The 140,921-nt window shown below is 54.7% G+C and overlaps 5 protein-coding genes across 5 annotated transcripts; 4 read left to right on the forward strand and 1 right to left on the reverse strand.

Moving 5' to 3' along the window:
- The first annotated feature begins 1,582 nt into the window (after positions 1–1,582).
- LOC119105380 (zinc finger protein 596-like) lies at positions 1,583–3,891 on the forward strand. Its single transcript, XM_037228847.1, has 4 exons — positions 1,583–1,703; positions 1,807–1,941; positions 3,290–3,497; positions 3,882–3,891. The coding sequence occupies exons 1-4, from the start codon at positions 1,583–1,585 to the stop codon at positions 3,889–3,891; spliced, it is 474 nt and encodes a 157-aa protein (XP_037084742.1).
- Positions 3,892–8,094: 4,203 nt separating this feature from the next.
- LOC119105381 (zinc finger protein 697-like) lies at positions 8,095–20,609 on the forward strand. Its single transcript, XM_037228848.1, has 6 exons — positions 8,095–8,136; positions 8,460–8,645; positions 10,108–10,234; positions 10,923–11,174; positions 15,408–15,568; positions 20,496–20,609. The coding sequence occupies exons 1-6, from the start codon at positions 8,095–8,097 to the stop codon at positions 20,607–20,609; spliced, it is 882 nt and encodes a 293-aa protein (XP_037084743.1).
- Positions 20,610–37,756: 17,147 nt separating this feature from the next.
- Positions 37,757–39,254, forward strand: LOC119106275 (uncharacterized). The gene has a single exon (XM_037229889.1). The coding sequence runs from the start codon at positions 37,873–37,875 to the stop codon at positions 38,860–38,862; it is 990 nt and encodes a 329-aa protein (XP_037085784.1). The 5' UTR covers positions 37,757–37,872; the 3' UTR covers positions 38,863–39,254.
- LOC119105382 (histone-lysine N-methyltransferase PRDM9) lies at positions 39,107–60,660 on the forward strand. Its single transcript, XM_037228849.1, has 4 exons — positions 39,107–39,299; positions 43,701–43,861; positions 60,037–60,153; positions 60,652–60,660. The coding sequence occupies exons 1-4, from the start codon at positions 39,107–39,109 to the stop codon at positions 60,658–60,660; spliced, it is 480 nt and encodes a 159-aa protein (XP_037084744.1).
- Positions 60,661–93,975: 33,315 nt separating this feature from the next.
- On the reverse strand, positions 93,976–97,798 carry LOC119105260 (ligand-gated ion channel 50-like). The gene has a single exon (XM_037228724.1). The coding sequence runs from the start codon at positions 95,989–95,991 to the stop codon at positions 94,504–94,506; it is 1,488 nt and encodes a 495-aa protein (XP_037084619.1). The 5' UTR covers positions 95,992–97,798; the 3' UTR covers positions 93,976–94,503.
- Between the last annotated feature and the right edge of the window lie 43,123 nt (positions 97,799–140,921).

The raw sequence follows: 140,921 nt of genomic DNA on the forward strand, positions 1-140,921 counted from the left end.
GGTCAGGTCAAGCCAGGCGCGCTCTGGCTCGTCCCCAGTCCGTGGTGACGTCCGGAGGTTTGGTGTTCCTGCCTCTCGTGGTGACGCCTAGTGATCCGCTGAGATCGTGTGTCATGTCGGCAGTGGATTACCGGCGGCTTGGTTTTCTCGCGGTTGTACGGTATCTTGGACAGGTTTATTTATTTGAGAGCGTCCCTTTTTTTGTTCCTATGGATTGGCCTTGGTGTTTCATTTTTACTCTGCCATTGTGCATATTGTACGAACCAGACGCATTTTTTTGTCAGCTTAGCCATTGGAGAGGTCTTATCGCACGTGTGCGTGAGTGTGCTTCAGCAGTCCGGTTTTCTTCTCCGCTTGTTGCTTGTAGGCACTAGCGAGGCCAGGATCATGCCCACCACGCTCTGCGGCGTGCACTCTCGCGAGCGGCGGGCGGCCGGTCGGCGGCAGCCAGAGCCGCGGGCCGGTGCGGGCGGCGGGCGACGCCGGCAGGCTGTGGACGCTGCAGACGGGTGGCAGGCCGCTGACGGTGTGTCTCTCTCTGTTCTCCGGCAGCGGGCGGGCGGCGGCCGGCGCGCGCACCCCTCCACTGTACCGTCTGCTGGCGCTCCTACACAAACCAGCAGTCGCTGCAGAAACACTTGCCCGTGCACAGGGGCGACACCACGTGCCGACTGTGCGGCCGCGTGTTCGGCCGCGTGGCGCGGCTCAACGTGCACGTGCGCTCGTGCCACCCAGACGCCGGCGCCGTGTGACGTCGCGCCGCCGGCCGCGGCGGGCTTCGCTCCCGGGTGCCGTGCGTGACGCGGCGCGCGCGAAGCGGAACGGACCCGGGCGGTGCTGAGAGAAAGGTTGAGAGCGAGGACGTTGGTGGTCTTGGGTGCGGTTTTGTTGGGGCGCCTGTTGGCGATGGTCTTCTGTTCTGAAGGTCGGTCACCAGCGGTGGTCTGATCTGACGTCGCGCGGCGCAAGTGATGTACAGGCGGACTGATGGCCTCCGGCGATCTGACGTCGCGCGGCGCAAGTGGTGTACAGGCGGACGGACTGATGGCCTCCGGCGATCTGACGAGATCTGATGAATGCTTCCTTGCCCACGGTGTCAGTAATCGCACGATGGTTTGACGTACTTATTTGGCCTTCAGGGGGACAGAGTGCGAGCCGTATCCCGCGGCGAGCATCCTTCCGGCCGGTTTGCTGGTCGTGTTTGGAGGTTGTGTATCTGTCATTTTTCTGTAACCGTTCGGTTTAATTTCGACAGTACCAGCTGTCGTATCAACGGATTCGATTTATTAACTGCATCAATAAACAGATTTCCATGCTGCGCTTATGGGCAATGCCCCGATGAGCCGAGGCACAGATGTGTTTTGTCAACGCATTCCCTCACAGCTTTCAATGGGCCGGCCAAAGTTAGACACGACTCCGCGGTTCGCGGTCGCGCGTCGGCGGCGGCGGCGGCGGCGAGCGCTACAGCTTCTTGCGCTGCCGCCGGCTGGGGCCGTTCCTCCGGGGCCGTCCCTCCGTCGGGCCGGCCGCCGCTGACACCCGCCTCTGTGTGTCGGCAGCGGCGGCGGCAGCGGCGGCGCGGATGGCGTACACGTGCCCCGTGTGCCGGCGCGTGTACACGCACCCCGAGTCGCTGCGCCAGCACCTGCCCGTACACTCTGGTGACACCACCTGCCGACTGTGCGGCCGCACCTTCTGCCGGCGTGCGCGCCTCAACCTGCACATGCGCCGCCATCACGCCCAGGCGCCATGGCCTGCCTGCTGAGGGCGGCGCCGGCGCTGACGCCGCCGCTGCTGCTGTTTCAGCGGCGCTGCTCCGGTGCCCGGTCTGCGGCAAGACGTACACGCACCCAAAGTCGCTGAGCCAGCACCTGCCCGTGCACTCTGGCGAGACCACGTGCCAGCTGTGCGGCGTGATCTACTGCCGCCGCTCGCTGTACCGTGCGCACATGCGGCGCTGCCACCCGCCACTCTGAGCCGCCCCACGGAGCCGGGCTGCTGCTGCTGGCGGGAGCGGCCCAGGCGGAGGGTGCCGGACGGAGCGGAGCCGCTGCTGGCAGGGGCGCGGACTGGTACACGCAGCGGCGGCGGGCCGAACAGAGAGCGAGGGGACGCCCGTGAGACGGGGTCGAGAGGGTGTACCGGATTGTGTCGCGGAGCGTTTTGTTGTTCAGCTCCGACTGGCGGCGGCAGTCGATAGGGCCAGAGCCTTGGAAAAGATCAAGGAAACGTTGCGTTGACAGCCCGTGATGCCGGAAAGGCACACGTGTATGGAAAGCAGAGAACGTTGTGCGATCGACAGTCGGGGTCCGACGGTGGGGTAGGGCCGCGAGCCGCAGAACCGTAGGCCTCAGGTCGCGGGGCTGAAACGGTCGCGACCGTTTTTCCCAGTCCCTGGCGTTCTCCGTAACCGAAGGGCATACCGACCGGTGGGTGAACAGGATTTTAGGCGGCAGCGGGTCGCCTTTTCAGGCGGGAGTGATGTGACGTACGCAGTGGGTGATTCGCGGCTGGATAAGATGGGATTGCATGCGTACGCGAGAGTGGCACGCCAACAGAATACCCCCGCGCCTGGCCGGCTGAGCCCGTCTCAGAAGGAGCGCTGGATGAAGTGCCGGCATGTAGAGGTGACCCGGCCTGCGTCTGCTTTTTACCTTGATGACCGAATGGTGGAGTCCGCATGTGGGTCTGCGCCGACGCAGTCGAGCCCGTGCGTGGATCTGCGCCGACGCGGTCGAGCCCGTGCATGGATTTGCGCCGACGTAGTCGAGTCCGTGCGTAGATCTGCGCCGATGCAGTCGAGTCTGTGCCTGGGTTTGCGCCGATGCAGTCGAGCCCGTGCGTGGGTTTGCGCCGACGCAGTCGAGTCCGTGCGTGGATCTGCGCCGACGCAGTCGAGTCCATGCGTGGATCTGCGCCGACGTATTCTAGGCCGTGTGCAAACACGAGCTTTGACGTTGTACAACATATGCGCATGTATATACATGTACCATGTACTCGGAGCGAGCAGGAAAACGTCGGAATGATGCTGTGGCTGTAGGAGTGAAGCCGCTGGCTACCCTTTGTCCATAATAAACGAACGCGATCGAACCAGGTTAAGGCGGCTGCTGATTTGTCGAACCGCGAACGTCGCGCCTGACGCGGTGACCCGTCGCGAATACGGATAAATCCTAGGCACCCGCCGCCTCGACGCTTTTTGAACTCGACCACAGTGCGGGCGAACAGCACTAGCACCCGCTGGCGAGGCGGCGGCGACGGCGCGCTATACTCGTCTGGCCTGTGTTCGCAGCGGCGCTGACCTGTCTCGTGTGCGGTCGAGGCTACACGAGCCTGTCGTCGCTGCGCAAGCACTGGCGCTCACACAGCGACGCCACCACTTGCCGGCTGTGCGGCGTCGGCCTCAGCCGCGTGGCCCACCTGCACCGCCACCTGCGCAACGTGCACCACCTGACGCGCGAGCAGGCCCTCTTCTTGCGCCACACGAGCGCCGCCGGCTGGTCCGGCGCCGGCGCCGCGCTGACGGAAGCGACTGGCTCGGCGGCGGCAGCCGCCGTTGGCTGGACCAGCGCCGGCGCCGGCGCCGCGCTGGCCGAGGCGTCCAGCTCGGCGGCGGCGGGCGGCGCGTGGCCGGCCGACCCCGGGTGGTCGGCCGCCGACGACAGCGACGCCTGGCGGCCGACGCTGACGCTACTGCCACCTGGCGGCGGCGCGGCGGACCAGCCGCCGCGAGACGCGCCGCGCTGAGCGGTGGTCCGCAGCGGCCAGAGGTGCCGTCAACACAGGGTGGTGGGATCAGGGTGGTGCATCGGTGTGATCGGAGCATGATCAGAAGCTGGAGGTGACAGGCGTGTGATTTGGTCTCGGCCCCGATGGCCATTCAGGGCCTCCTGATCGCCCCCTTAACGCAGTTGTGATCACGACAAGCGGTGGTTTAATGTAACGGCCCTGGGCATCAGTGGTGGTATTGGCATCATGGATGATGGATATTGGATGGCAGCGGCACTGAAGCCGCTCAATCCGTGTCGAGGCTATCTGCCGTCGGCTGGGCTCGGGTTCAGGTAGATGTGCATTGTGTCCGCTCGAATTGCACTGACTCCGAGGCTATCCCAGCAGCTGCCGGCTGATCCTTGTAACCAGTCTGGATGATAGGCGTCAGACGGTGGTACCATGGTTAGTTTTAAGGGATGCGAGCGTTGGTTATTAAGTGGTGTTTCCCCACGTCAATGTGTCACCCGGCAGCTGCACGGCATTAGTACGCCCTCCCGATGTCGCCAACACGTGATTGAATAAATACATGATACTAGACGGGAATCATCTTTCTCGGGTGAAGCTGAGAGTATTGGCCCGCCGGATCATAGGATCGATGAACTAACCATTGGCGGAGGCCGCCGCTGGCTTGTGTGGGATTGCGGAGTCACGGGGGTTCGCCAGGCGTGAGGAGTGGCATACGGCTGGCCAGCTCTCTGCGTCGGCATGTGCTGACCGTCGACCGGCGCCTGCCATGGAAGCGGCGACGGTGCCGGTCCCGCTGCGCACTCAAAGCACGAGATGTATTGAGCTCGTGTCCGCTCTCCCACCACTGTAATCCCGGCTGGCTGCGGACGGCGGTCGGCGGCCCAGAGTGTCGGTGCTCCCCGGACCGAATGGCCCAGGGTGTCGTTGCTCCCCGGACCGGATGGCCCAGGGTGTCGTTGCTCCTCGGACCGGATTGTCCAGAGTGTCGGTGCTCCCCGGACCGCATTGTCCAGAGTGTCGGTGCTCCCCGGACCGGATGGCCCAGTGTCGGTGCTGCCCGGACCGGATGGCTCAGAGTGCCGGCGCTCCCCGGACCGGACGTTTTGCAAGGCAGCCGCTATAACTCCGTGGTGAGGGGACGAATTGTAAGGAAAGGCGTTTATGGCTGGGAACATCAGGCGTTTGCCGATGATGCGCATCATATCTGACTGGGTATCGCCGGCTTGGGCCCGGATTACCACCATTGGTCCAAGACGCCTCCTGCGGCATTGGCGCGTAAATGCCATTCTTCATCTGGTGTGAAAACTTACCCTCGCTCATCGATTGGTTGCGCCACGAAAGGTCCGTGATTTCGTCAACAAAGGCCTCCTTCGTTGGCCGTTGGTCTCTGTGGTGTTCCACTACACGCCATGCATTTCCATCACAGATCTGGAAAAAGGAACGCACGAACCGAATCCGGCGCTGCTGGAGCGATTCCTGCCGATTGACTCTGTGGCGAGTCTCTCTGGCCCCGTTCAAGATCAGAAACGCTCGCCTGACGCCTTAGCGAAGCTCCACTGTGAGCTCTGTGTGGACTCGTAAAACCAGAACGGAATCGGCGGCTGGCCGCCACTGGTGGCCAGCCCCCGGTGGCCGCCGGCGGCGCTCGCGGCGCGCGTCGCGTCACCTCCGTACCGCGCCGGCGCTAACGCCGCTATCCCCGCGTGCCGCAGGTCACTGGCGGGCGGGCATTCGGTGCCAGCTTTGCGGCAAGACGTTCCGAGGCCGCGACTCGTACCGCAGCCACCTGGCGCGCCACGAGGGCCGCACCGTGTGCCACCGGTGCGGACGCACGTTCAGCACCGTGTGGAACCTAAACGAGCACCTGCGGCGCACCGCCTGCGGCCCTCCCGGGGCGTGGGCCAGCTGAGGCGCCACGCGGCGCGAGTCAGACGCGGGGTGAGTGCGAGCGAGAGGCGCCAGCGGCGCGGGATGGGATGAGTCGGGACGGGGGCGAGTGGGCGCCCGGACTGGCGGGTGTGACTCGTTTGGCGAGGCTCCGGTCTCCGAGCCCGTGACCCGGGACGAATCGCAGCGAGTCGGAGGCGCGATGAGTGGGGTCGCGCCGGCTGAGTAGCGGGGAGTGACGCTCTGTCAATGACTCGGGCCGCAGCGTCCGCCAGCGAGACCCGACCGCTCTGTGTTCTGGTCTGGTGTGCCCGGGACCGGCCGGCGCCTGACGTCTGGCCTGGTCGTCGCCGACTGTGGTCGGGTATGATCTGGTCTGCTCTGGTCTGGCCTGCTCTGGCCTTGTCCGGTCCGGTCCGGTCTGGTGTGGTCCGCGGCCGCCGTCGGCTGACGCGCGGGCTCTGCTCTGTCCGCAGGGCCGCCGCAGTACCGGTGCCACCTGTGCCCTCGCCGCTTCCGCAGTTCGATCGCGCTCAGCACGCACAAGGCCGTGCACCGCGGCGAGACGCGCTGCCACCTCTGCGGCATCGTCTACTGCTCGCGCTGGTACTTACGCAACCACCTGCTGACCCGCCACTCCGTGCCGCCGGCGGCGCGGCCCGCCCCATTTCTGGCTCCGGCACCGGCACCGGCACCGGCTCTGGCTGTGGCACCGGCTCTGGCTGTGGCACCGGCCCCGGCTCGGGCTCGGGCTCGGGCTCCGGCTCCGGCTCCGGCTCCGGCTCCGGCTCCGGTTCCGGCTCGGGCTCCGGCTCCGGCTCCGGCTCCGGCTCCGGCTCCGGCTCCGGCTCCGGCTCCGGCTTCGGCTTCGACCCCGGCACCAGTTCCGACCACGGCCCCAGCTCCGGCTCTGGCCCCGGCCCCGGCTCCGGTCGGGCTGGACCGGACGGGCTGGACGGTTGTTCGGGACCCGGTGGGAGAGCAGGCAGCATGGGGAGCCGGTCGAGCCGCCGCGCTCAGCCCGCCAGGCCTGTCTGGCATGGCGGATAGGGACCCGGATGGAGAAGGGGCCCAGTAGATGGCAATGGGGGCGGGAAAGGAGCCCGGAGCGAGACAGAGCCGATCATGGAAGTGAGCCCGGAGCGAGACAGAGCCGATCATGGAAGCGAGCCCGGAGCGAGACAGAGCCGATCATGGAAGTGAGCCCGGAGCGAGACAGAGCCGATCATGGAAGTGGAGCGAGACGGAGCCGATCGTGAAAGTGAGCCCGGCAGTGAGACAGAGCCGATCATGGAAGCTCGTCGGCCGTGTATGGTTTTTCTCTGTGATGCTCTGGCTGAGGCGGCCGGTAATTCCAGTTCCTGTTTTTACATTGTATGACCAAATGCATCAGTAACTGATTCGAGCACTCTTATGTTGCATCCGTGGATGTTTTGTGGAGTGTAGCGCGGTGGGTGCGTGGATCCCTGTGTCACTGTAAGGTTTGGTGGCGCGTTTGAACTGCACAATAATCCCTTACGTATCGGAATGCACTCTTTCCAAGTCGTGACCGTCAGATGTTTACATCATGACATTGTGCGCAACGTTCTCGCACATGGTATCCACATGAATGTCCGCACGCCCGAGTTGCGCAGTGCGGGATCAAGTCGTTCTGTCGCCGTGGACGCAGCGCTGCATGTAGCGCTGTAACGCTAAGGGCGGTGTCTCTGCCGGGGCGCTCGTGGCGGGCCGCCGCACGCCACGGCCCGGCTGGGGACGGGAGACGGGAAGGAGGACCAACCGCCGGCCGGGTCGCGGCGGCGCAGGCCCCCGGTGATGGTCTGTCGCCAGCGGCTCTGTGTCAGACAGGTCGGCAGCGGCTAGGTGTCGGACGGGTGGCAGCGGCTGTGCGCGGCGTGTGTGGTCCTGTGCGTTTGGACGACGGCGGCGGGCGCACGGGCCTGACGGTCTGTCGCTGTCGAAGGCGTGCTCCTCAGATCCCTTCAATTGCCGGGAGGGGCTGAGCTTACCCTCGCAGGCGAGCGTGGTCTGGCAGTGCGTCCGGTGTTGCTTTTTTGTGTGGAATAAAGCATCTTGGGACAAGCTCCCTCGTCTTGTCACCAAAAGCATATTGGGACAATACGGCTCCCCGTCTTGTCACCAATCAGCGGTGCTGAGCGGCGGTGTGCATGCATGCGCGACAGGCGGTCAGCCACTCACTGACGGTGGCTCAGCACGTGCTGAGGTCGGTACAGATGTCCAGCAGTGGACGGTGGCCTGCGGCACTGACCATAGGACGAGGGGGAGTCGCTGGCACAGCGCTGGCTGATTCGGTCAGCCTGTCGCCAGAGACTCAGGCCCAGAGGGGGGGGGGGGGGGGGGGGTGGCAGGTCAGGCGCGGTACAAATCAGCATCAGTACAGGCTGGTTACGGCCTTAACTGTCGGAAAGTGCGGCGCAACTGGTCGCATAGCGTCTCTCTCTGAATGAAGGCATGGTTGGCAGAGCCGGCGGCACAGGGGCATTGCTATCGAGGGTACGTTGGCGTTGTTGTGAATAACTTACTTCATTGTGGAGAAGGATGCATTGAAATGTTGTCCAATATCCCTTTGCACGACACTTCGCCCGGTTGCGGTGGAATTTGTGAGGGTTGCCGTATCCTCGCTACAGCGAGATTTCCTAAAATATGACCTGCCATCTGTGCACGTTAAATGCGTACCGTGCTGACACGCATTGCGGCATACAAATTCCTGCAAGCTTGACACACCTGCATGACCGGTTCCCCGTACTGGTGGTGCTTCGGGCCGGACGGTGGCCTGGGCTTGCGCAGCACGTGACCCGTGACCGCCCCGCGCGCAGCCGTCCGGCTCACACGCGCTCCTCTGGCTGTTTCTAGGTTGGCGGTGCGTGTGCGACTTGTGCGGCCGCAGCTACAAGTCGCGCGTGTACTTGCGCCGCCACCGCGCCTCGCACTTTGGCTCCACGCGCTGCCCGTTCTGCGGCGTGGTGTACAGCACCGCCTGGAACCTGCGCGTGCACATCCAGGCGCGCCACCCGCCGCCGCCGCCGCCGCCGTCGCCGTCGCCGCCGCCGCCGCCGCACGCGCCCGCCCAGCCCCGCCCCGCGCCGCCGGAGTAGCGCCCGCACGCCGACGGCGGCACAATGCCGCACAGGGTGGTCGCGCGGTGTCGCACAGGGTAGCCGCATAATGCCGCGCAAGACAGCAGCGCAGCAGATTTGTGCCCGCAGTACATTTGTCGGCTGGGTCCAGTTGGCCACGGCCGCGGTGCCGAACGGACGGCGGACGTGGCCGGCAGTGCGGCGCCCCTGCCCGGTGCCGGCGCCGGCGCCGGCGCCGCTGCCGGACCCCGCCCGGTCGCCGCGTCACGTGCCCAACCCGCAGCGTCGGGCTGGAGGTTGGCCCCCTGCTGAAGCGGCAGCAGGCGTGGGTGCCTTCGTGGCCGGGGTGGTTGGGAACGCCGGTCGAGCGCTTTACATCCGCACGCCGTGCGAGTATGTGTCGCTGTGTGCGGTGCTTCGTATTCCGAATAAAGCCTGTTCTTAGATGGCCATGGCCTTTGTTCTGGTGCTGCCGCCGGCCAGTGTCCTCTGCAGACGTCGCGTGATGAGGTGGCAGACTCTGGACGAAGGCGATGTCTGTCTGGCGCGCGGTCCGCCGCTGTCGCGGCACGCCCGGTCCGACCAAGGTGTCGCAGAGGAGACGCCAATCCCGGGTCTCGGGTCTCGGCCGCTCCAGCTGGTGCCAGCTGGGTCTGCGGGCCTCATGGACACTCCGCTCCGCTCTCGGCTCTCCGCTGAGATGTGACTGCTCTCGCGGACCTGCTCCTGCGGCACGGGCTGCAGCGTCTGCTTTGACGGTGCTCTATGAGCCAGGCTGCCATGCGGCCTCGTTTGGAAATACCTGCGTAAAGCTGCAGCAAGGATAGCGCTGCTTCCTCCTCTTGGATTATGTATTGCGAAGGGCTTGGCGAACTCCCAGCCAGCGTTATTCATCCGCATGGTGTAGCATTTCCATGTCAAGTTATGTCCACCTGTTGTCCTGTAGCAAGGCCAGGCTTCTTCCCGTCATCACGTAAGCGCTCGGAGCAGCCGTTCATCTTGGTCGCAGGTGGGCTGGCGCTTGCACTGGCAGGCTGGCTCTGACGCCGGTAGGCTGGCACTCGCGTCAGCTGGCTGGCGCTGGCGGTACCGCCGGGCGCTGGCGCCACCTTGTACTGTTGATGTTCTGACCCAAGCGCGGTCAGCTAGCCCACTGGGCGGCCGTCTCTACCTGACCGCTGCCGTTCGGGCGGTCGTTGCCGGAAGCTGGCTGGGGTGCTGGTGCTGGCGCTGACTGGTGTTGTTCTGGCCGGTAGGTGTGGCGCTGGCGGCCGTCGGCAGCTGGTCGCGCTGGCGGCTTGCGCCGCCGCCCTCCGCCACCGCCGCCGCCGCCGCCGACCACGCCGCGCGCATCCACTGTCCCATCTGCAGTCGCCACTTCACGCAGGCCTCCTACTCGCAACACGTGGCCATGCACCGCGGCCGCACCACGTGCCACGTGTGCCAGGCCGTGTACGGCACGCGCTTCGGCCTGCGGCGGCACATGGCGCAGCGCCACCCCGAGCACGAGCTCCGCTAGCGCCGCGCCAGGTAGGACCGTCCACGGCCGGCACCGCGTCTCCGCCTCCGGTCGAGGTCGCCGGCTGGTGCGCCCACCGGGCCGGGCGGGATAGCGCGCGCCTCCGGGTCGGCCATGCCGTGCTGGGCGGCGCGCGGCGCGCTCCCCGGCAGCCACGGTGCTGAGTCTGCCGGAAGTCGGGAGGTTGGTCCCAGGAGGGCAGCGAGCCCGTACCGGGGTCAACGGTCCTCAGGCGGCCACCCGGCCGGCTGCGCAGGGGGTGGCGAGCGCGGCTGGGAGGTCTGTGCACGAGCGGAACGCGAACGCGATCCGTGGTTGGTGCTTGCCGTGGCGTGGTGTGGACCCCGGCCTTCCGAAAGGGCCGCGGTAGTCGGCGCGTTTTCTTGTCTATTGTATTCGCCTCGCACTTGCTTGGATGGCTTGTTCGCTTGCAAAGATGATATGCCGCGTGTATTGCTGAACGTACTTGCTGTTTGATTGAGATGTACGATGCGACACTATCTGATCTGGCTTCGCAACATTCTTAAACACCGCACAACCTCATGTGGTTCAATGGCAAACGTTTGTCCCGTAAGACGCCCGCCTCCTGGCTCAGTCGGCACGCGTGCTGCACAGCCGGCCATCCCGGCGGCGTGCCGCCGCCAGAGGGCGCTCCTCCACCTGGGCTCTGGTGTGTCCGGCAGGTCGGCAGCGGGCCGTCCAGGGCCGGCCGCCGCGCTGGCTGGCTCAGTACCACGCGTTCCCGTGCGCCACGTGCGGCCGCGCCTTCGGCAGCCGGCGTGTGCTAAGCCGCCACGAGGAGCTGCACCGCGGCCTCACCACGTGCCCGCGCTGTCATCGCGTGTTCAGCTGCAAGATGGCGCTGCGGGCGCACGTGCGGCACAGCTGCCGGGAGACGGGGACTGGACCGGGACCGGTGCTGCGGCCCGGGCAGGGTGCGGGGCCCGGGCAAGGACCGGGACGCGGGCAAGGTCCGAGACCTGAGCTTGGTCCGAGGCCCGGGCTGGGTCCGAGGCCCGAGCTGGGTCCGAGGCCCGAGCTGGGTCCGAGGTCCGGGCTGGTTCCGAGGCCTGGGCTGCGTCCTGGTCCCGGGCCGGGGCCGGCCGGTGATGCTGCCCTGTGAGAGCCCACTGTCGGCGGGTCGCTGGCGGCGCAACCCCGGCTCCCCTGGCGGGTTGTCGCGCTGGCAGGCGGCGCCCTCGGCTCAGTGACCGACTGTGCTGCCGACCGGTGGGCGGACGCGGTGTGTACCGGCCGAGGCTGCCGCGCCGGACAGCGAGGGGTCGCGCAGGTCAGGGCCGAGTCACAAGACGCCTCCCCGCGATTTTATCGTACGCGACGGACGTGTTGATGCCAACGGTGTGTGGCGAGGGCCCGCTTAACCGTTCGCTTTTGGGCTACACGGGCGTCGCTTGTGAAGGTGTTTGGCCCTGTGGCTTCCCTGCCTGCCAGAGATTGGCTGTGTGCAGCGCTGATACTTGTGTCAAAAACGTTCTAAGGTGTGGATGATGGATATACTCTTCGTAATGGTCACACAAGTGGATCATAACGGTTAGTATGGTATGTATTATTTTTGGTGCCCTTTTTGGTTCATTGCGTTGTGAAATAACGTTTCATGCAGTTGTGTGTCTAACCAAGTGCTTTTACGCAAAATAAACAACCACTGACTGAAGGTTCCAGGACGAACATTTGTTTTCGACCACGTAAAGAAGACATGTTTTACGGGTACAAAGTTGTGAGATCCCACCTTTTGTCCGGCAATATGAAACCAAACGATAAGTTTTAATTGATCTAGCAAATAAATTAAAAAAGCAAAGACAAAAACAAATTATGTAAGCCGACAATACTCTGGATTCCTCTAACTGACGGAGAATATATAGCGTTATTCGCGGGAACGGGAATGTCCGCTACGCGCCGATGGACGTATTTGTCAGTGTCAGAACAATGCAGCAATGACACGTCCACATGAGATGCTGAGCGTCGCTGTTGGCGGTGTGCCAAGGCCATCTCATCCTGCTTTTTCAGTAAGGTCATAATAAACACATGCAGACATGCAAATTACATGCTTTCGGCATTAACAAGTTCGTGACAAACAATGCCGAGATCTAGAAACCGTGCTCTGCTATATCGAATCGGCTATGTTGCAAGGACTCCGCTAACGCGGGCACTAAAATTAACGACCACTCGATCCTTCTGGTTCGATCACCTGAACTTGCAGGTGTGTTGAATCCCATACCTTGGACATTCACAAGGAAAATTTGTGGTTTACTGTTGTAATGCGTAGACGGCGCCCGCTGCCGTCCTCATGAGCTTCGCCGAACTATACATGGCCTTGCACACATCAATCAAGCCGACTTCTCGCCTTCAATGACTGACGCCTGGTGGCGAGAACTGAAACCATTCCGTTGGTAGAGGCGTTGGAGAACACCTACGAAGCCAACCGTTGTCCAGCAACGCGGCTGCCGGTCCTTGTGGAGCTTACGCATAATTACTATGCACATGAGCTAATGCACTCAATACGTGAAGGTCACTTAAGGTAACAAGTCGAGACAAGTAAGGACTTGGCACGTAGCAGTGCACTTGTGGACGTAAGTGAGGGTTTTGAGAGTTGTCGAAGGGTTGTGGGGTGTCCCCTGGCAGATGACCTTTCAGCGCCTCAAGGTAGACAAAAGTTAGCATCGTCTCCCGGCGGTCGAGGGTGCCCCATGGCTTCGCTGGCAGTCATGTCCAGTGCTGAAGGTCAAACAAAGGTGACGGGTGTGTTGTGACTGAGAGATGTCTGCCAGATAGGCATGTGTCGATCGCTTTTTGTCTGCCGTCGGACATGTGCTCATCATGTCTCGCCAGACATGTGCCCGTGTCTGGGCTGTAGGGTGCTCAGCATCTCAGTGGACTGGGCCCAGTGTCCACAGGCCGATAATCTTAGCGTCTCTGCCCGGGCCCTCCTACTGGACTGCGGTGCCCGCTCCTACAGCACCGCTCGTTAGGGAGAGGTGGTGGCGCCTCTCGGGACGTGGTGCCTGCTCCTATAACGTCGGTCGTCAGGCAGATGTGGTGGCGTCTCTCAGCCTGCGGTGCCCGCTCCTATGGTGTCGTTCGTCAGGCAGAGGTGGTGGCGTCTCTCAGCCTGCGGTGCCCCCTCCTATGGTGTCGTTCGTCAGGCAGAGGTGGCGGCGCCTCTCAGCCTGCGGTGCCCGCTCCTATGGTGTCGTTCGTCAGGCAGGGGTGGCGGCGCCTCTCAGCCTGCGGTGCCCGCTCCTATGGTGTCGTTCGTCAGGCAGAGGTGGTGGCGTCTCTCAGCCTGCGGTGCCCGCTCTTATGGCGCCGCTCGTCAGGTAAAGGTGGTGGCGTCTCTCAGCCTGCGGTGCCCGCTCCTATGGTGTCGTTCGTCAGGCAGAGGTGGCGGCGCCTCTCAGCCTGCGGTGCCCGCTCCTATGGTGTCGTTCGTCAGGCAGAGGTGGCGGCGCCTCTCAGCCTGCGGTGCCCGCTCGTATGGTGTCGTTCGTCAGGCAGAGGTGGCGGCGCCTCTCGGCCTGCGGTGCCCGCTCCTATGGTGTCGTTCGTCAGGCAGAGGTGGTGGCATCTCTCAGCCTGCGGTGCCCGCTCGTATGGTGTCGTTCGTCAGGCAGAGGTGGTGGCATCTCTCAGCCTGCGGTGCCCGCTCGTATGGTGTCGTTCGTCAGGCAGAGGTGGCGGCGCCTCTCAGCCTGCGGTGCCCGCTCGTATGGTGTTCGTCAGGCAGAGGTGGCGGCACCTCTGGGGCGCGTAGGTGCCGTTCTCTGCCGACAGAGAACACATCGCCGTGTGGCGGACATGTATGCAGCGTGTCTGGGCAGGACGATGTGACCAGCATCCCCCGGCAGAAAGAGCTAACCAGCGTCTCTCGGTGGAGGTGCCGGTTCTGCCGGTCATTTGGGGTCAGATGGCGTTTAAAATTGCGTTAGATCAGATTATATTACGTTTGGTTCACTCTCTATCCCTGCTTGTTTTGTGATTTCCGAAATGTCCTGCCTGTTCGATCGCTCCGTACTTGGGGTCCATACGTTGCGAATTTATTGGTGTCTTCTTGTAGACGGAGACTTCGATATTGTCTTGTGTGTCGGGCCGTACTACTTATCTTATCGAAAATACGTTCGACCATCTCTATTACCATCATCGCTCATATTTATCCTGTGCGCTTACTCGGAGCTTCATAAAACTGATGCGTGAGCCGGAAACGATGTTCCCTCTCCGACGTGCCGGGAGGGGGGGGGGGGGGGGGCGGGGAGAAATACTCCTTCGGAGAAACACAAAGCCTCGCCATGCGAGCGCAATGTTAGTACGAAATATGGAACCCGATCGAATTAACACATTCTTTTCATTCACGCGCCTTGCTGGATGGGCCAATGAGTATAGGACATGTGCCCCGTCGTAGCGATTGCTGTCGCCGCTGTACTGCCGCTCTGTCGTCGCTGTACTGCCGGTGCTGTCGCCGCTGTACTGCCGGTGCTGTCGCCGTTGTACTGCCGGTACTGTCGCCGCTGTACTGCCAATGCTGTCGCCGCTGCCTTGCCGGTACTGTCGCCGCTGTACTGCCAATGCTGTCGCCGCTGTACTGCCGCTACTGCCGCCGCTGCACTGCCGGTGCTGTCGCCGCTGTACTGCCGGTACTGTCGCCGCTGTACTGCGGGTACTATCGTCGCTGTACTGCCGGTACTGTTGCCGCTGTACTGTCAGTACTGTCGCCGCTGTACTGCCGGTACTGCCGCCACTGCACTGCCGGTACTGTCGTCGCTGTACTGCCGGTGCTGTCGCCGCTGCACTGCCGGTACTGTCGTCGCTGTACTGCCGGTGCTGTCGCCGCTGCACTGCCGGTACTGTCGCCGTTGTACTGCCGGTGCTATTGCCGCTGTGCTGCGGTTTATCGTCGCTGCACTGCCGGTGCTGTCGCCGCTGCACTGCCGGTACTGTCGCCACTGCACTGCCGGTACTGTCGTCGCTGCACTGTCGGTGCTGTCACCGCTGTACTGCCGGTACTGTCGCCGCTGTACTGCCGGTACTGTCGCCGCTGTACTGCCGGTACTGTCGCCGCTGTACTGCCGGTACTGTCGCCGCTGTTGCGCCGGTGCCGTGCGGCCCTCTGACGCCGCGCCGTGGCGGCCCTGCTGACCGGGGGCCGCCTGTTCTAGGCTGGCGGCCGGGCGTCGTGCGCTTCAGCTGCGAGACCTGTGGCCAGCAGTTCAGTCAGCGCTCCAACCTGTGCCACCACCGCGCCGTGCACCAGGGCCGCACGCGCTGCACGCTCTGCGGCCGCGTGTTCAGCCGCATGTCCGGCTTGAACGCGCACATGGTGCGCCAGCACGGCGACGCCGCGCCGGCCGGGCCGCCGCCCTGGCCGCCGGCACAGGCCAGCCCGGCCGTGACGCCGCCGCGGCTCCAGCGGCGCCCGGCCGTCTAGCTGGGGTCCGGCGCGGGCCCGAGTGGCGTTCAGCGCCGGCCCCGGTGAGATCCGATCTGGCGCACCAGTGGACCGGCGCCTTCCAACCGGAAATGGGGTTCGGTCGGGTCCCGCGAGCGTCGGGGTTGGCTCCAGCGGGGCTGATCTGCGTCTGATGGACTGTGGGGCCCAGCGTGGTCCCATTACGGTCTGACAGCGAGGGGGCAGCGGCCGCCAGCGGCGCCAGTGTGGCACGCATGGCACGCCGACCGATCCAGGCAGGCTGCCTGCTAACAGGGACGCAGTGGTGGCCGGTCTGAAGGTGCAGCGCGAAATTCTCCCTGCTGGCATTGAGGTCTCAGGGCCTCGAGGCAGGAGGCTGTGCTCTAGAGGCCAGTGTGGAAGCGGTGAGGTTCGGAACACCACGCTTCGTCTTGAAGCTGTTGTTGGCATGCCAACGTGCGCGGAGACGGGGACGTGGCCAAATAAGGATTCTGATCGCTAGGTGAAGTGTTGAATGTTATAGGGGATGACACCGGCTACTAAAGCATCGTGCCATACGCACATAGGGCGCATAGTAGTGCGAGCCTGCTCCTTTCATAGTAGTGCAAGCTTGCTCCTTTCATAGTAGTGCGAGTCCGCTCCTTTCATAGTAGTGCGAGCCTGCTCCTTTCATTTCTTGCGTGACTCATGCTGTCGATGTACAGGAATCGTAATCCGTATCGTCTAGTTGCACAGATGTCCAGGCTTCGGTTCAGGAAAATGCAGGCAGCTTTCATGATGTATCTGCGACGACTTGCCTAATAAATGACTCTGAACCACCGGTTTTCTCATTCGTACATAACACGTTAAGCGCTATGTGGGACTTTGATGCTATAATGTTGCGTGCCTGCCCTCGCGTAGCGCGCAGCAAGAAAAGAATGAACGCCCGAAATAAGCAAGAAATGGTTGAAGCCAGGGGCGCACGCAGGAAGACCCGCTAGGCCCGCATTTTGTCCACACATTTCTTCATCGTCATTGTCGGGAATCATTGACGATTCCCGAAGGGAAGCAAAAAATCGGTGTGATGTCCTCTCATGGAGCTTCCCTTGAAAGAAAATCTTGGTTGCGCACCAGGTATCAGCCCTTGTTTTTGGCATTACGAGTTCGTATGCTGGAAGTTACCGACCTGCAATGTGCTGGGTTAAATGTTAATTAAACGAAGACATCATGCAAAGACCAGGATACATTATAGGAGTACGTCAAGTTTCTAGGAGTGGTCATGGTCGTGACCATGGGCACCGCTCAAAACGTCGAGTACTCTGCTAATATGTCACTATGATTGCTTATTTCCTTCGTTCTATCATCACATGGTATATTGCAGTGAATAGACCAGCAAATTTAGTGAATTGATATAGGCCAGCAAATTTCAATGCGGAATTCACTATTCGTGGCCAAGTCATTGCCGTTTAACCCGGTGTTTGGTGACATTGCCAGCTTCCATGGGTTCGCGAGGTGCAGTTGAGGAAGGTATAGCCTTTTACCCAAACATCTCCGAAACCGGTGAAAAGATCGGACACGTTAGAACGAGAAAGGCGCCCCTGTATTGAGTACTGTGTCAGAAGCCGGTCGGGTAACCTGCCGGTTCTCCTATGACGTCACAGGCCACGTCAAATGCCACAGTTTTCTTCACGATCGTTTGGTCGTTCAGATGCATCGCTACGATATGACTAAGTGAACCTGAAGTAGGAAAATCATGACGCCTTCATACTAGATTAATATTTATATGCGTCTGCCAACCCAGCACCGTCTCAGACTTCAGTGGCCTTGACTGCGCGTGCGCCGATCAGCTTGCCGCCGTCAGCTGCCTGTGCGAAGCGGACCAATCCGGTCCGGCGGATGCTCCGTTTTCGGCAGGGAAAGTGGTGCTTGGCCTTTACCAGTGACGTACTCGAAGTGTTCGTGAGACCTTCCACGAGTGAAGCTACAGTGCTGCAGGAGACGGGCGGCGGAGCTGGCGGAAGCTCCGTCCGTCGCTGGCGGCCAGCTGGGCCTCGCTCGCGTCCGCGGACCATATGCGTCAGGTTGGTTGAGAGCCAACTGCTGTCCGTTGATGCCACGATTCGTGCTGAGGTACTCCAAACACGATGAACTCAATGGCCACATTTTTATTGCTTTTGAAAACCACGTGGCGATTAGAAAGGCAAATATCGTAAGATGTAGGTTAAATTCCATATACTGGTTGCCTCGCCTTATAAATCCATATGCTCGTTTTATTGTAATATTAACAGGCCGTGTCTTGTGGCATATGACATAGCACGTTTTCATACGAGTGTACCAGCGCTACGTGTGGAAGGTGATTTTGGCCGGTTGATATTGGTTATCAAGTCAATGGTTAAACCTTTAGGTCCGCTGAGCATTTATACCCCACCAGGCTTCTTTCCGCACATTATCCACAAAAAATCAGGTACCGTGGTGATGAAATACTTAGTTTACTACGGTCAACAGCCTTGCGAGCCAAGGAACATATGGTCAAGATCATGCCATCCTGGGGACGGATTTATTTTTCAAGACCTTGGTTGTTGCCAATTTTCTGCCACTGACCACGGTATGTGACAGAAAAAGCAACAAAGATATCGGTCTTGAGGATTATTTTACAAGTCGCGTGTGAACTCCAGTCTCGAATATTTCTGGAAACCGGTAATTCATGGACGGCTGGTGTTATTTGACGTCAATTTCTACACTTAAAATACCAAATTAGCTAGAAACTTGTCATTGACCGCCAGTAGACCACGGAGTATACAACATACAACGTACGTTAAATGATAGCGGGCCTTGCACACGACCCAGTACGGTGCAGCCAAACAAAGGGCTTTTGCGTCCTTTGCCCTCGTGAGGATTGCATTGTTTTTACTTTTTTTCTCACATAGTTAACGCGTCTGTGTTAACCACTGCACGTATTGGAAACCCGAGGTATGGGATTCGGTTCCGGCGGCGCACGTCCTTCGTGCAAGGGTGAGGGGCAGGCGACGCCATATAGACTCAGCAGCTGAGTGCGTCGTAAAGCCCCAATGTTAAGACAAGACAAGACGTTTCCAATGCGGCAGATTTCAGCGCTCTTCCCACCTCTTCCGACCTTCTCCAAAGTCATCTCATCTTTCCTTGGAGTGGCGACGGAACAAACCCATTTGAAGCACAAAGCGTGATTCCTGATTGAAACGTGCATAGTCTGCACAGCGTCGATTGAGAGTGAATTGGCGTTCATTAGATCTGGGTATCGTGCTTACGAACGCTAGGTATGAACGGCTCGACTATTATGTTCTTCTCGGCCTTGAATCCGCGCGGCTAATGAGGTGGCAGAACTTGAATGATGTTTCTATGGCGTCAAGCACGCCCGAATGACCTAGAAATAGTCTGCACGAAATAGTCTGCACAGCTTCGCGGGCGTGTAGCTAAAAACTAGACCGTTAAGGTCCTAAGAAGAGCCGGGTTGCAAAATGAACCTAATGACTTTTGAATAACTATTTCAGTTCAAAACCGCATACAAATATAGAACACTCCCATGAACCCTTGCCCCGATTCGCAGTTTTTCGCAAGGCGGACTTAAAGGGGTGAGTCAATGCGACTCCCAGGTTTTCCTCAAAGTATTGAAGATAGAGTTTGGCGAGAAACACCAGCAGATTGGCCTCAACGAGGTTTTGCGATTGACGCTAGTTTTTATGTTGTTAGGTCAATAACTGAGCACGTTATGCCAGACCAAAGGTCAAATTTTCCAGAAAATTGCACTCTCAGGTTAACAACATCATACATTTGAGGTCGTACCTTGTTGCGACACGAAATCTAAACGGGTGTGTTCCTTATTTAATCTGAGTACATGAGCGTACAGTTTTAGGTGTTAGGTGTTACTAGCATGTACTTATGATGCATGGCTCCGTTAATGTAACAGTGTCGGCCCACGTTCCGCGGCATCATCGCTTGCGCCGGCCGGCCGTGCCAAATTGTAGATCGTCGTGTAGTGTTCCTCAAGAGCCGCCGCTGATCTCAAACCAGATAAGCTTGGAACACATTTTTGATGCCAAGACTCGCCTAACAGATGACCCATTGGCTACTGAACATTTGGACCTGATTTCACAACATGCCGAAGAGGTATTTTCAGAAAACCTCAGGGGTTACATCTCCCCCTATCAGGGAGAGGACTAAGGAATATACGTTTCAGGTGAGATATCTAACATATCTCACCAATGCGATAGCACGGCTATGTCTGGTAAAGACCGCCGTTCAGCATAAAATGTGATTGTAGTCAGGAATAATTTGAAGAGAGCTGTCGCTCGGGTCTTAATTTAGACAAGAATGGATGGACGATTTTCGATTGATAAATGCGACTGGAAAAAGCTGGATTCATTAGGCTGTCGATCTCCTACGCATCGTCCCAAATCTTAATAGTCTGTTTCAGTGTGTTATTGCACCCTTCCACGGAATAAATCAGTTCCAGCACGCGAAGTTTCTGACAACGCTTTTGGAAAGCGCAAAATGCCCAAGCAAAGAAGCTGCCTTCACAGGCCGGTCCGTGCCGCGGTTCATTTGACCGTGCTGCAGCGAGCTGAGTGCGCTGACTACCCAGCGGGTGGTGACATGGCCAGGCGCCGTGTCGGGCCGCCGCGCTGTCCGCGCACCCGCCGCCGCTGACGCCGGCCGGTCTCTGCCTGTAGGCCTGCTGGCGCCGCCGCCCTGGATGCTGCCCCGTCTCCCGGCCGGCGGCCACACCTGCCACGTCTGCGGCAAGACCTTCTCGATGAAGACCTCTCTTACGCACCATATGGGCCTGCACCGCGGCGAGACGGCCTGTCCGCTCTGCCGCAAGGTGTTCTCGCGCAAGGGCAACATGCAGGCGCACCTGAAGTCGGTGCACGCGGCCGAAGCGGCCGTGGCGGCCGTTGTACGCGCTCCGCCCAGCGACGGCTTCGCGTCACCGTGACGGTGCGACGACGTGACGTCACTGAAATGGCGCGCGGACGTCATAGTTGTCGCAGGTTCGTGCCGCTGACGCGGCGCGCGACGAGCTCCATGTGGGAGGTGACGGCAGGGTGGATACCGTCACTGGGACCGTGGGCGGATATCACCGGGTCGCTCGCGGGGTCGCGTCTCTGATGAGACTGCGCTCCCGTACCGCCCCCATGTTGCGGATGACGTCGCTCGATGCTGCGGATGACGTTATCGGGCCGGTGCGGAGCGGTGCGACCCGAAGCGAGCGTGTCTCGGTTTTTTTCGCTGCTGAGAGGCGACCGCTAATGGGCACCGTCGCCCGGGCGAACCTCAGGGCCGCGCCGTGACGTCACTGGGTCGTAGTTTGGCGGCGCGCCGCGCTGATCCTGTGCCCCGAGCTCGCGACAGGGCCGTCTTCGGCCGCGGAGGTGACCCCGCTGGTCGGTGGGTCGCGCCGCCCTCCGCGGGGTGCCGCAGTTCCCAATCATGTCCGGGAGAATTTGCCGCAGGCCTCCAATGATAACGCTGCAGGCGCCCAATGATGACAACGCGCCCGATTGATGACGCCTGGACCCGTGCGTTCGTAGCATTTGTGTGTCGATTTGGTGATGCCTCCCCGGGGGACTGGAACTTGTGAACAATGTACAGAAATGGGCCTCGTGCCCGCCGGGGTAATTTGTATGCTGTCCTCGGGACTCGTGCAGGTAGTTTGTGGGCATACCGACTTATGCGTTGCGTCGCAGCTGGATTCGGCGTGTTTTTTTTTCCTCGCCGAACCAGTTAAGGCACATTTGTAGTGCTGGTGAGGTGGATTTCTTAAGAGGAGGAGGGGGGGGGGGGGGGGGAGGAGTGACGTATGCAACGTTTGTTTAGAAGGCGTGACAAAGGGATGGATTCCCGCTGAACTGAGGTGGTTTGCGTTCCTGTTTGGTCCCCTGTTCTTGCTTCCTCGGATTTGAATAAAAAACAACAGTCATGATTTAGCATTTTCATATGCATTAATACCATGGGAAGATCATCGGTTCTCAAAGATAGTGGAGCCGGTACAATGTTTCAGCAAGGGGTCGGAGTAGTAAGTAGCATTAGTAAGTGGTCGAAGCTCAGAGAACGGTATTATTTTGCTAGTTGTGCCATGATTGGGTAGACTTAGAGTGTTCCACATTTTTTTCGCTTATAAAGAGAAGTACGTTCGGCCACGGAAACATTACCAAAATTAACAAGTACATAGGTGATGCACTGGTTGGACCACACATGGATTTGGGTTCGGCGGGTATGGCGGAACCGTAACCCCTCGAGTTATGTGCGTTAAGGTCAACACCAAGTCATGTTTTAGACCCGTAAGGCCGAATGGCCGCGTCGCAGGCCGCGCGCCAGAGGCAATCTCATTCATGGGAGACTTGCCGTTCGTGGTGTCTTCTTTCGACGACGCGGCAGGCTGTCGCGACATACCGTCTGTGTGGTGGGCGTGCACGGGTTCTTCTTTTTCTTAGATGGTTAAAGTGAATGTCACTTAAGGTGCGTTCCCTCGGAGAATGGCAAAAGCCAGACGTTGCCAGAGCCAAGTACTCTGGTGTCTATCACCTGACGAGGAAATAAACTTAGCCCAAGACTTTCGACAAACATTTTCACAAGACAGTTCCACAATTGTATGGGGGGGGGGGGGGGGGGGTTGAACTGAGATCGGCATTTTGAAGATCATTCAGTGCAGTTCGCAGCCTTGACGTTTTTAACATTACAGCCGTCTGGCTTCCGAGCATGACGCCCGCGAACGCGCGCAAACTTTTTCGTGCAGACTTTCAAGGTCATCCAGACATGCACGACGCCACAGAAACGTCACGCGAATACCGCCACCTCATTGCTAATGTAGCGTTCAAGGCCAAGAAAAACATAATCGAGTTTTTCGTGTCTGCCGTACGTCAGCACGATTTCTGGCACCAGCAGACCTCAGTTGGATCAACTCATGCGTAACGTTTAGTCCGAGGTTCGAACACGAATCACGTTTTGTGCTGCATGTTGCGGGGAGTTGAACAATGTTACAACTTACGATCTAGTAAGACTGGGAATCGAACAACATAAAAATAGCGCTGTCCCCGCAGGGGCACCGGCTTCGGCCGGTGTAGGGGACTAGCACCCCCTCGGGTCCCAGATCCGGTAACGGGTGAACAGCGCAAGCTGTTCCTCTCAGGGCGTAGCGAGCCTGCCGGTACGTGAGCTCCTGCTCCTTGTCCCGCCCGCTCCCTCCACATCACCCGCACTCCCGCATCCTGCCCTATCACCACTCCTCATCCTCGTTTTATCGGGGTCGCCGTGCCCCCTCGCCCACGTCCTCGGGTTGATCGGATCCTGGTGGCTGAGGGGCGCGTCGTGTGGGTCAGTCACGGCGCGTCCCAACACTCCACTTTGGCCAGAACATCGGGGGGCGTGGGGGTCCGTGGGGCCCCACACGGGTCTAGCGGCTTGTCGCTCGCGTTGCGATTGGGTGCTCTTTGCGGGTCTCCGCTTGGGGCACCTGACCGCGCGCAGCGGCTTAAGGGGTCAAGGGGTGGCGGCGCTGAACCATGGTCAGGACGGGGAGGGGTCTCCCCGGTTACACCTGGCCGTGCGGGAGGTGTCGTTCGCCCCGTATAGCACCGGGGCAGCCCTGGCGGTACCACCACCCCCTGGGTGAGTGGGCCGTCCCCCAGTTGGGCTCCGAGGTGGGTGGGGAGCCTCGGTGCCGAATACTTAAACCGTACACCTATGGCAACTTCAAATAAAAAAAAACACCCGCACCCCGAAAGGGAGGCGGACAGAGAGTACAGGAGGTTGCGCGTCAGCGCCTACCCCTCGAATCTTGATTTTTCGAGGCGCCGAGAAGGCGCTGTCTTCCCTTTCGCCCTTTCAAAGGCGAAATGGGTGTGATCGTTTTGGAAAGGTGCTCCGATGTGATAAGCTGCAGGACGGTGGGATCGAGGTCGAGTTTCAGAATGGAGAGGACGCGAAACGGGCAATGACTTCGGATAGGTTTGTGTACTACGTGCGGGATGCGGAAGGGAAAAAGGACGTGTCAGTGGCGATGACCGTTGAAGTTCACAGGACAAAGAACTCTTCAAAGGGTATCATCAACTGCTTTGACTTGAAAGATGTCAGCGAGGAGGAGATAGCCGACGGCCTTGCCGAGTTCGGAGTGACAGATGCTCGCCGCATCAAGGTGCGCAGGGGTGTGGAGTTGGTCCCCACCAACAACATCGTACTGACTTTTAATCGTCCTGACATACCATCTGAAGTAAGGGTAGGCTATGTGAAGGTGAAGGTGCGCCTTTTTATTCCGAACCCCATGAGATGTTTAAAGTGCCAGATGTTTGGACACACGAGGGATTTCTGCCGTAACCAGCCAGCATGTGGCAAGTGTGCTTCTCCGGAGCACCCGAGCGATCAGTGCACTGCAGCGAACCCGTGGTGTGTGAACTGTGGGAAAAACCAGAGACCTCACTCCACTTTTGATCGCGCATGCCCGGCGTACGCCAGAGAGAAGGAGATCATCGCACTAAAAACCACGAACATCTCATTTCGGGAAGCAAGGGACTTATATGAACTGAGCCACCCTAAGACATCATATGCCACGGCGGCCAAGGCCCATGTCCCACCTGAGGTCTCCTTAGACCAGATGACTGGAACGCAGTTCATTAAACTGCTTACATCGTTCGGGCTGTCGGTTGTACCGGCGTCTCAGGTGCACGCCACAGCATCGGCAACACTGTCGTACCCCGTCTCGTTGGCATCTTGTGCCCCCTCTGAGGCACAGGCCAGCGCGCCAGTTGTTACCTCGCCGCCCCACCCGACACCAGCCGAAAGCAATGAGTGGACCGTGGCCCGCCGGGGCCGAACCTCTCGGTCTTCGCCAGTAAGCGCGCGATCACCGGCGTCACAGCCGTCCTCCCCAGGAGCATCACGTCCTACAACCCTGAGTGAGACGATGGGAAGGAAACTGGACAACCTCGAGCGCCAAGGGGCGGAGAGACGGGCGCGCGAGGCAAAGCGTGCACGCCTTCAGGAGCAGGAGAGGGCAAAGGCAGCCAGTCGGCTGTCGGGTGCGGGCCCCGGGCCTGCTCCCACGGGGGAGGTAGTCCCACCTCCCCGAAAGCGTGTGGAAGCTCCCTCAGGCCCCTCCGACTCGCGGAGAGACCCGTCTATGGGTGCTCCACCACCACCGCCGCCTAGGACCACGGCGTCGCCGGCGCCGGCTCAGTTTAGGACGGGGCGTCCGGAAAAGCGTGGACCGCCGGGGCCGATTTCGCCAACAGATGGCGGTAGTCCCCGGATCCGACCCAGGATCCGCCCGATCTCTTCGGGTTCTGACGACAAAACCAACAACCATGGGCCAGGCTCTAGCGCTGCTGAGTTCTTTTAAAACCTTACAGTGCTTTTAAAGCCTCTTCATTCAGTCAGTTTTACAGTGGAACTGTAGAGGTGTAAGGTCAAGCACCCAGGACTTGCAGACAGTTTTAAGCGCGCACTGCCCGGTAGCCGTGTGTCTCCAGGAGACCACGTTGGCGCCTGATGCGGCCTTCAGCCTGAAAGGGTACACTACCTTCCGCACTGACATGCCAACAGATACCGTTGCTTACGGTGGCGTTCTTTTGGCTGTACACCAAAGCGTACCTACGCGGCGTCTGGTGTTGAGAACAGACTTGCAGGCTGTCGCAGCAACGGTGAATTTCAACCGCCGCACCATAACTGTCTGCTCTCTCTACTTGCCACCTGGGGTTTCATTTCCATCTGGAGGACTACGAGAGTTAGTCTCTCAACTTCCTCCCCCTCTACTCGTTTTAGGCGATTTTAATGCACAGCACACTGTGTGGGGGTGTGCTTCCACGAACACTCGCGGGAGGCTGTGTGAGGCTCTCGTGCGTGACGAAGGTCTGTGCGTTTTAAATACAGGATCAAGAACGCATTTTACAATGCCATCCGGACAATCGTCGGTGCTAGACCTGAGCCTTTGTAGCCCGCAGTTGGTACCACACTTCACCTGGGATGCTTCAGAGGACCCCCTTGGAAGTGACCATTTTCCGGTCTGGGTTCGGTACCGTGGTGGTACTGCTCTTGGTACTCGACCTCAGCGTTGGAATTTCAAGAAGGCGGACCGGAGGGGATTTGGGACTCGCCTGGACGAAACGTTTTCCAACGATTTCGACTCTGCAATTCCGACTACGGAAGAATTTACGTCTCTCGTGTTGGATGCGGCGAAAGGATGCATTCCGCGCACCTCCGGATGCCCTCGTCGTACCCCTGTACCTTGGTGAAGCGACGAGTGTCGCGACGCTATTCGTGCACGTCGGAGAGCTTTTAGAGCTTTTGACCGGCACAGCAGCACATTAAACCTCTTGGTTTTCAGGCAAGCACGCGCGGCCGCACGCCACACTATACGAGAGGCGAAACGTGCATCATGGCGCAGCTACGTCAATTCACTAAATCGCCACACGCCGGCGTCACATGTATGGGGCCGCATTAAACGAATCGCTGGACTGCATCCAGCAGTTTCCCTTCCCGTACTGCGAGTGGGAAGTCAAGACATCACTCACCCAATTGATGTGGCAGAAGCCATTGGGGAAGCGCTGTCAGACCGTTGCCGAAATGGCACCTGCGATCCACGGTTTTTGCAGCACAGGGCACGATGTGAAACTTCACAGATTAATTTTTGCACAGATGACGTCCTGACGTACAACAAACATTTCACTATGATGGAGCTTCAAGCGGCCATTCGCTCGCTGCGTAGTGTAGCGATGGGGCCCGACCTCATCCACAATGATATGATACGGCATTTTCCTCCCCGTGTACTACGAGCGTTGCTGGCAGTTTTCAACTGCATATGGGTGTCAGGTAACTTCCCGCCAATCTGGCGAGAGGCAATAGTAGTGCCTATTTTAAAGCCCGGAAAAAGTGGGACGAACGCTCTTGACTACCGCCCGATCGCCCTCACATCTTCGCTTTGTATGCTCATGGAAAGAATGGTGAATGTGCGGCTCTCGTGGACTTTAGAACGCCAGAACTTTTTCACGAATGCTCAGTGCGGATTCCGTAAGAACAGGAGCACGATTGACCATATCTTAACTCTTGATACCGCGGTGCGAGCCGGATTTAGTAGCAAGCGTCATACCGGCGCCATCTTCTTTTACATAGAAAAAGCTTATGACACCACATGGAGACATGGAATTATGATGAATTTACTCGATTGTGGCATCCGTGGTCACATGGGAAAGTTTTTCCAAAACTTTCTGACTGACAGATTCTTTCGGGTGCGTGTTGGTTCTTATCAATCCGACAGGTATCCACAGGACAGTGGTGTGCCTCAGGGCAGCGTATTAAGTGTCATTCTTTTCGCAGTGATGATGAACGACATAGGGGACACGCTTCCACATGGGATCAGCCGTTCTCTGTTTGTAGACGACTTCGCTATTTGGTGTAGCTCATCGACCACTCGCACGATGGAGCGACAGCTGCAGCTGGCTGTCACACGTCTGGAGAAGTGGAGTGTGCTCAACGGTTTCCGGTTTTCTACATCGAAGACAACTGCAGTTCATTTCTGTCGTCGTCGCCGTCACTGTCCTGATATGGAAATCAGGCTGTATGGGGAACGCGTCGCCAATGAGAATACCGCGAAATTTCTCGGTATACGCTTTGACCGACGCCTAACATACCGTGAGCACATCAGAAATCTCCGCGACAAATGTTTAAAATCTCTTAACATCCTAAGGTGCGTGAGACGTACGTCATACGGTGCTGATAGGAGGACACTCTTACTCCTATACCGCTCCCTGATTCGTTCAAAACTTGACTACGGCTGTTTTATCTACGACAGCTCATCAGACCTGATCAAACGTACTCTGAACACGGTGCATCACGCCGCACTCCGTATCGCCACAGGGGCTTTTCGGACATCGCCCATAGACAGTCTTCTGGTGGAGGCTCACGAGCCCCCACTAGCATTGCGAAGGCAGATGCTGGGACTGCGCTACACGTGCAAGCTGGCGCAGTTCCCAGATCATCCCACCTACAAAGCGGTGTTTTCGCGTAACTTAGGAAGGCTTTTCCTACGTCAACGGTCACCTAAAACTTCTCCCTTCTGTTTACGAATGAGGGAGCTTTCAGATGCGAGCGGCCTGAACCTACGGCGTGTCATCAGACCTAAACCCATGGAGACTGCTCCTTGGGAGCTAGCATTGCCAAGAGTGGATGTCTCTCTATCAAATATGCAAAAGCAACGTGTCCTCATGACGGAACTCAAAGGCACAGCCTTAGAGCACATGGCCTCCTTTGTCGGGTACAAGATGACTTATATAGATGGTTCGAAGACGGATGCAGGTGTAGGGTGCGCTTTTGTGTGCGGATCGACCACACGGTCATTCACACTGCCTTCACACGCGTTGGTCTACACTTCCGAGCTTATAGCCATTGGCAAAGCTCTCTGTTTTATTGAAGTGGACGATAGCAATCTGCATTTAATTCTTTCCGACTCCTTGAGCAGCCTGCTGGCTGTTAGCGGCTTCTCCCCGTCGAATCCACTGGTTCAGGACATTCAATCTCGTCTTAGCTCACTGGATCGAGCAGGAAAAACGGTCGTTCTATGCTGGATCCCGAGTCACGTGGGGATATGCGGAAATGATCTTGCTGATGCGGCAGCAAAGTGCGCTACGACAGGGACTAGAATTCCTATAACACCACTACCTGCGCAAGACATGTACCCCGCAGTGTCGCTGTTTATGCAGAAGCGATGGCAGTTGTACTGGAACTCGCTGAGCGCCAACAAGCTGCAGTCGGTGAAACCCCGCATTGGATTATGGCAGTCGTGCCTTCGGGACAATAGGGTGGAAGAAGTTGCCCTTTGCCAGTTACGCATAGGTCATACATATGCTACGCACCGTCACCTGCTATTGGCTGGCGACAGACCATGCTGCGGTCGATGCTCTGATCCACTGACCGTGCATCACGTACTGGTCGCTTGCCGCCACCTTACTGCAACGACAGCGCAGTTTTTCGTACGCCACGTCCAGAGTCGCACGCTATGCGGCTTTTTAGGGGATTCTTCGAACATCGTCGGGTTTGGTAAAGTGCTCCAGTTCCTTCGCGCTATAGATTTTCCTGTAATCTTCTCATCATGATGCTAGGGCCGATCATGAAGGCTGTATAGGGTGACCTGATTGATGCACTTCTCTGATTGACGGCTCTGCATGAATCGATAGTTATGGGCGCTGCATGACCTTTAGCAGTCGATGCGCCCTAAAACCCCAAATCATCATCATCATCATCTCACCGTTCCAGAGACGGAACGGCTGCGACAGGTTTGGAAAAATCATCAGATGCGACAAGCTTAGGGATGGAAAAATTGAAGTAGAGTTCGCGAGTACTCTGGAGGCGAGTAGGGCCATGGCAGCCAAGGAATGTACGTATGCTGTTCGGGATGAGACTGGCAAGCACGAAAAGACAGTGTCCATATCAGCAACACCACATAGAACCAAAAATTCCTTCATGGGCGTAGTCAATTGTTTCGATCTCCGTAACGTGGCGAGGACAAGATAGTCGAAGAACTTTCAGAGTTTGGTGTGACGAGCGCTCGCAGGATTCTCGTCAGACGGGGAGGAGAGCTGCTGCCCACCAACAACCCCATTCTGACGTTTAGTTTCACCGATTTGCCGGCCGAGATACGCGTTGGATGCACTCGGGCGAAGTTTCGCCCTTATGTGCCTAACCCCACACGGTGCTACCAGTGCCAGCGATTCGGCCATACCAAACTCCACCGTCGTAACCGCCCAGCATGTGGTAAATGTGGATCATTCGAGCACACAAGCGAGGTTTGCACCTCTGCTGAACCCCACTGCGTCAACTGCGGTAAGTACCAAATCCCACACACGACGTACGACCGTACATGTCCGGCCTACGCGAACGAAAAAGAAATTATGTCGATTAAAACCTCTAGAAATGTCTCTTTTCGTCAAGCTCGTGAACTTTACGACAGTCATCCAAAAACATCGTATGCGTCCAAAGTGAAAACTTCGTTCCCACAAAGTAATGTCATCGAGCACATGACGGCCGTTCAGTTCGTGGGACTTGTGAGGTCGTTTGGCCTGTCGGTTGTTCCCTCGGTCCGAACGCCCGACTTCCAGTCGGCACCCCAAGCTCCCTCTCCGCCGATCGAGCAGTCGGTGGACGTCGCACCGCTGGCCTCCTTGGCGCGCGCCGGATCACCAGCGAGTGACGGTTGGACGACGGCTCGGCGTGGTCGGAGTCCCCGCGCGCCTCCGGCCTTGCCTTCGTCTGCAACCCAATCGGTCCCTTCGCCACAGACACCTCTTGCCAGTGCCTGTGAGCGTTTGGCAGAGACGCTGGAACGTCAGGAAGCTGACAGGCGCGCCCGCGAGGCCAAGCGAGCGCGCTTGGCCGAACTGGAGCGCGCTAAGGCGGCAAACCGCCTGTATACTTTGACCGCCGACTAACATATAAGGCACATCTTAAAATCCTACGTGAACGCTGTTTTAAATCCTTGAACATGCTAAAATGTGTTTCGCGCACATCATATAGGGCAGATAGAAGCACGCTTTTGCTATTGTATCGCTCAATCATACGTTCTAAGCTGGACTACGCATGTTTCATTTATGACAGCGCGTGTGAGTCCACCAAACGGACACTGTCCATCATACCGCTCTACGCGTAATCACGGGAGCGTTCCGCACATCGCCTGCCACGAGCCTCATGGTAGAATCGCACGAGCCGCCCTTGTCAGCGAGGAGGAAAATGCTCGGCATGCGTTACGCACTCAAGCTGCGACAGTTCCCGTGGCATCCCGCATATCACGCAGTCTTTGCGCGGCCTGCTGTGCCGTTTGTTCGCAATGCACCTCAGGCGCATGCTGTGACCTTTGGCTCCTGGATACAAGCCTTACTGCGGGAAAACGAAATTCCCATTCGGAAGGTGAAGCGATCAGGTCATCTGTGCACTCTTCCCTGGCATTTGATCTCTCCCCTCACAGACACATCCCTGTCTGAAATGAAAAAGAATGTCTAGCTGCCAGATATAATGAGGTCCAGAGCGCTTGAGCGTTTAGGGTTATATCAGGGCTACACACATACACAGACGGCTCTAAAATTTCTGATGGTGTAGGCTGTGCGTTTGTGAGCGGTGGCGTCATCCGGTCGTTTTCATTGCCCCCCAAAGGCTTCGGTGTTCACACCGGAGCTCGTAGCAATCACTAAGGCACTATGTTTTATTGAAGTCGGCGACGAACCGTTGCATCTCATTTTGACGGACTCTCTGAGCAGTGTTCTGAGTTTGAAGTCTTTTTATCCATCATGTCCCTGTATACAGGACATTTTAATACGCTTGACTCAATTGGATCAGGCCGGGAAGAAAGTCATGCTATATTGGGTCTCTAGTCACGTTGGAATCGCGGGCAACGCGGTGGCTGACGCGGCTGCCAGGCGAGCAGCGCTGGCGCCATGTGTTCGCTCCCTTTCTATTCCTGCCAGAGACTTTTACCCCGCAATGGAAACCTTCCTGCCTAACAAGTGGCAGTGTTGTTGGGATCAGATGGAGAGTAATAAGCTTAAAGAGGTAAAACCTCAGCTGGGTCAGTGGTTTTCGTGTTTCCGCAAAACGAGGCGAGAAGAGGTGATCCTCTGCAGACTACGCATCGGCCACACGTACACAACCCACGGCTATATGTTGGAGGGAGCCGATAAACCTATCTGCCATCGATGCGGCGCTGTCCTCACCGTTCGTCATGTCCTTGTGTCTTGTCCGCGCCTCGTGGAAGAACGCCAACGTTACTTTGGACAGCATGACCCGCCCCTTACCCTAAGTGATATGATAGGAGACAACTCACAATTTCTCGGAGCTCAACATATGTTCTTATTTCTCAAACTTTTGGAACCATTTATGCTGCTTAATAGGTAGGTAAAACAATACACGTTATGGGCGCCAAATGACCACCGCAGTCGGCGCGTCCCTAAACTCCAATAAAGAACAAAAAATAGCGCTGTGACCAAGAATGTGAATGCATGTAAGCTACATAAAATCAGAAGTAAATGAGCAAGAAAACCGCGAGAAACAATCGAAACACGTGCACATGGCGATACTATTTTCTTCAAACACCGTCTATGACCTCACGTGACCTTCTGTGGAGGTCTAAAGGTGATGTCTCAGGCGGGTTTATCCAAGGGAAGACATCCACTGGTGTGATTCGATCATCTCCGTGAACGTTGACGCCGACCTGGAATTCTGCAAGCAGGTGATGTGACCTCAATTGAGCGTGTTCGCGTGAAGATGCTCCACTAACCTCCGTTTCGTTCGTCGTGTAATTGACGCGTGTAGTGTTCTCGGCGGCCGTCGTCGTGCTGCCGTCTTCACCGCACTGCTCTCTCCACAAAATAGCAGGTCTCGACTGGTTCGGCCCGAGTCCGATTCTGCTCGGACCCCGTGACCCACCCGTCGCGCGGGGTCTGTCCGGTCCTGCGACCCGGCCATCGCGGTGACGCCGGACCGGATTCCAGTGAGGCAGTGCAGACTCATGTGCTCCCCTCCCCTCAATGACGGGGCAGCTCCGGTACGCCATCTGATGATGAATGTCGGAAACTGTCGAGCACAGGCGATGGTTGAAGACGCGCGGGACTTTTTCGAGAGGTTCGGCGCCCGGGGTGCGGCATATCGTCACAGTATGTCAAAAGTCAACCATCCAGGCTGGGGCGCAACCACGCAGCGAGCCGCTACATTGTTGGCGAGATCCCACTGCCAGTACCCATTCCACTACGTCAGTCCCCGCAGGGGCACCGGCTTCGGTCGGTGTAGGGGACTAGCGCCCCCTTGGGTACCAGCTCCGGTAACGGGTGGACAGCGTAGGCTGTTCCTCTCAGGGCGTAGCGACCCTGCCGGTACGTGAGCTCCTGCTCCTTGTCCCGCCCGCTCCCCCGACATTACCGGTACTCCCGCATCCGGCCTTATCACCACTCCTCATCCTCGTTTTATTGGGGTCGCCGTGCCCCCTCGCCCACGCCCCCGGGTTGATCGGATCCTGGTGACTGAGGGGCGCGTCGTGCGGTTCAGTCACGGCACGTCCCAACACTCCACTTTGGCCAGGATATCCGGGGGCGTGGGGGGCTCGTGGGGCCCCACACGGGTCTAGCGGCTTGTCACTTGCGTTGCGGTTGAGTGCCCCTTGCGGGCTTCCGCTTGGGGCGCCTGACCGCGCGCAGCGGCTTAAGGGGTTAAAGGGCGGCGGCGCTGAACCACGGTCAGGACGGGGAGGGGTGTCCCCGGTTACACCTGGCCGTGTGGGAGGCGTCGTTCGCCCCGTATAGCACCGGGGTAGCCCTGGCGGTGACCACCTCCCGAGGGAGTGTTGGACCGTCCCCTAGTTGGGTTCCGTGATGGGTGGGGGGCCCCGGTGCCGAATGCTTCAAAAGCTCGCATGGATTTTCACTCAACCAACCCCAACGAAAATGACACTTCGGCTCAGACGGCTCGGCTGACGACGATGGACGACCGTCCCTCTGCTTCGGCGGAGGGGCGAAGCGGTCCTTCCGGCACTGGTGAGATACCGCTGCCACGGACTGATTCCCGTTCCACCCCGTTGGAGCGGACTAGAGGTGGGAGAGTGGGAGTACCGGGGACTGCCAGGCAGGCTGCTCGGTCTTGCTCCCGGGTTCTTGTGCTTGCCAGTAGTGAAAAGGATTGGTCTAGTTTGTCGCCCTTTCAGCGGCGTAGCGGATGTGATCGGCTTGGGAAGGCAACGCGCTGTGACGAGCTTAGAAATGGAGCGATCGAGGTGGAGTTTTTGAATGCAGCGGAAGCGGAAAAGACGATGAAGGCAACCTCATTCACATACACAGTCAGGGATAAAGATGGAAGGCGAGACGTCACTTTACCTATCACGGTGACGGCTCACAAAACGAAAAACTTGTCTCGCGGGATCATTAACTGTTTTGACCTGGAGGGTGTCAGCGAGGAGGATGTCGTGGGTGGTCTGTCTGGTTTCGATGTCGTGGAAGCTCGTCGGATCAGAGTCAGCGGAGGAGAGTCACCTGGTCCCAACAAACAACATTATCCTTACTTTCAACCGTGTGGATCTTCCTTCAGAAATAGTAGTCGGTTACGTAACAGTGAAAGTTCGTTTGTACATTCCCAACCGTATGCGCTGTTTTCGGTGTCTTCGTTTTGGCCATACAAAAGATTACTGCAGGAACAAGCCGTCTTGTGGGAAATGTGCGGAGACTGACCACACTAGCGAGACCTGCAGCGCCGTGCGACCGAAGTGTGTTAACTGCCACAAAAACCAGATTCCGCACACGACATTTGACCGTGCTTATCCGGCGTACTCCCGAGAGAAAGAGATTATCTCCATCAAGTGCTCCCGACGCATCTATTTCCGAGAGGCACGAGATATTTACCATAGCTCGCATCCCAAAGTGTCTTACGCGAGTACAGTGTCTAGTTCCCACTCAAACGTGGTTCATCGTGAGGTCAGCTCGGACCGTATGAACTTGACGCAGTTCATCGCTCTCCTCCAGTCATTTGGGTTGACCTGCAGAACGGCAGCGGGTTCGCATGCTTCGTCTGCGTCCGCTGCGCCCGCCGCACCGCCGGTAGCTGCGCTGGCGGCCCCCGTGTCGCCGGCCTCCCCGGTCGGACAGACACTGGAGGGGAGGGGTGGACTCTGGTTGGTCGGGGTTGGGAGGGGCGATCCTCCCGAGCAAATCAGACACGTTCCGGGAAAGAGGCGCCGACCACGGCGCCTCCCCCAACAACCGCGAACCGAACTTCACCTAGCGAGACAGTGATGGAGGCCTTGCGGCACGGTGAGGTGGAGAAGAGGGCCCGCGAGGCCAGGCGAGCGCGTCTGGTCGAGCAGGCGAGGGTGGCCAGGCGGTCCTCGGGGGCTACCGATTCCTCTGCCCCGGCGGGGGACGGCGAAAAGTCTCCTCCCGTGGGGTTTGCCGGGGCGTCGGTGCCGGCGGTGGCTGGCGGTGCGCCATCCTCTGCGGTGGCTGGTGGGAAGCCGTCGTCCTTGTGGGGGGGGGGGGGGGGGGAGCACTTCCACGCCTAGCAAGCGCGTTGGGCCGCCGCTTGTTCCATCCCGAATGGGCGCCCCGCCGCCGCCTCCGCCTTCCGGTGCGCCTGCTCAGTCCCTGCCGCCTCCGGCGACCCCGCCGTCGTCCCCGAGGCGGTTGGATTCTCCTTCCGCCCCGGGCCGCCCCGCTAAGCGCGGATTGCCCTGGAGAGGCTCGCCGACAGACGAGGGAAGTCCGCGAGCGCGGCTGAAGTTTCAGTCGGGCTCGAATGAAGGTCGTTCGAGTTCTGCGGACGGGAGGTTGCGCCGAAGTGGAGGTGTGCACCCCGGGTACACTTTAGGGAGTTGGGCCATTCGTCTGGTGCAACCGAACACTTCTAGTCGGCTTAGTCATTTTTTACAGTTTAAGTCAACAGTTTTATGCCACCTTTTTAGGCAGCCCATGTTTTTCTTAGCTTCATAGTTTTAAACTTCATTTTCTAACCAGGTTTTATGCAGGTTATTCTGCAATGGAACTGTAGAGGCTTACGAACCAGTGCCCAGGATTTACACGCTGTGCTAAGCCCCCACTGTCCGGTTGCTGTCTGCCTCCAGGAGACGAAGCTGTCGCCGGATTCCTACTGCACCATCAAAGGTTACACAAAATTTATAAAAGATGTGCTACCAGATACTGTGGCGCACGGTAGTGTGCTGTTGGCAGTGCACTACAGTGTGCCTGCGCAGCAGCTGAGGCTGCAAACCTCGCTCCAAGCTGTTGCTGCACGCGTGCATTTTAATCATCGTCTTGTAACCCTGTGCTCAGTGTATTTGCCACCGGGGCTCAATTTTCCATTGGTACAGCTCAGACAGTTGATGGCAGAGCTCCCGCCGCCTTTGGTTATCTTGGGAGATTTTAACGCACACCATACCGTTTGGGGCTGTGATAACAGCAGCGCGCGGGGACGTTTTTTAGAGCGATTTATTCGGGAAGAGTCGCTCTGTGTTTTAAATACGGGATCTCGAACGCATTTTACGTTACCGTCAGGTCAGACGTCGGTTTTGGACCTAAGCCTGGTGAGTCCGCAGCTCGCGCAGCTTTTTACGTGGACTATAGCCGACGACCCTATGGGAACCGGCCACTTCCCAGTGTGGTTGGAGTACTGTGACGGGGCGGTTCTCGGCCCTCGGCCACGACGATGGAATCTTAAAAAAGCAGATTGGAGTGAGTTTCAGTCTCAGTTAGAGAGGGACTTTGGTGCACAGGCCGTGGATGGTGCAAACTACTCGATCGAACATTTCACGTCCGCCCTTTTACGTGCAGCGAACGCGAGCATCCCAAAGACATCTGGAGCTCCTCGTCGCACCCCGGTGCCGTGGTGGACCGACGAGTGCCGAGCTGTTATCCGGGCACGTAGGCGGGCTTTTCGGGCCTTCGACCGTCATGCCACAACCGATAATTTAATCGCATTTAGGAAGGCGAGAGCTTTGGCCCGGCACACTATCCGGGAGGCAAAACGCGTCTCCTGGCAAGAGAACGTGGGACGCCTAAATCGTTTCACTCCCATGTCTCAAGTATGGTCGCAGATTAAGCGTATATCTGGCCAGTGTTCCGCGGTTCCGCTACCGGTTCTTGAGGTTGGTGGGCAGGACATTTTACATCCTGCTGACGTCGCCAACGAGATCGGTCGTGCGCTTGCGGAACGATGTGGAGGCGGTAGCGTTATCCCCATTCCTGCGTCATAAGGTGCGTTGTGAGGCCAGTCCAGTGGACTTTCCACATCTGCGCACCTTGCCTACAACGAACCATTTACAATGGTGGAACTGAGGGCTACTGTTCGCAGGCTTCGGAGCGTATTAGAGGGTCCTGACTAAATACATAATGACATGATTCGACATCTACCCGTCTGCGCACTGGACGTTCTTTTGGCCATTTTTAATCGTCTTTGGGAACGAGGCGAATTTCCGAACCTTTGGCGAGAAGCTGTTGTTGTACCCCTTTTAAAGCCAGGTAAGAGCGGCAAAGATCCGCTTCACTACAGGCCCATCTCTCTTACATCTCCACTGTGTAAGCTGATGGAGAGACTTGTCAATGGCCGTCTTTCATGGTTTTTAGAGAAACATGCCATTCTTACTGATTCTCAGTGTGGTTTTAGGAAACACCGTAGCACGCTGGACCATCTTCTTTTCTTTGATTCTGTTGTCCGTGCCGCTTTTAATCAGCGTCGTCATGTGGGAGCTGTCTTCTTCGACATAGAGGGTGCTTATGATACCACATGGTGACATGGTATACTTATGAAAGCTTTTAAGCGCGGTATTCATGGTAACATGGGCTATTTCTTACAGAACTTCTTAGCGGAACGTTTTTCCGCGTCCGTGTTGGTTATCAGTTTTCTGATCGTTTCATACAACGGAGCGGTGTGCCCCAAGGTGGCGTTCTAAGCGTCGCGCTTTTTGCGCTTATGATCAATGACGTCGGAGATGCATTGCCTCAGTCGATTGGTCGCTCGCTGTTCGTCGACGATCTTGCGATCTGGTGCAGCTCTTTTCTGACCTCAGCGATGGAGCGTCAGCTGCAACTAGCTGTAGCATGTTTGGAGAGATGGGCCACGCTGAATGGTTTTCGTTTCTCCACGTTGAAAACAACGGGTGTGCACTTTTGTCGCTGTCGTGGTCACTGCCGGGATGTAGCGATCCGACTGTATGGCGAAGCGATCCCATTTTAACCCGTGGTCCGTTTCCTGGGTGTGCAATTGGATCACCGCCTTACTTACAAAGTCCATATAAAGGCGTTGCGAAGCAATTGTTTTAAAACTTTGAATGTCCTGAGATGCATTGCACGCACGTCTTATGGTGCGGACAGGAAAACACTCTTGCTCTTCTATCGCTCTCTTATCAGATCCAAGCTCGACTATGCTTCTTTTGTTTGTGACGGCGTTTGTGAGTCGGTAAAACGCTCATTGGACACGATACATCATACAGCCCTACGTATCGCGACAGGTGCATTCAGGACCTCTCCGACAGCGAGCCTCCTTGTTGAGACCCACGAGCCCTCTTTGTCTACTAGGAGAAAGGTACTGGGCATGAGATACGCCTGTAAGTTGGCGCAGTTCCCCGATCACCCAACATACAAGTGGGTCTTCTCTCGCCGCACAATACGCATGTTTCTCACTGGGAGAGCACATCAGATCGCACCTTTCTGTGTGAGGACTCTCATACTTTTGCAGGAGTGTGGCATTCGCACATGGCATGTGATTCGTTGGAAATTCCCGAGACCCCTCCTTGGAAGCTCTATCCACCAGCGGTAGATGTCTCACTTGCCTATTTCGAGAAGAGGCAGGTGTCTCCGGATGAGTTTCGGCTGAGGTCTTTAGAGTTGATTGCGTCATACCCGGATCACATGAAGACCTACACGGACGGTTCGAAAGCGGATGCCGATGTTGGATGTGCTTTTGTCCAAGGTCCTGTTACACGGCCTTTTGCTCTGCCTGGACACGCATCGGTCTTCACATCCGAGCTAATAGCCATTAATAGCCATAAAGCACTCCATTTCATAGAAGTTGACGGTGACGATCAACACTTAGTTTTATCGGACTCTCTTAGTAGCCTGATGGCACTCCAAGATTTAGATTCATCACATTTCATCGTTCAGAACATTTTAACTCTTCTTACTACACTGTCGCGATCCGGGAAGCAGGTGGTATTCTGCTGGATACCAAGCCACGTTGGCATATCGGGTAATGGAGCGGCTGATGCCGCGGCAAGGCGTGCCACACACGCATCTGGCACCCTTACGATGACAGTCCCCGCTAACGACCTATGTGCCGTGGTATCTGCCTTTATGTTGAAGCAGTGGCAAGCGCATTGGGATGTGCATGCTGCCAATAAACTGAGGGAGATAAGGCCCCGGTTGGGACCATGGGCGTCCAGCTGTCGTAGGGTGAGGCGGGAGGAAGTGACGCTATGCCTCCTGAGAATAGGCCACACATATGCAACTCACCGATACCTCTTATGCGGGGAAGACCAACCGCGGTGTCCTCGCTGCGGGGATCGTTACACCGTACGACATGTCTTGATCGATTGTGCCCACCTCGCCTTGGAACGTATGCGCCATTTTGGATCTGGGTCCTTGCGTCCAGCGCTCTGTGGTATGTTTGGAGACGATTCCAGCTCAGTACATGACGGTTACATCTTTAGTTATCTTGATGACGTACAATTTCATGCCACATATTGAACGAAACCTTATCTCTCCGCTTTTTCAGGCAACTGTTAGATAAAAAGTAGGTTATGGGCGCCATGTGACCAACGTAGTCGGTGCGCCCCAAAGCCCAAATCATCATCATCATCATCCACTACGTCAGTGGCAACCACGCGCTGGTCACAAACGCAAAACAGAACACATCCCGTACCTTGTGCGCAACGCGCCCGCGGAAGGCGAGGCGCCCCTCAACCGAACCCCGCTGGCTGTTGCAGGCTCGATGACGGCGGCAGCGGCGGCGGCAGCGGCGGCGGCGCGGCCGTTCGTGTGCTCACTGTGCGGCAAGGCGTTCCGGGCAGCGTCGTCGCTGTCGCACCACGCGGCCGTGCATCGCGGCCTCACCACGTGTCCGATCTGCGGCCGGGTCAGCTCGCGCCGGCCCGACCTGCTGCAGCACATGCGCATGGTGCACGGCGTGCAGCGGCCCTGAGCCGGCGTTCAGGGCCCCTGAGTCGGCGTTCAGCGCCCCTGAGCCGGCGTGCAGCGGTCATGAGCCGGCGTGCGCGGCTCTGGGTCGTTGCGCGCGGCCCTAAGCCGGTGCGCGCGGCCCTGAGCCGGTGCGCGTGGCCCTGAGCCGGCGTGCAGCGACCCTGAGTCGGCGTGCGGCAACCCTGAGCCGGCGTGCAGCGGCCTAGAGCCGGCGTGCAGCGGCTCTGAGCCGGCGTGCAGCGCCCCTGAGCCGGCGTGCGGCGGACCTGAGCCGATGCGTGCGGCCCTGAGCTGGCGTGCGGCGGCCCTGAGCCGGCGTGCGCGGCTCTGGACAGGTCTGAGAGGCCGGTCGGCGACCCGGTGACAGATTCTTATCCCGCTGGGCCTCTGTGCCTCTGCGTGATGGCGTTAACAACACATTCGGGGAGATGCAGCTTCATTGTTCAGCTGCGCAAAATTGCAGTACCTTTCTGCCGTCGGCTACATGCCGTGAGTAAAAAAAGAACTGCTGCATCCCCTCTCCCCCAATTTCTACGGAAGTGTTGGGCGTTTGTCGTCCTGGATGGGAGGCCATTTGCTGCCTACGTTATGAAGGACTTTCGATGTGCTCGCCTTGCGGGTGCAAATAGCGTGGCTTCGCGTTCACACTGTGGCTGTGTGTCATCCACTATCCCCGGAGCGTCAGCGCCATTCGTTGGTGAATCCGGGTCCAGACTTCCGTTGCAAGGTGCCGTGCAGGAAAGTTGCTAGCATTATGAATAATTGGATGCCGAAATTGCGGAGAGGTCAGACCGCAGCCTTTCGTGGCGGACCAATGTTGAGCCGTGATTGGTTTTTCCTAAGAAACCCTGTTTTTGTGTGTTGTTGGTGGTCTTTGGCGTGGTGATCGGAGACGATAGCAGCAATCCATGGCTGGCGTGATGATGGCTAGTGTTTTGTTATTTATCAATAATTAGTGACGCATATACAGTACAGATAGGTCGACAGTTTTCATGTGTTTGCTTTCGGCGCCGAAAAAACTGTGCAACAAATACGAATATGCTAGTCGTTTTCTTTAACGTTGTCTTAAATCGTTTGGGAATGCCTGAAAGTGTAATGAAAGTCCATGATCAGGCGTCAAACGTTTCCACCCAAACACTCTCCGTGGTACTGTGAAGTGCGACCTTTGTAAAATTATGTCTTTTGTGCTTGAAGTTACAGGCGTTTTGACTTCAGAATTCTTATGCTGACCAACCTTCAGTGCATGAGGAAGCACTGGGTAAATTATGTTATCAAGCAAGCATTGATTATGTCGACACCTGACGTTTCAAGCCGTGCTTATGGTTACAAGCTATCACATCACGAATGCTTGCAATCATAAGTAAAGTTTGAATCGTAGAGCACTGACAGCATGACCCAGTAACCATAAGCGTAAGAACTCTAACTTCATGATGCCGGGAAGCCAGACGCTCAATGCTTTTCTTGCATATACCAAACCAACCTGGCTGTTGTCGGAAGCTGCTAAGGCGACCTACGCCCGTCCTTCGCTCGCTCGCTACGCTCTTCGGCCGGCCGTCGTCGCACCGGTCGTCTAGCCTTTTTGTCTTCTAACTATTCAATCAGTCTCCTTCGGCGTGGCATCTGTCCTGTGTCTGCAGGAACAGTAAAGTGATCTGAGTCTTTCTGAAGCGCGCAGTGGTCATAAGGCTGTTTTCATCATAACATTTCTTACGCTTCTCCCGCGAAACGGCGTTTAGGGTGATAGTTGACGTATGGAAAGACAAGGCACAAATTTATGAGGTGTCACTAACGCAGGTATAATCGTTGCCTACACATGTTTTAGTGATGCCATATTCAAAAAACAGAATACTGTAGTTCTTAATCGAATAAAAACCGCTGAATACCGTCGTACTTGAACATATATAAAACATTATTAATATTCCACGGCGTCACTATATAGCCACCATGAGGTACGTAGTACCCCGCAGGGGCACCGGCTTCGGTCGGTGTAGGGGACTAGCGCCCCCTCGGGTTCCAGCTCCGGTATCGGGTGGACAGCGCAAGCTGTTCCTCTCAGGGTGTGGCGACCCTGCCTGCACGTGAGCTCCTGCTCCTTGTCCCGCCCGCTCCTTCCACTTTACCCGTACTCCCGCATCCGGCCCTATCACCACTCCTCATCCTCGTTTTATCGGGGTCGCCGTGCCCCCTCGCCCACGTCCCCGGGTTGATCGGATCCTGGTGGCTGAGGGGCGCGTCGTGCGGGTCAGTCACGGCGCGTCCCAACACTCCACTTTGGCCAGGATATCCGGGGGCGTGGGGGCCCGTGGGGCCCCACACGGGTCTAGCGGACTGTCGCTCGCGTTGCGGTTGGGTGCTCCTTGCGGGTCTCCGCTTTGGGCGCCTGACCGCGCGCAGCGGCTTAAGGGGTCAAGGTGCGGCGGCGCTGAACCACGGTCAGGACGGGGAGGGGTCTCTCCGGTTACACCTGGCCGTGTGGGAGGCGTCGTTCGCCCCGTATAGCACCGGGGTAGCCCTGGCGGTGACCACCTCCCGAGGGAGTGTTGAGCCGTCCCCCAGTTGGGCTCCGAGGTGGGTGGGGAGCCCCGGTGCCGAAAGAAAAACCCTTTCTGCATGGCATCTTCTGCCTCAAAAAACACCCGTCCTCCGAAAGGGGGTCGGACCACGATAACCCAAGGATGCAGAAAAGACTCTGCTATCCCCGGACCACGGATCCTCGTCTTCCACAGTGAAGAGGTTAGGTTGGCGTCCCTCTCACCGTTTCAGAGAAGAAATGGCTGCGACAAATTTGGAAAAATTATAAGATGTGGCAAGCTCCGGGATGGAAAAATAGAAGTTGAATTTGCTAGTGATCTGGAGGCGAATCGGGCTATGCAAGCAACTGAATTTTCGTACAGTGTTCGGGATGGGGCCGGTAAACTGGAAAAAACAGTGTCGATGTCAGCGACACCACACAACGCCAAAAATTCGTCCAGGGGCGTGGTGAACTGTTTTGATCTACGTGACGTTGATGAGGGAGAGATCGTGGAGGAGCTCTCGGAGTTTGGGGTGACCGCCGTTCGACGGATCCTCGTCGGAAGGGGAGGAGTGTTGGTGCCCACCAACAACCTCATACTCACGTTCAGTCGCCCTGACTTACCGTCCGACATACGTGTGGGATACGCACGTGTCAAGGTGCGCCTCTTCATCCCGAACCCCATGCGATGTTTCAACTGCCAGCGATTTGGTCATACCAAGCAGTACTGCCGCAACAAGCCTGCCTGTGGGAAATGCACTTCCTCCGAACACGCAATGGAACTTTGCAAAATGACGACTGCAGTCGACGCGCCTGAAAACTCCAATGAACAACAAAATTGCCGCCACCTTACTGCAACGAACGCCGTCGAGTTTGGTAAAGTGCTCCAGTTTCTGCGCGCTATAGATTTCCCAGTGATCTTTTCATCGTGATGCTAGGCTGATTACCAAGGCTTTATAGGGTGACCTGGTTGATGCACTTTTCTGATTGACGCCTCTGCATAAATTGATAGTTATGGGCGCTGCATGACCTTCAGCGGTCGATGCGCCCTTAAACCCCGAATTATCATCATCATCATCGAGTTTAGTAAATTACGGCCACATTTTTAGTTATCTTGAAGACATACAATTCCATGCCATATATCGGACCTAGTCTTACCTCCTGGTTTTTTCACGCATCTGTTAAATAAAAAGTAGGTTATGGGCGCCGTATGAGCAATGTAGTCGGTGCGCCCCGAAGCCCAAATCACCACCGCCGAAGTGCTACCTATGACGTCGCACGTACCTACTTCATACATGAGCGACCATCTTCCAAGCCGTAGGAGATCTTGCGGCGCACTTACCTCTGACGTAATAGGTTGCAACTTGTGAACAGCTGTTGGTAATGGGGAACGCAGCCCAGGCGTCAGTCGGACCCGGTCACGTGCTCTGCTAAACAGTGAGCCGACTTCTCGACCGCCGCCCCCATCTCAGCTCCCCTGGCTGCGTCTGAGACGTGCCGGCGCGGTGTGTGCCGCTCCGCTCCGAGCGTCGATTCCGGTACGAGGCCGGCCCGGCGGCGATTGTGGCTCGTCGTAGCCGACGCGTCGCCCTTGCGGCGTCGCCCAGGCAGCCGTATGCAGCGCGCTGACGATTCCTCGCTTGGAGCTCACCCTGAGCGTATCACACACACAGTCGCGGCTGGGAGAGACCCGCGGTCGGTGGCCGGCAATGCCACCGGTAGCTGTCCAGCTTCCGAGGCGCCATCTATGACCGAACCCGTCCATTCATGCCGGGCGCGGCAGCGCAACCCCGACGGGGGCCGTCACACCCGGCCGCGCGAGAGGGAACGAGCCGGGAGCGAGCGCGGCGCGCCTGACCCGATGTCTTTGCAGGGTACCTGTGCCGGCAGCCGGGCTGCGGCCGTTGGTTCCCGAACCGGCCGCGACTCAGCGAGCACGGCGCGTGGCACCGCGGCGAGACCGTCTGCCGGTTCTGCCAGCGCCGGCTGGTCAACAAGACCACGCTGTACCAGCACCTGCTGCGCGTGCACGGGGTGGCGGTGCCGCGCCAGCCTCGCGCCGCGCGCAGCCTCCCCAGCGACGCGACCAGGGCTGGGCACGGCGCCTGGTCAGCCCACGGTTGCGGGTGTGAGCAGAACTTGGAGAAGCAGTGAGGGCTGGGTGTGCCGGGGTGCCCGGGCCGGGCGCGGAGCTGCGGAGGATGCGTGACCTATGGACGGCACGGGACCAGGATAGAGTATGAGAGCTCAGAAAGGATACGGCCTACGGCAGGTCACAGACGCCTTGGGGCCATGCGCATGCTGCTTGATGTCACGTGTAGCTGAGAGTTCAGCAGGGACACAGACATGGATGGAACCCTGGGAGGTCAGGGTGCTTGGCAATGTGTATTTTGCGGCAACGCGGAATGTCACATGGACTGGAGTGACGGGTGTGTCACTCCAGCCCTGCCGGGGGGAGATACGGGGACTTGTTGCGATGCTGTTCGCGGGACTGGACGGGGAATACTGAAGGCCTCCAGTCTCCAGCCCCAATCAGAGAGACCGGAGCCCCGGTGGGTCAGCCAGCAGGTCTGTGGTTGCTGCAGTAATTTGGGAAGCGTGACACGCCCTTTGTTATCCCGTGTGAATAATAGCAGTGTGGACAATGGAGGGCCGTTTCTGGAGTACCGTCTCAACCTAGCTTTTCATTCCTACGTGAGAGATGTGCCATTGCGCACTGATGCACGTTATGTTGAACACAGTTATGCTGAACATGTATGCCAGTTGTGTGCTACCCATCCCTGGTGTGATCGGCAGGATACAGTCAATCACCGGTATTTTTGGAAACTTGGCGTGTACTGTGCGTACATTGGCGGCCTACATTCTGTGCGTTTGTTCCTGGCTGCTCTGTTGCTTTTTGAAGGGGGAGGGGTCATGCAATTAACCGGTTAGACCCGTTGTAGTTGCACTGCTATATCTTCCCCAGTCCTCGGAGTAGTTGTTTGTTTGCGCTGCGTTCGCTCGTCCGTGCCAGTGATAGTCCCTACTCAAGTGTCATCCGACCTCGCCGTAGCTATGTCCTCACCTACTTCCTGAGAATTGGTATTCCATTTCATGGCATGCACACTTGGTACCAGTTCATTGGTGGACGTTAAGGATTTGCTATCTTACATGTACGACAGCGGGCGTAATATTGGCTTTTTTGTTTTCTATTTCATTTTTTTAATTTAAGCTTCCGCCAGTCGTCATCACGGGGGCATTTTACTGCTGCGGCCTAGGGAGATCATCCAAATGTGATGTCACGACTCTAGCAGCAAGTAACTGGGTACGCCGCTTTGTGACACATGGTTTGGCAGTCAATGCATGCCAGGCGTACCTAAGCACGTACCCTCTGACTAAATGAGTGGATGCAGGTCAGGCACTGTTGATGCAGCTCAACAGTGGAAACCTGGGTCAGCTTTGGTGGACGCTATGGCGACTCCTCCACAGCCCCGCGCGTGCCAGCAGGTCGTTTTCGACACAGGTCTGACATTTTTTTATCACCCCTTCAGTGGCTCTGAACAAAGCTGTAGAAACATATATAGGTCGATCGGGGCTCAGGCATGTTCGACTTGCTTCACTGTGAAGAAGTGCGATAGAGCGGCTTTGACCCCGCAGGGGCCCCCCGTGAGGCACTACCTTTCCGTGGTGGGGGGGATTGCGTGCCCCAATGATCCTGCGGGCGGTTGGGGAGGCTTGTAAAGCGCCCCTTCCGGCCAAAGAGGAGGGGCCAGACGAAACGTGCCTTCCGCAAGGGCTCTGACTCGTTCAGAGTAGGGATTGGCAACCCCTCGGCCTCAGCTTCTCAGTCTTATATGGGTCTCGCCGTACCCCGTTGGATCCGCAGGTAGTGATGAAGGGATCCTGGTCACTGAGGGAGTTGCCCTGCGGGTCAGTCGGGGCAGCTTACCATCACGTGGCTTTGGCCCGAATTTGTGATCCTGCGGATGCCTCGTGAAGTCTCCCCACGAGGAAATCGGCTGGTCAGGCGTCGTGTTTTCGTGACACTGGCTTGGAGGCAAGCAGGTCATGTGACGGGTGTTGAGGGGGGAGCTGCCGGGTGCAGTGTCTGCCTCTTGACATCATTAAGGGGCCGTACCTCGGTTTGTCACCAGGGTGCCTGGTTAGCACCTGCGAACCGAGGCACTGGCGCCCGCAGACACGTGCCCGGTGGATCTCGCAGCAACTCTTTTGGCACACTGGCCTGCGTATAGCGTGCTGGTAGCCCTGGCGGCTCCTCTCTTAGAAGTGGACCGTCCCCGTGTTGGGCTCCGTGGTGGGCGGGGAATCAGCGCGCCGAATATAAACACATACTTATGGATACTTTATCATCAACCAACCCCCCAAACCCCGACCGTCGTCCACTACCCCAGTTTCTGGTCGTAAGATCCGCCAAAGTAGATGACCAAGGAAGGACAGTACCGCTCCGACTAAACCCATTTCAGCGCCAACAAGCATTTTCCAAGATCGGGACGCCCAAGGATGTCTTTTGGTATGCGGACGGAGGCATAGAAGTGCATCTAACAGACGTCCGCGAAATCCAGCGCATGCTTAAAACGACCACACTTATGTACAAAGTGCGAGGACAGGGAGAGGTTAGGGTGCCCGTATCGGTGCACCCTCACCCCTCTAAGAACTACTCCAAGGGTGTGATTACTTGCCGGGACCTTCGCGGCGTGAGTGATGAGGATGTTGCTGAGGGTTTGTGTGAGGAAGGGGTGACGGCAGTGAGACGTATCAAGAGGAGAGAGAGAGAGAGGAGAGCTGACCGATACTGATTCAATTATTCTGACGTTTTGCTCTGCGAGAGTTCCAGATAGGGTCCGCGTGGGATATCAGTCGGTTCCTGTTAGGGTCTATGTACCCGACCCAGTCCGATGCTACCGATGCCAGACGTATGGTCACTTCACGGACAAGTGCTGGAAAGAAGTTAGATGCGGAAGGTGTGCGGAAATAGGTCACCAACACTCTGAGTGTAAATCAGAAACCGTGAAATGCGTCAACTGTGGTCAGGGTCACGTGGCGTCATATCGCAGCTGTCAGTCCTTCTTGTCAGCGAAAGCTGTCCTGAACATCAAAGTGAGGGAAGGAGTCTCGTTTCGGGAGGCCCAACGCCGACACAGCGATGCGACCACCACAGGGACATACAAAGACGCCCTTACCAATGCGGCAAGAAATTTAGTCCAGGTAACACCCGCAGCCAACGAGGTACTGAAACTGAGTGGACTTGATGATTTCAAAGGCATGACTGTAGGCGAGTTTGTACAGCTGATACTAAGCACACTTGTATCAACTGGCTCTGCTGTTCCGTCGTACCGGAGGTCGGATCCTCCGGAAAAGAATCCACCTGCGGCATTGGCCGCCGCTAGAGAAGCTCAGCCTATGGGGATAGAACCCCCTGGCGGAGCTACCAGAAAGCCCGGGGCTGGGTCGCGACCCGGGAACGAGGGATGGACCACGGTCCAGCGAGGTCGTGGACTTCGCCCCCCATCATCGCACCCCGGCCCAGCCCGTGCTGAAGACACGCCCTCCCGGGCTCCATCTCCCCCTCTATCCATACCAGCCCCCGCAGGGGCACCGGCTTCGGTCGGTGTAGGGGACTAGCGCCCCCTCGGGTCCCAGCTCTGGTAACGGGTGGACAGCGCAAGCTGTTCCTCTCAGGGCGTAGCGACCCTGCCGGTGCGTGAGCTCCTGCTCCCTGTCCCGCCCGCTCCCTCCACATTACCTGCACTCCCGCATCCGGCCGTATCACCACTCCTTATCCTCGTTTTATCGGGGTCGCCGTGCCCCCTCGCCCACGTCCCCTGGTTGATCGGATCCTGGTGGCTGAGGGGCGCGTCGTGCGGGTCAGTCACGGCGCGCCCCAACACTCCACTTTGGCCAGGATATCCGGGGGCGTGGGGGGCCCGTGGGGCCCCACACGGGCCTAGCGGCTTGTCGCTCGCGTTGCGGTTGGGTGCCCCTTGCGGGTCTCCGCTTGGGGCGCCTGGCCGCGCGCAGCGGCTTAAGGGGTCAAGGGGCGGCGGCGCTGAACCACGGTCAGGACGGGGAGGGGTCTCCCCGGTTACACCTGGCTGTGTGGGAGGCGTCGTTCGCCCCGTATAGCACCGGGGTAGCCCTGGCGGTGACCACCTCCCTAGGGAGTGTTGGGCCGTCCCCCAGTTGGGCTCCGTGGTGGGTGGAGAGCCCCGGTGCCGAAATGCAAACCCCCTTTTTGCATGGCTTCTTCTACCTTTAAAAACACCCGTCCTCCGAAAGGGGGGCGGACCTCGACAACTCCAGGGTGCAGAGGCGAACCTGTTATCCCCGGACCACGGATCCTCGTCTTCGGAAGTGACGAGATTAGGTTGGCGTCCCTGTCACCGTTTCAGAGAAGAAATGGGTGCGACAAATTTGGAAAAATAAGATGTGACAAGCTCCGGGATGGAAAAGTAGAAGTTGAATTTGCTAGTGACTTGGAGGCGAGTCGGGCTATGAAAGCAACTGAATTTTCGTACAGTGTTCGGGATGGGGCTGGCAAACGGGAAAAAACAGTGTCAATGTCGGCGACACCACATAACACGAAAAATTCGTCCCGGGGCGTGGTGAACTGTTTTGACCTGCGTGACGTTGACGAAGAAGAGATCGTGGAGGAGCTCTTGGAGTTTGGAGTGACCGCCGCTCGACGGATTTTTGTCAGAAGGGGAGGAGAGTTAGTGCCCACGAACAACCTTATACTCACGTTCAGTCGCCCCGACAAACCATCCGAGATACGTGTGGGATACGTCCGCGTAAAAGTCCGTCCGTTTTTGCCTAACCCCATGCGGTGCTATCAGTGCCAGCGATTTGGTCACACGAAACCCAACTGTCGGAACCGCGCGGCGTGTGGCAAATGTGCGTCCCTCGAGCACATGAGCGAAGAATGTACTTCTGACAAACCCCACTGCGTCAACTGCGACAGGGACCAGGTTCCGCACATGTCCTACGACCGTGCATGTCCAGCCTACGCTAAGGAGAAGGAAATCATATCAATCAAAACTTCTAAAAACGTATCATTCCGTGAGGCTCGGGAACTTTATGACGAGACCCACCCAAAAACATCGTACGCATCGAAAGTGAAAGCTTCGTTGCCGCACACCAACGTAATCGAGGACATGACGGCTGCTCAATTTCTGGAACTTTTGAGATCGTTTGGCCTATCAGTTGTACCCTCAACACGCGCCCCGGACTCACAGCCAGCACCGCAAGCCCTCTCCCCACCAACCGAGCAGTCGGTGGCCGCCGTGCTGCTGGCCTCCTCGGCACCAGTTGGATCGCCAACAAATGACGGGTGGACGACGGTTCGGCGTGGCCGCAGCCCTCGCGCGCCGTCCGGTATTCCTTCGTCTGAGAAACCACCGGTCTCCTCATCACAGGCACCCCTCACCAGTGCATGTGAACGTGTAGCAGAGACGATGGAGCGTCAAGAAGCTGATAGGCGCGCCCGCGAAGCCAAGCGAGCGCGTCTAGTTGAGCAGCAGAGGACGAAGGCGATTAGCCGGCTGCCGGGGGTGGATCAGGGACGTGCTCCCGCGGGGGAAATCGTTCCACCGCTCAGGCGACGCGTAGAGGCCCCTGGTGGATCCGAGGTTCGGAATCCACCGATGGGCCCTCCTCCTGCGCCGCCATCTAAGGTCACGGCTTCGCCGGCGCCGTCCCCATCTAGAGTGGGGCGCCCGGAAAAGCGTGGCCCCCCCTGGCCAATCTCGCCCACAGACGGCAGCCCACGTATTCGGCCCAGAACCCGGCCGGCGTCGGTGGGATCAGACCTTGGTGGGTCCCTGCACCCCGTAGCTGGACCGTCTGGGTTTGCTGTGGCCGGCGCAGCCGAGTATTTTTAAAAGTAGGTCTGTTTTACACTCACAACCCAAACACATGCCCCCGTCCTCCGGTAGGCGTCGATACCATGGAGTGATAGAAAGCTAACGACCGTCCTGACCTCTTAGCTCCATGACGAATGTTTTACAGTGGAACTGTAGGGGCGTCCGAACAAACTACCAAGATCTCCAAGTATGCATTAACGAGCGGCGTCCGGCGGTGATATGTCTCCAGGAGACAAAACTGGCACCCGACAGCGTTTTTAGTCTTTCGGGTTATGCCGTTTGGCGGCGAGATTTACCACCTGTCCCTGTTGCTCATGGTGGCGTTCTCCTAGCCGTGCACCACAGCGTGTGTGCACAAAGGCTGGCTTTGAATACTGAGCTTCAAGCTATCGCAGTCAAAGTGTTGTTAAACTGCCATACGATCACCATATGCTCAATCTACTTGCCTCCGGGGACCGGGTTTCCGTCCGCTCATCTGAGACACCTGGTGGCTCAGCTTCCGCCGCCTGTCCTCATTTTAGGTGATTTTAACGCTCACCATTCAGCGTGGGGTTGTGTCAAGACAAACACTCGCGGGAAACGCTGCGAAGCCCTCATACATGAAGAATCGTTGTGCCTCTTTAACACGGGCACGCGTACTCATTTTACACTCCCATCAGGACAGGCATCGGCAATCGACTTAAGTCTTTTGAGTCCACAACTGATCAACCATTTTGACTGGTCGGTGTCAGACGATCCAATGGGAAGTGACCACTTCCCCATCTGGATCAAGTACCAGGCTGACGTTTTTCTTGGTTCTCGGCCACAGCGCTGGAATTTTAGAAAAGCCGACTGGACTGAGTTTCAAGCAAGGATCGAGCATTCCCTTACTATGCAGCCAGCGGGTGAACCCCCGTCGGTAGGGGATTTGACATCGCTGATTTTGCGGTCTGCAGAAGGGTGCTTACCGCGAACGTCGGGCTGCCCTCGTCCTCCTGTCCCATGGTGGACGCAGCGGTGCCGGGACGCAATCTGTGCACGTAGGAGGGCCCTTAGAAAGTTTGACCGTCGGAGTACTACTGAGAATCTTATTGCATTTCGACGAGCACGAGCGGCTGCTAGACGTACCATTCTAGAGGCCAAGCGGGCATCGTGGCGATCGTACGTCGGCCATCTAAACTGCCAAACACCTGTATCCAATATATGGTCACGGATCAAACGCATTGCTGGACAGCACTCGTCTGTGCCACACCCTGTGCTCCGTATCAATGGACGTGACATTATACACCCAGCTGACGTAGCAAATGAAATCGCCCGCGCATTCTCCGAACGGTGTGGTAACGGCAATGCCGTCCCGCAGTTTATGCGTCACCGGATCCGCTGCGAGGCATCCCCTGTCGACTTCAGCACGACGGAGCAGATGTCGTATAACCGACCTTTTACAATGGCCGAACTAATTTTCGCGATCGGATCGCTGCGCAATGTGGCAGAGGGTCCAGATCTAGTTCACAACGCCATGCTTAAGCAACTTCCCACTTCAGTAGTTGAGGCCCTCTTAGCGACGTACAACAATCTCTGGGAGAATGGAGGTTTTCCGGAGTCGTGGCGTGAGTCACATATTGTCCCTATGCTCAAGCCTGGTAAGAGTGGGGCTGACCCTGCTGACTATCGCCCTATCTCACTGACATCATGCGTTTGTAAGTTGATGGAACGTATGGTAAATGTGCGTTTGTCGTGGTTTTTGGAGCGATACAACGTTTTTACGGCTGCTCAGTGTGGATTCAGAAAAAATCGCAGTACCATTGACCATCTTATAGCTCTCGACACAGACATTCGCACCAGTTTTAGGGAAAAGCGACATGTTGGCGCTGTGTTTTTTTATGTTGAAAAAGCTTATGATACGACGTGGCGTTACGGCATCCTGAAAAAGCTCTTTCATTATGGCATTCGAGGAGCCATGGGCACGTTCTTAGCGAACTTTATGACCGATCGTTCTTTCAGAGTTCGTGTTGGCTCACACTTCTCGGATAGGTACCAACAAGACAATGGCGTGCCCCAGGGTAGCGTTTTGAGCGTCGCTCTGTTCGCGGTTATGATTAACGATATTGGTGACTCTCTTCCAAAGTCGGTCAGCCGCTCTCTCTTCGTGAATGACGTCGCCATCTGGTATGCCTCGTCAAACTTTGCCTCTTTGGAACGTCGCTTGCAGTTGGCTGTGATCAGCCTGGAAAGATGGAGCGTTATAAACGGACTACGTTTCTCGACCTCGAAAACAGTTGCTATGCACTTTTGCAGACGACGTCGTCAATGCCCCGCTATGGCTTTAAGGCTATACGGCCAGACCATCCCAAACGAACCCAGTACCCGCTTCTTGGGTCTGCAGTTTGATAACCCTTTATCGTATGGGTCACATTTGAAAACCCTACGTGACAACTGTTTTAAAGCATTGAACATATTGAAGTATGTGCCTCGAACATCTTATGGAGCGGACAGAAGAACACTGCTACTGCTATACCGCTCACTTATACGTTCGAAACTTGACCATGGCTGTTTTATTTATGACCGTGCGCCGAGTTCCTGCAAACGTTTATTAGACACCGTGCAACATACCGCATTACGCATTGTTTCGGGGGCATTCAGGACGTCGCCAGTTGCTAGCCTTACCGTGGAAGTTAATGAACCGGCGTTGGCACTGAGAAGGGAAATGCTTGGCATGCGGTACTTTTGCAAGCTGGCTCAATTTCCCAACCATCCGACTCACCGAGCAATCTTTTCACGTGATGTGGAAAGCAAGTTCCAAAGTAGCGGAAGGCTGTCCGCTATTCCATTTGGTGTCCACATGAAGAAGCTGTTCCGGGAAAGCGACATAAGGTTGCGTGGTGTGCTGAGGTCGCGTCCCGTATTAGTGCCTCCATGGGAGCTAATCTCACCAAAAGTGGATGTATCCCTTTCATGCACAAGCAAACAGGGAGCGATCCCATGCGACCTGAGATCGAAGGCTCTGGAGCACGTCGGGTCGTACATAGGTTTTCAAGCCACATATACTGATGGGTCGAAGACGGAGGTAGGTGTTGGTGCTGCATTTGTGAATGACCAAGCCACCCGGTCCTTTTCTTTACCGAAACACGCCTCAGTTTACACGTCCGAGCTCGTTGCAATCAGTAAAGCCCTATGCTTCATCGAAGTTGGTGAGAGCAACTCACACGTGGTCTTATCCGATTCTTTGAGCAGCCTGTTGGCTCTGACAACCTATAACCCACCTTGTCCCATTATACAGGATATTTTAGTTCGCCTGACAGCGCTGGATCTTGCTGGTAAAACTGTCGTCTTATGCTGGATACCGAGTCATGTGGGTATCGCAGGTAACGAGCGTGCTGACGCGGCCGCAAAACGGGCAGCGCGTGCACCTTGCACCCGTTCTTTACCCTTGCCGGCAAGGGACTTTTACCCTGAAATCGCGACCTTTGTGAAGGCGAAATGGCAGCGCTGCTGGGACGCCATTGTAAACAATAAGTTAAAGATGATCAACCCACAACTGGGTCTATGGTCTTCAAGCTCACGTAAGCTGAGACACGAAGAAGTAACCCTCAGCAGGTGACGAATTGGCCACACACACGCAACACATAGCTACCTTTTGTGCGGTGAAGAACGCCCTAAATGTCCTCGCTGTGGTGCGCCACTTACGGTTCGCCACGTTATTCACTCCTGCCCACAGTTCAGAGAAGAGCGGGCACTTTACTTCGGACGAGATGCGTCAGGTCTTACCTTTTCAGACCTTATTGGTGACGATTCTCGCATGCTTGGCACCGGACAGCTGTTTTCATTTTTGAGAAGCGTAGGATTCACAGCCATTTATACGCCACGGTAAACACTTAGCTGTTATGGGCGCAAAATGACCCTAGAAGTCGACGCGCCCTAAAACCCCAATCATCATCACTATCCATACCAGCTACGACGGGATTTGTCGTCGCTGGCACAGGGGCGCTACGAGAGTTGGGCGCCTCTGGCTCCCCAGCTAGTGGCCCTGCCGGAAGCGCCGGTCCTCCCGGCTCACGGGAACCGGACAAGGTTCGGCATCCTCCAGTCGTCGCTCCCTCCCGGAACCGCCCCTCTGAAACTGTTGTTCGTCCGGGTTCTCTGGACCTTGGCCCTGCAGGGCGCGCCGCCAAGTCGGCGTCTGCACAGCGGACGGGGGGCCGGCTCCCACCGTCGACTCCGCCCCACTCACCGGGAGGGTCAATGGGTCCGCCTCCCATCCCTCCACCTGGGGACGGGGTTTCGGGTCGGCCTACCCTGCCGTCCCCGGTGGCGGGTCGTGCAACAAAGCGTGCCCCTCCTTGGCCGACGTCGCCTACGGAGGGTGGAAGTCCCAAAGCCCGGCCAAGGGTCCGGCTTACCTCCACTGAAGTAGAGCGTCGCCAGGGAGATTTGTTTAGTGCAAAGTCCTAGGTGAACGCTTAAAGCAGATGTAAGCTGTACCGATGGATCTTAACGGTACACCCCACATACAAGCATACCTAGGATGCCAGTGACGTTTTTACAATCGAACATGCGTGGCTTGAGGGCCAACATGTCGGACCTACACACACTCTTATCTTATCGTAACCCGGTTGTGGCATGCTTACAAGAAACAAAGGTGTCTGATGACACCCAAATTAACGTCAAATGTTACAGCATCTTTCGGAAAGACGTGAGAACTGACACGATCGCCCATGGTGGGGTGGCGGTTTTAGTTCATCACAGTATACCGTGCTCTCCTGTAAGTCTTAACACTGACCTTCAAGCTGTTGCTGTCGTCGTCGACCTTGGGTCGCTGAGGCTGACTGTCTGTTCTATCTACCTCCCTCCTGCTGAGGAAGTACCGGATTCGACACTACAGTCCATCTTCGATCAGCTTCCATCGCCGTTCTTGTTGCTAGGTGACTTCAACTCCCATAGCCCTTCGTGGGGCTGCAGTCACACAAGCCGCCGAGGCCGACATCTTGAGCGTTTGCTGAATACAAATAATCTTTGTGTTGTTAACACCGGCCAGCATACCCATATATCTCTGCCGTCCAGCACTACTTCAGCGATAGATCTTTCTATCTGCTCCTCGTCCCTTTTCTGTCGGTTGTCTTGGTTCGTTGAGAGCACTACATATGGGAGCGACCATTTCCCAATATGGCTTGGGATGAACGCTGGACACCCAGGCAGGAGGCCTTCCTGCTGGAACCTTCAACGTGCTAACTGGCAAAAGTTTACTGATGAGTGCCATATTAGAGTGCAGCCGACCGAGGACGACAATGCAACGCCTCTTGCACAACAAGTGCTATCCACAATTGTCGACACTGCAAGGTCTTGCATTCCCTTGACATCACCTGAGCCGCGCAGGATCCCTGTTCCCTGGTGGTCAGAGGCCTGCAAGGCGGCAATTCTCAAGCGGAAGCGGGCGTTCAGGGTTTTTAAGCGTTCTGCAACGACCAACAACCTCATCGCTTTTAAAAAGGCCAGAGCATTTGCGAAACGCACAATACGTGAGGCGAAGCGTACATCATGGAGGGAATATGTAAATGGTTTAAATCGTCACACCCCACTGAGTGCAGTGTGGCAGCGAGTTAGTCGCATTTCCGGTAGGAGCGTCTCCACTGCAGTTCCGGTGCTGAAAGTGGCGGGAATCACGATATTGAACACACAAGAAGTTTCCAACAAAATAGGTCTCGCATTTGCAGAAAGGTGCCGACATGGAACAGACGACCCACGCTTTATTCGTTACAAGGAACAAAGTGAGAAGACGGCAATCAATTTTAGAATTCGTGACTCAGAGATTTATGAGTACAACCAACCGTTCACTGTCATGGAGCTCTGCACTGCTCTTAAAAGAGCTAAGAGTGTGTCGCCTGGATTGGATAAAGTCCACAATGATATGCTGAATCACCTAAAGAAGGAGTCCCTCCATGCCTTACTTGAACTTTTCAACTACATATGGCTGCAAGATGACTTCCCAGAGTCGTGGCGGGAGCCCATTATAGTCCCGATACAGAAGCCCGGAAAGGATGGTTCCGACCCACTGCACTACCGCCCAATTTCGCTGACTTCATCCCTATGCAAAGTGCTGGAGAGGATGGTGAATGATCGTCTCATGTGGTACCTTGAAACCCACGATTGTCTTTCCAAAGTGCAATGCGGGTTTCGGAAGAACCGATGCACTGTTGATCACTCAACGATCTTAGACACAGCTATACGACATTCTTTTAAACAAAGACGTCACACGATAGCAGTCTTCTTTGACATTGAGCGGGCTTATGATACCACCTGGCGCTATGGCATTCTAAGCAAAGTACACAAGTGTGGACTCCGAGGTCACATGGCACTCTTCATTGAAAACTTTTTACGTCGTCGATTCTTCCGCGTACGAGTGGGTGGCATGCTATCTTATCGCTATGAACAAGAGAACGGTGTTCCTCAAGGGAGCGTCCTGAGCGTAACCCTGTTTGCGCTGATGATCGATGACATCGCCGACTGTCTGCCACCTACCATCAGGCGGTCATTGTTTGTGGACGACTTTGCCATCTGGTGTGCGGCATCCACAACGACGTCTGCTGAGAGGCAGCTTCGTTATGCCTGATTCGACTAACTGAGTGGAGCCTTAAGAAGGGCTTCAAATTTTCGACCACCAAGACTAAGTGCATGCACTTCTGCTCACGGATTAGAGGCTGCAGAGACCCGGAGTTGCGACTGTATAATGGCACTATCCCAGTTTCTAGCGATATTTGTTTCCTAGGCCTCACGTTTGACCGTCGGCTCACGTTGAAGCAACACTTTTAGATGGTTAAGACTAAGTGTCTCAAGCGCATGAACCTCATGAAAGCAATGTGCCGTATGACCTTTGGAGCCGATAGACGCACCCTGGTGAACCTGTATAGGGCCCCAATTCGATCAGTCATCGATTATGCTAGTCCTGTGTACGATGGTGCTCCTACATCTTCAAGTCAGGTTTTGGACACAATCCACCATACATGTGTTCGTATAGCCACTGGGGCGTTTTGTACGATCCGAACAAGAAACTTGCTGGTGGAAGCGAATGAACCGTCCTTGCCTCTTAGGAGACGACTGACTTTGAATTACGCTACAAAGGTTTCACAATTTCCGGATCACCCAGCCTTTAAGTTCATCTTCTCTCAGACGTTAATCCGTTCTTTCTTGAGGGGGCAGCCCACGTCATCGCGGCCGATGTGCCTGCGCGTCCGGGACTGACTAGACGAGTCGCTTATTGCGCTGGATGACATTACCCCGCACACTCTTCAGGACCCAACTCCGTGGAGACGTCTGAGTATTAAGTATAATTTGGAACTCTGTCAACATCTTAAAAATGACACTTCACCACGAGAGTTCCTCACGTATTCGTTGGAACATATCTCACAATACGCGAACTCATTACAAATATTTACCGATGGGTCCAAAGGCTCAACAGGAACGGGTTGCGCATTTGTTTGCGGTGACCATACCGTAGGTCTATGCCTCCCGCAGCACCTGTCAGTTTTTTCCTCAGAACTGTTTGCTATTTTAGCAGCGCTTCAGTACGTTGCTTGTCGTCCTGAAAGGGATATAGTGATTTTGACCGACTCGCGTAGTGCACTTTTATCATTAGACCCGACGGCGATGTCACGTGACCACTCATTTTTTATTCGTCAAGCTGGGAGGAACTGGAATGGCTGGACAACACTTCCTGCCGTATCACATTTATGTGGATCCCCAGCCACATGGGAATAATGGGAAATGAAAAAGCCGACGCCGCAGCGAAAACTGCGGCATGTGAGCGAAACCCAATCCCAATTTCTGTACCCGCTCGAGATCTGAAGGCAGTCATTTCCAAATACGTCCGCAATACGTGGCAGCACATGTTCGACCAACAGGTTCACGCTTTCAGGGAAATCAAGCCCCAACTGGGTGATTGGGAATCCTCCCATCGCCGAAGCCGCTTCCAGGAAGTCGCCCTTTGTAGGCTTCGGTTGGATCATACATATGCAACACACTCGTTGTACTTGACGCGTAGGGATGTCCCACGGTTTGGTAGATGCGGGGACCGGTTGTCTGTTGAACATGTGCTCGTCTCATGCCGGCGCCTTGAGACGGAGAGGCGACGATTTTTTCCTCCAGCGCCCCTTCATCGGTTACTCGGTCGAGACCCATGTGGTGATCTTGGAGATATGCTCGCATTTTTAGCACACATTGACTTTGACGTTATTTTCACTCACCCCTCAGTGTAAGTGCGCCAGTGATACTACCTGTTATTAGTTGACAACATACTTATCGCGTCGTCGCAAGGGTAGATAACCGTCATCGAGTGGGCGCAAAATGGCCCTGATGCCGACGCGCCCTTAAAAACCAAATCACCACCGAACCACCACTTTCGACGAGGAGGAAAATGCTTGGCATACATTATGCCTTGAAGCTGCGGCAGTTCCCACTTCACCCGACATTTTCTGCAATATTTTCGCGGTTTGCGGTAAGTTTTCTTCGTCATGGGCCGCAGCAGCACGCTTTAACTTTTTGTTCCCGAATGAGAGCGTTGTTGCTTGAGAGCGGAATTCCTCTTCGGGGTGTAAGGCAAGTAAGCCACCTGGCTTCTCCTCCTTGGCAAATGACCACACCCTTCATTGACACCTCGCTTACGGAAATGAGGAAAAAAACGTCACACCACACCTATTGAGATCCAGGGCAGTTGAGCTTTTGGCGTGTTACGAAGGATATGCCCTGACATACACAGACGGATCCAAAACCTCGGATGGCGTGGGTTGTGCTTTTGTCAGCGGTTCCGTCGCTCGATCGTTCTCGTTACCGGCCCACTCGTCAGTTTTTACGGCGGAATTGGTTGCAATTACCAAGGCGATATGTTTCATAGAAGTGGGTGAAGAATCTTCACACGCCATTTTTACAGATTCACTGAGCAGTCTCTCTGCACTGAAGTCTTTTTATCCATCATGTCCCCTTTTACAGGACATTTTATCACGCCCGACACAATTGAATCGGGTTGGAAAGAGGGTTGCGCTGTGCTGGATCCCTAGTCACGTCGGTATCGTGGGCAACGAACTGGCTGATGCCGCTGCTAAGCGAGCAGTGGTAGCACCATATACCCGGTTTTTGCCTTTCCCTGCCAGAGATTTTTACCCGGCAGTCAAGACCTTCCTGAGAAGCAAATTGCAGCGTTGTTGGAACCAGGTGGGTGGCAATAAGCTCAGGGCGATAAAGACAGAGTTGGGCTTGTGGTTGTCATGCTCTCGCAGTGTGCGGTGGGAAGAGGTGGTTTTATGCAGGCTGCGCATTGGGCATACTTATGCCACCCATGGCCATCTGTTGCATGGAGCCGACAGACCCCTATGCCAGCGGTGTGGTGCCGTCCTCACTGTCCACCATGTCGTTGTATCATGTCCATGCCTCATCGAAGAACGACGACGTCACTTTGGCTCACAGGCTTCGATCCTGACGATTAACGATGTGCTTGGTGACAGTTCCTCCTTTCTTGATCCCAAACAGCTCTTTTCGTTTTTAAAAGATATCGATTTTCAAGTCATTTTCGCACCGTACTAATTAAGTAACAGCATAGTTGTAGGCGCAAAATGACCACTGCAGTCGACGCGCCCGAAAACTCCAATGAACAACAAAATTGCCGCCACCTTACTGCAACGAGAGCGCAGTTTTTTGGACACCACGTCCAGAGTCGCACGCTATGTGACTTTTTAGGGGATTCTTCGAACGCCGTCGAGTTTGGTAAAGTGCTCCAGTTTCTTCGTGCTATAGATTTCCCAGTAATCTTTTCATCATGATGCGAGGGCTGATCATCAAGGCTTTACAGGGTGACCTGATTGATGCACTCCTCTGATTGACGCCTCTGCATAAATCAATAGTTATGGGCGCTGCATGACCTTCAGCAGTCGATGCGCCCTTAAACCCCGAATCATCATCAGCTTTATGCAGGTTACGTATTGGGCATACGTATGCCACATATGGCCATCTGTTGCATTGACCCGACAGAGCCCTATGCCAGCGGTGTGGCGCCGTTCTCACTGTCCACCATGGCATTGTATCCTGTCCGTGCCTCATCGAAGAACGACGGCGTCACTTTTGTCCGCAGGCTTCGCCCCAGACGATTAGCGATGTGCTCGGGGACAGTTCTTCCTTTCTTGATTCCAAACAGATTTTTTCGTTTTTAAAAGATATTGATTTTAAAGTCATTTTCACGCCACACTAATTAAGTAAAAGCATCGTTATGGGCGCAAAATAACCAATGGTGTCGGCGCGCCCAAAAACCCTAATTAACAAAACGACGTCACACTGGTCTCCCTGCACGCAGGTGACCGGTGCTCGGTGTGTCCCGTGTCCGGCTGCGGCAAGCTGCTGGCCAACCGGAAGCGGCGTAGCGACCACCTGTCCTGGCACCGCGGTGAGACGGTGTGCCTGCTCTGCCAGCACCGCTTCTCCACCAAGTTCAACCTGCGCACCCACATGAAGGTGAAGCACGGCCTGCAGCCGGCGACGTCAGCGGCGGAGCGGCCGCCAGACCTGCCGCCGCTGCTTTAGTGGTCCGGGAGTAGGCCGCTACTGTGGTGGTCTGGTCCGGGGCAGGCCCGCTGCTGTGTTGATTTGGTCCGGGGCAGGCCCGCTGCTGTGGTGATCGTGTCCGGGGCAGGCCCGCTGCTGTGGTCAGTGCCGGTCTGTGCTCAGGCCGCTGCTGTGATGGTCTGGTCACGGGAGGCGCGCTGCTGTGGTGGTCTGGCCAGGGGCAGGCCCGCTGCTGTGGGGGTTCGGGCTTAGACCGGCTTCCGCGATTGTTTGGTCCAGGAGAGATCCCTGGTTGCTCCTGGGGGGTGGCGAGTGAATACACGAGTCCGAGCAGCAATGGGAGATGCTGATCAGATGCCGCCACTCAGTTTTTCCCTTACCGTTGCGGCTGAGCTCATGTTGGTGGCGTCGGCCTACCGCCACATGGCGCCCCGCACCTGTCCGCAGGCGCTGTAGCGTCGGTTGTAGTGGTGGCGCGGCCGGTATTTCAGTACTGTTCGAGCGATGCCATTGTTTTCTGGAAGTGAGCGAAAGTAGTTCGGTGTTTTACCGGCGTTGCGAGTTTGCTATGTTAAGACCGGCGGTCATGGCGGATGTTCCTGTTTGCCATTAAAGCGTGCCCGCCCTTCCTGCCAAGATGGGCGGCAGGCGACACCATATAACCTAAGCAGCCAAGTGCTTCGTAGATCCCCAATGACGACGACGGCGACCATATGTATATCTTCCTCACTAAGGACTCATACGAACACACGTTGATTAGCTTATGAATCCTGTATCACTCGCGACGCGTTTCATACCCCGCAGGGGCACCGGCTTCGGCCGGTGTAGGGGACTAGCGCCCCCTCGGGTCCCAGCTCCGGTAACGGGTGGACAGCGCAAGCTGTTCCTTTCAGGGCGTAGCGACCCTGCCGGTACGTGAGCTCCTGCTCCTTGTCCCGCCCGCTCCGCTTCCCATTATCCTTTCTCCGTCATCCGGCCCTATCACCACTCCTCATCCTCGTTTTATCGGGGTCGCCGTGCCCCCTCGCCCACGTCCCCGGGTTGATCGGATCCTGGTGGCTGAGGGGCGCGTCGTGCGGGTCAGTCACGGCGCGTCCCAACACTCCACTTTGGCCAGAATATCCGGGGGCGTGGGGGGCCCGTGGGGCCCCACACGGGTCTAGCGGCTTGTCGCTCGCGTTGCGGTTGGGTGCTCCTTGCGGGTTTCCGCTTGGGGCGCTTGGCCGCGCGCAGCGGCTTAAGGGGTCAAGGGGCGGCGGCGCTGAACCACGGTCAGGACGGGGAGGGGTCTCCCTGGTTACACCTGGCCGTGTGGGAGGCGTCGTTCGCCCTGTATAGCACCGGGGTAGCCCTGGCGGAACCACCACCCCCTGGGTGAGTGGGCCGTCCCCCAGTTGGGCTCCGAGGTGGGTGGGGAGCCTCGGTGCCGAATGTTACAACCTTACACGCATGGCAACTATAAACTCAAAAAACACCCGCACCCCGAAAGGGGGGCGGACTGAGGCTACAGGTGGTAGTGCGTCAGCGCCTACCCCTCGGATCTTGATTTTTCGAAGCGCCGAGAAGCCGTTGTCGTCCCTTTCGCCCTTTCAAAGGCGAAATGGGTGTGATCGGTTTGGAAAGGTGCTCCGATGCGATAAGCTCAAGGACGGCGGGATCGAGGTTGAGTTCCAGAACGGAGAGGAGGCCAAACGGGCCAGGACCTCGGATAGGTTTGTGTACTGTGTACGGGATGCGGAGGGGAAAAAGGATGTGTCAGTGGCGATGGCTGTGGAGGTCCATAGGACAAAGAACTCGTCAAAGGGTATCATGAACTGTTTTGACCTGAGAGATGTCAGTGATGAGGAGATAATCGATGGTCTCGCTGAGTTCGGGGTAACGGATGCTCGCCGCATCAAGGTGCGCAGAGGTGCGGAGCTGGTCCCCACGAACAACATTGTGCTGACTTTTAATCGTCCTGACATACCATCTGAAGTAAGGGTAGGCTATGTGAAGGTAAAGGTGCGCCTTTTTATTCCGAACCCCATGAGATGTTTTAAGTGCCAAATGTTTGGACATACGAGAGATTTCTGCCGCAACCAGCCAGCATGTGGCAAGTGTGCTTCTCCGGAGCACCCGAGCGATCAGTGCACTGCAGCGAACCCATGGTGTGTGAACTGTGGGAAAAACCAGAAACCTCACTCCACTTTTGATCGCGCATGCCCGGCGTACGCCAGAGAGAAGGAGATCATCGCACTAAAAACCACGAAGAACATCTCATTTCGGGAAGCAAGGGACTTATATGAACTGAGCCACCCTAAGACATCATATGCCACGGCGGCCAAGGCCCATGTCCCACCTGAGGTCTCCTTAGACCAGATGACTGGATCGCAGTTCATTAAACTGCTTACATCGTTCGGGCTGTCGGTTGTACCGGCGTCTCAGGTGCACGCCACAGCATCGGCAACACTGTCGTCCCCCGTCTCGTTGGCACCTTGTGCCCCCTCTGAGGCACAGGCCAGCGCGCCAGTTGTTACCTCGCCGCCCCACCCCACACCAGCCGAAAGCAATGAGTGGACCGTGGCCCGCCGGGGCCGAACCTCTCGGTCTTCGCCAGTAAGCGCGCGATCACCGGCTTCACAGCCGTCCTCCCCAGGAGCATCACGTCCTACAACCCTGAGTGAGACGATGGGTCGGAAACTGGACAACCTTGAGCGCCAAGAGGCGGAGAGACGGGCGCGCGAGGCAAAGCGTGCACGCCTTCAGGAGCAGGAGAGGGCAAAGGCAGCCAGTCGGCTGTCGGGTGCGGGCCCCGGGCCTGCTCCCACGGGGGAGGTAGTCCCACCTCCCCGAAAGCGTGTGGAAGCTCCCTCAGGCCCCTCCGACTCGCGGAGAGACCCGTCTATGGGTGCTTCACCACCACCGCCGCCTAGGACCACGGCGTCGCCGGCGCCGGCTCAGTTTAGGACGGGGCGTCCGGAAAAGCGTGGACCGCCGGGGCCGATTTCGCCAACAGATGGCGGTAGTCCCCGGATCCGACCCAGGATCCGCCCGATCTCTTCGGGTTCTGACGACAAAACCCACAACCATGGGCCAGGCTCTAGCGCTGCTGAGTTCTTTTAAAACCTTACAGTGCTTTTAAAGCCTCCTCATTCAGTCAGTTTTACAGTGGAACTGTAGAGGTGTAAGGTCAAGCACCCAGGACTTGCAGACAGTTTTAAGCGCGCACTGCCCGGTAGCCGTGTGTCTCCAGGAGACCAAGTTGGCGCCTGATGCGGCCTTCAGCCTGAAAGGGTACACTACCTTCCGCACTGACATGCCAATAGATACCGTTGCTTACGGTGGCGTTCTTTTGGCTGTACACCAAAGCGTACCTACGCGGCGTCTGGTGTTGAGAACAGACTTGCAGGCTGTCGCAGCAACGGTGAATTTCAACCGCCGCACTATAACTGTCTGCTCTCTCTACTTGCCACCTGGGGTTTCATTTCCATCTGGAGGACTACGAGAGTTAGTCTCTCAACTCCCTCCCCCTCTACTCGTTTTAGGTGATTTTAATGCACATCACACTGTGTGGGGGTGTGCTTCCACGAACACTCGCGGGAGGCTATGTGAGGCTCTCGTGCGTGACGAAGGTCTGTGCGTTTTAAATACAGGATCAAGAACGCATTTTACATTGCCATCCGGACAATCGTCGGTGCTAGACCTGAGCATTTGTAGTCCGCAGTTGGTACCACACTTCACCTGGGATGCTTCAGAGGACCCCCTTGGAAGTGACCACTTTCCGGTCTGGGTTCGGTACCGTGGTGGTACTGTTCTTGGTACTCGACCTCAGCGTTGGAATTTCAAGAAGGCGGACTGGAGGGGATTTGAGACTCGCCTGGACGAAACGTTTTCCAACGATTTCGACTCTGCAACTCCGACTACGGAGGAATTTACGTCTCTCGTGTTGGATGCGGCGAAAGGATGCATTCCGCGCACCTCCGGATGCCCTCGTCGTACCCCTGTACCTTGGTGGAGCGACGAGTGTCGCGACGCTATTCGTGCACGTCGGAGAGCTTTTAGGGCTTTTGACCGGCACAGCAGCACATTAAACCTCTTGGCTTTCAGGCAAGCACGCGCGGCCGCACGCCACACTATACGAGAGGCGAAACGTGCATCATGGCGCAGCTACGTCAATTTACTAAATCGCCACACGCCGACGTCACAGGTATGGGGCCGCATTAAGCGAATCGCTGGACTGCATCCAGCAGTTTCTCTTCCCGTACTGCGAGTGGGAAGTCAAGACATCACCCACCCAAGTGATGTGGCAGAAGCCATTGGGGAAGCCCTGTCAGACCGTTGCCGAAATGGCACCTGCGATCCGCGGTTTTTGCGGCACAGGGCACGATGTGAAACTTCGCAGGTTAATTTTTGTACAGATGACGTCCTGACGTACAACAAACATTTCACTATGATGGAGCTTCAAGCGGCCATCCGCTCGCTGCGTAGTGTAGCGGAGGGGCCCGACCTCATCCACAATGATATGATACGGCATTTTCCTCCCCGTGTACTACGAGCGTTGCTGGCAGTTTTCAACTGCATATGGGTGTCAGGTAACTTCCCGCCAATCTGGCGAGAGGCAATAGTAGTGCCTATTTTAAAGCCCGGGAAAAGTGGGACGAACGCTCTTGACTACCGCCCGATCGCCCTCACCTCTTCGCTTTGTAAGCTCATGGAAAGAATGGTGAATGTGCGGCTCTCGTGGACTTTAGAACGCCAGAACTTTTTCACGAATGCTCAGTGCGGATTCCGTAAGAACAGGAGCACGATTGACCACATCTTAACTCTTGATACCGCAGTGCGAGCCGGATTTAGTAGCAAGCGTCATACCGGCGCCATCTTCTTTGACATAGAAAAAGCTTATGACACCACATGGAGACATGGAATTATGATGAAGTTACTCGATTGTGGCATCCGTGGTCACATGGGAAAGTTTTTACAAAACTTTCTGACTGACAGATTCTTTCGGGTGCGTGTTGGTTCTTATCAATCCGACAGGTATCCACAGGACAATGGTGTGCCTCAGGGCAGCGTATTAAGTGTCATTCTTTTCGCAGTGATGATAAACGACATAGGGGACACGCTTCCACATGGGATCAGCCGTTCTCTGTTTGTAGACGACTTTGCTGTTTGGTGTAGCTCATCGACCACTCGCACGACGGAGCGACAGCTGCAGCTGGCTGTCACACGTCTGGAGAAGTGGAGTGTGCTCAACGGTTTCCGGTTTTCTACATCGAAGACAACTGCAGTTCATTTCTGTCGTCGTCGCCGTCACTGTCCTGATATGGAAATCAGGCTGTATGGGGAACGCGTCGCCAATGAGAATACCGCGAAATTTCTCGGTATACGCTTTGACCGACGCCTAACATACCGTGAGCACATCAGAAATCTCCGCGACAAATGTTTAAAATCTCTTAACATCCTAAGGTGCGTGGGACGTACGTCATACGGTGCTGATAGGAGGACACTCTTACTCCTATACCGCTCCCTGATTCGTTCAAAACTTGACTACGGCTGTTTTATCTACGACAGCTCATCAGACCTGATCAAACGTACTCTGAACACGGTGCATCACGCCGCACTCCGTATCGCCACAGGGGCTTTTCGGACATCGCCCATAGACAGTCTTCTGGTGGAGGCTCACGAGCCCCCACTAGCATTGCGAAGGCAGATGCTGGGACTGCGCTACACGTGCAAGCTGGCGCAGTTCCCAGATCATCCCACCTACAAAGCAGTGTTTTCGCGTAGCTTACGAAGGCTTTTCCTACGTCAACGGTCACCTAAAACTTCTCCCTTCTGTGTACGAATGAGAGAGCTTTTAGATGCGAGCGGCCTGAACCTACGGCGTGTCATCAGACCTAAACCCATGGAGACTGCTCCTTGGGAGCTAGCATCGCCAAGAGTGGATGTCTCTCTATCAAATATGCAAAAGCAACATGTCCTCATGGCGGAACTCAAAGGCGCAGCTTTAGAGCACATGGCCTCCTTTGACGGGTACAAGATGACTTATACAGATGGTTCGAAGACGGATGCAGGTGTAGGGTGCGCTTTCGTGTGCGGATCGACCACACGGTCATTCACACTGCCCTCACACGCGTCGGTCTACACTTCCGAGCTTATAGCCATTAGCAAAGCTCTCTGTTTTATTGAAGTGGACGATAGCAATCTGCATTTAATTCTTTCCGACTCCTTGAGCAGCCTGCTGGCTGTTAGCGGCTTCTCCCCGTCGAATCCACTTGTTCAGGACATTCAATCTCGTCTTAGCTCACTGGATCGAGCAGGAAAAACGGTCGTTCTATGCTGGATCCCAAGTCACGTGGGGATATGCGGAAATGATCTTGCTGACGCGGCAGCAAAGCGCGCTACGACAGGGACTAGAATTCCTATAACACCACTACCTGCTCAAGACATGTACCCCGCAGTGTCGCTGTTTATGCAGAAGCGATGGCAGTTCTACTGGAACTCGCTGAGCGCCAACAAGCTGCAGTCGGTGAAACCCCGCATTGGATTATGGCAGTCGTGCTTTCGGGACAATAGGGTGGAAGAAGTTGCCCTTTGCCGGTTACGCATAGGTCACACATATGCTACGCACCGTCACCTGCTATTGGCTGGCGACAGACCATGCTGCGGTCGATGCTCTGATCCACTGACCGTGCATCACGTACTGGTCGCTTGCCGCCACCTTACTGCAACGAGAGCGCAGTTTTTCGGACGCCACGTCCAGAGTCGCACGCTACGCGACTTTTTAGGGGATTCTTCGAACATCGTCGGGTTTGGTAAAGTGCTCCAGTTCCTTCGCGCTATAGATTTTCCTGTAATCTTCTCATCATGATGCTAGGGCCGATCATCATGGCTCTATAGGGTGACCTGATTGATGCACTTCTCTGATTGACGGCTCTGCATGAATCGATAGTTATGGGCGCTGCATGACCTTTAGCAGTCGATGCGCCCTAAATCCCCAAATCATCATCACGACGCGTTTCATAGACGCGTTCTACCCAGAACAACGGTGACCACGCAGTTTTGGCCTTCAATTATAGTATCTTTGGCAGGAAATATTCCTCGCTTGATTTGAGAATCTTAGAGCCCTTCTAATTTTTCGGAAACGTCCACTACTAAACAACATTGCTTCATCATATCTATTAGAAATTGTGATAAAGTGATATATGCCTGTAGAGTTGGGGGCTGGTTGTGTGTCATTGCATGTGCACGTGTGATGTTTTCAATTAGTCTGTGCAGATTTTAAACCATAATGGCTCACACTGGACGTGCGTGTTCTTTCGCGTGATGCTCTGTGAAAAGCGTCGAGAGAGAGAGAGAGAGAGAGAGAGAGAGAGAGAGAGATAGAGAGAGAGAGAGAGAGAGAGAGAGAGAGAGAGAGAGAGAGAGAGAGAGAGAGAGAGAGAGAGAGAGAGAGAGAGAGAGAGAGAGAGAGAGAGAGAGAGAGAGAGAGAGAGAGAGAGGAGAGAGAGAGAGAGAGAGAGAGAGAGAGAGAGAGAGATGTGTATATACACCTATGTAGATATATGTATATATGTACATATAACTATATGTATATATATATACATGTATATATATATATATATATATATATATATATATATATATATATATATATATATATCTATCTATCTATCTATCTATCTATCTATCTATCTATCTATCTATCTATCTATCTATCTATCTATCTATCTATCTATCTATCTATCTATCTATCTATATATATATATATATATATATATATATATATATATTAAACGTAGCTTCTGCACATGGAATTCGTATGTCTCCGCTTGCTGCCAAGTGTCAGAAGCATCTCTTGGGATTAGATGCATCGCTACACGGAACGGTCAACTAGAAAGCTTTGAAGAAAGGTGCCCATATTCCCGCGTATACCATACCTGTGTAGCTTGAGGAGGATGCCTTGACGCCATGTGGTGTTATAGGCGCCCTCTATGTCAAAGAACACTGCGCCTATGAGTCGGCTTGCTTTAAATCCCATACGAATCGCATTGTCAAGAACTAAAAGATGGTCCACTGTGCTGCGATTCTTTCTAAAACCACACTGGGCGTTTGTAAAAACGCCGTGATGTTCTAAAGCCAAATTAAACGGACATTAACCATCTTTTCCATCAACTTAGAAAGCGATGAAGTGAGAGAAATAGGCCTATAGTGTAAAGGATCTAGTCCACTTTTACCCAGTTTCAAAATAGGAACGACTATAGCCTCTCGCCAAGAGGCTGGAAAGTCACCACTGGCCCAAAGCGCATTAAATACTGCTAAAAGAGCGCGAAGCACGCAAGGCGACAAATGCTTGAGCATGTCGTTGTGCACAGTGTCCGGACCTTCTGACACGCTGCGAAGCTTCGCAGTCGCCATTCATACTCGACCAGGGTGAATGGATCATTGTAAGAATGTAGCTCGCTCGTTGAAAAATCCACTGCGGATTGTTCATATTGCGCTCGGTGCCGCACAAACTGTGGTTTAGTGTTGCCACCTACGCTGCGGTAGGCCAGCGCCCGGGCAATCTCGTTCGCAACTTCCCCGCAGGGGCACCGGCTTCGGTCGGTGTAGGGGACTAGCGCCCCCTCGGGTCCCAGCTCCGGTAACGGGTGGACAGCGCAAGCTGTTCCTCTCAGGGCGTAGCGACCCTGGCGGTACGTGAGCTCCTGCTCCTTGTCCCGCCCGCTCCTTCCACTTTACCCGCACTTCCGCATCCGGCCCTATCACCACTCCTCATCCTCGTTTTATCGGGGTCGCCGTGCCCCCTCGCCCACGTCCCCTGGTTGATCGGATCCTGGTGGCTGAGGGGCTTGTCGTGCGGGTCAGCCACGGCGCGTCCCAACACTCCACTTTGGCCAGGATATCCGGGGGCGTGGGGGGCCCGTGGGGCCCCACACGGGTCTAGCGGCTTGTCGCTCGCGTTGCGGTTAGGTGCTCCTTGCGGGTCTCCGCTTGGGGCGCCTGGCCGCGCGCAGCGGCTTAAGGGGTCAAGGGGCGGCGGCGCTGAACCACGGTCAGGACGGGGAGGGTTCTTCCCGGTTACACCTGGCCGTGCGGGAGGCGTCGTCCGCCCCGTATAGCACCGGGGTAGCCCTGACGGTGACCACTTCCCGAGGGAGTGTTGGGCCGTCCCCTTGTTGGGCTCCGAGGTGGGTGGGGAGCCTCGGTGCCGAAATGAAAACCACCTTTTATGGCTTCTTCCAACACTAAAAACACCCGTCCTCCGAAAGGGGGACGGACCTCGATAGCCCCAGGGTGCAGAGAGGAATCTGCGCCCTCCGGTCCACGGATCCTGATCTTCGGAAGTGAAGAGATTAAATTGGCTTCCCTGTCACCGTTTCAGAGGCGGAACGGCTGCGACAGGTTTGGAAAAATTATAAGATGTGACAAGCTTCGGGATGGGAAAATAGAAGTAGAGTTCGCTAGCGGTCTGGAGGCAACCAGGGCCATGGCAGCCAAGGAATTTACGTTTACCGTTCGGGACGAGACTGGCAAGCATGAAAAGACCGTGTCAATATCAGCCATACCACATAAGACCAAAAATTCGTCCAGGGGCGTAGTCAATTGTTTCGATCTTCGTGACGTCGCCGAAGACGAGATAGTCGAGGAGCTCTCAGAGTTTGGTGTGACGAGCGCTCGCAGGATTCTCGTCAGACGGGGAGGAGAGCTGCTGCCCACCAACAACCTCATTCTGACGTTTAGTTCCACCGATTTGCCTACCGAGATACGTGTTGGATACGCTCGAGTGAAGGTTCGCCCTTATGTGCCTAACCCCATGCGGTGCTACCAGTGCCAGCGATTCGGCCACACCAAGCTCCACTGTCGTAACCGTCCAGCGTGTGGTAAATGTGCGTCATTCGAGCACACGAGGGAAGCTTGCACCTCTGCGGAACCCCATTGCGTGAACTGCGGCAAGGACCAAATCCCGCACACGACGTATGACCGTACATGTCCGGCCTACGCGAAAGAAAAAGAGATTATATCGATCAAAACCTCTAGAAATGTCTCTTTTCGTGAAGCTCGTGAACTTTACAACGACAGTCATCCAAAAACATCGTATGCGTCCAAAGTGAAAACTTCGTTCCCACAAAGTAATGCCATCGAGCACATGACGGCCGTTCAGTTCGTGGGACTTGTGAGGTCGTTTGGCCTGTCGGTTGTTCCCTCGGTCCGAACGCTCGACTCCCAGTCGGCACCCCAAGCTCCCTCTCCGCCGATCGAGCAATCGGTGGACGTCGCACCGTTGGCCTCCTCGGCGCGCGCCGGATCACCAGCGGGCGACGGTTGGACGACGGCTCGGCGTGGTCGGAGTCCCCGCGCGCCGCCGGCCTTGCCTTTGTCTGCGACCCAATCGGTCCCTTTGCCACAGACACCTCTTGCCAGTGCCTGTGAGCGTGTGGCAGAGACGCTGGAACGTCAGGAAGCTGACAGGCGCGCCCGCGAGGCCAAGCGAGCACGCTTGGCCGAACTGGAGCGCGCTAAGGCGACAAGCCGCCTGTCCGGTGCAGACAAAGAGCCCGTCCCCGGAACCAGCACTCCATCGCCACGAAAGCCGGTGGAGGCCCCCGCTGGTGCCTCGAACCCCGGTAGAGGCCCACCAATGGGCCCTCCCCCGCCTCCACCCCGGGCTGGGTACGCCGGCGTAAAGCGTGCCCCGGCCGGCCCCCCCATCTCCATCTGACGGAGGTAGCCCAAGGATTCGTCCTAGGGTGGGGCACGGCCCCCCGGAATTAAGCCGAAGCTCTCGGTCTCAGGCGTCTGGACATACAACTGGTGCAGCCGAATTTTTTTAAGCCGGGATTGTTTTAGCTTCTCACATCTTACCTCTTTTTTAATACGCCCTTTTACAGGCGTTTTTACAGTGGAACTGTAGAGGATTAAGGGCGAACGCCCTCGATCTCGAGGCTGTCGTCAGCAGAGTCTCTCCTGCAGCCGTGGCGCTGCAGGAAACCAAGCTAGCGCCTGACAATTTTTGCTCTCTGAAAGGATATGCGATGTTTCGCAACGACGTGTTGACGGAGAGCATTGCTCACGGTGGCGTCCTCCTGGCAGTTCACCATAGCGTGCCAGCGAGGAGGCTAAGCTTGCGGTCCACACTTCAGGCTGTGGCCGTACGGCTTTATTTCAACCATCGTCACATCACTGTTTGCTCACTTTACCTTCCACCAGGCATTGCTTTTCCGTTGGTGCACCTTAGGTGTCTGCTGACTGAACTGCCTCCACCACTTCTTCTTCTCGGCGATTTTAACGCACATCACACCGCATGGGGGTGTGACGTCACCAATGCTCGTGGGAGGCTGTGCGAGAATTTTATCCACGGTGCTTCACTATGTATTTTAAACACAGGAACTCGTACGCATTTTACAATGCCGTCCGGTCAGACGTCCGCACTAGACTTAAGCCTCTCCAGTCCCCAGCTCGTCCAACACCTCGAGTGGAGTGTTGGAGATGACCCCATGGGAAGCGACCACTTCCCAGTGTGGGTCCGATTTAAGAGAGGTGGAGCGTTGGGTGTTCGGCCACAACGCTGGAATTTGAAGAAAGCGGACTGGTGTGAATTTGAGACTCGGCTCGACGAATCGTTCGTAACTGAGGCTGTGAGGACGGTACCCTCTATTGAGGTTTTTACTCACAGACTTTTAGAGTGTGCCAACAGCTTTATCCCACGCACGTCTGGCGCTCCCCGACGTACTCCTGTTCCGTGGTGGACGGAGGAGTGTCGGAGCGCCATCCGGGCGCGTAAACGTGCGTTTCGGGCTTTTGACGCCAGGAGTACTACAGAAAACCTTATAGCATTTAAGAAAGCGAGGGCTTTTGCTCGGCGCACCGTAAGAGAGGCGAAGCGTGCGTCCTGGCATGCTTACGTGAGTACGTTGAACCGGTTCACGCCAACATCGCAGGTATGGTCTCGAATTAAACGCATATCTGGGCACTTTACATCCATGGCTCTTCCGGTACTATGTGTGAACGGACAGGCCGTGACGCGCCCCTTGGAAGTTGCGAACGAGATTGCCCGGGCGCTGGCCTACCGCAGCGAAGGTGGCAACACTGACGCACAGTTTGTGCGGCACCGAGCGCAATGTGAGCAATCTGGAGTGGATTTTTCAACGAGTGAGCTACATTGTTATAATGATCCATTCACCCTAGTCGAGTTGGATTGGGCGATTGCCAAGCTTCGCAGCGTGTCAGAAGGCCCGGACACTGTGCACAACGACATGCTCAAGCATTTGCCGCGTCGTGTGCTTCGCGTTTTATTAGCGGTATTTAATGCGCTTTGGGCCAGTGGGGACTTTCCAGCCTCTTGGCGAGAAGCTATAGTCGTTCCTATTTTGAAACCGGGTAAAAGTGGACTGGATCCTTTACACTATAGACCTATTTCTCTCACTTCATCGCTTTCTAAGTTGATGGAAAAGATGGTTAATGTCCGTTTAACTTGGTTTTAAGAACACCACGGCGTTTTTACAAACGCCCAGTGTGGCTTTAGAAAGAATCGCAGCACAGTTGACAATCTTTTAGTTCTTGACACTGCGATTCGTATGGGATTTAAAGCAAGCCGACACTTAGGCGCTGTGTTCTTTGATATAGAGGGCGCCTATGACACCACATGGCGTCAAGGCATCCTTCTCAAGCTACACAGATATGGTATACGCGGCAATATGGGGACCTTTCTTCAAAACTTTCTAGTTGACCGTTCTTTCCGTGTCCGTGTTGGAGACGCGCTCTCTGAGAGGCATGTTCAAGTTAATGGGGTGCCCCAAGGCGGCGTTCTCAGCGTAGCTTTGTTCGCCGTTATGATCAACGACATCGGGATGGGGCTTCCGCAGTCTGTAGGTCGTGCGCTTTTTGTTGATGATTTTACCATTTGGACTAGCGCAGCAAGACCACCATCGATGGAACGCCAACTCCAGTTAGCTGTTGACCGCGTTGAGAAGTGGGGTACCATGAACGGGTTCAGGTTTTCACGTAGCAAGACTGTAGCCATGCATTTTTGTCGTAGCCGGCAATGCGGTGACCTTTCTATCCGTATGTATGGACAATGCATCCCAACTGAGCCTGTGGCTAGATACCTTGGGGTATACTTTGACCGCCGACTTACATATAAGGCACACCTTAAAACGCTACGTGAACGCTGTTTTAAATCTTTGAACGTATTAAAATGTGTTTCGCGCACGTCGTATGGCGGAGATCGGAGCACGCTTTTGCTGCTGTATCGGGCAATCATACGCTCTAAGCTGGACTATGCATGTTTTATTTATGACAGCGCATGTGAGTCCACGAAACGGATCATTGACACCATCCATCACACTGCTTTACGTGCCATCACAGGGGCGTTCCGTACATATCCTACCCAAAGCCTCTTGGTAGAATCGCACGAGCCGCCGTTGTCAGCGAGGAGGAAAATGCTTGGCATGCGTTATGCGCTGAAGCTGCGACAGTTTCCGTGTCACCCCGCATATCACGCAGTCTTTCCGCGGCCTGCTGTGCCGTTTGTTCGCAATGCACCTCGGGCGCATGCAGTGACCTTTGGCTCCCGGATACAAGCCTTACTGCGGGAAACCGAAATTCCCATTCGAAAGGTGAAGCGATCACGTCACCTGTGCACTCCTCCCTGGCATTTGATCTCACCCTTCACAGACACATCTCTGACTGAAATGAAAAAAGGTGTCTCGCTGCCAGATATAATGAGGTCCAGAGCGTTTGAGCGTATTGCGTTATATGAGGGTTACACACACACTTACACGGACGGCTCTAAAACTTCTGATGGTGTAGGCTGTGCGTTTGTGAGCGGTGGCGTCACCCGGTCGTTTTCATTGCCCCCAAACGCTTCGGTGTTTACATCAGAGCTTGTAGCAATCAGTAAGGCACTATGTTTCATTGAAGTCGGTGACGAACCCTTGCATCTCATTTTGACGGACTCTCTGAGCAGCGTTCTGAGTGTGAAGTCCTTTTATCCATCATGTCCCCTTATACAGGACATTTTAATACGTTTGACTCATCTGGATGAGGCCGGGAAGAAAATCATGCTATGTTGGGTTCCTAGTCATGTCGGCATCGCGGGCAACGAGTTGGCTGACGCGGCTGCTAGGCGAGCAGCGCTGGCTCCATGTGTTCACTCTCTTTCTATTCCTGCCAGAGACTTTTACCCCGCAATAAAAACCTTCCTGCACAACAAGTGGCAGCGTTGTTGGGATCGGATGGATTGTAATAAGCTCAGAGAGATAAAACCTAAGCTAGGTCAGTGGTTCTCTTGTTCGCGGAAAATGCGGCGAGAGGAGGTTATCCTCTGCAGATTGCGCATCGGGCACACATACGCAACCCACGGCTATATGTTGGAGGGAGCCGATAAACCGATCTGTCATCGATGTGGTGCCGTCCTCACCGTTCGCCATATTCTTATTTCTTGTCCGCGCCTCGCGGAAGAACGCCAACGCTATTTTGGACAGCATGACTTGCCCCTTACCATCTGTGATATGCTAGGAGATAAATCACCATTTCTGGAATTTCAACAGATCTTTTTGTTTCCCAAACACATCAACTTTGGGACCATTTATGCGGCTCATTAGATAGGTAAAACCAAACTCGTTATGGGCGCCAAATGACCACCGCAGTCGGCGCGCCCCTCAACTCCAAAAAAACAACAACAAAGTGATGCGTCTTTATACTCCATCTCACTCGTCCACTCCCACCGCGGTATCGGACCTGTACGCTCACCCATAGGTTGACCTCACATACATAGGTTGACCTCACATAGAAAGAAGCGACCACCCGCTAAAGAGACGAGAGCTCGATGGGCTCTGTCTTAGCCGATACCAGCGTAGGGCATTTCTGTACCTCTGCCTCCTACTTTTCAGGGATGTCCGCCGAAGTGTTCGGTGGACCGTAATGCAGTTACTGTTTGGTGGCTTTGGAACCCCTACACCTAATCTGTGGGTTAAGCTTCTTTCCGTGACACGTCATCGAAATTTGACCTCGTCCTCACAGGTCTGCACGAGCACGCATGTGGGAAATGGGTCTCTCTACTCTGCCCGATGGAGCAAGCATAGTCGAGACGGGTGGAGATCTTGTCAATACAAATGAAGATGCATGAAGATGTGAAGGTGCATCAGATAGTTATTTCAGAAATATATTGAATGTCAGTGACCTTTTAAAAGCTCAAGAGTCACATCGAGTCTCACCGTGTACATGGCGACTATTTGGTCTGCGTGACCTTTATATCATGAACCAAGCTATTCATGACATGCTCACCTTCAATGCCACTGAAGGTCAGTGTCACGTCATGGCTAAAAAAATGTGCACTTGGTGATATAACATCGCCTGTGGCTAGAAACCTTACATATTTGGTGCTGGCTAATTTTCGTGCATTTGTGAGCCCGAATTTGTGTCTAAGACCGCTCAGGTCATTTGTGTATTTGTTTCCAATGCGTCGAAAAAATACTAGATTACACTTGAGCTCAAAGAAATGCGTTGTTTTTGACGATTTTCGACTCAGGTTTAATCGTACTTGTGCTAAAGTTGGAAAAATCCGCGCTATATGGATTGCATTTTTTTTTTGCATGTTGTGAGAAATTAACAGGGAAACCATGGTCCAGTGATCATCAAAAACGTAGGTAATCTTGAGTATATTCTTCGCAACGGGGCTGAAGCAATCGAACAAACCGAATGTAACGTTCTTAGCACAGGCGTAACGTGAAGCGTGAAAACGGTGACATATCATGAACATGGCGTGCATCAGTCAAAGAACCTTAATGATAGGACACGTAATCGACGAAGGCCTTCGCGGGTAGAATTCATTTGACCTGATCTACTTGCTACCCTGCAGGTTACGGCCATACCCTCCCGCCATCTATTCCCAACCAGATGTGTCCGCCCGTTTCCCACTTGTTAACATCTGTTTGAAGCTTTGATTCCGAGCTCTGAATTAAATTAACATAACGTTATGTCTGGACACACTTATTGCGGTACAAATCGGTGCGAGTTGAGTTAATTGTGGCCGCGCCAAGCCCAGCCTGTTAGTAATACTACCCTTGAAGTGTCTTCACGGCAGTTTTCAAACGACATGCTCACGCCCGCAATGACCGTGAGATATGTACCCAACCGAGCTTGTTTACCAGTCTGAATGATTATCCACTGGTTTCCCCGCCCCGTGAATACCTGCGCATTTGAACAGTGTCCTAGAATTGCCGACTGTGGGTGTAAAACAACACCCTATGAGAATGAATTCTTCACTTATTTTGCCCACATCTTATGTATTTCTTTCACTCCTGCCTGACAGTGTCTAATCGCACATGCCAAACCCCTACTTCTGTTACGGAGGTTTTCAGATGTCATCCAAAACCGATCTCATTTGAAACCACCAAGCACAAACGAGGCTCAACAGAACCTATACACCTATGGCTGTCACCTACATCTAAATAATGTCTATGTATGCACAGAGCAAGGGCGCCAGGTACCTCCAAGCCCAGGAACCCCAGCGACTCCAGCCGCTTGCACGCTTTAAGTTTGGTTTGTTTACAAAATGCATCATAATCGGCAGCTGTGTGCCAAATGCGAGGTTTTCACACATCCCCTCCTCTTTCGTCTCACCACCACACCACGAAAGCAAAGCCTGGTGCAAACATCAGCAAGGCCTGGTAGAGAATTTTACCCCACGTATTTGTTCTTCCCGATAAAACTTGACCACTAAATTGAATCACTCCCGAAATGCAGGAGTGAAGGATTCAAGAAATGTCTTCCAAATCAAAATTACAACATCAATATCGCATTTCAGCACTTATTTCAACAGATTTTAAGTCAAATCGGCTGATTACAAAATTTTGCTAGAAATTATCAGCCTTTATGTTTATTGAACACCTTTATTTTTCATGGTATCATACGAGTGTGATACAACTTTATTCTTCCTTTCCTTTGGATTGCCTTTAAAGGTACCATCTATTGCTTAAAATGTTGGCCAATTTCTCTGCAAAATGCTCGCCCCCTCAGGTCCCAGCTCCGGTAACGGGTGGACAGCGCAAGCTGTTCCTTTCAGGGCATAGCGACCCTGCCGGTCCCCGCAGGGGCACCGGCTTCGGCCGGTGTAGGGAACTAGCGCCCCCTCGGGTCCCAGCTCTGGTAACGGGTGGACAGCGCAAGCTGTTCCTTTCAGGGCGTAGCGACCCTGCCGGTACGTGAGCTCCTGCTCCTTGTCCCGCCCGCTCCGCTTCCCATTACACGTTCTCCGTCATCCGGCCCTATCACCACTCCTCATCCTCGTTTTATCGGGGTCGCCGTGCCCCCTCGCCCACGTCCCCGGGTTGATCGGATCCTGGTGGCTGAGGGGCGCGTCGTGCGGGTCAGCCACGGCGCGTCCCAACACTCCACTTCGGCCAGAATATCCGGGGGCGTGAGGGGGCCCGTGAGGCCCCACACGGGTCTAGCGGCTTGTCGCTCGCATTGCGGTTGGGTGCTCCTTGCGGGTTTCCACTTGGTGGTGCCTGGCCGCGCGCAGCGCCTTAAGGGGTCAAAGGGCGGCGGCGCTGAACCACGGTCAGGACGGGGAGGGGTCTCCCCGGTTACACCTGGCCGTGTGGGAGGCGTCGTTCGCCCCGTATAGCACCGGGGTAGCCCTGGCGGTGACCACCTCCCAAGGGAGTGTTGGGCCGTCCCCCTGTTGGGCTCCGAGGTGGGTGGGGAGCCCCGGTGCCGAAATGAAAACCACCCTTTATGGCGTCTTCTCACCTTAAAAGCACCCGTCCTCCGAAAGGGGACGGACCTCAATAGCCCCAGGGTGCAGAGAGGAATCTGCGCCCCCCGGTCCACGGATCGTGATCTTCGGAAGTGAAGAGATCAAATTGGCTTCCCTGTCACCGTTTCAGAGGCGGAACGGCTGCGACAGGTTTGGAAAAATTATAAGATGTGACAAGCTTCGGGATGGGAAAATAGAAGTAGAGTTCGCTAGCGGTCTGGAGGCAAGCAGGGCCATGGCAGCCAAGGAATTTACGTTTACTGTTCGGGACGAGACTGGCAAGCATGAAAAGACCGTGTCAATATGAGCAACACCACATGAAACCAAAAATTCATCCACGGACGTAGTTAATTGTTTTAATCTTCATGACGTCGCCGAGGACGAGATAGTCGAGGAGCTCTCAGAGTTTGGTGTGACGAGCGCTCGTCAGACCGGGAGGAGAGCTGCTGCCAACCAACAACCTCATTCTGACGTTTAGTTTCATCGATTTGCCTGCCGAGATACGTCTTGGATACGCTCGAGTGAAGGTTCGCCCTTATGTGCCTAACCCCATGCGGTGCTACCAGTGCCAGCGGTTCGGCCATACCAAGCTCCACTGTCGTAACCGTTCAGCGTGTGGTAAATGTGCGTCATTCGAGCACAGCGAGCGAAGTTTGCTCCTCTGCGGAACCCCATTGCGTGAACTGCGGCAAGGACCAAATCCCACACACGACGTATGACCGTACACGTCCGGCCTACGCGAACGAAATAGAGATTATATCGATCAAAGCCTCTAGAAATGTCTCTTTTCGTGAAGCTCGTAAACTTTACAACGACAGTCATCCAAAAACATCGTATGCGTCCAAAGTGAAAACATCGTTCCCACAAAGTAATGTCATTGAGCACATGACAGCCGTTCAGTTTGTGGGACTTCTGAGGTCGTTTGGCCTGTCGGTTGTTCCCTCGGTCCGAACGCCCGACTTCCATTCGGCACCCCAAGCTCCCTCTCCGCCGATCGAGCAGTCGGTGGACGTCACGCCGCTGGCCTCCTCGTCGCGCGCCGGATCACCAGCGAGTGACGGTTGGACGACGGCTCGGCGTGGTCGGAGTCCCCGCGCGCCGCCGGCCTTGCCTTCCTCTGCGACCCAATCGGTCCCTTTGCCACAGACACCTCTTGCCAGTGCCTGTGAGCGTGTGGCAGAGACGCTGGAACGTCAGGAAGCTGACAGGCGCGCCCGCGAGGCCAAGCGAGCACGCTTGGCCGAACTGGAGCGCGCTAAGGCGCCAAGCCGCCTGCCCGGGGCAGACAAAGAGCCCGTCCCCCGAAACAGCACTCCATCGCACGGAAGCCGGTGGAGGCCGCCGCTGGTGCCTCCAACCCCGGTAAAGGCCCACCGATGGGCCCTCCCCCGCCTACATCCCGGGCTAGGTACGCTGGCGTAAAGCGCGTCCCAGCCGGCCTGGCGTCCCTTCTCCATCTGACGGGGGGAGCCCAAGAATTCGTCCTAGGGTGGGGCACGGCCCTCCTGAGTTAAGCCGTAGCTCTCGATCTGAGGCGTCTGGACATGCAGCTGGCGCAGTCGAGTTCTTTTAAGCCGGGATTGTTTTAGCTTTTCACATCTTACCACCTTTTTAATGCGCCCTTTTACAGGCGTTTTTACTGTGGGACTGTAGAGGAGTAAGCGCGAACGCCATCGATCTCGAGGCTGTCGTCAGCAGAGTCTCTCCTGCAGCCGTGGCGCTGCAGGAGACCAAGCTAGCGCGTGAAAATTTCTGCTCCTTGAAAGGATATGCGATGTTTCGCAAAGACGAGGTGACCCCACAGGGGCACCGGCTTCGGTCGGTGTAGGGACTAGCGCCCCCTCGGGTCCCAGCTCCGTTAACGGGTGGACAGCGCAAGCTGGTCCTCTCAGGGCGTAGCGACCCTGCCGGTACGTGAGCTCGTGCTCCTTGTACCGCCCGCTCCTTCCACTTTACCCGCACTCCCGCATCCGGCCCTATCACCATTCCTCATCCTCGTTTTATCGGGGTCGCCGTACCCCCTCGCCCACGTCCCCGGGTTGATCGGATCCTGGTGGCTGAGGGGCGCTTTGTACGGGTCAGTCACGGCGCGTCCCAACACTCCACTTTGGCCAGAATATCCGGGGGCGTGGGGGGCCCGTGGGGCCCCACACGGGTCTAGCGGCTTGTCGCTCGCGTTGCGGTTGGGTGCTCTTTGCGGTTCTCCGCTTGGGGCGCCTGACCGCGCAGCGGCTTAAGGGGTCAAGGGGTGGCGGCGCTGAACCACGGTCAGGACGGGGAGGGTCACCAGGACGGGGAGGGAACCACGGTCAGGACGGGAACCCCGGTTACACCTGACCGTGCGGGAGGCGTCGTTCGCCCCGTATAGCACCGGGGTAGCCCTGGCGGTACCACCACCCCCTGGGTGAGTGGGCCGTCCCCCAGTTGGGCTCCGAGGTGGGTGGGGAGCCCCGGTGCCGAAACTTCACTGAACTTCCATGGCATCTCATAATCAAAAAACCACCCGACCCCCGAGAGGAGGACGGACCACGTTCAGAACGGAAAGCAGCGGGGAATCTTCGCCATCTCCCCGAATTTTGGTTTTCCAAAGTGATAAGACGAGGCTCTCGTCTCTCTCGCCGTTTCAGCGAAAGGACGGATGTGACCGATTTGGAAATGTGGTGCGGTGCGACAAATTGCGTGATGGAGGGCTAGAGGTCGAGTTTGTTAACGGAGCAGAGGCGGATCGTGCGATGGCTGCAGCCGAATTCACGTACTACGTTCGGGACAAGGATGGCAAACGAGACGTTTCTGTACCTATCCGAGTGACATCACACCTGACAAAAAATGCATCCAGAGCAATTGCTATTAACTGCTTCGACCTGCGTGACGTCAGTGAAGAAGAGATTGCTGACGAGTTGGCTGTGTTCGGCGTCACTGCCGCACGGAGGATCTCCACTAGAAAAGGAACTGAGCAACTGCAAACAAATAACATCATCTTGACTTTCAACCGCCCGGATCTTCCTTCTGAAATACGCGTCGGATACGCACGTGTCAAGGTGCGCCTTTTCATCCCAAACCCCATGCGATGCTTCAACTGCCAGCGATTTGGTCATACCAAACAGTACTGCCGCAACAAGCCAGCCTGTGGGAAATGCGCTTCCTCCGAGCACGCAACGGAATTTTGCGATTCAGAGAGAGCGGGTGTTGTGTGAATTGTGACAAAGACCAGTCCCCGCACACGACCTACGACCGCATGTGCCCAGCGTACGTAAAGGAGAAAGAAATTATCTCCATTAAGACCACTCGCAAAATCTCTTTTCGCGAGGCCAGAACATTGTACGAGGAGAGCCACCCTCGAACATCATACGCCGAAAAGGCTAAGATCTCCACCGCACGTCCGACCTCCACTGATCAGATGACCGCTGCTCAGTTTGTAGCGCTCTTGAAGTTCTTTGGTCTCTCGGTTGTGTCGACGAACCAGGCGCTGGACTCCACTCTGGCAGCCCTGGCTCCCCCTTCCTCGTTGGAGCGGTCGAAGGAGGCCGTGCTGCCAACCTCCTCGCCCCCCGCAGGGGTTTCGCCGTCGGTGGCAGGGGACGGTGGTTGGACGGTGGTTCGGCGTGACCGGGGTAACCAGGCGCTGTCGGCTGCCCCCCTGTCTGCCAGCCCGACGACTAACGCAACCTTGGCGAGCGCGAACTCGCGAACGGCAGAGACGCTGGAGCGTCACGAGGCAGACAGGCGCACCCGTGAGGCAAAGCGGGCACGCCTGGCAGACCAGGAGCGTGCCAAGGCAGCCAGCAGGCTGTCTGGAGCGGACCAGGTGACCGCTTCAACGGGGGAGACCCTCCCGCCGCCCCGAAGGCGTGTGGAGGCTCCAGCAGGCCCCTCCGACCCGCAGAGAGACCCGCCTACGGGTCCTCCGCCACCACCGCCACCTAGGACCACGACGTCGCCGGCGCCGGCCCCGTTTAGGACGGGTCCGCCCGGGAAATCGTGGTCCGCCAGGGCCGATTTCGTCAACGGATGGCGGTAGTCCCCGAATGCGTCCCAGAATCCGCCCGGTCTCTGTGGGAAACGGTTCTGAAGACAGGACCAACAGCCATCGGCCGGGCTCCAGCGCTGCTGAGTTCTTTTAAAACATCACATTGCTTTTAAAGCCCCCTCATTCAGTCGGTCTTACAGTGGAACTGTAGAGGCATAAGGTCAAGCACCGAGGACTTGCAGGCAATTTTAAGCGCGTACTGCCCGGTAGCCGTATGTCTCCAAGAGACCAAGTTCGCGCCTGATGCGGCCTTTGGCCTGAAAGGGTACACTACCTTCCGCATTGACATGCCAACAGACACCGTTGCTTACGGTGGCGTTCTGCTTCCTGCGCACCAAAGCGTACCTACACGGCGCCTGGTGCTGAGAACAGACCTGCAAGCATTCGCAGCATCACTGAATTCCAACCACCGTACCATAACTGTCTGCTCTCTCTACTTACCACCTGGGGTTTCATTTCCATCTGGAGGACTAAGAGAGTTAGTCTCTCAGCTTCCTCCCCCTCTACCCGTTTTAGGCGATTTTATTGCACATCATACGGTGCGCGGGTGTGCTTCCACGAGCACTCGTGGCAGGCTGTGCGAAGCTTTCGTGCGTGACGAAGGCTTGTGTGTATTAAATACAGGAGCGAGAACCCATTTTACATTGCCATCGGGACGATCGTCAGTACTAGACCTGAGCATTTGTAGTCCGCAGTTGGTGCCACATTTCACCTGGGATGCTTCAGAAGACCCCCTCGGAAGTGACCATTTCCCGGTGTGGGTTCGGTACCGCGATGGTACTGTTCTTGGTACGCGACCTCAGCGTTGGAACTTCAAGAAGACGGACTGGGGCAGAATTGGTACCCGCCTAGAGGAAGTATTTTCTAACGATTCCGACTCGGCGACGCCGACCGCGGAGGAATTTACGTCTCGTGTTCTGGACGGGGCAAGCGAATACATTCCGCGCACCTCCGGATGTCCTTGTCGCATCCCTGTACCTTGGTGGAGCGACGAGTGCCGCGACGCTATTCGCGCACGTCGGAGAGCTTTCAGGGCTTTTGACCGGCATAGCAATGCATTAAACCTCTTGGCTTTCTGGCAAGCACGCGCGGCCGCACGCCACACTATACGAGAGGCGAAACGTGCATCTTGGCGCAGCTATGTCAACTCACTAAATCGCCACACGCCGACACCGCGTGTATGGGGCTGCATTAGAGGATTTGCTGGATTGCACCCACCAATCTCACTTCCGGTACCGCGAGTGGGAAATCAAGACATTACTCACCCAAGTGATGTCGCGGAGGCCATTGGGAAGCCTTGTCAGAGCGTTGCCGAAATGGCACCTGCGATCCACGGTTTTTGCGACACAGGGCTAGATGTGAAACTTCGCAAGTTAATTTTCACATAGATGACATCCTGACATACAACAAGCATTTCACCATGACGGAACTTGAAGCGGCCATTCGCTCGCTGCGTAGCGTAGCGGAGGGGCCCGACCTCGTCCACAATGATATGGTACGGCATTTTCCTCCCCGTGTACTACGAGCACTACTGGCACTTTTCAACTGTATATGGGAGTCAGGTAGCTTCCCGCCAACCTGGCGAGAGGCCATAGTAGTGCCTATTTTAAAGCCTGGGAAAACTGGAACGAACGCCCTTGATTATCGCCCGATCGCTCTCACATCTTCGCTTTGTAAGCTCATGGAAAGAATGGTGAAGGTGCGGCTCTCGTGGACTTTAGAACGTCAAAACTTTTTCACGAATGCTCAGTGCGGATTCCGCAAGAACAGGAGCACGACTGACCACATCTTAACTTTTGATACCGCAGTGCGAGCCGGACTTAGTGGCAAGCGTCATACCGGCGCCATCTTCTTTGACATAGAAAAAGCCTATGACACAGCATGGAGACATGGAATTTTGATGAAATTACTTAATTGTGGCATCCGTGGTCACATGGGAAAGTTTTTACAACACTTTCTGACCGACAGATTATTTCGGGTGCGTGGTGGTTCTCATCACTCCAACAGGTATCCGCAGAACAATGGTGTGCCTCAGGGCAGCGTATTAAGTGTCATTCTTTTCGCAGTGATTATTAACGACATAGGGAACACGCTTCCGCATGGGATCAGCCGTTCTCTGTTTGTGGACGACTTCGCTATTTGGTGTAGCTCATCGACCACTCGCACGATGGAGCGACAGCTGCAGCTGGCTGTCACACGTCTGGAGAAGTGGAGTGTGCTCAACGGTTTCCGGTTTTCTACATCGAAGACAACTGCAGTTCATTTCTGTCGTCGTCGCCGTCACTGTCCTGATATGGAAATCAGGCTGTCTGGGCAACGCGTCGCTAATGAGAATACCGCGAAATTTCTCGGTATACGATTTGACCGACGCCTAACATACCGTGAGCACATAAGAAATCTCCTCGACAAATGTTTAAAATCTCTTAACATCATAAGGTGCGTGGGACGTACATCATACGGTGCTGATAGGAGGACACTCTTACTCCTATATCGTTCCGTGATTCGCCAAAAACTTGACTACGGCTGTTTTATCTATGACGGTTCACCAGACCTGATTAAACATACTTTGAACGTGGTGCATCACGCCGCATTACGTATCGCTACAGGAGCTTTTCGGACATCGCCCATAGATAGTCTTCTGGTGGAGGCTCACGCGCCCCCACTAGCATTGCGAAGGCAGATGCTGGGACTGCGCTACACGTGCAAGCTGGCGCAGTTCCCAGATCATCCCACCCACAAGACGGTGTTTTCGCGAAGCTTACGAAGATTTTTCTTCGTCAACGGTCTCCACAAACTTCCCCCTTTTGTGTACGATTGAGAGAACTTTTAGACGCGAGCGGCCTGAACCTACGACGTGTCATCAGATCCAAACCCATGAAGACTGCTCCTTGGAAGCTAGCATCGCCAAGAGTGGATGTTTCGTTTTCAAACATGCAAAAGCAACGCGTTCTCATGTCGGAACTTAAAGGGGCAGCCTTAGAACACAAAGCATCGTTTGACGGGTACATGACGACTTACACGGATGGTTCAAAGACGGACGCAGGTGTAGGGCGCGCTTTTGTGTGTGGATCCACCACACGGTCATTCACACGCGTCGGTCTTTACCTACGAGCTTATAGCCGTCAGCAGAGCTCTCTGTTTTATTGAAGTGGACGATAGCAATCTGCATTTAATTCTTTCCGACCCCTTGAGCAGCCTCCTGGCTGTTGGCGGCTTCTTTCCGTCGAATCCACTTGTCCAGGACATCCAATCGCGTCTTAGCTCACTGGATCGAGCAGGAAAAACGGTCGTTCTATGCTGGATCCCAAGTCACGTGGGGATATGCGGAAATGATCTTGCTGACGCGGCAGCAAAGCGCGCTACGACAGGGACTAGAATACCTGTAACACCACTACCAGCTCGAGACATGCTCCCCGCAGTGTCGTTTATGCAGAAGCGATGGCAGTTCCACTGGAACTCGCTGGGCGCTAACAAATTGCGATCTGTGAAACTCCGTATTGGACTATGGCAGTCGTACTTTCGGGACAATAGGGTGGAAGAAGTTGCCCTTTGCCGGTTACGCATAGGTCACACATGCTACGCACCGTCACCTGCTATTGGCTGGCGACAGACCGTACTGCTGTCGATGCTCTGATCCGCTGACCGTGCATCACGTACTGGTCGCTTGCCGCCACCTTACTGTAACGAGAGCACAGTTTTTCGGACACCACGTCCAGAGTCGCACGCTATGTGACTTTTTAGGGGATTCTTCGAATGCCGTCGAGTTTGGTAAAGTGCTCCAGTTTCTGCGCGCTATAGATTTCCCAGTGATCTTTTCATCATGATGCTAGGCTGATTACCAAGACTTTATAGGGTGACCTGGTTGATGCACTTTTCTGATTGACGCCTCTGCATAAATTGATAGTTATGGGCGCTGCATGACATATAGCAGTCGATGCGCCCTAAACCTCCAAATCATCATCATCATCATCATCCAGATTATCACTCTACGATGAAGCACTGTCGTTTTCTGGTAACCACAACAATGACATCCAGATAGACGCGAATGCATTCCGACGACAGATGATGTGGCTAGCTATTGCGGCTGCAAGCCTAAGAGGAGCTACTGTTGGGCACTGTGGGACACTGACCGCCACAAGGGCTTCTCGTTGTCGCAGGGGTCCAGACCAATGCAATCCTCGGGCCCGGCCTCATCCATGCTTGTGAAGCGGGCTCTCAGGGCTCAGACTGGCACGAAAACAACTGTTCGGTGTTAGTGATGTCCTGCCGAAATAGGGGCCCACATTTCCCTAGGGGTCCCCAATCGGTGAGAGAGACGTTCTGACTGATATTCGAGGTCACGGTGCTACCAGCGGAGGGTCGCAACCTACAGCCAGCACTTTGTCCCTTCTGTCTTCCGCCTGTGCCCTTGAGTTTCGGTCCCAAGGTCTTCGGATCCCCTCGAACGCGGCTCTTGACGGCCTCGGGGTACCTTTCCAACGCGGGACCTTATGTCAGGCCCTTCAGGACCCTGGGCGACATAGGGACCCCGGCTTCATCGTTGCTTTAGAAATGGGTCTTCAGACCTAGACTGCCGAGGAGCCGGATGTTTGGTTCTGGTGGTGCCCAACCGACCGATTGGCCCTTATCGACGCAGGGGTCCGCTACAATCGATGCAAAGAGCCCTCTGACTGGTATCTGTAAGCCCAGCCAGCAGCGTCAGACACCTTAATGCAACCCCCAGTCAGGCCTTTGGGCACTCAAAACGGGCCCTCAATCGTCGATCCTAAGGGGTCTGAACGAGCCCTTGGGGATCCTAAGAGAGAGAGGAGGGGGGGGGGGGGGGGGGCGTGCTATCTGTGCGGCCGCTGTCTGTGCCACGGGAGTATCATTGTGTAAGACTATTCAAGTGGTATGCAGGTTTTACGATTGTGGTACAAAAAAAAACTGCAGGGCAATGCAATCCTCGGGCTCGGCCTCTGATGCCGCTGCTTCCCTTTTGTCCAATTCCCACGCAACCTGTGGTGGGTTTCCCGTTGCGACGGTGATGCGAGACTGTGCAGCATGGGAAAAAAGCGCATTAGTACCTGTCGACGTGCTGCGACATATACCGATGCAGGAACTGTAAACGATTTGATGACGTGGTGTTCATCTGTGATTTACGTGACACCGAAAGTACTGCACCGAATCACGCCTGCTTGCCGCTAGAGATGAAGGAGGACGTAGGCAACATGCTTTCTACGTCGCCACTACAGATTCAGTGATAAGAAACTGTCACTGTTACTTTCACCGACTATGCTTTAGTGTCAGCAGCCATTGGCTGAGAAAAGGCAAAATTTGGAAGGCACTAATCTGCGCTTTATGGCACAGGTGCAGCTTTTGTACCTTCGATGCCGAGCTGGCGCCGAGATGCTGCTATGTTGCATGACGGGTGATTGAAATGGGCCATTCTCTACCGATTTCGGGTCCCGAGATGCAACTGCTTGTCTGTTTGCTGGGAGAAACGAAATAGCCCTTCTGTGTTTCGATCGCGATCGCGCCATACCTAAGAAGGGTGATATGAACTCGGCCAAATCAAGAACTTTGAGTTTGCATTTTCTCAAGATGCAAGCAATATACACAAAAGAACACGGCCCTGACTATAACACGGAGACGACGGCCCTGGTTAAATTATACACCTTCCCCTCCAACAGGACTATAAGAAGACTGCTCCTTCTCCGAATAGGCCATAAATCAGCTGCAAGGCTTATCAATAATTAATTGGCTGGCGTCCCAGCCTAGCGCACCGGGCTGGAAAGCCGGGAAACAAAACTCTCACAAAGCTTTTTCGGGAATTAATTGCCTAAGTTGGAAATGCATATATATGCAAACCTAAGAAGTCTATGGGCGCATCTTAAAGAAACAACAATTAGAAATCATGCTGACATGAAAGGTCAAGGCCAGGCCAAAGGCCTGCAGACCCATATTACATGTTTGCGGGGGCTGCGTCAATTGGAGTGTTTCATTTCCTCAAAAAGTATATGCTCTTTGGCTAAATAAGAATGCTGTGTCACGAACATGTAGATGCCACAATGGGGTCAGGTCAAGGTCATTCCGTAGGTTACCGTGATAATTTGCTTTATTCATGCTGTCTATGATTCAAAATATTTTCACGTTCATTTTGATCGCGCTATGCAGCTTAAACGTCAGCTACAATTTGTTTCTGGTCAATACATAATCAAGACGTAGGTAGGATGTCAAGATAAAATAATATGAGGCCAACATGGCACGCAGTATGCTAATCATGTCACGCACGTTTCCAGATTGATTATCCCACAGGAATCCAATATAATCACTTACAATATTGCATCAGGTCATCTTAGTGTATCAAGAGACCAAAACCTGTCGTTTGTTACAACGTACTATGAGCTTTGAAAGGCATTCAATAGCCATGTGCAGGTAAGGAAATTTACTTTGAAACTGCTGCATAAAAGCTACCACTCTGCTCATGTCTTGTTTGAGATGCAGATTTTGCAATTTTTAAAGAGGTAGAAATTTCAATTTGTCAGCAATAGAGGAAAGCAAACTTTTTTGTAACAAAAATGGGGTCGTGGTCTATTTCGGACATCGCCCATAGATAGTCTTCTCGTGGAGGCTCACGAGCCCCCACTAGCTTTGCGAAGGCAGATGCTGGAACTGCGCTACACGTGCAAGCTGGCGCAGTTCCCAGATCATTCCACCTACAAAGCGGTGTCTTCGCGTAGCTTACGAAGGTTTTTCTATGTCAACGGTCTCCACAAACTTCCCGCTTTTGTGTACGAATGAGAGAACTTTTAGACGCGAGCGGCCTGAACCTACGACGTGTCATCAGACATAAACCCATGAAGACTGCTCCTTGGGAGATAGCATCGCCAAGAGTGGAGGTTTCGTTATCAAACATGCAAAAGCAACGCGTTCTCATGACGGAACTTAAATGGGCAGCCTCAGAACACATAGCCTCTTTTGATGGGTACGTGATGACTTATCCGGAGGGTTCAAAGACGGATGCAGGTGTAGTCACACTGCCTTCACACGCGTCAGCTTTCACCTCCGAGCTAGACATGTCTGCTGACACTGTTGCGCACCGTGGTGTCCTCTTGGCCGTTCATCACAGCGTGCCAGCCCGAAGGGTGGACTTGAAGTCATCGCTTCAGGTTGTACCAGCACGTGTTCGTTGTAACAGTCGCATCATTACAATCTGCTGACGATACCTGCCACCTGGCGCCAGTTTTCCATCATTAGAGCTCAGGCACCTGATGGCTGAGCTTCCTCCGCCGGTCTTAATGTTAGGAGACTTTAACGCCCATCACACCGCCTGGGGCTGTGATGAAGCAAACACACGCGGGAGGTTGTGCGAAACCTTTAGTCACGATGCTTCCCTGTGCATATTTAACACCGGACGGCCGACACATTTTACTCTTCCTTCCGGACGGACATCAACCCTTGATCTCAGGCTTTCTAGCCCGCAGCTTATGCCACACCTGGAGTGGACAGTGGCCGACGATCCACCAGGAAGTGACCATTTTCCGGCGTGGTTGAGATTCCGTAGTGCTGGGGTTCCAGGTACCCGGACCCAGGGTTGGAATTTTAAGAAGGCCGATTGGAAGAATTTTGAAGCTCGACTGGAAGCGTCGGTTTCCACACATCCCGACAGTGTGCCTACCTCTGCAGAGGACTTTAATGCCCCGCTTTTGAAATGTGCTGACGGGTGCACCTCCGCCCTTCGTGTAATCCACGTTGCACGCCCGTTCCGTGGTGGACAATTGAGTGTCGTGACGCCATCCGTGCGCGCAAACGCGTTTTTCGGGCTTTCGGCCGAAGGAGCAGCACGGCCAATCTGATTGCGTTTAAGAAAGCAAGGGGGTTCGCGCGTCGAACGATCAGGGAGGCGAAGCGCAATTCGTGGCGAAATTATATCTGTACACTTACACGTCGCACACCTACTGCTCAGGTCTGGTCACGGATCAAGTGAATTCCGGTCAGTTCTGCTCTACCCTACTCCCCGCACTACATGTAAATGGCCACGACGTCATACATCTAGTGGATGCTGAATAATGAGATTGGCCGAGGAATATCGGAGGGCAGTCGTGGCGTCAGTACGGAACGGCAGTTTGCTTGCCATAGAATGGGACACGAAGAAGCACACATAGACTTTTCTGTCACCGAACACATGTCGTATAATGATCCATTCACCATGGTCGAATTAAAGCATGCTACAAGCATGCTGCAGCGCGTGTCAGAGGGTCTTGGTGGTGTGCATAACAACATGCTTCAGCATCTTCCTGGTAGCCTGTTGGAAGTTTTGCTGACAATCTTTAATTCACTTTGCGTTAGCCGCGACTTTCCGGTCTCATGGCAACAGGCTACTGTGGTCCCACTTTTAAAGCCGGGGAAGAGTGGTTTAGATCCCCCTACATTTTCGACCCATCGCATTTACATCGCCACTCTGTAAGTTGATGGAGAAAATGGTCAATGTCTGACTGACATGGTTCTTAGAAGAGCATGACATTTTTAGTAATGCACAGTGCGGTTTTAGGAAGAATCGTAGTACGGTGGACCACCTTTTGACGCCCGATACTACGATTCGGCAAAGTTTTGAAGGGAAACGTTATGTAGGTGCTGTCTTTTTCGATCTTAAAGCCGCTAACGATACCAGGTGGCGGCGAGGTATCCTCTTAAAACTCTTCAAGCATGGCATACGTGGTCATATGGGCACCTTTTTGGGGGATTTTTTGGCTCAACGCTTCTTCCCTGTGCGTGTAGATAATGAGGTGCCAGCACCTTTTAAGCAAGTGAATAGTGTGCCTCAGGGGAGCGTTTTAAGTGTGGCGCTTTTTGTCATCATGATAAACGACATTGTTGACGTCATACCGCAGTCAATCGGCCGCGCTCTCTTCGTAGATGAATTTACTACATGGACCAGAGCATCAAGAACGCATGTAATGGAGCGCCAGCTCCAGTTGGCTGTAGACTATCTGGAAAGGTTCAGCACCATAAATAGTTTTCGGTTTTCCTCTGCGAAAGCGGTCACCATGCACTGATGTCGCCGTCGTCAATGCGGTGGCTTGACTCTCCGTCTTTACGGCCAACCCATTCCCACTGAGTCGGTAACCAGATACCTTGGGTATATCTCGACAGTCGTCTGACATATAAGGCGCACTTTAGAACCCTACGAGACAGATGCTTTAAAGCTTTAAACATTTTGAAATGTGTGGCACGTACGTCATATGGTGCGGATAGGAAAACTCCCATGCTTTTATACCGTTCCCTTATCCATTCTTAACTTGATTACGCATGTTTTGTATATGACAGCGCAAGTAAGTCAAGCAAGCGTCCTTTTGACACCATCCGCCTCACATCACTCCGCATCATCACAGGAGCGTTTCGAACGTCACTTGTCGCAAGCCTTGTTGAGGCCAATGAGCCGCCGCTGTCTGCTAGGCGAGAAATGGTTGGCATGAAATATGCTCTGAAGCGTCGGCAATTCCCTTTCCACCCGACATATGGTGGAGTTTTCTTGCGTCGAACAACGGCTGTGTTTCATGGTGGTCCGGACCAACATTCCGCCTCTTTTCGCGCTAGGATAAGGTCTCTGCTTGATGCCAGTGGCATTCCTCTTTGCATCGTGATGCCGGTGCAGCATATGCCACACCCTCCATGGCTTCTGTTTCCGCCCAGGGTATACACTTCGCTGGCTGAAACAAGGAAGCATACCCTGGCACCTGACTTGTTCCGTTGCATGGGGCTAGAGCACGTGGCGTCGTACGAGGGGCACACAATAACTTGTACGGACGGATTCAAAACTTCAGACGGGGTCGGCTGTGCATTTGCAAGTGGAACCGCCACACGATCATTCACACTGTCAAGGCATACGTCGGTGTTCGCCTCCGAACTGGTGGCTATAATCAAGTCGCTTTCTTTTATTGAAGTTGGGAATGAGTCCCTGCACCTCGTTTTAACAGATTCTCTGAGCGGCCTCTTGGCCTTGAGAACTTTCAACCCATCATGTCCCCTTTTACAAGACATTTTGATGCGTCTCACTGCATTGGACCGAGTTGGAAAGAATGTGACGCTGTGTTGGATTCCCAGTCATGTCGGTATCGTTGGAAATGAGCTCGCTGACGCAGCTGCAAAACGCGCATCACATGCACCATGTACGCGCAGATTGCCTCTTCCTGCCCTAATTTTTTTATCCAGCCATTTTGCCTTTTTTGCAACACAAGCGGCAGTTCTCTTGGAATAATGACACAAGTAGCAAGTTGAAACATATAAAACCCGAGTTGGGCCCGTGGTCTTCCAGCTTCCGCGATTCGAGGCAAAAAGGAGTTGTGCTTTGCAGGCTGCGTATTGGCCATACATACGAAACCCACCGGTATTTGTTGTGTGGTGGTGAGAGACCGCGATGCCCTCGTTGCCCTGCTTTTCTGACGGTGCACCACGTAGTTAAGCTATGTCCACCTTTCGCTCGGGAGCGTTTGCTTTACTTTGGGCGTAATGGTAACATTCCTTTACGCTAGGTGACATTCTCGGTAATCACTCGCAAGTTCTTGAAGATGGCCGACTGTTTTCATTCCTTACAAAAATCATATTTCGCTCCTTATATTCACCTTGTGACTAAATGACAACGTTATGGGCGCAATCTGACCTATGCAGTCGGCGCGCCCAAAAACCCTAATTAACAACAGCACTCAGAAGCGAGCAATAAGCGTGCCGGTTTAGATTTCGTGTCGCTATTGGATGTGGCCCCGCACATGGAATTTGAAAATTATTTCATTTTTAGGAAAATTTAACCCTTGATCTATTTTTGATCTAGCGACGCGAAACTTCTCATCAAATGCAAAGTCTAGTTGGGAACAATCTACTGATTTGATTTCGCGAGGCTCTACCTTCCTTAATTTCAAAAAGCTATGTGGGGGATTTCGCATCGATATCCCCCCCCCCCCGCTACGACATCATTACACGTTATAGAAAACAGCGAATTAGGGCGAAAGCTAATAAATGAGCCATGACCAAACATAATGTTTGTGATGGTCTTCATGCAGTCACGACTTTCACTCCTAAATGCACAATGAGGTCATTTTTTATGGTTAAGCCCCAAGTGATTTCGCAAGACTATGCCCCTGTTTCCAACTCTGAAAAGCAAGTGTGTCAAATGGGGAAGAAAAATGTTTTGGAACGGTTGCTGTGTTTTGTTGAGTGCATTTTGGAAGAAGGCTCAGTTCTTTTTCCTCCTGATGCCGCTCCCCCTCCCATTCCTATGCATTTGGCAAATTTACACCCCTGTAGCTGCAAATCTACCAGTTGGCATAGCTCAACAGGCACTCGAGAATGATATCACACAAATCAGAAAAAGATTATGCATTTAGGGTGTTGTCGGCACAGGCCTCGCACACTGCATTGCCAGGCGGAAATTGAGACTCACACCTCTTTTCAGAGCACGACTGTTCATATCAGTATACGGTATACTAGGTTGGGTTAGGTTGGGTTGGGTTGGGTTAGGCTAGGTTAGGTTAGTTTAGGTTATGTTAGGCTAGGCTAGGCTAGGCTAGGTTAGGTTAGGTTAGGTTAGGTTAGGTTAGGTTAGGTTAGGTTAGGTTAGGTTAGGTTAGGTTAGGTTAGGTTAGGTTAGGTTAGGTTAGGTTAGGTTAGGTTAGGTTAGGTTAGGTTAGGTTAGGTTAGATTGAATTCCGGGAAGGTGTGATTCCTATTAAGTAAATGATTCCATTCAGTTAACCTACATTTTTTACTCAGCAAAGAATTGCTACACTGCTATTGCGCATTGTGCATGGTATGGCCGCGTCGGCACCCGGTTACTGGATGTATGGTTTGTTCCTAATTTCGTTCTGCCGTAACCATTTTAAACAAGTTTGGCAAAATAAGGTTTTGTGTGCTGAAGCAAGAGTGTGCACGTTGTAACAAAACTCATCGCAAGTAATTATTCTCGAAGATTTCATCGATATGCATTTACTTGAATCACGAGCGCCTACCGCACAACATCTTTAGCGAACTGACTGGTTGGCGGTGTCTCAATGAACAGAATATAGTACAAAAAGCCGGTATGTTGGGAGACGACACCAGCTCAGTGAATGACGGTGGCATGTTTAGTTATCTTGAAGTCATACAATTTCATGCCGTATGTCAAACGTAACCTTATCTCCCCGCTTTTTCGGGCAACTGTTAGATAACAAGTAGGTTATGGGCACCATATGACCAACGTAGTCGGTGCGCCGCAAAAGCCCAAATCATTATCATTATCATCGTTCAATCTGCTGCGCGGCAGGTAGTGTGCGAAGCCTATGCCGGCGATACCTGATCTCTTACCCCAAAGCCACTGTTCCTCTTGACAGCAGGAAGCCTCGGATGAATTCTTGCCATGTGTCGCTTCAGCGTCCTCCATTGACCTTTCTAGGCCTGTCTAGCGTGGCGTCATTTCTTGCACTAGCATATCGTCATTTCTTGAAACATACCAAGCACACATCAGCCTTATATTGCTCGCCAGCACGCACGTCAACAAGAATGCCGAGCTAATTACTTACGGCACGTACAGCACCCAATATCCCAGGAGAAATATCAGGTACCACGCCAGACAGAGATACTGAGACCATTCCTGGTACATCACGAGCAGCTTGAGAAAGCGGTAGTACCGAGGCGAGAAGCGGTAGTTCGACTGGATTATATTCTGCCTTTTAAACCCTGGCTTCAGCTTGGTCTCTTGGGAGGACTCAGCCATCGCCAACCGATATTCTCTGTGCAGCCGCCGCATGTCGCGCAGTGTCTCGTCGAATCCCTTGCCTTCGTCTTGTGTGCGCACTAGACGCACCTCTTTTCCCAGCCAGTTGCTGGCGTCGGTGACCAAGTCCCAAACGTGGCGAGTGCCTGCTTCCACAGGGTTGCGCTTAATGTTAGACGCTGCGTAGAGCAGGCGGGTATCTATCATGGCATCAAGAGTGCAGAGAAATTGGAAGAAAACGGAGAAATAACACCAAACATCAAGCGCCTTGACATAACCACCATGAGGACTGTTCCGGGTATACACGGATAACATGCTGACCAGAGACAGTGTCGTGGAGCAGTTAATGATGCATCGCCCCTGGGACACTTCTTTCGGAAGGAAGAAGGCGAGCCACGCGATGAGAAAATGCAGCAAGCTGGGGATGTAAATAAGAAGGATGTACTTCATGCGAATGCGGCGAAAAGAGAGCGTGACCGTAACCCGCGGGAACGTGTAACCGGCGTACCGTACTGCAGTCGGTTTTTGAGGCATAACATCCACTTCATACCCTGCTAAACTGAATTCTGGGAGCAATTCTACGCCACCTGAATGCCACAAAATGGCAATGCGGTCGTAAAATGTGCCGAAACTCTCAATGGTTACGTTGCAAATTTGAGTATCAAATGGATAATGCTCGAAATTCATATCGCACATCATATCAACATTGAGCGTTACGATATTCTGAATAGCCCTGGTCCTGTGCAAAATTAGTGCTTGGTATCTTTTGATAAATTTTAACGATTTCGCGCGAACAACAGCTTTTATGTAAAAATCCGGAGTCCAAAGCCGAGTGCGGTAGAATTCCGGAGGCTCTAAATACATCATGGATCTCAGCGTACCATTGGTCCCACACTGTGTGTTCATCAAAACGGGTAGTATAATCCTAGGATCCTTCCATTGTTCAAGATACGTGATCTTCATAGAAATCAGGTTCTCAGCCACATTGATGTCCTGCAAGTCCACGAGCTTCAGACTTACGCGCACACGACCTGCACATGGATGCGGCACGAGATGTTTGCTCCTGGTTACTGGGTCTAGTCCACGGATACACTTCTCAATTTCTTCAAAACGAGGCCAGTGGTTTAGCTCGTATTTTCCGCCGACAACATCTAGATTCACGTGAGGATCATAACAGCTTCGATTGTCTTCCCGAGAAGCAGAAGCTAGACCCAAGTGGTGATGGCCGAAGTGAGCCCACAAAGTACTGACGACACAGTTGAACAGGACCGCACTGAGAGCGCTGCGCATATTTCATGTATCTTCCATGCCTTCGGGTCAATCTCAATACCAGATACCTTATGCGTTCTGAACTGATCGAATTTTCCTTTTCCTGATATTTGGGAAACGTAACTTGCCAGACACAGGTAAAAAAAGATCACGTGCATCTTCGCGCCAGTTACCTTTAACTTTGCAGAACGTGTGGAAGTTTGTGCTTGACGGAACGTTGAGTAAGTGATGAGCATGCTGTTATGTCTTCCATGAACATGATCCTATGCTCGCCCTCTCGATAAAATACAGTCACAGACATGAACTTGAGGAAATTATTAGTTGACATACATTCCAAATTTGCCGATGAGTTTTAGCATGCGCCCGGCCGGGGTCTCAGACAACCGTGCCCGGCCGAGAGGAGGAGGGGAGAGATCGAGGGGAGAGAGGAAGTTCACTCCCCCTTGTATCTCCAAATTCCAGACGTCGCGTGAGAAAAAAAAATGCTGTTGTGAAGGTCTCGTCAAATCATGAAGGGTGCACATTGCGTTCTTTAACCTAGGTCAAACGTGTGGTCACCGGAGGCCACGAAGTAAAAAAGGTCGTTCTGATAGATGCAGTTAAAACATATGTTAACACGTCAAGACGGATCTTGAGGGCACATAAGTAAGTGTTAATACTGTGCGGTGTCCATTGCGACCATTTTTTTCCCTAAAAAGGCCAGTTCAGATCAGGTCACCGCTCAAAATTGGTCTACCGGCGGTCCAAAAGAACGACACTTTTCTGTTTTCTTCACAATGTGCTTTTAACTACGTCACTGTGCAAGGTGCTGGTGTGGAACAAACTATTCCAGGCACAAAAACTCCACTTTAGGGTGACCTGGAGGTCATCTGAGGCCAACTTAGATCAAATTCATAAACCATCCAAATGAAAAGTGTGAAGCCCTTACCGGGTCTAGGTGGCCACTACACTGTTTTTTTTTGTTGGTGGGAAAAGTACGTTGCACATCTATATATACTCAGGATTGTATAGCTCTTGTATACATTATGCATAGTATACACACTTCTGACAGCGAGCACTCTGCATATTTTGCTCCCATGAGCGAATCGTTACCACTTGCAGGAGCGGATAGGGTTCGGAGTGAAAACTGGGGCAGAGATGCGATGATGGCCAGCAATGAGAGTTTCCGGTAGTGGATTTGTTTGGGAAGTGAGGACGAGCAGACTGGTGTCACAACTTTGGCTATCTCTGGATGTTGTGGGACGGGGACGTTACAAACCTTCTTTGCACGAAGCCATTCAATGTTTTGCCCCGGTCATAAATTGAATTTGAGGAGTGAAGATTGTCCCCTTGGCAGTGTTCTGCGCGGGGTGGAGCGAGACACTAACATTTTTTTCCGCAGAATTCGGTGGTTCTGAAGATAGCTCTTGTTTGGGGAGAGTGTTTTTAATGAGAGCCATTTGCCGGGTTTTCGATGTCCAGATCATATACACCGCGAGTAGCCTGGGTTAGTTTGTGCTACCAGAAAACATTGACTTTCCGGAGGGAAATGTTCTCATCCCTTGTTTCATAGCCAAAAATGAGCCGAGTGGATCAAGACCTGGTTCCGGGTCCTGGTTTAGCCAGGTGTCCATTCCAAGACATGCAGCGGCCGTGGGCAGAATGAGTTGCCTGTCCGGTGGAGCCAGGGGCCTATGCCAGAGTTAAGCAAGAGTTGACGAGGGTTCGTGGAAGAACCAGGGGTCTATGCCAGAGTTAAGCAAGGGTCGGCGGGGGTTCGTGGTACAGCCAGCGGTCTTTGCCAGGGTTAAGCGAGGGTCGGCGGGGGTTCGTGGTGGAGCCAGGGATCTGTGCCAGAGTTAAGCAAGGGTCAGCGGGGGTTCGTGGTGCAGCCAGGGATCTGTGCCAGAGTTAAGCAAGGGTCGGCGGGGGTTCGTGGTGGAGCCAGGGATCTGTGCCAGAGTTAAGCGAGGGTCAGCGGGGTTCATGGTGGACGTTTAGCGGGGCAGATCCGTAGTCAGAATCGATTGACGCTCAGGTTTCGGTGGCAGGAGCAGTGGCGGAGCTAGACGCGATTTCAGCGTTCGTGCCGCGGTCAGTGGTAGGTGTAGTAAATGCACTGGGATCATCGTCGACGTGCTCATCAATGGCCAACGGGCTGTTAATTTATATGACAAAATCAAAATCGCAGTGTGTTCATGACCTTCACCTTACCTCGCTTCTCCGTAGCAGGGGAGTGCATAGAGAACGACAAAATATAAATGTCGAGGTGTGGTTAATGGTTAATGGAAGGTAGGACTTGCGATTCAGCCATGTCGTTAAGCTAAAAGATAGTTCGTGCACAATCATTCACATCATGCATCATGTGATTGTGATCGACGAATCGCATATCCGTCGATCGTAATACATTCCAACGTTTCGAAATCTTTTCTCATCGTCGGCGAAATACAAGTGGCGCAAACAAATTATCAGGCACACCCCGCAGAGGCACCAGTTTCGGCCGGTGTGGGGGACTAGCGCCCCCTCGGGTCCGAACTCCGGTAACGGGTGGACAGCGCAAGCTGTTCATTTCAAGGCCCAGCGACCCTGCCGGCACGTGAGATCCTGCTCCTTATCCCGCCCATTCCCTCCGCATTACCCGCACCCCCGCATGCGGCCCTATCACCACTCGTCATCCTCGTTTTATCGGGGTCGCCGTACCCCCTTTCCCGCTTCCCCGGGTTGATGGGATCTTGGTGGCTGAGGGCGCGTCGTGCGGGTCAGTCACGGCGCGTCCCAACACTCCACTTTAACCCGGATATCCGGGGGCGTGGGGGGCCGTGGGGCTCCACACGGTGTCTAGCGACTTGTTGCTCGCGTTGCGGTTAGGTGCTCCTTGCGGGTTTCCGCTTGGGGCGCCTCGCCGCGCGCAGCGGCTTAAGAGGTCAAGGGGCGGCAGCGCTGAACCACGGTCAGGACGGGGAGTGGTCTCCCCGGCTACACCTGGCCGTTTGGGAGGTGTCGTTCGCCCCGTATAGCACCGGGGTAGCCCTGACGGCACCACCACCATCTGGGTGAGTGGCCCTCCCCCAGTCGAGCTCCGGGGGGGGGGGGGGGGAGGGTGAGGAGCCCCAGTGCCGAAATTAACAGTGAAACTGCAGGACACCTACAAACCACAAAAACACCCGCCCCCCGAGAGGGATACCAACTGCGTTGAACTTTGGGCGCAGCGCGGAGTCAGTTCCACCTGCCCCACGCGTTCTGGTCTTCCGGAGTGATGTGAGGAACCTAGCATCGCTTTCACCGTTTCAGCGCCGAAACGGATGCGACAGGTTCGGAAAAGTCACCCCCTGTTATAAGCTGAGAGATGGCGCGATCGAGGTAGTGTTCGCCAACGGCACCGATGCGACCGTAGCTATGGCAGCCACTGAATTTGGTTACACCGCAAGAACCGAGGGTGGAAAACGAGACCTGAGCGTGCCAGTCACGGTCACACCGCACCACTCGAAACATTTTCAAAATGCATCATAAACTGCTATGACATTTGTGAAGTCACCGAGGATAAAATCATCGAAGAGCTGCGAGTTTTTGGGGTCACCGCAGCGCGCGGGATCACGACCAGGAGGGGTGGTGACCAAATCCCTACAAACAACGTTATATTGACATGTAACCGGCCTGATCTACCGTCAGATATCCGCATTGGCTACGCCGTTGTCAAAGTCAGAATCCTCGTTCCGAGTCCGATGCGATGTTTTCAATGCCAGCGCTTTGGTCGCATAAAGCCACACTGCCGCAATCGAGCTGTCTGTGGGAAGTGTGCATCCTTCGAGCATTTGGGAGACCATTGTACTTCTGTGCAGCCCTGGTGTGTTAACTATGACGCTGGGCCGGTACCGCACGCAAGTTTCGATCGAAGTTGTTCAGCCTTCGTGAAGGAAAGGGAAATTATGTCACTCCAAACCTCAAAGAACATATCTTTCCGCGAGCCACGTGAACAGTATGAGACCAATCATCCCAAAGTATATTGTGCCGAAAAATCCCAAACCTCTGTACTACAGTCCACCAGCATCAATCACATCTCAGCGGTCCAATTCATCGCGCTCCTGCGATCCTTCGGTTTGTCTGTGGTGCCGGCGGGACGGGCGACTCCCGCCCAGTTGGATCCTCCGGGTCGTTCTTCAGCTGCGTTCTGCTCGTAACACGCCGTGCTGTCGGCCCCTCAGGTGTCGTCGGGGTCGCTAGCGGGAGAAGGAGGAGGGATGGACGGTGGTCAAGCGCGCCCATGGTTCGCGGGCTCGGCCATCCTCGCCGTCTGGCGCTCCGCTGCCCTCGTCGCCTCCGGTGCACTGCGTGCGGACGGGCAGTGGAAACGATGGAACGATATGAGGCAGGCAGGCACGCCCGCGACGCCAATCGGGCTCGCTTGGCCGAGTTGGAGGGGGCTAGGGCGGCCAATCGTTTGTCCGGTGCCAGCAAGGAGCCCGCACCTCGCATTGGTACACCATCGCCGAGAAGGCCAGTGGAGGCCCCCGCTGACCCCCAGACTCCCGGTAGAGGCCCGCCGATGGCCCCCCCCCCCCGCCGCCACCCCGGACTGGGTACGCTGGCGTGAAGCTTGCCCCGGCCGGTCCCCCGTCTTCATCTGACGGAGGATGCCCCAGATTTCGTCCCAGAGTGGGCATGTTCCTGCAGAATCGAGCCGTGGCTCTCAGTGTGAAACGTCTGCTCCTGCAACTGGCGCAGCCCAGTTCTTTGAGGACGTGTCCAGTTTAAGAGTGTGACCTCCAACCGCCTTTTTAGCACGCCCCCTGTACAGGCTTGTTTACAGTGAAACTGTAGAGGAATAAGGGCGAATGCCATCGACCTCCAGGCTGTCGTCAGTAAGCACTGTCCTGCAGCCGTAGGCACTGTCCCGCTCCAAGACACCAAGTTAGCGTCTACCTTCCACTGCACGCTGAAGGGATACGCCCTGTTTCGCAACGATGTATTAACCGACGGTATCGCACACGGCGGTGTCCTCCTTGCAATCCACCACGGCGTGCCAGCCAGGAGGGTGAACCTGCAGTCTACGCCACAGGCTGTAGCCGCGCGCCTACATTTTAATCACCGTTACATTATGGTGTGTTCCTTACATCTTCCACCTGGCGTCGTTTTTTCATTGGAAGAGATGAGCCGTTTAGTGTATGTGTTGCCTTCGCCATGTCTTCTTTTAGGCGACTTCAACGCTCATCGTCCCGCAGGGGCACCGGCTTCAGTCGGTTTAAGGGACTAGCGCCCCCTTGGGTCCCAGCTCCGGTAATGGGTGGACAGCGCAAGCTGCTCTCTATAGGGCGTAGCGACCCTGCCGGTATGTGAGCTCCCGCTCCTTGTCTCGTCCGCTCCCTTCTCATCACCCATTTTCCTGCATCCGGCCCACTCATCACTATTAATCTTCGTTTTATCGGGGTCGCCGTGCCCCCTCGCTCGCTTCCCCGCGTTGACCGGATCTTGGTGGCTGAAGTGTGCGTCGTGCGGGTCAGTCGTGGCGTGTTCCAACACTCCACTTTGGCCAGGATATCCGGGGGCGCGGGGGTCCCACAGGGTCTAGCGGCTTGTCACTTGCGCTGCGGTTGGATGCTCTTAGCGGGTCTCCGCTTAGGGTGCCTGGCTGCACGCAGCGACTTAAGGGGTCAAGGGGCGGCGGCGCTGAACAACGGTCAGGACGGGGAGGGGTCTCCCTGGTTACACCTGGCCATGTGGGAGGCGTCGTTCGCCCCGTATAGCACCGGGGTAGCCCTGGCGGTAACCACCTCTCGAGGGAGTGTTGGGCCGTCCCCCAGTTGGGCTCCGAGGTGGGTAGGGAGCTCCGGTGCCGAAAGCTGAACGTATATTTCATGGCATATCCAACTACAAAAAGCACCCGGCCCCCGAAAGGGGCCCGGACCGTCGTGGCGTCCGGCTGCGGTGGTTCTGACCCTGCTCCTTGGATCTTGGTGTTTCGCGTGATCGAAGATATGTTTATGCCCTATGATATGTTTCGGTTGTCAGCGGTTTGGACATACGAGGACCACCTGTCGCAACCAGGCTGTTTGTGGTAAGTGTTCCTCATCAGACCATGCCATAGACGACTGCACCGCAGACCAACCATGGTGTGCAAACTGTGGCAAAGAGCAGTTCCCTCACTCCACGTTCGACAGGTCCTGTCCGGCCTATGCCAAAGAGAAAGAGATAATCACACTCAAATTTACAAAGGAAATTTCGTTCCGTGAGGCAAGGGAGTTATACGAAGAAAGCCATCCGAATGTAAATTATGCCTCAAAGACGAAACTACAAGCCTCACAGAGCAATCGGGTGGACCAGATGACTGCCCCACAGCTTATCTAGCTCCTCAAACCGTTCGGTTTGTCTGTGGTGCCATCGGCTTCTGTGCAGCATTCGACTTCTTTGGATACCACGACACAACGGGCAGAATCGCCGCCTGTGTCTGCGGCCAGCTCCGCTGTGGCCGCGGCGGCGATCGCATCAGCGGGGCGGGCGCCCGGGAGCCGGATGGATCCCGCAACCACTTCCTCGATGCCGGAGTGCCCGCTGCCCACCGTGGTGCCGATCCCGCGGCATCATCGGGCGCGCCGGCGGAGAGGGAGGGATGGACAGTCGTTCAGCGCGGCCGAGGCCTGCGGTCTTCGCCGGCCTCACCATCCGGCGCGCGTCACCCGTCGTCTCTTGTGACCTCCGTTGCAAGCGCTTCTGGACGAGCGATTGAGACCCTAGAGCGCCACGAGGCAGACAGGCGCGCCCGTGAGGCTAAGCGGGTGCGCCTGACTGAGCAGGAGCGGGCCAAGGCAGCCAATAGGCTGTCAGGAGCGGACTGGAGCCTGCCCTCCGGAACAATACTCCCTCACCACGTAGACCAGTTGAGGCTCCATCTCGGCACCAGGCGGTGGGCAGAGGCGCAGTGATTGCCCCTCCTCCGCCACCAACACGCACGGGATATGCTGGTACCAAGCGTATCCCGTCTGGGCCCTGTCTCAAAGTGACTTGGGTAGTCCAAGGTCCCGCCCCAGGCTGCGGCACGGATCTAGGGAACAGGGTTCCAAGTCTGAGGAATATGGCGCTTCATCTGGGGCGGCGCAATTCTTTTGAATCTCGCCTTTTTCGTGTGAGACCCCTTAACCTTTTTTAACACGTCCTTTTAAAGACGTTTTTACAGTGGAACTGTAGGGGAGTAAGGGCTAATGCGCTCAACCTCCAGGCTGAGATTGGACGGAAGTGTCCCGCAGCTGTCGCTCTGCAAGAGAAAAAGCTGGCGCCGAACTCCTTCTTCGCGTTAAAAGGATACGAAATTTCCCGCAAAGACATGTCCTCTGACACTGTTGCGCACCGTGGTGTCCTGTTGGCCGTTCATCACAGCGTGCCAGCCCGAAGGGTGGACCTGAAATTATCGCTTCAGGTTGTAGCAGCACGTGTTCATTGTAACAGTCGCATCATTACAATCTGCTGACGATACCTGCCACCTGGCGCCAGTTTTCCATCATTAGAGCTCAGGCACCTGATGGCTGAGCTTCCTCCGCCGGTCTTAATGTTAGGAGACTTTAACGCCCATCACACCGCCTGGGGCTGTGATGAAGCAAACACACGCGGGAGGTTGTGCGAAACCTTTATTGGTGATGCTTCCCTGTGCATTCTAAACACCGAACAGCCAACGCATTTTACTTTTCCTTCCGGGCGGACATCAACCCTTGATCTCTGGCTTTCTAGCCCGCAGCTTATGCCACACCTGGAGTGGACATTGGCCGACGATCCACTAGGAAGTGATCATTTTGCGGTGTGGTTGAGATTCCGTAGTGCTGGGGTTCCAGATACCAGGACCCAGCGTTGGAATTCTTAAAAGGCCGATTGGAAGAATTTTGAAGCTCTACTGGAAGCGTCGGTTTCCACACATCCCGACAGTGTGCCTACCTCTGCAGTGGATTTTAATGTCCCGCTTTTGAAATGTGCTGACGGGTGCATCCCCCTCACTTAAGGTAATCCACATCGCACGCCCGTTCCGTGGGCGTGTGACGACTGAGTGTCGTGACGCCATCCGTGCGCGCAAACGCGCTTCTCGAGCTTTCGACCGAAGGAGCAGCACGGTTTCGACGGAAGGAGCAGCAGTCTCCCCGGTTACACCTGGCCGTGTGGGAGGCGTCGTTCGCCCCGTATAGCACCGGGGTAGCCCTGGCGGTGACCACCTCCCTTGGGAGTGTTGGGCCGTCCCCCAGTTGGGCTCCGTGGTGGGTGGGGAGCCCCGGTGCCCAGGACCCGGCCGGCGTCGGTGGGATCAGACCCTGGTGGGTCCCTACACCCCGTAGCTGGACCGTCTGGGTCTGCTGTGGCCGGCGCAGTCGAGTATTTTTAAAAGTAGGTCTGTTTTACACTCACAACCCAAACACGTGCCCCCCGTCCTCCGGTAGGCGTCGATACCATGGAGTGATAGGAAGCTAACGACCGTCCTGACCTCTTTGCTCCATGACGAATGTTTTACAGTGGAACTGTAGGGGCGTCCGAACAAGCTACCAGGATCTCCAAGTATGCATTAACGAGCGGCGTCCGGCGGTGATGTGTCTCCAGGAGACAAAACTGGCACCTGACAGCGTTTTTAGTCTTTCGGGTTATGCCGTTTGGCGGCGAGATTTACCACCTGACCCTGTTGCTCATGGTGGCGTTCTCCTAGCCGTGCACCACAGCGTGTGTGCACAAAGGCTGGCTTTGAATACTGAGCTTCAAGCTATCGCAGTCAAAGTGTTGTTCAACTGCCATACGGTCACCATATGCTCAATCTGCTTGACTCCGGGGACCGGGTTTCCGTCTGCTCGTCCGAGACACCTGGTGGCTCAGCTTCCGCCGCCTGTCCTCATTTTAGGTGATTTTAACGCTCACCATTCAGCGTGGGGTTATGGCAAGACAAACACTCGCGGGAAACGCTGCGAAGCCCTCATACATGAAGAATCGTTGTGCCTCTTAAACACGGCCACGCGTACCCATTTTACACTCCCATCAGGACAGGCATCAGCAATCGACTTAAGTCTTTTGAGCCCACAACTGATCAACCATTTTGACTGATCGGTGTCAGACGATCCAATGGGAAGTGACCACTTCCCCATCTGGATCATGTACCGGGCTGACGTTTTTCTTGGTTCTCGGCCACAGCGCTGGAATTTTAGAAAAGCCGACTGGACTGGGTTTCAAGCAAGCATCGAGCATTCCCGTACCATGCAGCCAGCGGGTGAACCCCCGTCGGTAGAGGATTTGATATCGCTGATTTTGCGGTCTGCAGAAGGGTGCTTACCGCGAACGTCGGGCTGCCCTCGTCGTCCTCCTGTCCCATGGTGAACGCAGCAGTGCCAGGACGCAATCTGTGCACGTAGGAGGGCCCTTAGAAAGTTTGACCGTCGGAGTACTACTGAGAATCTTATTGCATTTCGACGAGCACGAGCGGCTGCTAGACGTACCATTCTAGAGGCTAAGCGGGCATCGTGGCGATCGTACGTCGGCCATTTAAACTGCCAAACACCTGTATCCAATATATGGTCACGGATCAAACGCAAAGCTGGACAGCACTCGTCTGTACCACACCCTGTGCTCCGTATCAATGGACGTGACATTATACACCCAGCTGACGTAGCAAATGAAATCGCCCGCGCATTCTCCGAACGATGTGGTAACGGCAATGCCGTCCCGCAGTTAATGCGTCACCGGATCCGCTGCGAGGCATCCCCTGTCGACTTCGGCACGACGGAGCAGATGTCATATAACCGACCTTTTACAATGGCCGAACTAATTTCCGCGATCGGATCGCTTCGCAATGTGGCAGAGGGTCCAGATCTAGTTCACAACGCCATGCTTAAGCAAATTCCCACTTCAGTAGTTGAGGCCCTCTTATCGACGTACAACAATCTCTGGGAGAATGGAGGTTTTCAGGAGTCGTGGCGTGAGTCACATATTGTCCCTATGCTCAAGCCTAGTAAGAGTGGGGCTGACCCTGCTGACTATCGCCCTATCTCACTGACATCATGCATTTGTAAGTTGATGGAACGTATGGTAAATGTGCGTTTGTCGTGGTTTTTGGAGCGGTACAACGTTTTTATGGCTGCTCAATGTGGATTCAGAAAAAATCGCAGTACCATTGACCATCTGATAGCTCTCGACACAAACATTCGCACCAGTTTTAGGGAAAAGCGACATTTTGGCGCTGTGATTTTTTATGTTGAAAAAGCCTATGATACGACGTGGCGTTACGGCATCCTGAAAAAGCTCTTTCATTATGGCATTCGAGGAGCCATGGGCACGTTCTTAGCGAACTTTATGACCGATCGTTCTTTCAGAGTTCGTGTTGGCTCACACTTCTCGGATAGGTACCAACAAGACAATGGCGTGCCCCAGGGTAGCGTTTTGAGCGTCGCTTTGTTCGCGGTTATGATTAACGATATTGGTGACTCCTTTCCAAAGTCGGTCAGCCGCTCTCCCTTCGTGGATGACGTCGCCATCTGGTATGCCTCGTCAAACTTTGCCTCTTTGGAACGTCGCTTGCAGTTGGCTGTGATCAGCCTGGAAAGATGGAGCGTTATAAACGGACTACGTTTCTCGACCTCGAAAACAGTTGCTATGCACTTTTGCAGACGACGTCGTCAATGCCCCGCTATGGCTTTAAGGCTATACGGGCAGACCATCCCAAACGAACCCAGTACCTGCTTCTTGGGTCTGCAGTTTGATAACCGTTTATCGTATGGGTCACATTTGAAAACCCTACGTGACAACTGTTTTAAAGCATTGGACATATTGAAGTACGTGTCTCGAACATCTTATGGAGCGGACAGAAGAACACTGTTACTGCTGTACCGCTCACTTATACGTCCGAAACTTGACTATGGCTGTTTTATTTATGACCGCGCGCCGAGTTCCTGCAACCGTTTATTAGACACCGTGCACCATACCGCATTACGCATTGCGACGGGGACATTCAGGATGTCGCCAGTTGGTAGCCTTACCGAGGAGGTTAATGAACCGGCGTTGGCACTGAGAAGGGAAATGCTTGGCATGCGGTACTTTTGCAAGCTGGCTCAATTTACCAACCATCCGACTCACCAAGCAATCTTTTCACGTGATGTGAAAAGCAAGTTCCAAACTAGTGGAAGGCCGTCCGCTATTCCATTTGGTGTCCATATGAAGAAGCTGTTCCGGGAAAGCGACATAAGTTTGCGTGGTGTGCTAAGGTCGCGTCCCGTATTAGTGCCTCTATGGGAGCTAATCTCACCAAAAGTGGATGTATCCCTTTCATGCACAAGCAAACAGGGAGCGATCCCGTGCGACCTGAGATCGAAGGCTCTGGAGCACATCGGGTCGTACATAGGTTTTCAAGCCACATATACTGATCGGTCGAAGACGGAGCTAGGCGTTGGTGCTGCATTTGTGAATGACCAAGCCACCCGGTCCTTTTCTGTACCGAAACACGCCTCAGTTTACACGTCCGGGCTCGTTGCAATCAGTAAAGCCCTATGCTTCATCGAAGTTGGTGAGAGCAACTCACACGTGATCTTGTCCGATTCTTTGAGCAGCCTGTTGGCTCTGACAACCTATAACCCACCTTGTCCCATTATACAGGATATTTTAGTTCGCTTGACAGCGCTGGATCCTGCTGGTAAAACTGTCGTCTTATGTTGGATACCGAGTCATGTGGGTATCGCAGGTTACGAGCGTGCTGACGCGGCCGCAAAACGGGCAGCGCGTGCACCTTGCACCCGTTCTTTACCCTTGCCGGCAAGGGACTTTTACCCTGAAATCGCGACCTTTGTGAAGGCGAAATGGCAGCGCTGCTGGGACGCCATTGTAAACAATAAGTTAAAGATGATCAACCCACAACTGGGTCTATGGTCTTCAAGCTCACGTAAGCTGAGACGCGAAGAAGCAACCCTCAGCAGATTACGAATTGGCCACACGCACGCAACACATAGCTACCTTTTGTGCGGTGAAGAACGCCCTAAATGTCCTCGCTGTGATGCGCCACATACGGTTCGCCACGTTACTCACTCCTGCCCACAGTTCAGAGAAGAGCGGGCACTTTACTTCGGACGAGATGCGTCAGGTCTTACCTTTTCAGACCTTATTGGTGACGATTCTCGCATGCTTGGCCCTAGACAGCTGTTTTCGTTTTTGAGAAGCGTAGGATTCACAGCCATTTATACGCCACGGTAAACACTTAGCTGTTATGGGCGTAAAATGACCCTAGAAGTCGACGCGCCCTAAAACCCCAATCATCATCATCATCATCACCGGAGCTAACCCGTAGCTCTCGGTATGAGGCGTCTGGGCGTGCAACTGGCGCAGCCGAGTTCTTTTAAGCGGGGACTTGTTTTAGCTTTTCACATCTTGCCGCATTTTAATGCGCCCTTTAACAGGCGTTGTTACAGTGGAACTATAGAGGAGTAAGAGCGAACGCCCTTGATCTCGAGGCTGTCGTCAGCAGGGTCTCTCCTGCAACCGTGGCTCTGGAAGAGACCAAGCTAGCGCCTGAATATTTCTGCTCTTTAAAAGGATATGCGATGTTTCGCAACGATGTGGTGACGGAGAGCATTGCTCACGGTGGTGTCCTACTGGCAGCTCATCATAGCGTGCCAGCGAGGAGGCTAAGCTTGCGGTCCACACTTCAGGTTGTGGCTGTGCGGCTTTATTTTAATCATCGTCACATCACTGCTTGTTCACTTTGCCTTCCACCAGGCATAGCTTTTCCGTTGGTGCACCTTAGATGTCTGCTGGCCGAACTTCCTTCACCACTTCTTCTTCTAGGCGATTTAAATGCGCATCACACCGCATGGGGGTGTGACGTCACCAATGCTCGTGGCAGGCTGTGTGAGAATTTTATCACGGTGTTTCACTGTATATTTTAAACACAGAAACTCGTACACATTTTACAATGCCGTCCAGTCAGACGTCAGCGCTAGACTTAAGCCTCTCCAGTCCCCAACTCGTCCAACACCTCGAGTGGAGTGTCGGAGATAACCCCATGGGAAGTGACCACTTCCCAGTGTGGGTTTGGTTTAAGAGAGATGGAACGTTGAGTGTTAGACCACAACGCTGAAATTTGAAGAAAGCGGACTGGTGCGAATTTGAGACTCGGCTCGACGAATCGTTTGTAACTTGGCCTGAGAGGGCGGTACGCTCTATTGAAGATTTTACCCGCAGACTTTTAGAGTGTGCCAACAGCTGCATCCCACGCACGTCTGGCGCTCACCGACGTAATTCCGTTCCGTGGTGGACGGAGGAGTGTCGGAGCGCCATCCGCGCGCGTAAACATGCCTTTTGGGCCTTTGACGCCAGAAGCAGTGTAGAAAACCTCATATACTTTAAGAAAGCGAGTGTCTTAGCTCGGCGCATTGTAAGCGAGGCGAAGCGTGCTTCCTGGCGCGCGTACGTGAGCACGCTGAACCGATTTACGCCGACATCGCAGATTTGGGCCCGAATCAAGCGCATTTCAGGTCAGTTTTCATCCATAGCTCTGCCGGTGCTGTGTGTTAACGGGCAGGCTGGGACGCGCCCGTTGGATGTCACGAATGAGGTTACTCGGGCCCTGGCCCAAAGCAGCGTAGGTGGTAACACAAACTCACAGTTTTTGCGGCACAGAACGCGATGTGAGCAATCTGCAGTGGACTTCTCAACGAGTGTATTGCATTCACATAGTGACCCTTTCACGCTGGTGGAGTTGGAATCGGCGATCGCCAGGCTTCGCAGCGTGTCAGAAGCCCGGACACTGTTCACAACCAGATGATTAAGCATCTGCCGCGCCGCGTGCGTTGCGTTTTATTAGCGGTGTTTAATTCGCTTTGGAACGGAGGTGAATTCCCAGCATCTATGCGAGAAGGTATTGTCGTGCCTCTCTTGAAGCCGGTAAAAGTGGGCTAGATCCTTAACATTATAGACCCATTTCTCTTACGTCATCCGTCTATAAGTTGATGGAGAAGATGGTTAATGTCCGTTTAACCGGGTTTTTGGAGCATCATGACATTTTTACAAACGCACAGTGTGGTTTCATCGATGGAGCGCCATCTTCAGTTGGCTGTGGAACGTATCGGGAATCGTATCGTATCGAACGTATCGAACGTAAGGAGTGGGACACCATTAATGGGTTCAGGTTTTCTAGCAACAAGACTGTAGCCATGTATTTTTGTCGTGGTCGGCAATGCGGCAATATGTCTGTACGTTGCGTGGCCAAGGAATCTCAACGAAGCCTCCGTCTAGATGTCTTGACCGCCGACTAAAATATAAGGCACATCTTAAGACGCTACGTGAAAGCTGTTTTAAATCCTTGAACATATCAAAATGTGTTTCGTGCACATCGTATGGGGCAGATAGAAGCACGCTTTTGCTATTGTGTCGCTCAGTCACACGTTCTAAGCTGGACTACGCATGTTTTATTTATGATAGCGCGTGTGAATCCACCAAACGCGTCCTGGACATTGTCCATCACACCGCAATACGTGTAATCACAGTAGCGTTCCGCACACCACCTACCGCGAGTCTCATGGTAGAATCGCACGAGCCGCCCTTGTCATCGAGAAGGAAAATGCTCGACATGCGTTACGCACTTAAGTTGCGACAGTTCCCCTCCCATCCTGCATATAAGGCAGCTTTTACGACGTGCTGTGCACTTTCGTCACAGTGCACCTCGGGCACATGTTGTAACCTTTGGTCTCCGAATGCAAGCCTTCCCACGTATTCGGCACAGAACCCGGCCGGCGTCGGTGGAATTAGATCTTGGTGGGTCCCTGCACCCCGTAGCTGGACTGTCTGGGTCTGCTGTGGCCGGCGCAGCCGTGTATTTTTAAAAGTAGGTCTGTTTTACACTTACAACCCAAACACATGCCCCCCCCCCCCCTCCGGTAGGCGTCGATACCGCGGAATGATAGGAAGCTGAGGACCGTCCTAACCTCTTAGCTCCATGACGAGTGTTTTACAGTGGAACTGCAGGGGCTTCTAGTGCCAGCATGGCCGTTAGATGGCTGTCGCACCGGGCGCTGAGAGCCAGGTTGGTCGTCCTGCGTCTGCGGTGGTGGCGCGTTCCCGGCAGCTCTGGAGTTGTGTTGCCGACATGTTGCAAGTTGAGTGCGGCGTCGCACCTCGTCACGTGGTAGAGAGCGGACGCGCATCGCAAGCGAAGACGCCCATGCAGCTGAGGAATGGAGCCAGGCTGGCAAGGCCGCACGGCCTCCGGCTGCGGTGCCCGTGCAGGGAACACAGCCGACCATTGCACGGCACGCAGGCGATGTGTGAATGCTACGCTGCCTGCAGAGACATCTGGCCGCAAAAAGTGCAACACTGATATGCACAGCCGGCGACCATGGTCATTGTCAGGCGCTTGGTCGGTACAGCGTTCGCTTGTACAACCATGTGATGCGTTGGCGTTGCATGTTGCCGGCCTGACGCACGCGCTGTTGGTGACATGACATCGGCCGGCGAACCAGGCCAACCCGGGCAGGGCGAGAGCAAGCTCCAGTAGCCCCCAACTGTTCAAAAATGAGTTCCATATTCTGGTCCCTCCGGTAACGGATGGACAGCGCAAGCTGTTCCTCTCAGGGCGTAGCGACCCTGCCGGTGCGTGAGCCCCTTCTCCTTGTCCCGCTCGCTCCCTCCCAAATACCCATTTTCCTGCATCCGGCCCACTCATCACTCCTGATCCTCGCTTTATCGGGGTCGCCGTGCCCCCTCGCCCTCGTCCCCGGGTTGATCGGATCCTGGTGGCTGAGGGGCGCGTTGTGCGGGTCAGTCACGGCGCGTCCCAACACTCCACTTTGGCCAGGATATCCGGGGACGCGGGGGGCCCGTGGGGCCCCACACGGGTCTAGCGGCTTGTCGCTCGCGTCGCGGCTGGGTGCCCCTTTCGGGTCTCCGCTTGGGGCGCCTGGCCGCGCGCAGCGGATTAAGGGGTCAAGGGGCGGCGACGCTGAACCACGGTCAGGACGGGGAGGGGTCTCCCCGGTTACACCTGGCCGTGCGGGAGGCGTCGTTCGCCCCGTATAGCACCGGGGTAGCCCTGGCGGTGACCACCTCCCGAGGGAGTGATGGGCCGTCCCCCAGTTGGGCTCCGAGGTGGGTGGGGAGCCCCGGTGCCGAAATGAAAACCTCTTTTTGCATGGCATCCTCTACCTCCAAAAACACCCGTCTTCCGAAAGGGGGGGGGGGCGGACCTCGATAACCCCAGGGTGCAGAGGCGAATCTGCTATCCCCGGACCACGGATCCTTGTCTTCCAAAGTGACGAGATTAGGTTGGTGTCTCTGTCACCGTTTCAGAGAAAAAATGGCTGCGACAAATTTGGAAAAATTATGAGATGTGACAAGCTCCGGGATGGAAAAATAGAAATTTAATCTGCTAGTGACTTAGAGGCGAGTCGAGCTATGGAAGCAACATAATTTTCATACAGTGTTCGTGATGGAGCTGGTAAACGCGAAAAAACAGTGTCGATGTCAGCGACACCACACAACATGAAAAATTCGTCCAGGGGCGTGGTGAACTGTTTTGACCTGCGTGACGTTGAAGAGGAAGAGATCGCGGAGGAGCTCTTGGAGTTTGGATTGACCGCCGCTCGACGGATTCGTGTCAGAAGGGGAGGAGAGTTGGTGCCCACGAACAGCCTAATACGTTCAGTCGCCCCGACTTACCATCCGAGATACGTGTGGGATACGTCCGCGTAAAAGTTCGTCAGTTTTTGCCCAACCCCATGCGGTGCTATCAGTGCCAGCGATTTGGTCACACGAAACCCAACTGTCGAAACCGCGCTGCGTGTGGCAAATGTGCATCCCTGGAGCACATGAGCTAAGACTGTACATCTGACAAGCCCCATTGTGTCAACTGCGGCAAGGACCAGGTTCCGCACATGTACGACCGTTCATGTTCAGCATACGCCAAGGAAAAGGAAATCATATCAATCAAAACTTCTAAAAACATATCAGTCCGTGAGGCTCAAGAGCTTTATAACGAAGCCCACCCAAAAACATCGTACGCATCAAAAGTGAAAACTTCGTTGCCGCACACTAACGTGATCGAGGACATGACGGCCGTTCAATTTTTGGAACTGCTGAGGTCATTTGGCCTCTCAGTTGTACCCTCAGCACGCGCCCCGGACTCGCAGCCAGCACCGCGAGCTCCCTCTCCGCTGATCGAGGAGTCTGTAGACACCGCTCTGCTGGCCTCCTCGGTGCGCGACGGATCACCGGCGGGCGACGGTTGGATGACGGCTCGGCGTAGTCGGAGTCCCCGCGCACCGCCGGCCGTGCCTTCGTCTGCGACCCAATCGGTCCCTTCGCTACAGACGTCTCTTGCCAGTGCCTGTGAACGTGTGGCAGAGACGTTGGAGCGTCAGGAGGCTGACAGGCGCGCCCGCGAGGCCAAGCGAGCACGCTTGGCGGAACTGGAGCGCGCTAAGGCGGCAAGCCGCCTGTCCGGGGTAGACAAAGAGCCCATCCCCCGAAACAGCACTCCATCGCCACGGAAACCGGTGGAGGCCCCCGCTGGTGCCTCGAACCCCGGTAGAGGCCCACCGATGGGCCCTCCCCCGCCTCCACCCCGGGCTGGGTACGCTGGCGTAAAGCGTGCTCCAGCCGGTCCCCCTTCTCCATCTGACGGAGGTAGCCCAAGGATTCGTCCTAGGGTGGGGCACGGGCCCCCGGAGTTAAGCCGTAGCTCTCGGTCTGAAGCGCGTGAACATACAACTGGCGCAGCCGAGTTCCTTTAAGCCGGGTTCCTTTCAGTTCCTTTGTTTTAGCTTTTCACATCTTACCGCTTTTTTAATGCGCCCTTTTACAGGCGTTTTTACAGTGGAACTGTAGAGGAGTAAGGGCGAACGCCCTCGATCTCTAGGCTGTCGTCAGCAGGGTCTCTCCTGCAGCCGTGGCGCTGCAGGGGACCAAGCTAGCGTCTGAGCATTTATGCTCTTTGAAAGGATATGCGATCTTTCGCAACGACGTGTTGACGGATAGCATTGTTCACGGTGGCGTCCTCCTGGCAGTTCACCATAGCGTGCCAGCGAGGAGATTAAGCTTGCGGTCCACACTTCAGGCCGCGGCCGTGCGGCTTTATTTTAACCATCGTCACATCACTGTTTGTTCACTTTACATTCCACCAGGCATTGCTTTTCCGTTGGCGCACCTTAGGTGTCTGCTGGCTGAACTGCCTCCACCACTTCTTCTTCTCGGCGATTTTAATGCGCATCACACCGCATGGGGGTGTGACGTCACCAATACTCGTGAGAGGCTGTGTGAGAATTTTATCCACGGTGCTTCACTATGTATTTTAAACACAGGAACTCGTACGCATTTTACAACACCGTCCGGTCAGACGTCAGCACTAGACCTAAGCCTCTCCAGTCCCCAGCTCGTCCAACACCTCGAGTGGAGTGTCGGAGATGACCCCATGGGAAGTGACCACTTCCCAGTGTGGGTCCGGTTTAAGAGAGGTGGGGCGTTGAGTGTTTGACCACAACGCTGGAATTTGAAGAAAGCGGACTGGGGCGAATTTGAGACTCGGCTCGGCGAATCGTTTGTAACTGGGCCTGAGAGGACGGTACCCTCTATTGAGGATTTTACTCACAGACTTTTAGAGCGTGCCAACAGCTGCATCCCACGCACGTCTGGCGCTCCCCGACGAACTCCTGTTCCGTGGTGGACGGAGGAGTGTCGGAGCGCCATCCGGGCGCGTAAACGTGCGTTTCGGGCCTTTGACGCCAGAAGCAGTATAGAAAACCTCATAGCCTTTAAGAAAGCGAGAGCCTTAGCTCGGCGCATTGTAAGCGAGGCGAAGCGTGCTTCCTGGCGCGCGTACGTGAGCACGCTGAACCGGTTTACGCCGACATCGCAGATATGGCCCGAATCAAGCGCATTTCGGGTCAGTTTTCACCCATAGCTCTGCCGGTGCTGTGTGTTAACGGGCAGGCTGGGACGCGCCCGTTGGATGTTGCGAATGAAGTTGCTCGGGCCTTGGCCCAACGCAGCGTAGGTGGTAACACAAACCCACAGTTTGTGCGACACAGAACGCGATGTGAACAATCTGCAGTGGACTTCTCAACGAGTGAATCGCATTCATATAATGACCCTTTCACGCTGGTCGAGATGGAATCGGCGATCGCCAGGCTTCGCAGCGTGTCAGAAGGCCCGGACACTGTTCACAACAATATGCTTAAGCATCTGCCTCGTCGCGTGCTTCGCGTTTTATTAGCGGTATTCAATTCGCTTTGGACCAGAGGTGAATTCCCAGCTTCCTGGAGAGAAGCTACTGTCGTGCCTCTCTTGAAGCCGGGAAAAGTGGGCTAAATTCCTTACATTATAGACCCATTTCTCTTACGTCATCCCTTTGTAAGTTGATGGAGAAGATGGTTAATGTCCGTTTAACCTGGTTTTTGGAGTATAACTGTATTTTTACAAACGTACAGTGTGGTTTTAGAAGGAATCGCAGTACGGTGGATAATCTTATAGTTCTTGACACTGCGATTCGTGAGGGATTCAAAGCAAATCGACACACTGGCGCTGTTTTCTTTGATATAGAGGGCGCCTATGACACAACATGGCGTCATGGTATTCTTGTCAAGCTATGTAAGTATGGTATACGCGGCAATATGGGCATTTTCCTTCAGAAATTTTTAGTTGATCGTTATTTCCGTGTCCGTGTTGGGAGCGCTCTCTCTGAGAGGCACCATCAAGTTAATGGTGTGCCGCAAGGTGGAGTCCTGAGCGTGTCACTGTTCGCCGTTATGATAAACGATATCGGGGTAGGGCTGCCACATTATGTAGGTCGTGCCCTTTTTGTTGACGACTTTACCATCCGGACTAGCGCAGCAAGAGCTTCATCGATGGAGCGGCGTCTTCAGTTGGCTGTGGATCGTATCGAGAAGTGGGGCACCATAAACGGGTTCAGGTTTTCTAGCAACAAGACTGTAGCCATGCATTTTTGTCGTAGTCGGCAATGCGGCAATATGTCTATCCGTCTGTGTGGCCAAGGCATCCCAACAGAGCCTGTGGCTAGATACCCTGGGGTATACCTTGACCGCCGATTAACATATAAGGCACATCTTAAGACGCTACGTGAACGCTGTTTTAAATCCTTAAACATACTAAAATGTGTTTCGCGCACATCATATGGGACAGATAGAAGCACGCTCTTGCAATTGTATCGCTCAATCATACGTTCTAAGCTGGACTACGCATGTTTCATTTACGACAGTGCGTGTGAGTCCACCAAACGCGTCCTGGACACTGTCCATCATACCGCTCTACGCGTAATCACAGGAGCGTTCCGCACATCACCTACGGCAAGCCTCATGGTGGAATCGCACGAGCCGCCCTTGGCAGCGAGAAGGAAAATGCTCGGTGTGCGTTATGCACTTAAGGTGCGACAGTTCCCCTTCCATCCGGCATATAACGCAGTTTTTCACGGCCTGCTGTGAATTTTCGTCACAGTGCACCTCGGGCGTATGCTGTAACCTTTGGCCTCCGAATACAAGCCTTGCTACGGGAAAGCGAAATTCCTATTCGAAGGTTGAAGCGGGTAGACCATCTGTCCACTGCTCCCTGGCGTATGATCTCGCCATCAATAGATACGTCTTTGACCGAAATGAAAAAGAATGTCGTCTTGCCAGATGTAATGAAGTCGAGGGCACTTGAGCGTATGGCGTCATATGACGGTTACACACTTACTTACACGGACGGATCGAAAACTTCTGGCGGTGTGGGCTGTGCGTTCGTGAGCGGTGGCGTCATCCGGTCGTTTTCTCTGCCTCCACACGCGTCGGTGTTCACATCGGAGTTGGTAGCGATATCCAAGGCGTTGTGTTTCATCGGAGTCGGTGATGAACCTTTACATCTGATTTTAACAGACTCTCTGGGCAGTGTTCTTAGCCTGAGGTCTTTTTATCCATCATGTCCCCTTGTACAGGATATTTTAGGACGTTTGACTCAACTGGATGAGGCCCGAAAGAAAGTTATTTTGTGTTGGATCCCCAGTCACATTGGGATCACCGGCAACGAGGTGGCTGACGCGGCTGCAAGGCGAACAGCGCTGGCTCCATGTGTACGCTCTCTCTCTATCCCTGCCAGAGATTTTTACCCTCCAATAAAAACCTTTCTGCAGAATGAATGGCAGCGTTGTTGGGATGGGATAAATGAAAATAAGCTCAGAGCAATAAAACCCAAGCTGGGCCAGTGGTTATCATGTTCTCGCAAAGTCAGGCAAGAAGAGGTGGTGCTCCGCAGACTACGCATTGGGTATACGTATGCAACTCACGGTTATTTGTTGCAAGGAGCCGAAAGACCTATCTATCGTCGATGTGGTGCTGTTCTCACCGTTCGTCATGTGCTTGTATCATGTCCGCGCCTCATGGCAGAACGTCGACGATACTTTGGACAGCGTGACTCGTCCTTGACACTCTGTGACATCTTAGGAGACAACTCGCGCCTTCATGAATCTAAACAGGTATTTCTTTTCCTTAAACATATCAACTTCGGGACTCTTTACACGGTCCATTAGTTAGGTAAAGCAAAAATAGTTATGGGCGTCAAATGACCACCGCAGTCGGCGCGCCCGAAAACACCAATCAACAACAACAACATATTCTGGTCCCCATGTAGGGGACGTATCAGATATGATGCTGATCAGAACAGATTTGTATTCATAAAAGATCATGTTTTATTATAGGAAACGGTAAAAAGACAAACGGATGCGCTCAGGGTCTGCAGCGCATTTACACGCGACAGTATTTTACAAAAAAGGCCATGCTTCGATAATGCCACGGTACGGTGCAGCGTGCAGCCAATGGGGTGAAGCGCTGGCTCACCCCGCTCCCCATGGTGGGCATGGGCGGGGGGGAAGGCCGTTGGCGGGAGCCACGTCCGCCCGGTCAATACTCCCTGGATTGCAGGCCTTAGGCCGTCGGCGACCTCACCGCAGCCAGACGGCACGTCCGCGACGACGACACAAGACTGCGTCGCCTCGAGGCGTGACGCCGGACGAGGAAGGCCGGTGGCAAAACTGCGACCACACGAGAAGGCCGCAGTTGCCCAACGCCAACGGACATTGCAGTGAAGTGGCAAACCCACAGCCGGCCGGCCAGCCCAGAGAACGGGCGTGGGCCACACGCCGGAGTGCTACACAGTCCGTGGTAACGGGAAGCATCTGGCGTTGATTCAATATGAATACACTAATGCACAGATCAAATAATAATTAGTACAGCACGTGCACACGCGCCGCTACCAGAAAAGGAAGGGGGTGGGAATGTCTTCATCATTGTCACGTAAATATAACGACATACGGATTAGATGAGAATAACTAGAACATAATTCAGGCAATGGGGCGGCATCTCGTTGTCATTGTCGTTCGATTGCACCCAGACACGGCACAAATATGGATCAATTTCACCCACACAGTGGGCATACAACCATAAGGGCGGCGGGGGGGGGGGGGACATCCCGTGATGCGGTGATTACACTAATACACATGAAGTAAAACACTAGAAGGGTGGGGGGGGGGGGGGGGGGCGGCAGTACTACACTTTGATGTTAGCCAAAATTCCGAGAAGCGATGCAGATGAACTGCAACAGGTGCATTTCTGCCGTCCCAGCCGCTGTCGCTCTGGAAAGCCGACGTGCACGCGCCTAGCCCCGTGCGACGGGTCGGCGAGCGATTAACGACCGACGGCGAGCAGTGTTCAACCCACCGCGCTTGGGCACCAGCACACATGACACCTTGGAAAGCACCTTGTTGCAACTTGAGTCGTCCGCGCAATCTCCGTTGGTCGAGACGCGCAGCGGTCGCGTCGGCACACTCGCACGTGACCGGAGGTCGCCGACGGCTTGCGCCCATGGAGCGATCGCCGGCGCCGACGACGCCAGTGCGTGCGACGCCAGTCACGTCACCCGACTGGCGATCACTGAAGACGTGACCAGACATCGGTCACGTGACAGCACACCGTAACTATCAATAGGTTCCCAGTGTTGGCAAGAGGCAGAACACGTGCTCGCACCGCGTCTGTGGGCGTGCAACTGACGCCATGACGCGCGTCGCTACGGTCGAAAATATCCAAGACGCTGCTACTAGAGAGGTCAAGCATGGCCGCTAGATGGCTGTCCCACCGGGCGCCGAGTGCCAGGTTGGTCGTTCTGCGTCTGCGGTGGTGGCGAGTTCCGGGAGCTGGGGAGATGTGTTGCCGACTTGTTGCATGTTGACTGTGGCGTCGCCCCACTTAACGTGGTAGAGCGCGGCCGCGCATCGCAAGCGAAGACGCCCATGCAGGTGAGGAATGACGCCAGGCGGGCAAGGCCGCACGGCCTCCTTGCTGCGGTGCCCATGCCCTGGAGCAGGGAACACAGCCGACCATTGGACGGCCCGCAGGCGATGTGTGAATGCCACGCTGTCGGCTGAGACATCTGGCCGCAGGGCGTGCAAAACTGATATACACAGCCAGCGGCCATGGTCATTGTCAGACGTTTGGTCTGTATGGCGTTCCCTTGTACAACCATGTGATGCGTTGGCGTTGCATGTTGCCGGCCTGACGGCACGCGCTGTTTATGACATGTCATCGACCGGCAAACCAGGCCAACCCGAGGCAGGGCGAGAGCAAGCTCCAGTAACCGCGCCAATGTTCAAAAATGGGTTCAATATTCGGGTCCCCATGTAGGGGACGTATCAGATATGATGCTGATCAGAGCAGCCAAAGCAGAATATCGTCGGCCTTCCAGAGCGACAGCGGCCGGCACGACACAAATGCACCTGTTGCAGTTGCATCTGCATCGCTTTTCGGCATTTTGGCTGAGGTCGAGGTGTAGTACTGCCGCACCTCCTCTTGTCCTGGTGTTTTATTTGATCTGTGTATTAGTGTAATCATCGCATCACGAGGTGCCCCCCCCCCCCTCCTCCTAGGGTTGTGTGCCCACTGTGTGGGTGCAGTTGATCCTTCTTTGTTCCGTGTTTGGGTGCAAACGAATGACAATCACAAGGAGGTGCTGCCCCATTGCCTGAATTATGTTCTACTTATTCTCATCTAATTCGTGTGCTGGTGTATTTAGCGACAATGATCAAGACATTCCCCCCCCCCCGCCTTTTTCTGCTAGCGGCGCGTGTGCACGCGGTGTACTGATTATCATTTGAACTGTGCATTAGTGTAATCATATGGAATCAACACGAGATGCTTCCCGTGACCCCGGACTGTGTAGCACTCCGGCGTGTAGCCACCGCCCGTTCCCTGCGGTGGCCGGCCGGCTGTGGGTTTGCCACTTCACTGCAATGTCCGTAGGCGTTGGGCAACTGCGGCCTTCTCGTGTGATCGCAGTTTTGCCACCGGCGTTCCTCGTCCGGCGTTACGCCTCGAGGCGACGCAGTCTTGTGTCGTCGCCGCGGACGTGCCGTCTGGCTGCGGTGAGGTCACCGACGGCCTAAGGTTTGCAATCCAGGGAGCAATGACGGGGCGGATGCGGCTCCCGCCGACGGCCTGCCCCACGCCCCTGCCCTCCATGGGGAACGGGGCGAGCCTGCGCTTCACCCCATTGGCGGCATGCTACACCGTACCGTGGGATTATGGAAGTATGGCTTTTTTTGTTAAACACGGTCGGGTGTAAACGCGCTACAGAGCCTAAGCGCATCCGTTTGTATTTTTACCATTTCCTGTTATGAAACATGACCTTTTATGAATACATATCTGTTCAGATCAGCATCATATCTGATGCGTCCCCTACATGGGGACCAGAATATTGAACTCAGTTTTGAACATTGTCGAGGTTATTGGAGCTTGCTCTAGCCCTTCCGCGGGTTGGCCTGGTTTGCCGGCCGATGCCATGTCACCAAAAACGTGTGTCGTAAGGCCGGCAACATGCAACGCCAACGCATCACGTAGTTGTACAAACGAACGCCATACAGACCAAACGCCTGATAATGACCATGGCCACCGGCTGTGCACATCAGTGTTGCACGCCCTACGGCCAGATGTCTCTGCCGGCAGCGTGGCATTCACACATCGCCTGCGGGCGGTCCGATGGTCGGCTGTGTTCCCTGCACGGGCACCGCAGCCGGAGGCCGTGCGGCCTTGCCGGCCTGGCGTCATTCCTCAGCTGCATGGTCGTTTTCGCTTGCGATGCGCGGCCGCGCTCTACCTTGTGACGCGGGGCGACGCCGCACTCAACATGCAACAAGTTGGCAAAACAACTCCCCAGCTGCCGGGAACGCGCCACCACCGCAGACGCAGGACAACCAACCTGGCTCTCGGCGCCCGGTGCGACAGCCATCTAGCGGCCATGCTGGCACTCTCTAGTAGCAGCGGCTTGGAGATTTTCAACAGTAGCGCCGCGCGTCCCGGCGCCAGTGGCACGCCCACAGACGCGATGCGAGCACGTGTTCTGCCTGTTGCCACACTGGACACCTATTGATTGTGACGGTGTGCTGTCACCTGACCGATGTCTGGTCACGCATCCGTGATCGCCAGTCGCGTGACGTGACGAACAAAGCACTGGCGTCGTCGCGCCGACGACCGCTCCATGGGCGCAAACCGTCGGCGACCTCCGGTCACGCTCGAGTGTGCCGACGCAACCGCTTCGCGTCTCGACCAACGGAGATTGAGCGGACGACTCAAGTTGCAACAAGATGCTCTGCAAACTATCATGTGAGCTGGTGCCCGTGCCCGGCGGGGTGAGCACTGCTCGTCGTCGGTCGCTAATCACTCGCCGACCCGGCGCACGGGGCAGGCGCGTGCATGTTGACCTTCCAGAGCGACAGTGGCCGGCACGACAGAAATGCACATATTGCAGTTGCATCTGCATCGCGTCTCGTCATTTTGGCTAAGATCAAAGTGTAGTACTGCCGCCCTTCCCCTTGTCCTAGTGTTTTATTTGATCTTTGTATTATTGTAATCATCGCATCAAGGGATGCGATGATTACACTAATACCCTCCCCCCCCCCCTTAGGGTTGTATGCCCACTGTGTGGTTGCAGTCGATCCTTATTTGTCCCGTGAATTGGTGCAATCGAATGACATTTACAACGAGATGCTGCCAATTGCCTGAATTATGTTCTACCTATTCTCATCTAATCCGTGTGTTGGTGTATTTACGTTACAATGATCAAGACATCCCCCGCCCTTCTTTTTCTGCTAGCGGCGCTTGTGCACGTGCTGTACTGATTATTATTTGTTCTGTGCATTAGTGTAATCATATGGTGTCAACACGAGATGCTTCCCGTGACCCCGGACTGTGTAGCACTCCGGCGTGTAGCCCCCGCCCGTTCCCTGGGCCGGCCGGCCGGCTGTGGGTTTGCCACTTCACTGCAATGTCCGTATGCGTTGGGCCACTGCGGCCTTCTCGTGTGGTCGCAGTTTTGCCACCTGCGTTCCTCGTCCAGCGTGACGCCTCGAGGCGACGCAGTCCTGTGTCGTCGTCGCGGACGTGCCGTCTGGCTGGCCGTCTGGTCTGGCCATCTGGCTCGTCCAATGGTCCCAAGGCCTGCAATCCAGGGAGCATTGACGGGGCGGATGCGGCTCCTGGCAACGACCTTCCCCCCGCCCATGCGCACCATGGGGAACGTGGTGAGCCAGCGCCCGTTGGCGCTGGCTGGTTCACCCCGTTGGCGGTACGCTACACCGTACCGTGGCATTATGGAAGTATGGCTTTTTTTGTAAAACACTGTCGCGTGTACATGCGCTGCAGACATTGAGTGCATCCGTTTGTCTTTTTACCATTTCCTATAATGAAACATGACCTTTTTTAATACAAATCTGCTCTGATCAGCGTCATATCTGATACGTCTCCTATATGGGGACCAGAATATTGAACTCATTTTTGAATATTGGCGGGGTTACTGGAGCTTCCTCTCGCCTCCTCGGGTGGGCCTGGTTGGCCGGCCGATGCCATGTCACCAACAGAGCGTGCCGTCGTGCCGGCAAAATGCAACGCCAACGCATCACATGGTTGTACAAGCGAACGCCATACAGATCAAACGCCTGACAATGGCCATGGCCGCCGGCTGTGCATATCAGTGTTGCACGCCCTGCGGCCAGATGTCTCTGCCGGCAGCGTGGCACTCACACATCGCCTGCGGGCCGTCGAATGGTCGGCTGTGTTGCCTGCTCCAGCGTACTGGTACCGCAGCCGGAGGCCGTGCGGCCTTGCCGGCCTGGCGCCATTCCTCAGCTGCATGGGTGTCTTCGTTTCCGAAGCGCGGCCGCGCTCTGCCACGTGACGCGGCGCGACGCCGCACCCAACTTGCAACAAGTCGGCAACATAATTCCCCAGCTGCCCAACAGGCTTTCGTTGACCCATTCGGTGGCTACACACTCGGCTGGCACGACCTCAGCAAGTGGTTTGCCCTTTTGAGGCTCGCAGCCAAGGAGTCCTTTCTCGCATCGTCGTTCTCGTCGCTTTTCCGTTCGCACTAGCTCCAAACACACCTTTTCGCTTAATTTTTGTTGTTCCCTTCTCGCTCCCCTAATATGGGACAGCGAAGGAAGCTCAAGAAGAATGATACTGGCACGGACTCGAACTCGGCCTCTGACCTTGATAATGCCCTGGATGAAGACGACGGAAGTGCCGCTAGCCCCGCTTTGGCTGCCACTTCGTCTGATGACCTTCGCGCGCCCCAGGCCATGACCGTTGGTTCGCACACTTCCACCGCGGTGAGTGGACATCAGACTTCGTCTCCGTCCAACGCCCCCGGTTCCGACCCTCGCTCGTCTTTGAACACTCCGGTGCCTGCTCGCCCTGATGCTGACCCTCTCTCGACAATGACCAGTGTTCGCCAGCCTTCTGAGCCAATTCTGGATCCTCTCGGATCGTACGTTGTCCTCCAACCTTGTGATGAAACTGTGTCGTTTCGAAAGATCAACGTTTTTTGGCCATCAAAGCAAATCAAGGCTGTCTACGGTCCATGCGAACTCAAAATTGAAGCACCAGCAAACGGATCACTCATCATTAAAACAACCACTCGCGCACAAACCAAGGCCCTACTCAAAACAGCTGAATTTTGCGGCAAACAAGTCAAAGTCTCCCTGCACTATGCCAGAAACACCAGTAAGGGCACCATCTTCGCGCCTGAACTCCGCTTCATGACGGAGGACGAGATGCTGGCGGAGCTCAGAGGTGAGCAAGTTTGCCATGTCCGTCGGCTGACGACTTTCAGAGATGGTCATCGTCACGACACCAGCCTGCTCGTTATCACCTTTGGTACCACCCGACTTCCAGATTCGCTCACCGCTGGTTACCTTCGTTATAAAGTAAGAGTATTCATTCCAAATCCACTCAGGTGTTTTAAATGTCAACGGTTCGGATACGGCAGCAAGTACTGCAAACAGAGTGCCAGATGCTTGAAGTGCGGCGAGACTCCTCACGAGGGATCTGCCTGCACATCACCCCAGAAATGCCTGAGCTGTGGAAGTGGTGATCACGCCGCCAACTCTTCTCAGTGTCCCACGTGGAAAAAAGAAAAATAAATTTGTTCTGAAAAGGCAAAGACCGGTGTGTCGTACCCCGAAGCACGGCGCATCGCTGAATCCAAAATGTCATCGCAGCCCAGCAAAACATATGCACAAGTAGCAAAAGCCAAGATGGCCACATGTGCAACACAGACCGACCCTATCTCCCATCTGCCTCCCCTGAAACTTCTCAACCCTCGCCCCTCGGTTTCAGCTGAGTCAACTACACAGACCCAGACGAAAAACGCCGCTGAGTCGCCCCTGGCTGGACGCTCGGATGCCCAGGCTACCGTGCACCCCCGTCCCCAGGTTGGTCGGCGTTCCAGCCCGCCGGCTGTGCGTGATTCACGTGCGGGTCAGGCCGTCCGGCGTTCTAGCCCCCCGGCTATGAACAGTCGGCGGCCCGGACCCTCTGGCCACCACACGAACATTTCCTCCCCTCCCCCCCACCACAACACTTATCGAAACACGCCCGAACGAAGTCCGCCGGTCCCGTCCATCGGTGAGGGTGGCGATGGGACGACCTCGGTCTGTTTCGTTCGGGCGATTCCCATCAACTGGTGGGAATGGATCCTTTCATCACTAAATGTCTTTCATGTTACAGTGGAATTGTCGCGGTCTCATTTCAAAATGGTCCGAAATGAAAGCACTTTTTGCCGTATTAGCTCCAATCATCATTGCCGTACAGGATACATGGTTTCGTCCCACCGACACATATAACTTTAAAATGCCAAATTACTCTTTATATCGCGCTGACACCACGGACGGTGAGCGTCGCCAAGGTGGGGTGGCGCTGTACATCAGTCAAGAGTTAACACAAACGCCACTCACTCTTAACACACCTCTTCAGGCTGTTGCATGTTCCGTTCGACTGCATGGCCGGATCATCGATATATGCTCAATATACATTACACCAAATTGTAATAATACGGAGCTCTTACGGCAACTTGACCAACTCGTTGCTCAATTTCAAAACCCTTTTCTCATCCTCGGCGATCTCAACGCTCACAGTCCAGCTTGGAGTAACGGCACCGAAGCCGTTGATCGTCGAGGACATTTGGTTGAAGATTTTATTGATACACACAACTTAGTCCTGCTGAACAAAGGCAATAATACTCATCACCACTTACCCACTGGTACAGAAACAGCCTTCGACCTGTCGCTGTGCTCTCCCTCAATAGCGACATACTTTGATTGGACTGTTGAGGGAGATATACACGACAGCGACCATTTTCCAATTAAACTTTACACCACTTTTGACGCAACCGCTGACGAAGTTTTGCGATCCATACCCCGCTGGAGTTTACAAAAAGCAGACTGGGCCAAATTTCAAGAACTGTGTTTTGTGAACCGAGACTGTTATGAATCACCAGAGCAGGGTGTTGGCCTTATTACGCATATTATTCATGCTGCAGCAACCGCGACAATTCCACTGACTAAAACCCCATCACGCCGCATCCCAGTACTATGGTGGACGACTGAAGTTAAGAACGCTATTGCACGTCGGAAACGTGCTTTCCGCTGCTTTCGTCGCCACCATGATGTACCTCATCTTCTTGCCCGAAATTATGAGCGTGCTCGAACCAGACGAATTATAAGGAAAGCCAAACGCCATTCTTGGCAAGCATACATCCAGCAGTTCACTGCTGCTACTCCTCTTAGCCAGCTATGGGGACTGGTTCGAGCACTTTCCGGAAAGCGCACCTCCATTTCATTGCCCACTTTACGCTTTAATAACCAAATCATTTCGGTAACACCTCTTATCACCAATGCTCTTGCTGAAAGTCTTTCTCAGTGTAGTTCATCCGGAAACTACCAACCAGGATTTGTGGAAACTGCGCAAGCTCGTTTTCGTTTACATGCTAATTGTTTTACTTCCGGTAACACCGAAGACTATAATTTACCATTTTCATTTCTGGCACTACAAAAGACTATAAAATCCGCCGGCAATACCTCAGTAGGTCATGATCAGTTACATTATTATTTTTTTCGTAAACTTTCAGAAGATATGCTTCGTTGTATATCGGCAGTTTTTAATGATTTGTGGTCAACCCATGTCTTTCCTAACGCCTGGAAAGACACCATCATTATTCCACTTGCAAAGCCAGGAAAAGACACCAAAGATCTATCAAATTATCGTTCCATTGCACTTACCAGCTGTCTAGGAAAACTTTTTGAGCGGATGGTGGTGAAGCGAATTTCTTGGATTGTAGAACGAGACTGCCTGCTTACAAAAAATCAATGTGGTTTCCGACACAATCGTAGCACAGTAGACCATGTCATCAGACTTGAAACTGACATCAGACGTTCTTTTAAACATCGACACCACACAACTGCTGTATTCCTGGATATTTGCCCAGCATACGACATGGTCTTTAAACCTGCACTAATTTTCAAGCTCCATCAGTTAGGGTTTAAAGGTCATTTGGCACATTATCTCATTGGGCTTCTTTCCGGCATCAGACCATGTCGTGTGAGATGCAGATCCGCCGTTTCCGACACTCACCATCTAGAAAACGGCCTCCCACAAGGGAGCTGGATCTCACCAATTCTCTTTAATTTTATGATAAACGATTTATTTGGCTCATTACCATCGGGCATTTCTTCTTCACTTTTTGTGGATGATAGCTCGATCTGGTGTTCAGACGCCGAATATGACCATTCGCTGCCACGGCTCCAAGCCGCCCTAAACAAGGTGCAGCAGTGGTCAGAGCGATACGGGTTCCGTTTCTCCGCTCCCAAATCTGCAGTTATGATTTTCAGCAAAAATATGTGTGGTACTCCCAATTTTCGGCTTCGACTAGATGGACATTACATTCCTTTCGTTTCATCTTTCAAATTGATTGGCATCGTTCTTGACCCCAGATTATCGAGGCGACAGGACGTGGAGCATGTTCGCTCCAAATGCCTAAAACGACCAAATTTCTTTAGATGCATTTCCGGGTCAAGATACGGTACCGACCGCCAATCGTTATTACGTCTATACAAATCCTTTGTTCTTCCCATCATTGAATATGGCTCCGTGGTATATGCAGGAGGCAGCCAACACACTCAAACCACTATCCACCATACAGAATGTTTTTGCGAGTTGCCCAAGGAGCTCTGCGTACTTCCCCGATTTCAGCGCTTGAAGTGGATGCTCACGTTATGCCTCTTGCCATTCGACGAATGGAACACACATTGAGATACATAACAAAAGTGCGACAAAATCCCAGTCACCCAGCATTTGAATCCAAACATATCTCACCTCACATTCACCATAACTACGTAGGACCGGCAGAACGTCGCTCACGACTTACAATAGCATCTCGAACCACGGTCTACTGTACCACTCTTCAGTTTACTTTACCGCCTTCTTCCGTGCCACCTGCTTTAATAGTACCACCATGGCAGTTGACCCCTCGGAAAGTTTTGTCTCTTTTCGATTATGCCAAACGCATTTTCACAACAAGTTATGTTCAACAAACATTTAGTCGTCTAATTTTCAAAAATCAAAATAGCAGCTTTATCTACACCGATGGCTCCAAGGCCAATAACCACACCGGATGTGCAGGTATTTGCACTGAGCATTACCATAAAAATTGTCGGTTACCAAATGGCGCCTCAGTATATTTGGCTGAATTATTTGCTCTTTTCCTTGCATTGCAACACATTCAACAACACACCCATACAACGAAGACAATAATGATTTGTTCGGATTCAAAGGCAGCCATACAATCTCTTATTGGCCCAGACTTCACACACCACCTCCTTGTTAAAATCGTCAATCTCTATCATATATATTACACACACAGGATATGAATATGAAATTTCTATGGATTCCAGGACATGCAGGCATCATGGGCAATGAACGGGCTGACAAACTTGCCAAGGAAGCTCTGACAGACCCACACATCATGGAGATCCCTGTTGATCATGGATCTACAAAACATTCCATTCGCACAATGACAAAACATTTTTGGCAACAACGATGGACCGACACTACCAGAACACAACTTCATGATATCAAACCAGACATTACTCCTTGGCCATCAACGCATCGTAAAGACCGACTGGAGGAGAAGGTGCTGGCCCGTCTAAGAACCGAACACACTACACACACACACATAGTTACATATACTTAAGACAACCTCGTCCTCACTGTCAACCGTGCGATCATCCACTTTCGGTTAAACATATTGTTGTCGAGTGCACAAAATATCAACAGCACCGCAAAGATATGCAGGCCTTTTGTCGTAATCAAGTTATGGAGTTTTCTTTAAAAAAACGTCCTTGGCGATGACCATCCTGAACTGCTTAGCATTGTCTTTTACTTTCTCGGATTTACCGGTTTGTTTCCAGCTTTGTAAATGTCAATAACTAATCATTTTCTTAACATACATAATTACACCAATTTGAAATAGCATCATCCAGGCGTGAAATGGTCCAAACAGGCCGAAACGCCTCAAACAAATAAACAAACCCCAGCTGCCCGGGGGCGCGCCACCACCGCAGACGCAGGACGACCAACCTGGCTCTTCGCGCCAAGCTCACATGCCACATTGCAGTGCATCTTGTTGCAGCTTGAGTCGTCCGCGCAATCTCCGTTGGTCGAGACGCGCAGCGGTTGCGCCGGCACACTCCCACGTGACCGGAGGCCGCCGACGGTTTGCGCCCATGGAGCGGTCGCCGGCGCCGACGACGCCAGTGCGTTGTTCGTCACGTCACCCGACTGGCGATCACGGATGACGTGACCAGACATCGGTCACGTTACAGCACACCGTCACTATCAATAGGTGCCCAGTGTTGGCGAGAGGCAGAACACGTGCTCGCACCGCGTCTGTGGGCGTGCAACTGACGCCGGGACGCGCGTCGCTACGGTCGGAAATCGCCCAGCCGCTGCTAGTGCTAGCATGGCCGCTAGATGGCTGTCGCACCGGGCGCCGAGAGCCAGGTTGGTCGTCCTGCGTCTGCGGTGGTGGCGCGTTCCCGGCAGCTAGGAAGTTGTGTTGCCGACATATTGCAAGTTAAGTGCGGCGTCGCGCCGAGTAACGTGATAAAGCGCGGTCGCGCATCGGAAGCGAAGACGCCCATGCAGCTGAGGAATGGCGCCAGGCCGGAAACGCAGCACGGCGTCCGGCTGCGGTTCCCGAGCAGGCAACACAGCCGCCCATAGGACGACACGCAGGTGATTTGTGAATGCCACGCTGCCGGCACAGACGTCTGGCCGCAGGGCGTGCAACACTGATATGCACAGCCGGCGGCTATGGTCATTGTCAGGAGTTTGGCCTGTATGGCGTTTGCTTGTACAACCATGTGATGCGTTGGCGTTTCATGTTGTCGGCCTGACGGCACGCGCTGTTGGAAACATGGCATCGGCCGGCAAACCAGGCCAACCAGAGGTACCGCGAGAGCAAGCTTCCGTAACCCCGCCAATATTCAAAAATGAGTTCAATATTCTGGTCCCCATGTCGGGGACGTATCACATTTGATGTTGTTCAGAACAGATTTGTATTCATAAAAGGTCATGTTTCATTACAGGAAATGGTAAAAATACAAACGGATGCGCTTAGGCTGTGTAGCGCGTTTACACCCGACCTTGTTTTACAAAAAAAAAACATTCTTCCATAATCCCACGGTACGGTGTAGCATGCCGCCAATGGGGTGAAGCGCAGGCTCGCCCCGTTCCCCATGGAGGGCAGGGGCGTGGGGCAGGCCGTCGGCGGGAGCCGCATCCGCCCCGTCATTGCTCCCTGGATTGCAAACCTTAGGCCGTCGGTGACCTCACCGCAGCCAGACGGCACGTCCGCGGCGACGACACAAGACTGCGTCGCCTCGAGACGTCACGCCAGACGAGGAACGCAGGTGGCAAAACTGCGACCACACGAGAAGGCCGCAGTTGCCCAACGCCTACGGACATTGCAGTGAAGTGGCAAACCCACAGCCGGCCGGCCAGCCCAGGGAACGGGCGGGGGCTACACGCCGGTGTGCTATACGGTCCGGGGTCACGGGAAGGATCTCGTGTTGATTGCATATGATTACACTAGTGCACAGATCAAATATTAATCACTACAGCACGTGCACACGCGCCGCTAGCAGAAGAAGAGGGGATGGGGGGGGGGGAGAACGTCTTGATTATTGTCACATAAATACACCAACACACAGATTAGATGAGAATAAGTAGAACATAATTCAGGCAATGGGGCAGCATCTCGTTGTGATTGTCAGTCGATTGCATTAATACAAGGAAAAATAAGGATCAATTGCACCCACACAGTTGGCATACAACCCAAAGGGGGGGGGGGGATATCTGGTGATGCGGTGATTACACAAACACAACGATCAAATAAAACACTAGGGCAAGGGGAGGGGTGGAAGTACTACACTTTGATCTGACCCAAAATGCCGAGAATCTATGCAGATGCAACTGCAACAAGTTCATTTCTGTCGTGCCGACCGCTGTCGCTCTGGAAGGCCGACGTGCACGCGCCTGCCCCATGCGCCGGGTCGGCGAGTGATTAGCGACCGACGACGAGCAGTGCTCACTCCGCTGCGCATGGGCACCAGCTCACATGACACTTTGCAGAGCATCTTGTTGCACCTTGAGTCGTCCGCGAAATATTCGTTGGTCAAGACCCGCAGCGGTTGCGTCGACACTCTCGTGCGTGACCGGAGGTCGCCGACGGTTTGCGCCCATGGAGCGGTCGCCGCCGCCGACGGCCCAAGTGCGTTGTTCGTAACGTCACCCGACTCACGGATGACGTGACCAGATATCGGTCACGTGACAGCACACCGTCACTATCAATACATGCACATCGTTATTGAGATGAAGAACACGCCCTCGCACCGCGCCTGTGGGCGCGCAACTGACGCTGGGACGCGCGTCGCCACGGTCGAAACTCTCCACACCGCTGCTACTAGAGATTGCCAGCATAGCTGTCGCACCGTGCACCGAGAGCCAGGTTGTTCGTCCTGCATCTGCGGTGGCGGCGCGTTTCCTGCAGCTTGGGAGTTGAGTTGCTGACTTGTTCCATGTTGAGTGCGGTGTCGCCCCGCGTCACCTGGTACAGCGCGGCCGCGAATCGCAAGCGAAGACGCCCATGCAGCTGAGGAATGGCGCCAGGCCGGAAAGGCCGCACGGCCTCCGGCTGCGGTGCCCATGCGCTGGAGCAGGCCGCACAGCCGAACATTGGACGGCCCGCAGGAGATGTGTGAATGCCACGCTGCCGGCTGAGACTTCTGGCCGCCGGGCGTGAAACGCTGATGTGCACAGCCGGAGGCCATGGTGATTGTCAGGCGTTTGGCCTGTATGGCGTTTGCTTGTACAACCAAGTGATGCGTTCGCGTTGCATGTTGCCGGCATGGCGGCACGCACTGTTGGTGAGAAGGCATCGGACGGGAAACCAGGCCAACCCGAGGAAGCGAGAAGAAGCTCCAGTCCCGCAGGGGCACCGGCTTCGGTCGGTGTAGGGGACTAGCGCCCCGTCGGGTCCCAGCTCCGGTAACGGGTGGACAGCGCAAGCTGGTCCTCTCAGGGCGTAGCGACCCTGCCGGTGCGTGAGCTCCTGCTCCTTGTCCCACCCGCTCCTTCCACCTCACCCGCACTCCCACATCCGGCCCTATCACCATTCCTCATCCTCGTTTTATCGGGGTCGCCGTGCCCCCTCGCCCACGTCCCCGGGTTGATCGGATCCTGGTGGCTGAGGGGCGCGTCGTGCGGGTCAGTCACGGCACGTCCCAACACTCCACTTTGGCCAGAATATCCGGGGGCGTGGGGGGTCCGTGGGGCCCCACACGGGTCTAGCGGCTTGTCGCTCGCGTTGCGATTGGGTGCTCTTTGCGGGTCTCCACTTGGGGCACCTGACCGCGCGCAGAGGCTTAAGGGGTCAAGGGGTGGCGGCGCTGAACCACAGTCAGGACGGGGAGGGGTCTCCCCGGCTACACCTGGCCGTGCGGGAGGCGTCGTTCGCCCCGTATAGCACCGGGGTAGCCCTGGCGGTGCCACCACCCCCTGGGTGAGTGGGCCGTCCCCTAGTTGGGCTCCGAGGTGGGTGGGGAGCCTCGGTGCCGAATACTTAAACCGTACACCTATGGCAACTTCAAATAAAAAAAACACCCGCACCCCGAAAGGGGGGCGGACAGAGAGTACAGGAGGTAGCACGTCAGCGCCTTCCCCTCGAATCTTGATTTTTCGAGGCGCCGAGAAGGCGCTGTCGTCCCTTTCACCCATTCAAGGGCGAAATGGGTGTGATCGTTTTGGAAAGGTGCTCCGATGTGATAAGCTGAAGGACGGTGGGATCGAGGTCGAGTTTCAGAATGGAGAGGACGCGAAACGGGCAATGACTTCGGATAGGTTTGTGTACTGCGTGCGGGATGCGGAAGAGAAAAATGGCGTGTCAGTGGCGATGACCGTTGAGGTTCACAGGACAAAGAACCCTTCAAAGGGTATCATCAACTGCTTTGACTTGAAAGATGTCAGCGAGGAGGAGATAGTCGACGGCCTTGCCGAGTTCAGAGTGACAGATGCTCGCCGCATCAAGGTGCGCAGGGGTGTGGAGTTGGTCCCCACCAACAACATCGTACTGACTTTTAATCGTCCTGACATACCATCTGAAGTAAGGGTAGGCTATGCGAAGGTGAAGGTGCGCCTTTTTATTCCGAACCCCGTGAGATGTTTTTAAGTGCCAGATGTTTGGACATACGAGGGATTTCTGCCGTAACCAGCCAGCATGTGGTAAGTGTGCTTCTCCGGAGCACCCGAGTGATCAGTGCACTGCAGCGAGCCCATGGTGTGTTAACTGTGGGAAAAACCAAAAACCTCATTCTACTTTCGATCGTTCATGTCCGGCGTACGCCAGAGAGAAGGAGATTATTGCATTGAAAACAACGAAGAACATCTCATTTCGTGAAGCGAGGGATTTATATGAGCTGAGCCACCCTAAGAAGTCATATGCGACAGCATGCAAGGCTCCTGTCGCACCTGAAGCGTCCTTAGATCATATCACTGGAACCCAACTCATTGAACTTCTTAAATCGTTCGGGCTGTCGGTTGTACCGGCGTCCCAGGTGCACACCACCGTATCGGCAACGTCATCGTCCCCCGTGCTGTTGGCGCCCCGCGCCCCTTCTGAGGCAGAGGCCGGCTCGCCAGTTGTTGCCTCGCCGTCTCACCCCTCCCCGGTGCCGGAGAGCCCGGTGCCCGCCGTGGTGCCAGCCTCCGCGGCATCATCTGACGCGCCGGCGGAGGGAGAGAGGTGGACGGTTGTTCAACGTGGCCGAGGCCTGCGGACTTCGCCGGCCTCACCATCCAGCACCCAGCTGCCGTCGTCTCCAGTGACACCCGTTGCGAGCACTTCTGGAAAAGCGCTTGAAACCCTAGAGCGCCACGAGGCAGACAGGCGCGCCCGTGAGGCTAAAAGGGCGCGTCTGGTTGAGCAGGAGCGGGCCAAAGCAGCCAAAAGGCTGTCAGGAGCGGGCAAGGAGCCTGCTCCCCGGAGCAATACTCCCTCACCACGTAGACCGGTTGAGGCTCCACCACGGCACCAGGTGGTGGGCAGGGGCTCAGTGATGGCCCCTCCTCCGCCACCACCACGTACGGGATATGCTGGCTCCAAGCGTGTCCCGTCTGGGCCCTTGTCCCCAAGTGACGGGGGTAGCCCAAGGTCCCGCCCCAGGCTGGGGTACCGATCTGTGGAACTGGGTTCCAGAACTGAGATATCTGGCGCTTCATCTGGAGCGGCGCAGTTCTTTTAAATCTCATTTTTAAGAGTGAGATATTGCATATTCTTTTAACACGTCCTTTTACAGACGTTTTTACATTGGAACTGCTGTTCTTTTGAACCGTGTCGCGTCTTAAAGTGTGACTTTGACCCTTTTTTAGTACGCCCTCTTGCAGGCGTATTGACTGTGATATTCTGCGCGCTGTGCTGGTGAGCTAGGTGTGTAATGGCTACCCTCACTTAGTTTTATGACGAATATCTTACAGTGGAACTGCAGAGGCGTGAGAACTAGTCTAAACGATCTCAGAATCATTCTGAATCAGCGCCGTCCGGCCATCGCCTGCCTGCAGGAGACCAAACTGGCACCTGGCTCTCATATTAGTATCCCGAGCTACACTGTAATGCGTCGGGATATGCCAGCTGATCCAGTTGCACACGGCGGAGTTCTTTTGGCTGTGCACCATAGTGCCTCCGTCCAACGCGTGGTCTTACACTCGGACCTGCAAGCCGTTGCAGCTAAGGTACATTTTGGGCGTCGTGCAATAACCGTCTGTTTGCTTTACTTACCTCCTGGTGCTCCATCTCCGACGGCAGAAATTAGATGTCTGGTAGCCGAGCTTCCCCCGCCCATTCTTTTGCTGGGTGACTTTAATGCTCACCACACATCTTGGGGTTGCGCCCAGACCAGCACTCGCGGCAGGCATTGCGAAACTTTTTTACATGATGAATCTCTCTGTATTTTAAACACCGGGACCCGAACTCACATGACGCTGCCGTCAGGTCAGACATCGGCGCTGGACTTGAGTCTTGCAAGCCCCCAACTGGCGGCACACCTGACATGGTCGGTTGACAACGAATCCTTTGGTAGTGATCACTACCCCATCTGGTTGCGTTACCAGAACGGAGCAGCTCTCGGTTCCAGGCCACAACGGTGGAATCTTAGAGAGGCTGACTGGGATAAATTTCAGGCACTGGTGGAAACCAGGTTGGCTTCCGGTTCGGTGGATATGCGTGCGTCGATAGAGGAACTTACCTCCACAATCTTACGATCGGCACAAGAAAGCATACCACGTACATCCGGTGCCACACGTCGTCCCCCTGTCCCGTGGTGGACGGACCAGTGCCGCAACGCTATACGTGCGCGGAAAAAAGCCCTGCGAAACTTTGATCGACACAGCACCACGGACAATCTAATCGCTTTTCGACGAGCTCGGGCGGCAACTCGATGCACTATCTTGGAGGCCAAGCGCACGTCTGGGCGGCTATATGTTGGACAGCTTAATTGCCAAACGCCGGCTTCAGCGGTTTGGGCGCGGGTGAAGCGTATAGCAGGCCAACACTCGTCAGCGCCGCTCCCCGTGCTCTGTATGAATGGCCAGGACATACTGGACCCATTTAAGGTGGCAAGTAAAATGGCTCGTGCGTTCGCGGAGCGTTGTGGGCGAACAACTGCGGCTCCTGATTTCATACGCCATCGTGCTCGTTGCGAAACAGTCCAGATAAGCTTTCATATATCCGAAGAGTTTTCATACAACGAACCTTTTACAATGCTTGAACTGATGTCTGCCATTAACTCCCTGCGCAGCGTGGCGGAAGGCCCAGATCTCATTCATAATGATATGCTCCGGCGACTTCCACCAACAGCAACACAAGCTATGCTGCGGGCATTCAATCAGTTGTGGAAAACAGGAGAGTTTCCCACGTCTTGGCGGGAGTCGTTAATAGTTCCGCTGCTGAAGCCTGGTAAGAATGGGAAGAATCCATCTGACTATCGTCCGATTGCGCTGACCTCCTCTATGTGCAAACTTCTGGAGCGGATGGTTCAGACACGATTGTCTTGGTTTTTAGAAAGCAACAATATCTTCTCGAACGCGCAGTGTGGTTTCAGGAAAAACCGTGGCACCATTGATCATCTTTTAGCCTTGGACTCAACTGTGCGCATGTCTTTTAGGGAAAGGCGACATGTTGGAGCTGTGTTCTTTGATATTGAAAGGGCTTACGACACTACCTGGCGATATGGCATCTTACGGAAGCTGTTCCAGTATGGCATACACGGAGCTACCGGTACCTTCCTTGCAAACTTTCTTGCTGACCGTTTCTTCCGCGTCCGTGTTGGTTCCGTATGCTCGAAAAGATACACCCAAGAGAACGGCATACCCCAGAGCAGTGTTCTCAGTGTTGCGTTGTTTGCCGTCACGATAAATGATGTTGGGGACAGTCTTCCCCAAGCGATTGGTCGCTCGCTTTTTGTTGATGACCTCGCCATCTGGTGCAGCTCTGCCACGGCAGCGTCCATGTCGCGTCAGCTTGCAGTTGGCTGTGACACGCTTAGAAAGATGGAGCATGCTCAACGGGTTACGGTTTTCGACCTCGAAGACAGTTTCCGTCCACTTTTGCCGACGCCGGCGTCAGTGTCCCGACATGGTGCTTAAGCTTTATGGACAGTCGATCCCCTGCAATGCGGCGGCACAGTTTTTGGGATTTCATTTTGATAAGCATTTGACCTACAAGGGGCATCTTATCATTCTGCGTGACAAGTGTTTTAAGACACTGAACATATTGAAATGTGTGGCACGAACATCCTACGGAGCAGATCGGAAAACACTTTTATTGTTATACCGTTCACTGATACCTTCCAAGCTGGACTATGCGTGTTTTGTATATGATGGTGCCTTTGAGTCCGTAAAACGTACATTGAATGCGGTCCGTCATGCTGCGTTGAGAATCATTACTGGTGCATTTCGCACGTCTCCGACAGCCAGCTTGCTTGTGGAAGCCAACGAACCTTCGCTGGCTACCCGAAGACAGTTGTTAGGAATGCGATACGCTTGTAAGCTCGCGCAATTCCCGAACCACCCAACACATGACGCTGTGTTCTCACGCCACATATCCAATGTTTTTCAGTCCGAACAAGCAACACGTGTGGCGCCGTTCTGTGTGCGTGTTCGTAATGTTCTTCTTGAGAGTGGCTTAAGTTTTCGGGGTGTGGCACGCCCACGTAGCCTGCCGACCGCTCCGTGGGTGATGGTATCGCCAACTGTCGACGTCTCATTGTCGGAGGTTCAGAAGCAAAATATGATCCCGTACGTTGCCAGATCAACAGCTTTGAAGCATATCGAAACATATCGGGGATTCACAATTACGTACACAGACGGCTCGAAAACGGATATGGGTGTTGGTTCCGCTTTTGTGTGTGGTCCCGATACGCGATCATTTACACTGCCAGCCCATGCGTCCGTGTATACTGCAGAGCTTGTGGCCATCATTAAGGCGCTCTGCTTTATAGAGGTGAGCGAAGACAGTCTGCACGTGATTTTATCGGATTCCCTAAGTGCCCTTTCGGCACTAAGGCGTTTTAATCCGGTAAATCCCCTTATACAGGATGTTTTACCGCGTCTCGACTCTCTGTACCGGGCTGGCAAGACCATAGTGCTTTGCTGGATTCCGAGCCACATTGGCATTGCGGGAAATGAGCTGGCTGACTCTGCTGCAAAGCGTGCTACTCGTCGTCCCTGTCGCAGAGCGTTTCCGATACCCGCTATAGACCTGTACTCGCCCATCTCTGCCTTTTTGCGCGGGGAATGGCAGAGCACATGGGATGCGATGGACACCACTAAACTGAAAAGCATCAGGCCAGTTGTTCAGGAATGGCAGTCATCCTATCGAAAGTCTAGACGGGAGGAAGTAATCCTGTGTCGGTTGCGGATTGGCCATACTTATGCTACACATCGATACCTACCATGTCACGACGAACTACCACGACGTCGCCACTGCAACACCACGCTCACAGTGGAACATGTGCTCATATGTTGTCCCATACTACGCGTCGAGCGTCTGAGGTTCTTTGGCCCGGCGGCGCCGTCCCTAACGCTCTCCGATTTACTAGGTGACAGCTCACCACATATCCAACATACCCTCAAGTTCGTATCGCATGTTAAGTTCTGCACTGAATATACACCTGCCTGAATAGTTTATACCGCGTGTAGGAAGTTTTTAGGTTGCCGAAAGCTTCGTATCAATGACGCGTTCCTCACACAAATCAGCCATTTTCATTTCGGAATAATATATATTTTTTAGTCATTTACCGTCGTAGGTAGCCATTTTGCTGTTATGGGCGCAAAATGACCACAGTAGTCGGCGCGCCCTAAAGCCCCAATCAACAACAAAAGAAGTTCCAGTAACCCTGCCAATGTTCAAAAGTGAGTTCAATATTCTGGTCCCCATGTAGGGGACGTATAAGATATGATGCTGATCAGAACAGATTTGTATTCATAGAAGGTTATGTTTCATTATAGGAAACGGTAAAAAGACAAACGGATGCGCTAAGGCTCTGCAGCGCATTTACACGCGACATTGTTTTACAAAAAAGCCATGCTTGCATAATCCCACGGCACGGTGGAGCGTCCCGCCGATGGGGTGAAGCGGTGGCTCAGCCCCCTCCCCATGGTGGGCATGGGCGCGGGGGTGGGGGTGGGGGGAAGGTCGTCGGCGGGAGCCGCATCCGCCCCGTGAATGCTCCCTGGAATGCGGGCCTTAGGCCGTCGGTGACCTCACCGCACGCAGACGGCACGTCCACGGCGACGACTCGAACACTGCGTCGCCTCGAGGCGTGACGCCAGGCCAGGAACGCCGGGTGCAAAACTGCGACCACACGAGAAGGCCGCAGTTGCCCAACGCATACGGACATTGCAGGGAAGCGGCAAACCCACAGCCGGCCGGCCAACCCAGGGAACGGGCGGGGACTACACGCCGGAGTGCTACACAATCCGGGGACACGGGAAGCATCTCGTGTTGATTCCATATGGTTACACTAATGCACGGATCAAATAACAATCAGTACAACACGTGCACACCCGCCGCTAGCAGAAAAAGCAGGGGGGGGGGGGGAGGGAATGTCTTGATCATTTTCACGTAAATACACCAGCACACGGATTAGATGAGAATAAGTAGAACATAATTCAAGCAATGGGGCAGCATCTCGTCGTGATTGTCATTGGATTGCACCAATACACGGAAAAAGTCAGGATCAATTACACCCACACAATCGGCATACATCCATAAGGGGGGGGGGGGAGAGGACATCTCGTGATGCGGTGATTACACTAATACAAAGATCAAATAAAACACTAGGACAAGGGGTGGGGCGGCAGTGCTTCACTTTGATCTGAGCCAAAATGCCGAGAATCGATGCAGATGCAACTGTAACGGGTGCATTTGTGTCGTGCCGGCCGCTGTCGCTCTGGAAGGCCGACGTGCACGCGTCTGCCCCGTGCGCCGGTATTATGGCTGATGCATGCTTGAGTGACCTTAAAATAGTTTCCCTGAAATAGCCTGCGCATGTTTGCGGGCGTGTGGCTCAGAAGCTTAGATGGGTATAGGTCTGAACGATGGTAGGACTGTGAAGTGTACCGAATGGTCTTCAAAATGGCTATTTCAATTCAAAACCCCACACAGCTGTGGGACATCCCCTTTAACAAACCCCCACACAACTGTGGAACACTCCCTTTAACAAAACCTCACACAATTGTGGAACACTCCCTTTAACATGCTGTTAATCGTTCTAGGAGTACGGTTTGGACTCTCATCCTGGCAGGAACGGCAGGCACCGCGGGGAATTGAACCCCGTACCTCTGGTTTCCCAGACGCGCAGCGGTTAACGCGGACGCGTTCACCACTGCACTGACGGCATCCCCAATCGGAACCGGTACAGAATTGTTTTGATTCCTTCGACGTGTGACATCACGAGTTGGCATAGTCAAGCCATATGCGTCAGGTGCACGAGCTACGTGACTGCAAGTGCGACGAGAGATAGAGCTTTCGAAAGTGTTGCTGTACATGCCCGATATTCCTGACAACTTACAAAGCAATCGGCAACAACTACATCAAGTGTCGCTTCCTAGACACCGCCACTCCAAACAAAACAAACCGGAACAGGCATTGTCAGTCTACGCTGGAACACGTAGGTTGATTAAGATCCCATCTCATATGTTCATCACTCCTTATCTCTGGTTGTATTCCATACATTGCCACAACTTGGAACCTTAAGAGGATGTGGCAGAGCTGTTTCTGTGACTCTTTAAATTTACCACCGTTATCGTTCAAGAGGACCGTAAGGAGCTCTGACACCGAAAACAGCGTAGAGCTGACCCCCGAGGGCTTAAATGCGTAGTGATCACCTTTGATGCGAAAAGGTATCCCAGACTTTTACCACGCCAGCTTAACGTTCATGATACCATCACCGTGAGCTTGCCGTCCTACTGGATTTGGTACGAGCCTGAATAGCTCCCGCTTACACATGCATTTGTTTCGCTCCGGAGCCGCCCCACCTGAGCAGGATCAGAGCTGACGCTCTGTAGATTTTAAGGTTGCATCGGTCACGTAAACCGGGACAATGGATCCTGATCCCGCGTAGGAAGCCATTGGTTGCAGTTATTCGGGAGAATATCTGTAATATCACGTATCATGATTAACCGAATACCATGCTCGGTAACATGTGGACGTCGAGGCATTCCAGGTGGCAGACTTTTAGGCACTGTAGGCAGGTGGCACTGTAGGTACGCGCCTACTCAACCTGCCCATGTTTTCTCGCCTAGTAAATTTCAAATGACGGTGTTGTCTGCCACTGCCCGCTTAAAGGCTTCTCACGTCTCATGCCACTTTGTTCGTGATCAGAATGAGCGGAAACAGTGGGCAAACGCTTGTATTGGTTGAGCGTGACACTTTCGGCGTTCTGTAAGGCAAGGGAAGCATACTTACCAGTCCTCGATATTCCGTGCACGTCCATCGCAACCCGAAGATATTTTGTTGATTTGTTTTGATAATCATAATTTTAGATTCACCACCTTCAAATTATG

This window comes from Pollicipes pollicipes, unplaced genomic scaffold (assembly GCF_011947565.3).
Source record: "Pollicipes pollicipes isolate AB1234 unplaced genomic scaffold, Ppol_2.1 Scaffold_6138;HRSCAF=7277_pilon_pilon_pilon, whole genome shotgun sequence".
In the NCBI taxonomy this organism is placed as follows: Eukaryota; Metazoa; Arthropoda; class Thecostraca; order Pollicipedomorpha; family Pollicipedidae; genus Pollicipes; species Pollicipes pollicipes.

Coding starts and splice junctions, on each gene's coding strand:
- LOC119105382 (XM_037228849.1), top strand. CDS start 39,107: ATGACGGCGGCAGCGGCGGCGGCAGCGGCGGCGGCGCGGCCGTTCGTG. Junction 39,300..43,700: donor GCACATGCGCATGGTGCACG/GCGTGCAGCGGC, acceptor ATGTCTTTGCAG/GGTACCTGTGCCGGCAGCCG. Junction 43,862..60,036: donor ACCTGCTGCGCGTGCACGGG/GTGGCGGTGCCG, acceptor GGCTGCGGCAAG/CTGCTGGCCAACCGGAAGCG.
- LOC119105380 (XM_037228847.1), top strand. CDS start 1,583: ATGGCGTACACGTGCCCCGTGTGCCGGCGCGTGTACACGCACCCCGAG. Junction 1,704..1,806: donor CGGCCGCACCTTCTGCCGGC/GTGCGCGCCTCA, acceptor CTGCTGTTTCAG/CGGCGCTGCTCCGGTGCCCG. Junction 1,942..3,289: donor CTGCCGCCGCTCGCTGTACC/GTGCGCACATGC, acceptor CTGTGTTCGCAG/CGGCGCTGACCTGTCTCGTG.
- LOC119105381 (XM_037228848.1), top strand. CDS start 8,095: ATGGTTGGCAGAGCCGGCGGCACAGGGGCATTGCTATCGAGG. Junction 8,137..8,459: donor CAGGGGCATTGCTATCGAGG/GTACGTTGGCGT, acceptor CCCCGCGCGCAG/CCGTCCGGCTCACACGCGCT. Junction 8,646..10,107: donor ACCTGCGCGTGCACATCCAG/GCGCGCCACCCG, acceptor CACTTCACGCAG/GCCTCCTACTCGCAACACGT.
- LOC119106275 (XM_037229889.1), top strand. CDS start 37,873: ATGGCATGTGATTCGTTGGAAATTCCCGAGACCCCTCCTTGGAAGCTC.
- LOC119105260 (XM_037228724.1), bottom strand. CDS start 95,991: ATGCGCAGCGCTCTCAGTGCGGTCCTGTTCAACTGTGTCGTCAGTACT.